The 144,179-nt window shown below is 46.3% G+C and overlaps 1 protein-coding gene across 1 annotated transcript; it reads right to left on the reverse strand.

Moving 5' to 3' along the window:
* Window positions 1–1,371: 1,371 nt before the first annotated feature.
* LOC119463878 (uncharacterized) lies at window positions 1,372–58,865 on the reverse strand. Its single transcript, XM_037724699.1, has 5 exons — window positions 58,530–58,865; window positions 49,977–50,257; window positions 42,119–42,282; window positions 32,142–32,855; window positions 1,372–1,535 (listed from the first exon to the last, which is right to left on the reverse strand). The coding sequence occupies exons 1-5, from the start codon at window positions 58,863–58,865 to the stop codon at window positions 1,372–1,374; spliced, it is 1,659 nt and encodes a 552-aa protein (XP_037580627.1).
* Window positions 58,866–144,179: the final 85,314 nt, after the last annotated feature.

Raw genomic sequence — 144,179 nt, forward strand, 5'->3', positions numbered from 1 at the left:
CACTGCAGGCTGGGGTTGTCCATTCACTCTTCATCTTGAATACAATTACCCCCGGTGCAAAAGCAGAGGCATCCTGGCGACTTACGACGTGGAAACGAGCGGGTCGTAGTATTGTTTCAGGTGGTGAAGGTGAACAAGATCGCGATCATGGCGGCGCATGTCGGATGTCGGTGTAAGCGGCTATATTACATAGTTGATCGAGAAGTGTGTTCCGCGATGCGGTACGGTCTGTCCTACTTCGAGATAAGTTTTGTCTGAAGTCCGGGCATGGTACAAGGCACGGACAAGCAAACATGTGAGCCGGGAGCGAAGTTCGGGTTGGTATTGTCGCCATCACAATTGCATTTTGGTCGTTGTTAGTCGTCAGAGGTGAAATTTCGGGCTAACTGACGGCATTTCTCAGCATATCTGGCGACGGCCAAAATGGGAGCACATTCTGACGCGTCTGGTTGACAGGGTAAAACAGTATCGATGGTAGAGGAAGGATTGCAATTGTAGATGAGAAAGTATAAGGAGAACCTCGTAGAACTTTGTGTAGCCGTATTATATGCGCACGTGACAAACGGGTGAAGTATGTCGTGGTTTGTATGTTGCGATGAAACGTACTTAGCGAGAATTTCATAAGAGTTCGAATGAAACGCTCCGTGAGCCCATTAGTTTGAGCATGGTACTCCGTGGTGGTTCGGGTAACTGCGCGGCAATGAGCAAGCAGGGCTTCAACCACCTGCGACAAATACACATGGCGTCTATTGCGCAGCAGTTTCCGAGGTGGGCCTTGGCGAAGAATGAAACGATGGACTAGAATGGATGGAACGTCCCGGGCGGTGGGTGCAGATAGAGCAGCGCTTTCAGCATACCGTGTAAGGTGATCAGCTGCGACAATTATCCACTGTTTGCCATCGTGTGTTAGCGGTAGCGGCCCGTGCATTTAAATTCCCACACGGTCGAAGGCACGAGCAGGGCACGGAATCGGCTGTAATAAACCGTGAGCTGGATGAGGCGAGCATTTACGGCGTTGCATTGCGGGTACGAGGGAATAAACTTTCGGACAAAGCTAAACACTCCTCGCGAGTAGCAACGATGTCGCAGGCGCTCATACGTCGTGAAGACGCCTGCGTGTGCACGCTGAGGGTCGGTGTGGAAAAAGGTGCACATATCGGAGCGCAAAGTCCACGGTATAACCTTGCCACAATATATATATATATATATATATATATATATATATAATATATATAGCCACTCGCGACCATCGTGTTCGTAGCGTTGATACAGAGGTTATCTCGGGCGGCAAAATGGACAGCTTAGTGACGCAGGAACGGGGAGATGAGAGATGCAGGTGAGCAGGAAAAGAGGTCTAAAAAAACAGACCACTCAGGGATACTTGCGCTGTTCTGAGGTGGGGGTGTCGATGTGGACCGACGACACTGCCTCGAAGGTGGAGACGGAGGCAGTGTCGGCTGGCAGCGGAGAACGTGACAGAGCGTCTGCATCAGTGTGCTTACGACCTGAGCGGTAGACTGCGCTTACGTCGTACTCTTGAATGCGTAGAGCATAGAGGGCAAGGCGTTGACACACGTCTTTTAAAGAGTACAAACAACAGAGGGCCTGATGGTCAGTTATCAGGCTGAAAGGCCGGCCTAAAAATAAAGCCGAAACTTTCCGAGTGCCCAAGTAATGGCCAGGCATTCTTTTTCTGTAACGCTATAGTTTCGTTACGCTTTGGTCACTGCACGACTGGTGTAAGCAACGAAGCATTCAGGGTAGCCAGGTCTGCGCTGAGCAAAGACAGCGCCAAGGCTCATACCGCTGCATTGGTACGCACTTCAGTTGGGGTGGTAGAATCGTCGTTTCGTAGTATAGGCGGAGACTTGAAGAGACGGCGTAAGGTCACGAACGCGGTTTAGGATGCAGGAGACCATGAACATAGGTCGTTGGCACCACTTAGGAGTTGTGTCAGGAGTGATTTACTCTAGGCAAAATTGCGAACAAAGCGTCTGAAGTAAGAACCGAGGCTCATCAAGGCGCGGAGTTCTATGGGTGTACCTTAGCATTTGGAAACTACCACTCCCAAAATTGACTTGGGCCACCCCCCAAATTGGCTTTTCCCAATTCGAAAATTGAGTTGACCCACGTGCAAAACCGACCTGGTCCACTCTAACAATTGAGTTGGACCACCCACAACATTTGGGTGGCCTGCCCTCCAAATTGACTTTGCGCAATTTGAGCCCATATGACCAAGTGATCCTGTTAGGTGTCATAGTCATGCGACTAAGAACCTTAAGTTCTAAGGTCACATGACCAAGTTATGACGTTATCTGACAATGTCAGGTGACATGAACGTCGAAATAGCATGGACGTTGATATAGCCGGCACGTCCAGCATGGTTTCGCATTCAGTGCATGTAAGGAGACTAAAGTGCCTCTAACTTTTTTGTATCACAAGTGTCGGTGTCGTTGAAGGTATGACAGCAAAAGAAAAAAAAAAACAGTCGCGGGCAAGTAAAGGAAAACGTAGGGAATGGATAATAGTAGAACGCTGGTGAAACACGTGTGGCGCGCCCATAACACGTGACGGGAGCACCCAATCAGGTACGGGCATGCGCCGGGGCAAGGGCGAGGGAAGGAAAGGGCCTCGCGCGCGTTGCGTCGGGTCCCCTTTTCAGTGTACGCTCGGCAAACGGATGGGAAGGCTTCGCGTTGTTCGGACGGCTGCGGAACAGGCCGCTTTCAATGAGAACCGCCATCAACGTAGCTGTGAGCAGGCTCGCGATCGCCGTGCGGCTCCTGAGTTCAAGGCAGCCCAAGCAAAGGCTTGGTTACAGCGCAGCCAGCGGATCCCACGTTAACCGCCCGTCTTACCGAAACCCAGCGTCAACGGAGGGCAGCAAACCCCGGGCCAGGGAACGCGACACCAAATTTTGAGGGTACGACAAAATTCGCGTGCACCCCTGTTCCCGGTAGGGGAAGGGCCAACGAATTTTTTTTAATGATTTAAGTGGTGGTATCGAGAAAGGAAACGCTAGCAAAGATCAAACGTAAGGTCTCCATTGGTCACCTCAAGAGGAACTTCTAACCATGAACTATGAAACATAGCATGAACTATGGAATTATTTATCCTATAACAGTCGTCACAATCTCATTCCGATTCTGTAACAGCAATTCCTCATAGAAACTTGTCTGCCAACTTGTGATTTGCGTCAAAAAGTATGACGAGTACAGTTTCATCTCTATATTCCGAATGTTGCATTTATTAAATAGCAAAACAAAACATGCAACGTCGAATATGAAGGTTAGGGAGTAGCAGAGGCCAGGCATACATAACGTGGTGCAAAAGAGATATATAAATTGGGCAGTGTCAGTAAACTACGCTTTCTCAATAACAAATAACTGACTCTTAGTGGTAGAGAAGGCTTGGTCAGTAAGATAACACGCAAGGAGGAAAGACGCTTGGTGACACCTCCTTGACGTCCATTCAATCATTTCATCGTGGCGTAATAGATGTTTACTGCATCCCATCGTGCCCATAGTTGACTGTACGTAAGTAAATGTGGACTGCATACTATTCTAAAGAAACCATAAACTGAACACGGCAAGCTTCGAGCTCATTTACTGCACCACATGAGCTCAAATACGAAAATTTTCTTGAACATTCGCGTCGTCAGGCCGACTTACTGTACTGCCGCTAGACAGTTGGCATGAAATAAAGAAAAAGCGTGGAATCTTTATTATTCAGCCTATTACTGGCACATCAATATAATTAGGCATTAAAATATCACCTTATCAATATAAATTGATCGTTTTTCTTTAGCGCCCTTTTATAGGCTGACAGGTATTCTGTACAACCAAGGGTTGGCTGCGTTCGATAACACAGAGTCTGAACCAGGGCATGCTATTGTCCTCCCTCTATATAATCACCGCCAGTGTTTCCGAAACAGCGTTCTTCGCCTAGCGAATATCGATGCGTGGCAATTGTTTCACTTTGTAGCTTTATTGAGTGGCTTCGTGCTCTTATTAGCAGCGCCGGTCGATATACCGTCCGTCCACGTGTGCGCGTGTGGTTGAGCCCGTGATCATACTTTCATGCCGTTATGCTCTATCTGCTTCAACCAAACTCGTTTCTTTTGCTGCTTCTGCGTGCTGCGTAGCACCGCCGCCCTGAGAGCCTCGCAAGATCGGCGGACACGCGCCCAACCCGAGGTGCCAAGCACTCATTCATCTTTTAACGAGGCATATACACACTCGGGTAAGTGCCGGTCGACTGCCGGCAGGCTTATAATAAGCCCATGCGCAACTTCAGAACTCTGATCCACGTGAGCTGGTGCGTCCGCTGGCAGTTCGGGCACGAACTTTCTTTGCTGCTCGAGCGAATGACCGATCATCTCCGCCGCTTCCACTATGGCAGGTTGTGTGCAATTGCTTGCCTTCAGTCTTGCTGTACAGTGATTCCGTGGCTGGCACTGCAATGGTACTGCCCGTATTCTGCGTCGCACTTTGTTTCCTAGGACCGTGCAACACGCGCACGTGCGCTTTTCTTTCCGATAGGCCAAAGACGCGGCAATTGAGCGGTTGGACAATTGTCACCTTCTGCACTGCCTTTCGAGTCGTACGCATTTCGGCTTATACCTCTCCGCCCCATTTCCTCGGTGTCGCCTTCATCCTCGTGACATCCGTGCGTAGATGTCTCACACTTGGCATCCGCCTCACGTGGTGTTTGAATTTTGCCATAGTTTATAAACATTGTCGCGCATTATTATAACAATTGAATGAGAATAGTGTTGTGACTTTCCTGTGCGTACGCATCAACATTGGATGGAACGACGAATTGTGCAGGATAAAAATGAACATACCTTCAAGGGTTGCGGTTGGTGGTGTAGCATTTAATTACTCGGTGCCCTAAAGCCTCGTTTTACATAGATTTCGTCATGTGCATTGGATCTGCATTCTTATTATCCTTATTATTGTTATTTTTATACATTCTGTGTTTAATTATTTATATGCTCCTGAAATTTTTATTATTCGAATTTTGTATTATATTATATACGGGCGTCAGCACTCAGACCTTCGCACTTTATGCGAATGTTGACGTAGCAGAGTGTTCAGATAAGAATAGACTTAGGCGGCTTCCGAACATCTTTTTTTAGTGAAGATTGTATGAGATGGGCAAATGTCTCTGTAGAAAGTAATCAACCTTTGTTTTGTGAGACGCAGCACCGATTTCCAGAACAAAAGTTGTACTTCACTTGAGGGGAGGAGCATTTTTGTGACTTGCCCATTTTACAACATTGAAGACCTGTCTCTCCAGAACTAAAGCATTGTACACCACCAAATATTTTTTTGTAATTTCAAACTATTAGAAGTACTGGCCCGAGAAATCGTAAAGATATGCCTCCCACCGTATTTTAAAAAAAAGTCGCCCAACGCTGCTTTCTGACCCTGAAATCAGTGGCATTGTGGCGCCATTTTAGCTACCTGAGGCGACGAAGCTGAACATGTTTTAGAGAAATCTTCTAACAGTTCTTTACAAATTACCTAATGCAATCTGCAGTTACATTGCGTATTTATTTGTTCATAAAATCCTGAAAATGAAAGCAATTGCAAAAGTGGCGAAAATTGGCCAACATTAAGGACGTCATCAAAAATAATACTCGTCTATTTTCAATAAAATTTCACAGAATCCCAATTGTTTATGCCGCTATCTCCATAATTTCACCCGTGCTGCGTCGCCTTACAGTCAGATTCATCATCATCAATATCAGCCTATTTCTATTTCTACTGCAGGAAGAAGGCCTCTCCCAAAGGTGTCCAATTACCCTGTCTTGTGCTAAATGATTCAAAATTGCGCATGCAAACTTCCTAATTTCATAACTCCACCTAATTTCCTGCCGTCCTAGACCGTGCTTCCCTTGCCTTGGCACCCATTCTGTCTCTCTAATGGTCCAGCGGTTATCTACCCTACTCATTACATCACCTGCCCAGCTCGATTTCTTTCACCTAATGTCAGCTAGAATATTGTGTATGCCCGTTGGCTCTCTTATCTACACCGCTCTCTTACTGTCTGTTAAGGTTAGACCTAACATTTTTCGTCCCATCGCACTTTGCGCACTCCTTAACTTGTTCTCGAGCTTCTCTGTTGACATACAAGTTTTCTACCTCATATTTCAGCACAGGTCGACTGTAATGATTGTACATTTTTCTTTTCAATGACAGTGGTGAGCTCCTAGCCAGTATATGGCAATGCTTGCCGTCCGGGACCCCTGTGAGTAATTGACCTAGATAAATGTACTTCTGCACAGACTCTAGATGCTGACTGGCGATCATAAATTCTTGATCCTGGTCAGACTATTGAACATTGACTTTGTCTTCTGCATATAATTCTTCAACCCCTCTCACACTCTCTGGGTTAAGGTCCTCAATCATCCGTTGCAATTCATCTCCAGTGTTTCTGAACAGGACAATTTCATCTGCAATACGAAGGTTGCTGAGATATTCGACGTTGATCCTCTCTCCTAAGCCTTCCCAATATTTCTTTCTTTCTTTCTTTTAGTACTCTCTGATTATGCTGATTTAGTTTACAAATGCATGATGCCTCCTCCGACCATCATGAGTTTTGCCAATGGACTGTGCGGCGCCTCAAAATGAAATTGTATAACTTTGGCGCATTCGTCAATAGTGTATGGTAATTAATTCCAGGAGAAGCTGAGTAGACACAATACTTCTTGAACTACGCCTCCCCATTGGAATGTGGCCGCCACGGCCGGGAGTTTATCCCGTGTCCTCGTTCTCGTTAGCAGAACGCTGTGCAGGTACTCATCCATCGCGACGGGCATGAACAAACAGCCTCGCACACAACCCTCATAGAGTTAACGTACACGGCAAACTGTGAACACTCACAGCGAAGCACACAGCCTTGTTTACCAGCACGTTGACTGCCTTCATCTCTCGCTCGGCCTGTACGCCAATTGAGAATGCTGCATCGATTGTTTAGCCGGCAATCATTGTCCATATTCCTCTAGGATTGTGATCAACACAGGTTTCGATAAACGAAAATGCGCACACCACGCCTGCATATCTCGCCATTCGCTTGTGTGCGATAATAATCCACTGTCCCAGCTCATACTACGCTTAAGGTGTTTTCGCTTTACTGTAGTACGAGATGCAGAGCCTGTAGCGAGCCTTTCGTCTTGTATGTGACGATTAGGCACGCGCGCACGTGATAATTGCTGGAAATAAAACCCAATGAAGACGGTTCAGTGCTCTATCGTATAAGTGAAAAGCAGCAATAAGTGGCCAAGACGTATTATTCCCATTTTCGACTTCACAGCGAAAAAAAAAAAAAGCAATGAAAGCAATTGCGTATAGCACTCACTGAGATGGCAGTCTTCGTATACATTAGTTTGAAGTGTTTAGTGGTCTGCTGTTCTCTGCCTCTGTTATATATTGGATTACGCGGCGCTACTGCAGATTTACCCCTGATGTGAAGAATACGAAGGCCACAAACCTCTGGGTTCCTACCTTCCTTAAGCTAGCGCTAGGTAAACACTGCTCAGCGCTGGTTTCATCGCTTACAATAACGAACACCGTTTGCAATAATATATATATATATATATATATATATATATATATATATATATATATATATATTGGATAGATAGATAGATAGATAGATAGATAGATAGATAGATAGATATATTATATCTATATAATATATATATATATATATATATATATTGGATAGATAGATAGATAGATAGATAGATAGATAGATAGATAGATAGATAGATAGATAGATAGATAGATAGATAGATAGAAAAACCTGCCGTGGTTGCTCAGTGGCTATGGTGTCGGGCTGCTGAGCACGAAGTCGCCGGATCGAATCACGGCCACGGCGGCCGCATTTCGATGGGGGCGAAATGCTAAAACACCCGTGTACTTAGATTTGGGTGTACGTTAATTAACCCCAGGTCGTCTCAATTTTCTGAGTCCCCCACTACGGCCTGCCTCATATTCAGATCGTGGTTTTGGCGCGTAAAACCCCATAATTTAATTAGATAGATAGAAAAGTGAATTAGTGAATTTTCATTACTTATATGAATACGTGTATCCATTTCTCGTGCAATTATTGTCCGCCTCTCGTGATATTGTGGCACAAGAAATGGAATTACGCTATCTTGCAACAGGTGACGCTTATAAACTCTGCAAAACTTCAACATGATCAGTCCATATACATGTATTGTGGGCATGTATTCTGCACTTCATCATCTCTACATTATCATCATCATGCATGTGCCCTTCATCATCGCGCGTGCGGGCGCATCATCAGCGTGGACTGTGCCGGAGGCTGTTCATGCCGGTTGTGGACGCCGCCCTTCTTCGCCGTGTCGTCTCTCTGGCTCAGTAAAGGTCCGCCCTTACTGTGACGTCACAAGTGATGGTGGTGCTTCTTGGTCCCCGTCCGCTACACCCCTGGCCTACTCCCTGGAGTTTCGTTAAGGTCGCCGCTTGTGCCCACTGCCGCCAGCATGTCGCAGGACGAGCAGCCTGGCGCTTCTACCCCTACCATCCCACCTCCACAAGCCGCACCTTCTGTGATCATCAGCGGCCACCAGCGTGATCCCCATATGTTCCCTGGTCTTCGCGGTGAAGATGCTGAGGATTGGCTGGATGATTACGAGCGCGTAAGCTCTGCTAATCGGTGGGGTGATCTCCACAAGCTCCACCAAGTCTCGTTCTACCTGACCGGTGTGGCGAAGACCTGATTTTTCAACCATGAGATTGATTTGTCCGATTGGACGAACTTCAAGCAGCAGCTTCGGCAAGTTTTTGGCACGCCAGCGGTTCACTCCGCCATTGCGAAGAAAACCCTGGATGCTCGCAAACAACACTCCGGCGAGTCCTACACATCGTGCATCGAGGATCTGCTTGCACTCTGTCACCATGTCAATGATCCCATGGCTTAGTCATACAGGATACGCCACATTCTTAAAGGTATTGGGACTGTGGCCTTCAACGCGCTCGCCATCAAGAACCCGGCTACCGTCGCTGACATCGTCTTGACGTGCCAGCGCCTCGACGAGCTCGAGTCCGTACGCTGGCAGGCAGACTTCAGCGAACACCGTTCTGCGGCAAACGCTGACTTGCGTATGATGATCCGGGCGATCATACGCAAAGAACTACAATCACTTTGCTTGTCATCTCCGTTGGTGATTCCTGGTGCAACATTGCGCGACGTCATCAGAGAGGAACTTGCGTCAATGACCTGCTCTGCGCATGTGGACCCTCCGGCCCCTCGCACCTTACCAACATACGCGCAGGTTGCTACCGCGCCTCCAACTAGTGTATGTTCAACGTTGCCTCTACCCACATAAGCGCAGGTTGGTGTCGCTCCTCGGGCCAATGTCCCCTCATTACCACTTGAGCCGTCATCGCCCCATCTGACCACACTATCTCACAGCGCACCGAGCGCCCCCTACTACCCGCCTTGGCGACCGTCTTGTCCTACCTAGACAGTTTTAGTTTTAGACAGTTTTAGTTTTAGACAGTTTTAGTTTAGCGTGGTTACCGGAATAGCGGGCGTACCGCAATAGCGGGATCGAAATGCGCATGCGCAGAACGCTAAACTACCCATACCGTTTACCGTGCGCACGCTATTTCTCAGAGTTAACGTTACCGTGTTAGCGTGGTTTACGTAGTTTACGTAAAACATGGCGGCGGTCCCGGTCGCCCGCTTCGAACTGAATTTGGCGTTGTTTTTCTAGAATTCACTTCGTTCGTAGCAAATGACTGCGTAAACAGCTTTTGCTTAGTCTCATGCCACTTCGCCGAGAGTGTGTTATGGATAATCTTGAGGAATTTTCGAGATCGCTTCTCGTTTCGAACGCGCCTAAGCCTAACGAGAGAAATTTTCTCCGAGATGCGAGCGCCATCTGTCGCTGAAGTCGGGAGATAGGCGCGACGACGGCATATGGCCTCTGAGATGGGAACATTTCGGAGGCTATGGTAGACAGCTTGTACTGCTTGCCTGTTTCGCTGCAGATCGTCGGACATGGGAAGTAAAAATACAACGCGCTCCTGGCTTCCATTGCGATGCCTCTCGCACTTTCCGGACGCACACACACATAGACTTAGGTGCCCTATGTATGCGAAATTCAAAGCGTAATGGAATAGCGTCCCGCACGTAAACTACGCTATCATGCTATACTAAAACTCTCTTTCTGCAAAGTGCGTTTGCGGAACGGTAACGCTACTTCCATTAACCCCGCTATTACGCTAACGTTAAACTAAAACTGTCTATTACTGTGGTTATCGTATCCATATATCACGTTTTTGCCGCAAGCGCCAACAAGATGAGCGTCGCGGGTACGACCTGTGTGAACGCGATGCGTATTCTGGTGGGGCCTCATACCAAAGCCGTCGTTACGCTTCCCCTCCGCGCCGTTCCCCATCTTCGCCCGCAACCACCGAGACGCCGAATGGTTACTGCACCACCAGACGCCGATCACCTTCGCCCTTCCGCCGCTCCTCGTCACCGCTTCGGCCTGCCTCATACCTCTGACCGCCAACCGGAAAACTAAGTAATGCAGTTTTCGGAGGAAAAACTGCATTCACCGACAGGACTACAATTCCTCCAGTGCACCCTTGTAATATGATGTCCGTGTTTGTTGAAGGTGTGCACGTTTAAGCTTTGGTGGACACCGGTGCGACTTTATCTGTTATGCATTCTGATTTGTGTAGGCGTCTCAGGAAAGTTACGACGCGTTACGATGGACCCGCGCTGGTCCACAGGTGAACTATCCCACGTCATCGCATTACTCGTGCGATGCTCTTACCATTGAGCTACCGCGGAGCCGTTTTCCCATCCACTTTCTGGGAAATCTATGTTTTGACAACTAGAACTAACCCTGAGAGTGTTATCCAGATCAAGTGCTCGTGACGCCTGCGGCAGAAAGTATATTCCACATCCGCCGCCATGGTTTGTGAGTGGTGGCGCTGGCTAACACTCCCAGGATTAGTTCTAGTTGTAAACACATAAATACCCCAGAAAGTGGATGGGAAGACGGCTCCGCGGTAGCTCAATGGTAAGAGCATCGCACACGTATTGTGAAGGCGTGGGATCGTTCAGCACCTGCGAACAGTTGTTTTTTTTTCATCCATTTTTATGTTCTTTTAATTAATCATTTCCTTAATTCAATTAGTAAGTACAAGTAATTTCCCCTATGTTCTATGTCGACCTTGGTGTCATTGTTTGTTGGCTTCTTATGATATGATTAATAATAATCGGGCCCCTTGCATGGTTCTCTTTTTTTCTCGTTCATTATATATGTATATATATATATATATATATATATATATATATATTGACTGATCATGTTGAAGTTTTACAGAATTTTTTAAGCGTCACCTTTTGCAGATAGCGTAACTTCATTTCTTGAGCTAGAATATCCCGCGAGGCGGACCTTGATTGCACGAGAAATGAAAAACGCGTATTCGTATAAATAATGGAAATTCACTGATTCACTTTTTAAGTAATTACTTAACGGTGCATATTGCAAACTAGGAATTGTAGCCGGTTAGATTGCAGGGCGTATCCACTTAGAACGGATATCCAGCATGACACCAGTTTCGAGATATTCATTGCCAAAGTGTGCGAAGAAATCCGTCGACGTTCCAGTCATTGTTATGCTTCAATGCATAAAGGAGCCTTTTGATAAAAATTAAGTGGATTAACAACGGGGCCTTTTCAACGGCATTTCGATGGCGCATTTCTCGAAACATGTGCAATCTACAAAATTTGTTCCCAGTGAATATGCCTTGCACGCTAACCAAGACATATAATAAATTGCAATATGTGCCTTAATGTAATTATTTGAGAAGTTAATTAGTGAGTTTTCGTCAAATAATTGAGTATGTGTTTTGATTTTTCGTGCAAGTAATGTCCGCTCTGAATATTTAGCTCAAGGAATGGAATAGTGCTACGCGCCAAAAAATTTTTTTTTTTAAATTCCGCGAAGTTTAGAAATGATCATGCCGTATAATGCCTATGTTTGACATCATAGAGAAAGTAACAGCCCGGTATGTGTCTTGTCATCATCATCATCATCATCATCATCATCATCATCATCATCATACAAGTATACTTGTATGATACATACAATACAATACATACATCATACAAGGACGAGTATACAAGCACATAACCACTGGCCTAGCCCTAAACAAAAACGCGCACGACTGGCTGTGTGTATCTTTGGTAAAGTAAATGTAAAGACCTACTCGGCAGATCGTTTTGGGGATGAAGACACAGCTTACAGAGCAAGACTCGCGCTAGACCATAACATACACCACTATAGCGTTGTTTGGGCTTGTGTTTGGGGGTTCTTATTTCATCGTGCTTCGTATATATAGCTTCAAGACAAACTGACTCACTCAAGTCAAGTTATCGCCGACAGACTTCCCTAGCTTGCCTATTAACAACACGAACTCCAGCGTAGCAAAGGTCTCTGGTCCCGACAAAAACGGCACCGCAGGGCTTTTTTTTTTTTAGGAACACCCGTCACATTCCTTCGTTTGGTTCCGATTGCTTTCCCAGCAAACGCTAATTTTCAATTCGTGCAGGAATGTTTTGTAGCCGTCTTGCACCTGGAAAGCGTTCACTTTAGATACGAACCAAGAGCAAGAACAGGACATTCAGACAGCGTTACCTTCGAAAGTTGGTGTCTTTCAGTGAAACAACATAACATTATTTTAGATCCTGCATGTCAACTCATGCAACGCACTTCCAGCCTCTGATGTAACATGAGAGATGTGTAAGCTTTCTTCGTAACGCTAATAATCCCATGCCATAATGTTTCTATCAATTAAGTCAGCCATGTTTGCAAAATATGTCTCCCTTACTAAGTGGAAGCTATGTGGAACAAATTTGGTTGAGCGTGGAGACATCCTTCGTTCAAGCTTCTTTCCTTTTTTTTTTTTACTGTATGTCACTATAAACTTAAGTATAAACATAAGTTGTATTTAGTAATCGGTACGTCTTAATCTCATTCCACAAGGGTTGTGCCAACTAAGTGATTCATATGGGAAACCTTATTCCCTTGCCCAGTATGAAACATATGTCGAAGGCAATGACAAACGTAATGGTCGACACTTTTCCGCCGAATGAATAAACGAATTGTTTTGAAATAATAGTTCACCAGTCTATACCGATCTGTCGTGGTTCTCCATAGTGCATATTTAACCCTCCCGGGTCGATATTGTTCTTTTAATATTTTAAGATGACCAAACTGTACTCAGCGCAACTTAACAGGGATATGAGGAAATAAAATAAGAACAAAATTACCCTAGCGATTTCTCATGGTGTGAGAGTTGACCGTCACACTTTCCGTATGTTTTGGAGATATTGTCGGGTGTTAGGCTTCGAAATTTGATTTAGTGTCTTGAGGGAAATTGGCACACAATAATTTAGTGGCTTTCATTGTATGTCTAAGCGACAATACGCGCCTTAGGTGCCAGGCTCCGAAGGGGCCGTTCAGGTGCCTAATCTGAACATGTGGTGTTGTGTGGGCATTTTATTTTGTGAATATCAGAGAGAACCAATGCTTTCCGCAGCTAAAGATTCTATCACCTATATTTCTCAAGCTTGTTTGGGCCTTTGCTCGTTTCCGTGTCGGCTATTTATTTTCAAGCCCTATTGTTTCAAACCGGAATCATTATCCCAGAAAGGCATAGGCACCTTCCTTTCGAGCGGTCTTGAATACCGAATGAACGCGTGCTTTGAAGTGCTGTGTCACAGACTATATGGCTCACGCGTTTTTCGGCTAGCTAAGCAAAGTATATAAGTAGAATGTAGAGAAAGCATGAAAAGCATCAAAGAGCGTAACTATGAGGTTGAAAAATATGTTACGCAGTCCGCGAACCCTATAGGTCCGCTACGATCGAGGGATCGATTGCGCTAAATATTCGATAACATCGCTCCGTTCGCCATAGCCAAATGTCATGTGCCCTTTGACTGGACAATAATAGGATCCAACAAGTAATCCCAAGGAAACTTTCGATCCTAACTGAGGTCGGTTGCTATGACGCGCACTTTGAGAACAAATGCAGCACGCAGCAGTGTCGTGCTTTCCATTTGCGAAGCCGTGGGCAATCACAGAAGGGGTCCTATTTTCCAGTCGCCGACCCTTTCTCCTGGTTTTCCACAGGAGAGTAATTAATCACGCTTCTCTAACGAATAATGACTTGTTCGAAGCAGGCAACATCTCTTGGACATTTCCTGCGTCCCTCGGTGCCAGTTTCATTGGTCCGAGCGACGCGGGAACGTCACGGTAAATTTCAGCTGCGCGGTTTGCCTCGGCTGCACCTTCACTCTGGGCTTTCTGTGTTATTGCCTCGTGAAATCGTTGGAGCGTGGCGCTCGCGGCTATGTTTATGAGTAGTCCACTAGAGAATTATTAATACCAGTGCACACTTCTTTGTCATGCAAAATAAAATAATGTATCAGTACGCTTTGGGATAGAGAGAAAGAAAGCCATACCGTGAACGAGGGAAATGAAAAGGAATTGAGTTTTACCGAGGCCGCCATGAATTTTCCTAAATTTTTACCTGGAATGAAGTCGGGTGCTACCGTCCTTGCAAGTTTCCCAAGGAGCACGGTGTCACTATGAGAACGCCGGCGTGTGGACTGCGATGTTTGTTTCAAACGTGGCTTGGTTTCAAACATTGTCATTACCGCTCAGATAATAATACGAAAACTTTGAATAAATAATGAATCACAGGTGGGGCGCTGTCACAGGTGGGGCGCTGCTAACCAGACTAGTCTTTGTAGTGTCCTTGCTCTCCGAGAAAGATGCCATTCAGAAGTCAGCATGTCCTGGAATTGACATGCATACATCAAACAGCCCGGTCGCGAAAAGTTTTCTGAGTAATTATGATACACTATACTAAGGAGGGTGGAAACAATTATAAGAAAAGAAGCCAAAGTCAGTGTGGACACCCTCGCCGAGGTATGTTAACTGAGAGTCACAAGCGGTCGCACTGTCCAGTCCCCTACAAAAAGTGCAGTAGTGCTTCTGCTGCCTTGTGGATGCTAGAACACTCCCTCAATAAGCTTAAGCTACATTCACATGAACCCAACAATGTCGAGTCACGTTGGCTTGTCGAGCCCAAAGCCAGTTGTTGGGTTCATGGAAACGCTATCGTCTATGGTCGAACGAGCGTCGAGACAAAATTTCTCTACTTGCGTGGAGGAGGCCGAAATGTCAGCGACAGCACAGCAGGATCACTGAGGGCAAGCGCGGTGACGGCGCTGGGGAAGACGAGGGAAATGTCAGCGGCGGCGCCCGTAGAACGTTCTGGAAACGGCGGCAGCACGCTCGCACGCCTGTATACGTAGCCGCTTAGGCTCAGAGCTTCATTCCACATCGCTATGGGTGACGACGCGCCAGGCCCTACACTCTAAAAAAAAAAGTTTACACCCTTTGGGTGGTTTCTTGTCTCCAAACAATAATGGTCATCTGTTTTGTCCGCATTTCCTTTCTCTAACGCTGGGAGCCCGGTACTTCCTAGTCACGCGCATGGAGGAAGGAAACAAAACAGGAGAGGCCCTGACGTTACTTTTTTGAAGCCGGAAGTGCAGCCATGTTGGTGTGCCACCTCTATTTGCACCTCCAATCTGGGGTTCTGCAGCTCGCCGGAACAGATGGGCACGAACTTTGAACTTGCATTGTTACGAGCCGCCGGAAGTGTGTGCTGCCGACTCGCGTCAAAACAAAGCCTACGAAACTTCTGTAGCAATTTTATAGTGAAGCAGACGCGCTCCTCTGTTTTTCCGTGGCACGTTGAAGAGACGACGAAGACCCGGGCCGTGATTGCTTGAGTGCATCTGTTGCTGGCTAACACTCATACTCACAGACACAATGCACAACTTTCAAGCTTACGCACCGCACTCCAAAGTCAGCTTTTCTCGCGAACAAAAGGTGTTGCGAGAAAGACACCGACGGAAAAATCTTATCTCACTTTTCAGAGACCGAGAGCAGCAGCAAAAGCTTCAGGAGCGCGGTTGCCATGGCAACGTTGACATTTGGGGTACCCGTCCCAGTGCTCCTTTGCGAGAAACAACACGTGACTTCCGCCACACCTTTTCCAATATGTTCGTGCTGGCCAGGGCCTCTCCTTGGGTTTCCTTCCTCCATGGTCACGCGCGTTATCAACGTGACATTGCATTCTCGACAGGAAAACAGCGAGCGCCGAGTTTTCAAGAAAGAAAACGCAAGCAAGGCAGACGACGATTATTGTTTGGGGACAAGATACAACCCAAAGGGTGTGAACTTTTTTTAGAGTGTAGTCGCACTCTGTGCAAGTACGCCACGGCGGAAGAGGCGTGCGAGCGTGCTGCCGCCATTTCCAGAACGTTCTACGGGCGTCGCCGCTGACATTTCCCTCGACATGCCGCTCGTCGTAACCGCCGTCGGGAAGAAGCGGCTTTGGATGAAGCTGCGGAAGTGGCCCGACGAGAGCAACTTACGGCCCTAATGCGACGCAGGCGTTCTGGGAATGCAGAATTGGCGGAGAAAGAGGGCGCTGATGCACGTGCAAGACGAGCCGCCTTGAGAGGTGAACAAGGAGTTCAACAGCCGATCAGCAGAGGGTCCAAGTAGGCTTTCGCCTTGGCATTCTTAGGAAGTTCTAAGCATACCCCGTAGTTTTTCTTGGCAGATAGGCACTGCCACGAAGTACGCGCGTGGCCTCCGAAATCAGAAGGGTGGTGCGCGGGTGGCTGCGAACGCTGAGAAATGTTCCTTCGCTTATCCAGACTCATGCACGCCATGTATCCAGACCACGACCTACTGTACTACTGACCTGACCAGCGAGCAGAACGCCAGCGTGCCTGAACGCGTGACCAAGGTAGGTAGCAAAATGGTTACATACATTCATACCTACATACATGCATAGATACATACATAGATGCATACATACATACATACATACATACATACATACATACATACATACATACATACATACATACATACATACATACATACATACATACATACATACATACATACATGCATACATACATGCATGCATGCATGCATGCATACACAGATGCATACATAGATGCATACAAACTATCGTGAGCAATATGAGCTCGAACACGGGAGCGCGTGGAAAATAGCCTCAAAACCTAGATAGCGTCATACATGGATGGCGCTGCCGAAACCGGAGGGGAAAGGAGGGGCGCTCTTGTGCTAACTGTTGGCACTCCCGCTTCGCTAGCGTACAAAAAAAAATGATAAAAGTGGCGTATCCGAACGCTCAGCCAACACCGCCTAGATTTAATACAAGCATGACCTGTGCATTATGGCAGTCTACGTCACAGCCGATATCTCAGCAGCTGCATAGCCTGATGGGTCATTTGATGTAGCTGTGCGCGTTGATGTGAATTGATATCACCGCTAGCGGCCAGTGACATGCTACAAGCTACCGTTTTGCAGCAATGATATCGAGGCGGGAGTGTGAACAGCCAGCGGAAGCGCGGCGCCCTTTCCAATTTGTTTCCAAAAGCGGCCGCTGCAAATCGGCCGATGTAGGGTTCGGGGCTATTTTCCACGAGCTCGCGTGTTCGAACTCATATTGCTCACGATAGTACATGCATGCATGCATGCATGCATGCATACATACATACATACATACATACATACATACATACATACATACATACATACATACATACATACATACATACATACATACATTGCCCCCGGAATGTCCGTGAAGTACCGTGAAAATGATAACGCGTTAAAAATGTAACCAGAAAGAGAGAAAGAAAACAATTTATTGTAATGGTGGCTCTAGGCCTACTTGGGAGAGTATAAGGGGAAGGGCGCTACGTAAGGGCTCACTATAGAAGCTTCGCACGAGAAGCTCCACAGTGAGTTGAATGTCTCTTTGACGTTGGTCGCTGGTCGGACCTAGTCTTCAAACATTACCACCTCCTAAGGCCCGTATTCAACCCGGAATGTCTTTATTCCTTCACCTTCCTCCACGAGGTGACGGACGTTGAGACCTACCGTGTTTTCATTTCACTTGCGGATGGCTGGAGTCAGCGTGCTGTCACCGCCACTATAATAAGGGGATTGTGTCTGTTTTCACGGCGTGCTCTGCTCTTACCTTGTTTATAAGGACTTGTGGTGCTCGAGATGCTCTTTGAGGAGAGAGTTCTCTGGATCCGGGGTCGCAGCCAGGACATGTTCTCTGCGGCGTCTCCGGAGGCAGGGCCGTTCCACTTCCGGGCAGCAACCTAACGCGCTCTAATAGTGCAGAAACGCGAGAGAAGCGCCTTAAATAAAATCACAAACGTCAATATCCGCACATTTTTCTAACACACGCGGACGGGGGCACAGTTACCTTGCAACACTCAGCGTTCAGCAAGTTGGCAGGGATTCATTGTTACTGAAAGGGGAAAACGTGCGAACTTGGACAGCAACAGGAATGACGAGGTTCGTTCGTCTCTGCTTCTGTTAGGATTTGAGCGGCTCACTTTCAGTAGCATTACAGTTATATTGGTGCCGTATAGATCAAAGAGTTTTCAAATCCACTGACGTCCAATTGACGTAACAGCCGACATAATCATGGGGCCATAGAGAAAGAAATTCAACAAGAGGGGACACTTGGCAAAAACTGCCAACAGGAAACACGTCACCATACGCCACGCTATAGTATTGATGCCGAACGTTAGCTGCCGCGAGCATCGACAAAAAGAAAGTGAAATTAAGTTAACAGACATTGATTTATTTTTTAAATTCTTTGCCGCGAAAACTAAAACGTTTTGCGTATAAATGAATTTAAACTTTGCGACTTATTTTTCTTACCTTACCTAGCGACAGGCCAATGACGCGCCAGATGCATGCGTCATCCGCCAGACCGAGGCGAGCGAGGGCGGCTGCGCGCGCGTTTGAGCGCTCGCCTGCGGCGATCCGTCTATTTCTCTCTCTCTCTTTTTTTAATGTAGCTTGGTTTCTTGGGCTGACGGCGTATTCTTGCGTTCCTTCTGCACTGGGACAAGACAACACTGCACTATTCGACTACGGCAAGGTGAGAAATTTTGTTTTGCAGTCTACGACGCAATTAGGCTTACGGCACGGGACCGAGAAGACGCAGTTAGCGAAAAACAGCTCGGCTGTCCTGGCGCAGTTAATTTGAGTTAATGATTCGTGCTGGGACATGTTTCCGACGCTTCCTAGGGGATTATTGTAACTTATTTCGGTTCTGCTGAGGCACACTGGTCGCACAGGGCACTGTGACGCAGTTAGCGAGAACCAACTCGGCCATGTTGAGTAGTGTAGGGCATCTTGATAGGAGAAGTTTGTGCCGCTTTCTCTGACGCCAGACATTACTGAAAAGTAATTTCGTTACTTTTTGGGGAACTTTTGAGGCACGCTGGCCGGACAGCGCGCTGTGACAGTTAGCGATAAGCAGCTCGGCCGTGCTGACAAAGTTAGTTTGGCGTGTAATGAATCTTAGAGGGACAAGTTTGTGACGTTTTTTGTGGCCCCGCAGCAACATATACCTTCTTTCGGTACTCACACCTGTCTAAAACGCGATGGGCGATTGCCAAGAGTGATAACATGGGAGTGTGTTCCTGGCGCCGGCAGAACGCGCAAAAGATAACGCCGAGGAACGTAACTCGAAAATTCCGTCTTCTAAAGGACTGAAAACAGGCTTCGGACTCACGCATTTGTCTTGAGTGCGAGTAGAAGGCATCCTGCGAACGTCTAGCATGGTTCGGCTGGGAATCTGCTTTGGTTTGCTTTCAAGGCAAATAGCATTGCCTACATTTACGCGATTTTGTTATTGTGCTAGCAAGAGGCGAGAGCGAACAGGGCCTGTATTTTGTAGCGATGCCTTTCCGATGCCAATGCCTTTTCGCGATTTGCGCGCCTGGTCAATGGTCAGAGCGACGGTCCGCTCACGTTTTCAACGGGATCAGCCGGCCGTGATCGATGGATGATAAGACTAGTACCGAATAAAGCATAACGCATCGCTACAAAATACCGCCCCAGCAGTGAGCAGGGCTTCAGTGAGGCCGAGCTATCGCAGTGAAAGTAGATAACTTGGTGAGTAGTGTGGTGCCGGCGTTTGTGATTTGCCCGCGGCGTGCAAAAAGCGCCGTGGCGTGCAACGGGGAGTTAAAAATGCCGCTACAGCGGGCATTCAGCAAGGAGTTGTCCGAGCGATGTCACTACGTGGCGAAAGGGCTTGACAACGTTACACTGCCAAGCAACAAATTGCATCATATGCAAAGAAATCCATCCTCACCGGCAGCTTTTAGTAGCTGGTGTAAAAGCGATTCGGTGGGCAGCCATCTTCATTTCAAGGCGGGGTAGTCCCTGGAAATGTATATGCGGAACGCTGACGTGAATAGTGGCGTAAGAGCCAACTGTGGACGAGGAAGATGACGGACGCGCGAGCTGTGGTGCGAGGAACGCGCGAGCGGCGACTGGGCGCCCTTGGGCGCGTCCGGCCGGGCCTGGAGCTGCATCAGTGGACCACGGGACCGAGGCGTTTTCCCCCATTGGCGCCCAACGTGGGGCCCCGGCTGCGTTCCGGGACGAACCATGGTCATGGGGAAAGCTGGAGGCACCCGTTCCACGGCTATAGTAGCGACTCCAATCCGGCCATAGCGCGTGACCATTTTCGCGGTGCGCACTGCACCTCTGGCGTTCGATGACGTGCGATTACGCCGGTTCCTCCTCCGTCGCCGTCATCGAGCCTGGCTTGGGTCCTGGTGGTGGCGCGGTCTTATACGCGCTGCTGCAGCTCCCGGCGCCGCCGTTCGAGAAGGGCATCGCCAGCGCAGGTGACATCTTGCGCGCGATCGCGCCAACACCTCAAGAGCGGCTCCGTCCCTCGGTGCGTGGTTCTCTGGTTCTCTGCTGCGATGCGGTGTGGTCTCCGGTGGCGAGGCATTGAGCGGGTGGTGGCTCCTTCCGGCGACCTGCTGTTTTCACTCGTCAGAACGAGGTCGGAGAAGTAAAATAGACAAGGTTTGCGGCAGGGGATGGTTTAGGGGTTTTGGTGTGTGCAAGACCTCAACTCCGAAGCTGCACCACCTGGTTCACTCAGTCTTCGCGAGCAGTCCGTCATGGAAGCCAGTCAGGTTTATGGCCTGCGGGTTCCTGGAAGACCTCGGTGACTCGGCCTTGACGGCTCCGCCGATCCTCGTTCGGTGCAGTATGTCTCCAAGGTTCGCCCGCCGGTAGGAGTGTCAAGCCGTCGCTGCCAGCCACCGTGGGTTAGTGCCGCCAACGCCTTCGCAGTGCAGCTGCGAGGAAAAGCGCTGGCCACGGAGGAAGGAATGGCGCTAGTGAATGCTTGCACCCATTGTGCCGACGACCAACTACACCACCCACCGCCGACTCGTCGCTCCTCGTTTTGCGCCTTGGGGTCTACTTGCTGTGTCGACGTGGCGGAGTGAGCGAGTGATTTTGCAACGCGGAGCAGCGGTGTGTGTGTGTGTGTGTGTGTGTGTGTGTGTGTGTGTGTGTGTGTGTGTGTGTGTCTTTTGTTGTTGGGTGTCTTGCGTTGTGATCATGGCCGTGCTCAGCGAGCGCGTAGCGTCGTCACCTATGGCGACTCGGCATCTCTCGTCGTCCGTGCCGCCGGGTTCGATCGACCGCCGTGTTGCCAGCCAGTACCGTCAATTCCCTCGCAGAGGGAGGGGCAGTGTGGAAACGCTGACGTGAATAGTGACATAAGAGCCAACTGTCGATGAGGAAGATGACGGACGCGCGAGCTGCGGCTGGGCGCCCTCGGGCGCGGCCGCCCGGGACTGGAGCTGTGGCAGTGGACCGCGGGACCAAGGCGTTTTCCCACAAATATATCATTCGGACGCAGTGATGACGCTTACGCAACTTTAACTGCATACGCGTCATTTTTACGTGCTGAGGTTTCGCGGTTGAGTGTCGTTGCGTGTCAGTCATGCGAACTAGGCAGATCCCGCAAAATTTTGACCGATAGCGGAGTGCTAATGGCGAAACGAAGTACAATCAGAAATAACTTTTCATTCTTTTGTTCGCCCAACTCATGCAACGTCCGTGCATGAGTCGTATCGGTCGCGGAGTTTTCGCAGTTGTGACGTCACGTGACAGAAAAGCAAAATGAAATAACATTTGGCCAATCATAGAGCGCTAATGGCAGAAATAGAATGGAAACAGAGTGGAATAGTTTCACTTTATAGCACCCCTTGGCGACGTCGAGAGAGAACAATGGAAAGTGACTATATTTGAAGCGAGTGGGGTTTTCTCCGAGTGTATTTTTAATGCTTTCGCATTAGGAGTGTCAAAGTTGAAAAAAAGCTGTTTGTGAAGGGTTGGAAGGTGGTCACGTGGTAGACGTAGATCACGTGGAATGTATATATAGCAACTCATGGTGGTGTGCTTCGGACCACCGTCAGTTTCACTTCTCTCCTTGAAGAGGCGAATGAATCGTTTCGAATGAGCACCTGAACAACGCTTTGCACTGCGGTGAACGCTGTTTAAATCAAGGATCCGGGATCGCAAAGAGGTACGACTTGATGGCTTTTTCTCACATTTGCCCCTAAATCGCCACAGAAATTATAACGCTGTGCCACTACAATTTAAGGTTGATTAACGTGTACAAGGTTTCGGCGGCTCGGACATTAGTGCATGCATTTCCCCCCTGATTATATTAGAAACGCCGTGGTGCCACGCTCCGTTTAGTACGAAGTGCGAAGCGAAAAATCGGCGCCTGAATGCTCGGTCTCGCTCGGCATTTAACGACTGTTGATGTTTACACACGCACACAAAAAAGAAAGAAAAGGAGTGTCCCAACAGGACATGAGCTTTTATTTTCATTATACATGAATGAGGCGAGGCACATACAGATGATATCACTCTCAAAACACCCTGCAATATTGACATAGTTTCCGAGTACTCGCCGAGCATGCTGGGAAACTACCTCTTCACTCTTCACAAGCCTGGGAAGCCATGCGAGATATCAAGACATATATACATGTACATTGACTTTTAACAATCGTAACGTGGGAGTATAATTTGAGCCGCGTTTACCGTAAGGTAACGTTCAAAAACGTTCTTCTGTGCAGAGTAGCAGGTCACGACACACTACAGCTCAGTTCACGGACTCTCTGCCTTCCCTATAACAAAGTATTTTCTGTCTGGAGACACGCCAGAATTTAAAAATAATTTCCGTCCTGTCTTTCTTGTTTACGTAAACATCGACATAGTCTTCATTCATTCCAACAAATAACCATTCCAACATACATTTATGAGCAGTGAAGCCAAATAAATTTCCTTTGTTCCTTTAAACAATCCACCTTGACATATATTCACATGCCGCTTGTGCTTTTGTAGTTGAAAGAAAATTTGCACCGGTGCCAATCCACCTGGACAGTCGCGCCTGTCCAGGTGGATTGCTTCAAGAAGCGAGAGTAATTTGCGCGACAAATCACAATAATCGTTTAGCTACTCTTTTGAATGGCATACTGATAACGTTTTAATTTATTTTACACCTTAGCTTAAAAGTAACTCTCGCTATATTGATGCGGCCAGTTATGAAACCACGTCTTTTTTTAGATACATTTTCATGTCAGCACCATGCATCGCGATATCCGTCCTCCGATGTTCCTACAAAATACAGTGACGATTCACTTAAATGTGCACCGCGGTGTGCGACAGTGCTGTTCAGTACACATTGAAACAAACACCTATTCCAAAACCCATTTTGGGGACGGATACCTCAACAATGGCGCTTGTCGTGGCATCGCTATTAAACAGCGATGCATTCGCGCGTCACTAGATCAACTTCCCTGTTCGCGTCACAGACTTCAACTTCCCTGTTCTTACTATCTCTGAATTGAGTAACTAAACGGCTATTAAGTTTATGTTAGCCTAGTAACCATGGACTATGTCGTGCAACAATACTCAACCTCTCTACATGCATTGTAAACCAGTTTGAACCCCTAAGGGTGCCCAACTGTCCATAACGGAAGGTCGTAAATCGGCTTACAGTGTGAAGCACCGGAGCTGAACTTTTGATCCCGGGCAATCCGTCGTACCTTGTTTTTAATATATATATACGCCTATCCGAGCACCTCGGACACGGACACCTAGGAGTGACGTCAGTTTGATCGACGAGACAAGGAGGAATTCTACAAATGGGGAGCACAGGGGATTCCATGAGTTTCACTCGAATGATGGGCGAATGCTCATTTTTCTCTCCTTATTCAAAAGAGTGCGTGTCGGGTACAGGAAACACGCAACACAAGAAAAGGCACTTTAAGACATTGCCATTTATGCACATATAACAAAACATCGCCTTTATTGACGCAATAAAATGATTAAAAATAGGTTAATGGACGTTTTAACCCTCAGTATTTAGCAAGAACATCGTTGAAGTCATTTGTACAAGCTGATATGAACGTGAGTTACTATCTACTACAGTTATAGCTACATACAGTGGAACGCCGGCAATAAATCTTCGTACTATGGGGTCACTATCAACAGATTTGAAGCACATTCTCGTGAGAGAGAAATGGGATGCGAAGTGCAGGGAGGCTAACCGGAATATGAACATCCGGTTCCATACGCAACACTAGCTACGCAATGGTACCTAACACTAGCTACCAAAGGGTGCCCGATTCAACGCTACCCAAGGGTATGGGGCGACATAAAGATGGAAAGGAATGCGACGAATATAAACACATGCATACAAAAAAAAAAAAGAAAACACACACATACGCACAAAGTACGCGCGTAATTCTTTGGAGCTTCTTTGGTGACGCTGGCATTTCCGACGAATATAGAGTCTACTGCATCGTGTGTGCCTCATTCTTGCTTGGAAAAATTGCGTACCATAGACATTCGCGGACTTTTGTTACAACGAAAACTCTTGGATTGACTTTTACTTTTAGTGCTGCAGCACATTCTTGTGTCTTATTTAGGTGTCGCCTAACGCAAGAATAACAATGTGAATAGAATCTAAGGAAACAGGGGTGGCCGTCGCCAGCTATTGGTGCCAACAACTGCTCTGTTTATTTCTAAATCGATAAAATGTTGAACTTTTTGAACGTAAGTCACCCAACGAAATTCCCTCAGTATGGCCTTTGTCGCCTTCTTGTGTGATGACCATATAATCCGCCGTTGACAGATCGTCTACTACAAGAGCGCTCGCTCACGACGATGTTCCGCGAGCATTTTTCCAGAATCATTCGTAACAAAAAAAAAAGCACATAGCAAACGAAGCTCACCTACCTCTTCGATCAGTTTGTACAAAGCGCTCGCTTCTCGAAATGCCGTATACATTAGTACTGTCGATAATGTTATTTGGCTAGAAAATATATATGCATATGTACAGAGAGAAAAGACAGAAATGTGCAAAGATATGCACATTTTGCACCCTAAGTATGCAAATGTACAGAGAACTGCAGGCTGGGAAATGGTACGGAAAGGGCCACAGAGCCCGCATATTTTTCAGGAAGTACCGGATAGAAACATCGATGATAAGAAGATAGAAATGAACGGTAGTGGATTCCAGACATTATTAAGACACGCACTGTGACAAAGAACGTCCTGATATAAGCCGCGTAGTATATTAAAATGCAAACGTCTCATTTCTGTATAAAAGGTTTGCCATTGCTCGCATTACTTCTAATTGTGCACTGACTCGAGGCGTCCTGGATCGCTCTGAAATGCCGCGTGGGAGTGGCGGCGGCGTTACGCTAGGCTTTCATAGAACACACTTATCTACCCATAAAGCGTACGGGGGACATGCTTGGAACATTTCGGCTTTTATATTTACTTATCGCGAGCACACACACATTTTTTTTTCACTGTACGAACCCAGCTTCCTTTGTAATCACATTTAGATGCAGTTTAGAATTGGCTCAACACTTCCAGAATCACGCGGCTTGTGTGCCTCGATAAAAAAGAGTGAACCTACCACACAGATCTAACTGTAACTGCACTATTTTTCAAGCCAGCACGGCAGTGCTCGGATTGCTTTTGCAATTCAGTAACGGAATGAAAACCCCGCCCTCTTGAATCAATCGACAATGCAGTCGCCACGATAGTGGCAGTACCATGTCAGAATATTATACATGTGTCTTGTAGTAAACTCGTGGCGACCTTATGGCCACATTATGATGTACATGATGAACACTTGGTGAACACTGTGACGACATTACACGTGTGAATCGATGTCACCTATACATAACCCTGATGGGAGAAGACGGGTACAGCGTCTTCCAACAATTTGGCGGCACCAACGACGACTGCGAAAAGCACCATTCCCTCTTGAAGAAAGATTCAATATTATCTATCACTGCGAAATAATAGCAGTCCAACAAGAGCCGCTCGTCTCCGATGGTACAATGACATCTAGTTCGAAGACACAAATGTGAAGCACATGTGAAGCAACATGCTGACACTCGATTTCGCACATTTTCATAGAATATGAAGTAAACACAATCATGCTGCTGGCACGGTACTTGTGGTCACGTGGCTGCAGCCGCAAATCTTCATTCACAGTAATACGCATTCGTCCTGACGTGGGCCACTGTTAAATACGCAGCCTCGAGGCGCACACCGAGATACAAATCCGATGCGTTTGTAAGAGTGGACGTAATCAAGAAAAATGCCATAACAACGTCGAACAATAAAGCGAACGTTTGCGACCGGAGTTTGCAACAATTCATCAGTATATTAGGCAGATCAGTCCGCGTATGTAGGTGACGATTGTAGGTGACGTATACAGGGTGTTTCCGCGAACACTTTCAAAATTTATTTAAGGTTACCTGTGGCAGATAGCCCGATTCTAGTTAATGAGCTGGTATACTCGAAGAGGCGCACATTACTTGCACGAAAAATTGAAATTCATAATCAACTAATTAACAAAAACTTAATTAGTGAATTTCTGTTAATTATTTGATTATGCATTTCAATTTCTTGTGCAAGTAATGTCCGCCTCTTCGAGTAGACCAGCTCATGAACTAGAATTGTGCTATCTGCCACAGGCAACCTTTAGGAATTTTTGAAAGTGTTCGCTGAAACACCCTGTAGAATGGCTATATTTTGTTGCCTTTAACGATCGTAACCCGCGATAGCCGTGTTTTTCTGGGGTCTGCTTTTCATATAACTTTCTGGTTTTCTGAAGGCCTTCCTGAAAAGAAAGGAGAGTTCACTGAACCATTCTTCGGGTTTCCTGCATTACATATCAGATGCACATCTTTGCCATCACTACTTTGAACGATAAGAAATTACATTCCTAGCCTTCAAGTGACAAATCCACAATCGATAGCATGGCCTAGCTACGAGGCATGTCATGGTGGGGTACTCCGGAGTCATTTTGCCTATCTGCGGTTCTTTAACGTGCTCCTATATCTGAGGAAATGACCGTTTATTTTTTTAATTTTGCCCCCCATCAAAATGCGGCCGCAGCGGCCGAGAGCGAACACGTGACCTCGAGCCCGGCAGCGCAACGCCTTATATTCACTAAGCTGCCACGGCGGGTAACAATACAAAGGACGTCATGCCGGCTCTTCCCACTACAACAATATATATGTTGTATTTCTGCGTGGTACAAAACGTCCTCCGGAAAAGTTCACCTTTCAAACATTTGCCGAACGTTACGAGGACATGTCGGGGAATTCGTATAGACAAGGTACGGTGGCAAGGAGGAAGAGTTCCCACACGAGCACTAAGCAGCGTAATAATATGAACATCAACAACATGGAACAACAATTACAAAGGAATATTAGAAATATGTTCAACATGGTAAAGCAGGTACCGAGGCTGGTATGATTATTCATTCATACATTACAATAAACGGTATACCATAAAAGAATTTGTGCATTTCTCTATATGGGTGCCTCTGCCACCCCTTATCTTTCTTCTAGGCGAAGCACAACACCCTAAGCTCACCCAGAGTGTATCTTCTATTCTTTTAGCACCGATTCCTAAGCATTCTCTTGCAGTAATTATTTTCTGCAGGCAGCTTTGTGGCGGAACGTATGATAATTACGTGGTATACATGCTGTCACAAGACGACCAGGCTCTTTTATTTGTAGTCGCATTGGAATATTCGCACGTGTACCTATTGTTATTACAACGTATCACATAATAATATCATGTTTCAGGTCTAGCACAGAAATTTTGTCAAGCATTTCTAGATAGTAGACCGCCTTCTCAAGCATTTGAACAGTCGAGCGTGTGCGTCTATGCAGAGATGATGGGTAAGTAAGGCTAGTGAAACGACGAATTTGTGAGCGTATGTTACAAAAGCTTGCGACAACAAAAACCTAAAGCTATATCCAGGTACATTACGATATGCCTTGCTTATTTACCAACACTCACCGACTTTACGTTGTTGTGACCATTACGGCTGCTTTCAGACCATGGGTACTGGCTTTACAGGCTTTTAAAGCCTGTAAGTTTTGCAAGTTTTGCTTAAACACAGAGCACCACCTACGTACCGTCTTACATTAACATTTTTTTCCAAGTTGTTATAATAATACACGAGGAAAAATTCAAATTTCATGTTGCTATGCCGAGATACTATCCTTTTGTCTAGACAAGCGTCAACAAGCGACTTTTCTTCCCCGCCTACCCCCATACCGGAGCCGAGGGCACACGATACGGTTACGTTGTTAGCACCACCTCCTTTTTTTTCGGGCTATCAATTTCTTTTATTTTTCATTTATATATTATGTACCTATTCACCTGCGTGGCTCATTCTCTGCTGCGGTGTTGCACCTTCTGTACTAAATGGTTCACCGAAGACGCGTGCCATAACGGTTACGTCGCAGGAAATGCGTCGTACGCAGAGACATGCATGCGTAAGACTGACTCTGTTGGGATCGTGCTTGCCCGAGAGGGAGGGCGTGCAGGCTCCTGCATGAAATTTCAACTGTTTTCTGTGCCGTTTAGCCACTTGATGCTTTGCAAGCACGATCACCACGCGATGTAGGCGTCACGCTTGTCTGTTTGCAATGACCAATCTTTTTGCGGGGCTCTTTAACATGAACGCGCTTCTGACGCCGTCCACACAGTCAGCAAGCGATCACTCGTATCAATATACATTTGTGCAATATAGGACACTGAACGCGTTACGTAAATATGGAGAAAGGACGCCGGTGACAGCACACGAGAAACAGCACTAGACATAGCAGAATCTGCAATTGCTCCATTGTAAACGTTGAGACACTTTCCCTTCGCTGAATCCTGAAACTATCATGAGCAAAGCATGTAACAATCAGGTGAAAGGCAATCAGTTCCAGTAAATGAAACAGTATATACATGACCCTGATTATGAAGGTTGTCACCACGCGAACACATTAAACACGTACAGTGAGCATTGCTTTTTATGACAATTTCTGTTCACTGAAAGTTCGCTAAAACACGCACTGCGTACGACACGCTGTACACAACACAGATAGGTTTGAGACTCACGCATGACGGAGTGATTTCACCTTAATATTTCCTTCGTTTAGCCAACGTGGCAACAGTTTGTGGCGCGCTGCAACACACTGTCCTTAGCATCTTGTGAAGAATGAACCAGCACATCATAGAGTTCTTTGGCCTCGCTTTGCTGTATGTGTTCTGATTCGGAAATTTTAGGGGTCCATGACCTCCAGGTGTATTTTCTTCTAGTCGAACATTGTAGTGCGATCCCATTTGCTTGAAATGCTAAGAACACTTGAAGAAGTGTCTAAGGAAAAGCTCCATGGTCCCACCTGAAAGCCAAACAAACAAATAATTTCAGCAAAGAGCGGCGCGCGTTTGGAATTTTTATTCTATACGAGACAAGTATTACTGCTCCGTAAAAAATTATTTGATGAAGTTTGTTTGATTGCGACATTGAACCGTGGTGATATTTAGCCCCATTACATCAGTTCTAATCATGCAGTCGTCTTTCTCATGGCTTGCATTCAAAGCCCCTGCTGAAGAGCGGAACAATGCTGCTGGCAGTGCTGAATGATACCCGCTGTCACTTTCTAGATTAATAATGGTATGTTCTAAGAACAGCATTCGCGCTTACATTTCTCGAATTGAGGCACAATAGTGAAGCTTTCTTTTTGAATTCTTGTACCAATTATTAAACACGCAACCTTGAAAGCATAAAATAATGCGCTGTTGTACCCGAATGGACTTCGACTAAGATCAAAAACAATGGCTTAGATTCAGTACGAAATGTGAACATACGTGTATGCTGCCAGCGGTTGTGTGTCATGATAATAAACTTTTCTTTCTCTGTGGGCTCATTTAGAAAACTAATTACCCCCATTTTATTCTACGACTGAATGAGATTGCTTTGAAGACTGATGGAACGACAGGCTTTCGAAGAGCTGAGTTAATCACACGTTTTTATTTGGTTTGCCAGGGGAAACATTGCGCCGCACACGGAGAAGTTTCCACATAGTAATTTTTGAAAAATAAAGTGGTTGCCATGTTAACCTAAATAACGGAGCACGGGAATTGGTTCTCTAAATCAACTGATTTGGCTGTTTGTAACGCTCTTGTAGTTTTAGTTGATACTGAGGGCAGCAAGTTTTTAAATTGGATAATGACTGCAGCTGTTGAATTTCATCTAAGTTAACATCCAGCGTATTGGGCTCCACTCGCTGGACATAATATCTGAAAATAAGCTTAAAACAATAACTGTAGCGTTAAGAGATAGGGCACAAGGAAGGTGCGAGGGAAAAACGGTAAACTTAAGAATACTTTATTTCGGAAGGAAGGATTCAGTACAAGTACACGTACAAATTATCATGCGGCAACATAATGGCAGTCAATCAATTTCTTGTGACATAATACAATTTCTCATTTACTACGTGTTATCGTAATAGACTGCCTATAGGTCGGAGAATGATCCTTTGTACGTGCACTTATTAAGCTGTCTTTTTTCCCTGAATAAAGGAGTCATAACTGTAACGTCCGTCTTGTTACGTTTCTTGTGTTCTTTATCATAACTCCACGGTTATGAGTTTTAGTATAAACCGACAAGCCAAGAAGAAGTCCTGCTGCAAATAAACCTTTACTATTGCTCGTTCTTCGAACTCTAGCCTCACGGCGAAGTCAAGCGTCCGACCGCTTCCCGCCTTGTTGGAGATCATAGTGGTTAGAAGACACAGCGCCGGCAGAGTTAAAATGTCTTCAAAAACGTCTCATCTCCGCGGGAGCCATGCTAGTTAACAAAAATGCTGATAAAGGCTCCTGCGGGGCAGCAAAAACTTCCCTTAACAAACTTCGCCATGGTACACGCTGTGTATTGTCTGCGCCTGCCTATGTATGTCGGCTGTATGACAAGACTCATCTTTGAATGCTGTCCGTTTGCCTTCATTTCGCGCAAACTTCGTCCAAGGTCTATGGTTCACTTCATCTGGGCTTTTCTCTGTCTGCTTATGTCTGCTTGACCTTTCCTCTCGTACAGGGTAGCGAGCCGGAACTATCTCTCTTTGACCTCGCGGCCTTCACTCAACGATGGTATCCAACATCCCACTGGGAATATACTGCGCAAATAGCCGTCTCAAGTATGCGGCTTGTACCCCCAGCGCAATCCATACTTATTGGAAATGCCCAGGAGTACTCCTTTGTTTAAACAATTTTAAACTCGTCCAAACATCCCACCCTCATTTACCTGCACTTAGGAGATAAATTGATCATTCCACCGCATCGAGAAATCCGCGCTGACTATATGGCCATTTCTGCTGGCCCATAGGACTCGTAACTTAGATGGGCACAGCGAAATGCATTCAGCACAATTACTGGGCACCCAGCTGAACTCCGACAGCGACAACTCAAATTAAGCTAGAGTTAGAAAAATTGAATGTTGGGCTTGTTTACCAGTCATCTTCAAAAAATGTTTCACTGTGTTGTGTACAGGGACCACAGAGAAACGCACACGAACGCGCGGTTATATTGTGCTGAGAACGTTTTGGAGATGAAGTTTGAGTAGTTATGAAAGGAAGGCTCTCTCTCCATCTTTCTATAAACATTTCTCTTTGTTGTTCAAGTTATACACCATCGAGTTTTACAACCCACGTCATCCATAGCTATTCATAGCAAAGATAAAACTGATAAAGGAAACCAACTGGTTGTCTGGCTTTCCTACCTTGTCGCCGTGTCGGCACTCCCTCGGTCCAAAGCCGAAGCTGCCGTCGGAGCTCGACTTGGCCACCGGAAACCGGTAGCAGCAGCGGTGCGCCTCGAGCAGGTGTGTCTTCGAGGATCGCTGTGTATCGGGACGGGTTTCGCGGTCGCCGGCCTCGGCCGCAGGCCAGCAGCCACCTCGTCCCAGGTCCCCGCATCAAGTCTTCGGCGTCCGCCTTGTGCCGGCCCACCGCGTTGTGCTGGTTGTGGGGCTTTAACGAGCCCACGCCGACGTCGCCGACGCCGCCGCTGGTCTCAAAGCCGTCCGAGGAGCGGCAAAGCGAGCTCAGGGTGCGCCACTTTCTCGCCACGTACTGCTTCATCATGCGCCGGAAGATGCGGCTGCCCAGGTTGTAGAGGATGAAGTTGACGGCGAAGTTTGTGTAGTAGAGCAGCATAAAGTAACGCTGCAGCAGCAACACGTAGTCCGGCACGGGCTGGTTGCTTATGGACAACACGAAGACGTGTATGCGAACGACGTAGCTGGGCAAATTGAGGATGATGAAGACGGTGCACACAAGGAACAGCATGCGGGACACGCTGATCTGGCTGGGGTTCATGAGCAGCCGCTCGGGGTACTGGTGGTGGACCTGCGTGCAGCCGTTGGCGGACACCGTGGTGGGAATGGCCTTGTTGCTCGCCGTTGGCGAGCAGCCTGTCGAAGTGTTGCGGTTGTCTGCGAGGAAGGATACGGGTATACGGCCATGTGAGATGAAAACAAAGCATCTTGTCCACAATTATTCGAATGTAACAGTGTTATACCATAGTTCTCGACAATAAACACATCCGGGTATTTCTTGGCATTTTTGTAATACACAAAACAGAGGATCAGATACATGTGCAGCGGTAAAATTTAATTTTCTTTATGCTCCTGTTACTATATGCATTATTTTTTATATGTTCATAGAGCTAAGTATGCCTACAAAACTTTGTTCCAAACTCTGAGTGATGTAATGCACTCGTATTATGTGAACTGCTCTTTCTCCAAAGCCAAGCCAAATGGCATGAAACCCGTCAATCTGCTGTGGTGCTCCTTTTTGTTTATTGGTTTGCATTTTAAAGCGAAGCTTTATTTGCCTCTTCTCCCGACTTTCCGGGTACTGTTGCTGTGGTGATGGTCTTGACGCGACTTCGGCTGAGTTTCTTGCAACAACACCAGATGGCGCTCGCCTCCGCGCATCCCGGCCGGCGCAGCCGCGGAAGCGTTTCACAGTTTGTGCGTATGGCACGTGCTGTGCTTGATTTCCTATGCGACAAAAATGCAGATGCTGGGCTCTGATAGTGTAAGCATTACAATCGTCCATAGCCTGAAGAGAGCTCTTGGAGCTGGCGTCTCAACAGCGTGCTAGCCACGTACGCAGAAGGAGCACGTAAACACGCGCCAGCAAATGGCTCCAAAGCATGCACTCAGCGTCGAAGACACCTAGGCTCGAAAGGAGCGTGGCGCGGAGCAGGAGCGTCTTCGCCAGGCAGCGGAACGTGGCCCCGACCGCGAATATATGCATACAATGTATACATACAATTTTAATAATTGAATTGCGTGCAGCCCCATAATCCAATTGAAGTTTACCGCTTCTGCCCCGATGCGAATTGCCATGTGAGGCAATGACAATGCTCAACTCTCTCATAGATTATGAACAATGACGCAGAAACAACGCCTCAAGCAAACACGTCTCCCTGTGTGTTCCGTGAACTACGCAGACAAACAGCAGTGGTGCACGCAAGGTAACATTTAACATCAGCTCACTACTCTCGTATTGGTCTAAACGCTGAATTAATTACAGATTCGCCGCCAGCTAGCATCACCATTAAATATCGTCAACCAAAACAAACAGCATACAAAGCTTTGCTTAACATCGATTCCCACAGTGCGGTGGATCCGGATTTTTTTTCTACCAGAATAACGCTAAATAAAGTGATTGTGTGTGTTTCTTGTGAGCGAAACATGCCTTTCTTATTCGCTTGTTACTCGAGTCAAGTGCAACACACTAGACTTCTTGCACTTTCTGAGCATCCTCTTTTAGTCGCACACCTTTGTCTGGTTTCCGCGCTGTGAAGGCTCTATGGATCGCTGACTAGCCCGGTCCCGTACGCTGGCCTAGTTACCTTATGAATGGCTAATACTTTAGCAGCAGGGTGCATGGCTATACAGAAGTTAACAGTGCGACGATTAAAGAGAAACAGCATGACGTATTTAAACAACTTCACCCCCAGTAGTTGTGCCCGTTCTAAAGAAAAACGCTCTTCTGCCTCGTGTCGGCCTGATTTGAAATGTGTGTCTATGCGTGTAAATGTGTGTGTGCGTGCGTGTGTGTGCGCACGCGCGCGTTTGTGCGCTGTCTATTCTCTAGTCTCTATGTGCCATCTTCCTATTTGTATACGGTATCAATCAATGAAGTGATGGCCTTATGTCTGTTTAGAGAGAAAGAAGTGGTTCTTCATAAAGAAGAGAAAGGTTGGCGTTATCTTCTGCAGCCCTTTAGGGAGCACAGCTCAGCGGAGGGTAAGGAGTGGGGTCTTGCATATAGGTGTTGCTTCCTATTTAAGCTTCGCACGCGAAACTGCGAATCCAATATCTTTTTCACGTTAGCTCATGGTCAGGATCCAGTCCTCGATGGACGTTAGCGCCTTGCGACACTGTTTTTCCTATAATATATTTACACTTACGTATTCTCACATGAGGTGATGAAAGTATTATGCCACGACATCCTCCTGCTGTTCTTTTTTTTCTTTCTAGCACTGTTACTTCTTTGTATCACCCGATAAGGTTAGCCAGGCACTAAAAGCCAGCCAAATCATCCGCATGCACAAAAATTATGCACCACCTATGTTGCAATACAGCGAATTCTGTTTTAGGGGAGAAGCACCTAAGGGCCGAGCCTTGTCCCTCCCTTGTCGCCCGTTGTCCGTAGCTCTGGTTTGCATGGAGTCCGCTAGGGGCGCTGCGGCGCACAAAGGCTATATAAGCGCTGTATATACTGTACACGTGTACAGTATATATATATATATATACGGGGGTTTCACGGTTACCCAAATGATCCCCCAGTGCTTCGCCCTCTCATCATCATTCACTTCATGGATATGCGGTGTTTTTCACCCAGAAGCACCAAACGTGCCAACATACACGCATATCTGTATGTATTAACTGTTTATACTTATATTAGTAACCATTAATGCCTTGGACCACCTTTACCGAATTGTGTAGCATCGCGTAATACATTGTGTTCAATAGTTTTCATCAAGCCGTATTTCAAAATATCATTTTCGTGCTATATATATATATATATATATATATATATATATATATATATATATATATGTATATATATATACATAAATTAAAAGAAGTGCAGGAGCATGTAGAAAAACATAAAAAAGACATTTTAATGTAGACGGCTCAGCCGGGGTCCGGCCTTCATCAAGAGTCGGACCCCAGCCGCAACGTCTAAATTAAAATGTGTCTTTCTACGTGCGCCTGCACTTCTTTCAATTTATTCAACACCGGATCCGAAGAAATACTTCTTGTCATGAATATATATATATATATATATATATATATATATATATATATATATATATATATATATTGCCACTTGTAGGTAGTGGGTCGAGGGCAAGAGTGGGTCGAGCCCAAGAGAGAAGAAAGAAGACCGCGCGCTCCTTTTCTGCTCGAGCCAGCCCCGACGGTCGCGTCTTCCAAGAGCCAGCTGCTCTACGTTTATTAAACCTTCAGGACTACTTCTCGAGGCTCGTGACAATATATATATATATATATATATATATATATATTGTACTGGAGATTATAGGCACCGACCCGGTGAATTGTAGGAGGAGGAAGACGACGGACTATAGTAGTGCGCGCTCTATCGGTGTCGGAGACGGCCCCGTTTGACTGGTCTGTCAGGTGCCCTGCGGACATTACTTCGTCGGCTTTCTGGGGTTTTACGGGCCAAAACCAGTTCTGATTATGAGGCACGCCGTAGTGGAGGGCAAGAACAGACTGGTCATCCAGGGACCCTATAACGTAAAACTATTCCAATATGTTGTTATTCCAATCTCTTGACGTCACATTTGCTGTCTGAAACCCGCCATGATAACTCAGTGGCTATGGTGTAGCGCCGCTGAGCTCGACGTCGATGGTTCGATCCCGGCTGCGGCGGCTGCATTCCGATAGGCAAGGGGTCAGAATGCAGCTGTTTAAACAATGTTAAAGAAACCCAGGTAGTAAGAATCAATGCGGAATCCTTTCCCACGGTGTGCCTCATACTCGAACCGTGGTTCTGGCACGTGAAAACCGTGGAATATATTTTTAGTAGAGCTACCTGGAGCAAATTGCATGATCTGAAACCACGAAGATTGAGGGCAACTACACCGAAGCCTCAAAATGACGGCGACGTGCTCTTGTTGAATTTACTGAAGCGCGTAAGGGCGCCCTCAGCAAATGCGCTCAGTCAACGCTAAAATTGCACGTGTTACATCACTTTATGCATGAAGTTCTTGTGGGCCATGTCATGTCTGTTGTTTTCTAAGAAAGGGAGACCATGCATATGCACACAAAATCAGCAATACGCCACAAAGAAAAGAGATAAAGGAAGCAGAAAAGAAGAGTTGCCGAAGCAAAATCGATTGCCCTGCTCCGAAGACTGCAGTGGCCACCGTAATGGGATTTAGCGTCGTGCATGCGTGCAATTTCGAACCAGACCGTGTAGGGCTGGATTTGATCCTCGAGCCGGAAGTTTTCTTCCGCATCGCAGCTTTCATTCCGAAGAATCTCTATTATGTGCCGACGTGGCTTGGCGACCTTTCGATTCTTTTTTTTTTTGTTTTAGTTATTTGACAAACTTTTTTTTTCTTGAAACTTTCTCCTAGTTGTGGGTTTCCGTGAAACTTATATCTTGAACAGTGCCTCAAAGCTTCCACGAAATTTGATACTGCCGAATTACGCGTACTGAAGTGTAACGACTCCAAGTCAAATCCGAAGCATACGTTGTCCCGGGCCCTTCACGAAGCCACCGGGTCTCACACGGTCGACGTACTGGTCTCCAAACTGATCCAGAAGCGCTGCCGGTCGGGCGCGACGGAGATCCGGCGACCCAACTCCCGGACTACCGAGGCCCTCCTCGCCCCGAGCTGGACAAAGACTTCTCCGTTGCCGAGGTCAGACAGGCCATCTTCGCGCTCAACCGCAAGTCGGCGCCTCGTCCGGACGGAGTCCCCAACAGACTGTTGAGAAACCTCAACGACACGTCGATCGTCTTTCTGACCGACAAGATCATCGAGTCCTGGAAGAGCGGCGTGGTTCCTGCAGAATGGAAGACGACCTGCACGGTGCTCATTCCCAAGCCCGGCAAGGCCCCGAACATCGAGCACCTCAGGCCATTTTCTCTAACCTCCTGCGTCGGCAAGGTCATGGCGCGCGTCCTTCTCGACATGCTCAACGGGTACCCCGAAGACAACGAGGTTTACACGTACAACACGATCGGCTTCCGCGATGGACTCTCGACGCAGGATGCCACGAAACTAATCAAGCATCAGATCATGGACGTCCGTTCCAGAGACGCCAAGGCTGTGCTCGGTCTGGACCTCGAGAAAGATTTCGACAACGTGCTCCACGCCTTCATTGTCAAGACCATTTCGGACCTGGGTCTTGGTTCCAGATTGCACAGCTACGGTAGCTCTTTTCTAATGGACAGGAACGCAAACCTTGGTATTGGAGATTTCCGCTCCGAAGATGTGCCCCTAGGAGGACGGGGCACTCCTCAGGGCGCCGTAATCTCCCCCACACCATTTAACGTCTGTATGATTGGTCTTTCCGAGAGGTTGACACGCGTCGAAGACATCAAGCACACTATCTACGCCGACGACATTACCATTTGGTGCGCCGTGGGCTGCGAAGGCAGAGTCGAAGAAGCCATGCAAGAGGCGATCGACGGGATCGAGGAGTATCTCCGCCCCACCGGACTTCAGTGCTCCCCCGCCAACTCGGAGCTTCTGCTTTACAGAAAAGAGAAGGGAGGCAGACCCAAAGATTGGAAGCCAGTCTCCGAAAGCAGCATCAGTCTTCACAATTGTGACGGACGGGTGATACCCAGGGTCGACGTCATTCGGGTCCTGGGCATGCTTCTCGAATTCAACGGCGGGAACAGAACGGCTCTCCGCAAGATCATCGCAAAGACGGACAACGCTTTCCGCCTCGTTCGCAGAATCGCAAACAGACACCGAGGCATGAAGGAAGCTAGTCTCCTCAGCCTGATCAACGCCTTCGTATTATGCCACTTCACGTACGCGATTTTTATGCACAACGGCCCGGAGCGGAGCGAGACAAGCTAAGCGCTCTCATCCGCAAAGTAGTCAAAAGGGCTCTCGGGTACCCATTAGGACCCATACTGAAGATCTCCTCAAGCTGAGGGTACACAACACCGCCGAGGAGATTGCCGAAGCTCAAGAACGCGCGCAACTCGCTTGCCTGACCACCACAGCGGCAGGTAAACGTATCCTCGAAGAGCTGGGTTACCCTCCTGCGGTATCATCAAGGGTCAGTACCCCGATCCCTAGGTGCCTTCGAGACAAGTTCGAAGTGGCCCCCATACCCCGAAACGTCCATCCCGTCCACAAAGAGGGCAGACGCAAGGCAAGAGCAGTAGCAATTTTCAAACAGATCAAGCAACAAGGCATCAGTGCAAGCTTCGTCGACGCCGCGGAGTACAGCCATGGGAAGACCTTTGCCGTCGTCGTGGTCGACTCCAGTGGCAAGATTTCCAATAGCGCTTCAATTCGCACTTCAGACCCCGAAGTCGCCGAGCAAGCAACCATCACCTCGCCCTGCTAGACGATCGTGGGTCAGAGATCTATAGTGATTCCAAACGGCAGTTAGGGCTGTTCTGAAGGGTCGCATCGCCGAGCAAGCTGCTCGTCTTCTTAGCGTCTCCAGTCCGGATGCTCTGACGCATCATTCGGTTCTCGGGTTTCCCGCTTACGTAGGGTCGGTTGAGGGTGCTCCCCCGAACCTCAATGAGTCTGCTCACGAGGCTGCGTGCGACCTAACCCACCGCGCTTCCTCTGTAAAGAGAGCCGACAGTACTCCCCCCTACGGCCACAGCGATGCTCCCGCTACTCCCAACGAGGTTACAAAATTCTTCTACATATCTAGAAGGGTGTTTCCACCCCCTCACCCCAAATTGAATAGGGCGCAAGCTGTTTCTCTTAGACATTTACAGACCGGCACATATCTGTTTCAGGCTGTTCTACACGAACTTTACCCTGCCGTATATCCCGACGACGCCTGCCCGTCCTGCGGGCAGACCTCCACTCTAGCACACATGCTCTGGGAGTGCGGGTCGAGATACCCCAAGTTCAGCAAGGAGGAGTGGGACTCGGTTCTGCATAGCCCTGCTCTAGACAAGCAAATCCTGGCTGTCCGGTGTGCCCGCGACCGGGCCGCAACACTACATTTGCTAGTAGGTACAGCGTTTCACCGCTGGCGCCACGCTGCGCCGCTCGCACGTACCGCGTTTCTAGGTGGTTCCGTTCACTGAGGGCGCTCGAACGCAATGATATGGTTTGCACGAATGCAACCCTTGGAAGCGTGCCTGTATGGCTGAGTGGTTACGGCACTCGCTTCGAGATTTTGCGTGCGCGGGTTCGAAACCCGCTCTGGCTACATTTTATTGCGATAGCAATTATATGGACACTCAAAAGCAGATTTCTGCCGTCGGCGTCGGCGTCGCCGTGAGGTTCCGTATGACGTCAATGGAGATGAAATCGTCGCCGCGCGCCGCCGAACGCTGTATGTGCGAGTGAAAGGGGGCGAGGGACGCGCGAGGGAGCGGCGGTCGTTGGGGTGTTGCTACGCTGCGCTCCGCAACACCCCAAATAAAAAAGTACTGCTCCAGTCAGGTAGACTGCTCCCTCTCTGATAGTGAGATTATATTTGGATCATCAAAACAGTGATGCGTTTATAATACCACCGATCCCAACAGCAGGCTAAGTCACCACCAGCCCAGCGTTTTCTCCGTCAACGCCTCCTCCGTTCCAACGGCGGTGGCTCGAAACATGGTACGCGTGAGCGGCGCAGCGTGGCGCCAGCGGTCAATCGCTGTACCTACTAGCGAATGGAAATACGCGACCGGGCCGGTGGGCTAGCCCTGCTGGTCCCGACGTGGGACTACCCGGGTGCGCGACGAGCTCGCGTCCGCGCCGGACCTCCAATAAAAGTTATTTCCCTCACTCACTCAAGTGTAACGTGACATTTGAACTTCTTCAATCTCCTGATAACTGGTCAATACCACGGACACGAGCATTCACCAGCTATATTTTCTTATTCGGGTAGCTCATAGGGTGCGTTTGTACCCGGTTGGGCGCTGCAGAATGGCCGCGAAAAGATAATGAAAATGGAAAACCGACAGAAAGGTCAAGACTATACGTGAAAGGCTGGGCATATTTCTTTCATTTTTGTGTGGTGTGGGAAATAATGCAATCCTAGAATATATTCTCCAGGCGACCTTTTTACGCAGTATAATTTTTCGTTTGTTTGTGTGGGTGTGTCTGGAGAGGGGATCAAGGGCATTCCTCTGAAACCTTCAAAATTCAATGCGCAGCGACTCTTATGAACAAATGATATAGTAGATAAGACAGTCACGCCATCGAGTAGATCGGGAACATAGTATTGCTGTGATAATACCGTCATCACATGATATGACAAGATACATCATCATCATTATCATTATCATCATCGTCAGCCCATAATTGTGTCCACTGCAGGACGAAGGCCTCTCCCTACGATCTCTAATTAACCCTGTCTTGCTCAAGCTGATTCCAGCATGCACTATCAAATTTTCTAGTTTTATCACCCCAGCTATAGTTTTGACAAGATGTATGCATTCTGTAAAAGGCAGCTGGAGACACTGCTGTTTGGTAACGTTCACATCGACGAAGCTGCCCGTTTTGGCCACGACCTCGGGAGATGCACTTCGATTCCACTCACGAGAACGGACACAGCGGATCAACTGCAACTGTTGGCAGGTCATTTTACATAGAACTTCTTGTGCTGAACTACTTTCACGAACACTCACCGATATTCACTGCTTCCTCATTAAAAGGTATGTGTTCTGCTTGCACTACTTAAGTCTGATCCTGTATATTGTCCCTTGCTCGCGGTCCAGTTGGGCATTGTGTTATTTCTAGAATAGCCGAGAGCCTTACCTTTGGCACCTGTGGCTAAGACGAAAGAATAGCCAACCTGAATTGTATCTGCTGACTGCAGAGCACTCAGAGGCAATAGGTGTGTACTGTGTAAGTAGTGCTTGCAGGCCCTGGTAAGGTTTCATCCAACCGGACCGCGAGCAAGGGACAATATACAGGATCAGACTTAAGTAGTGCAAGCAGAACACATACCTTTTAATGAGGAAGCAGTGAATATCGGTGACTGTTCGTGAAAGCAGTTCAGCACAAGAAGTTCGATGTAAAATGATTTGCCAACAGTTGCGGTTGATCCGCTGTGACAGTTGATGTGCTAGTTCCATACATCCGATGTAGACATATTTTCGTCAAGTTGTGATGAGAGTGATGCCTGCTGCCTCAGATATTTGTTTAGTGACTTAAGTTTCTCTATGCACGTCTTTTTTTATTTTCCTTTAGATTCTTTTCTCTCTCCCGCATGCATGCTAGCTAACTCAATTCTCTTTTGGTTACCTCATGGCCTGCCTGCCTGCCTGCTGCCTGCCTGCCTGCCTGCCTATCTATCTATCTATCTATCTATCTATCTATCTATCTATCTATCTATCTATCTATCTATCTATCTATCTATCTATCTATCTATCTATCTATCTATCTATCTATCTATCTATCTATCTATCTATCTATCTATCTATCTATCTATCTATCTATCTATCTATCTATCTATCTATCTATCTATCTAATCTGGAAAGGATGAAATCTTACCAGCGTCTGCAGTGTCCATTTGTACGCTGTTGACTCGCTGAAGCCTTCGACGTGCGTTGAATAGGTACAGAGCACGGCCGATCATGAAGTTCATGATAACGATCAAGATGAAAGGCACTATGAGTGTGACCACCGTGTCCATGATGTTGGTGTAGTGCAGGATCCTGTAAAAGCGCCCAAAAAAGAGCAATATACATATTGCACCGTGTCAGGGTGAGTTTCGTTATTACGCCAGCAGAGAAAACAATACGCCGAGTGAAGACTACGCAAATACGGTGCTGATATGCAAGGGAGTGTACATGCTCTAATTTTGCGCACTCTGTGATGTAAGCAGCCTCGTGGTCTTGTTTCCTTCTAATATTACTTAGTACTTTTCGTCAGTTGCCTTCTTTTGGAATATTTTAGTAAATGCAGGAAAGGCATCCGACTGCAAAATTTCCTCGTTCAAATTTCGGGTAATTTTTACGTTCAACTCATCAGCTGGCATCCTTCTTAAATCGAATAGTTTTATTTGTTTCTTTCGCCTGTTTTAGTGGTTAGTTGGCGGTCGATGGTTGGTACTCGGATACTGCAAGGAAAACGTTCGTTCATTCTTTGTGGAGTCGTTCGTTCGTTCGTTTGTTTGTTTGTTTGTTCTTTCATTCAATTATTTCATGCTATTTGCTTACATTAAAATTGTCAAGGATTACTTCAAATGCGTTTTGTGTTGTTGACTTCGTTTTCCATGCAGTGATTTTCGCGTGCAATTTTCCCGCATTGTGTGCGTTTACATCCTGCGGCACTGAAAGAGAACGTGATGTAGGGTGGCACAGATAATATGATGTTGTAAGCATCGTAATCAAACCGCTCGTTACAGAAAAAGTTGGTCCCAAAGAATAGGTTCCTCGTTTAAATTGTTGCATATTTTTTGTGTAAATTAGATAGAAAAAATATTTGATTTCCTATTTTTTTTTGTCAATAACGCTATAGGCACCGGGCGCGGGATGAGTTTGAACAGGTGGCGCCTGCATGCGGTGGCGCCTCGAATGTAATGGCATGTGACGGCCGGACCGGGCGCAGCAGGCGCTGCCGCCAGCTACGTCGATTTAGTATGTGCCGCCATTTTTCTTTCTGTTTTGCGTTACCAAAATACTACGCGAATCCAAATCTGATGAAACATGCTGCGTTTTTGAGTGCACGAACAGTTACTGAAACATGACTGAAGACGGTTAGGACACTCAATTAAATCGTTTTTCATCGCGGGATCGAGTTTATTTTCAGGCGGGAAGAATGTACGATATACGGGTGGTTTGTAGGCAACAGCACGTACAGTGCTCAGCAAATGAAACGTGAAACGCGAAGCGCATGGTCGCCGGCGCTTTTTGCACCGACTGTAAGCGCTGGGGACACCGCGAGAGTTCGATGTTTAAATACGCGACAATGTTAACCCGCAAAGCAAAAGAACACCCGGAATATAACTACTGGAGTTCCACGTCGTGCCTTGCCGCGGTGAGCGCTGTTCGCGCGGTGAATTTGCATCGCAATTTGCGCTCGTTTTCTGCTTTATATACTATAGCTGGTGCTACGAATGTGATCTGCCTCGTACAAGTAACGACCATTCTCAAAAGTAAGCACACGAAAATGCGTTTTCCGGTACGCCAGCCCTTGAAACGCGCAGTGCGAAATCACCGGAAGCCCCGCGAACGCCTTCGTCCCATTGTCTGCATCACATGCCAGTGCTCCGACAGCTGCCGTTCGAGGCGCTGTTCTCCAGCACATGGCCGGCGCGTTACGACGGCCGCCCGTTGCCTATAGGCACAATCAAATGATTGGTTCTCAAATTCACACGGCACAAACCTGTAGCCCTTTTCGGAAAGCATTGAGGAGCGCCATTGAGCGCGTTTTAGTGTGTAGAAGTAAACTTAATTCAGGACATAAATACAAAAAAAAACATCTTGATCTCAAGCCGTAATAACAAAACAAACGTTAATTCCCGAGTTCAGGATTTCAAGTGTTTTATTTACCCATGCGTGATTTCGACAGGCATGAAGAAATAGATTTTGGCTCCATCAATGCAGGATTTCATTCTCAGAACTTCTATAGAACCATTTTTCTAGCGGCGCGATTGTCGCCTCCAGAGCCGGTGAAGAAGAAGACTGCTCACGCGCATGTAGCACGAGAAAAAGAACACGCTAGCACTCTCGACGTGAGCGGCTTCCAAGATCCCGCAGCACTATGGCTGGCCGCTCTAAATAAACGGTGGCCACGGCCGCTACCTCTTCGCGCCACCTCCCACAAATTGGTGATCGGAACGACCGAGCCCAACCATGCCAACCGCAGCGACTCTACCAAGACGAGCGTGACGTGGCCTCATGCGGTCCGGCAGCATGAGGCCACACGCCTCACGCGGTCCGTCGCGTGGTCTGCGGTTGTAGGGTGCCCGGGAATTCTACACTGACATGCCGGACATCTGGCTCACCCAGCTGGACGGCCACTTCTGTATCAACTACATTTCACGCTCCGGCTGCCACCCCCCGGCCCCGACTTCTACAACGACTTGCGGGCAGCCGTCCTTGCTCACTACGCCACCTCGAGCGCTCAGTCACAGCAGCTCTCGCCATTAGAACCGTCACGTCACTCTTATTATTGTCGTCCCACATCGCCTGCGTCCAGCCGTGACGATAGTGAGCATGTGCACGCGCCGATCCGAGCATCAAATTTCTACTCGTGAGTCTCCCCTCACGCACCGGCAGCTGCGCGAACGACTCTTTCCAAGGAATTGACTGGGCCAAACGCAAGCGCTTTCGGCTACTCTACGGCCCGCCACTCGCTCTCCTTCCTTGGACGTTCCCGCAAGCTGTCCGCTTTCCGCTCGAGGGCACCTCACTCATCACTGATTCAGAGGCCCACCCACCGGCTGCAATGGGCGCAAACTTCACTTTCGCAAGCACGGCGACGCCACAAGCGGGACCTTCGCGATGCCTTCACCGACCACCGCAACGCTGATGCTATCAGCATTCGAGATTTCCCCGCAAGCAGCAGCAGGCGAGCCTTCTGATGTTATGTGTTCGCATCTGCCGCCGACGAATTGCCTACCGAAGTTTTGCAGGAGCCGCTCTGCCATCGGGTTTCTTCCGCTCGAGAATCACTTCTACGTCAGCAACGTGAGGGACCAACACTTGTGCTATCTCCACGGAAGTCGCGAGCTGTGAGACGGTTCACTTTCGGAGGTCCGACTTGTACAGGCACGGGCATCTACGATAAGCTGCGGCAAGCCATGGTTTCGCACTACGGCATCACTGTGGATACGCCTCGTTCACAGCCTACGATGCCGATTCTGCTTGGTACATCTCTCCCGGATTGCAGAACCAGACACTACCAACGCCACTGCCACCGTTGCACGCCAATCGATAACACGGTCCTCAGCGTTGTTCCCCTTAACAGCCTGAAGGCTCCGCACGAGCCACAAACTGGCCAAGGCCAGTACGCCTCAACTCTGCTTGCCGAGTTGCAACGCACAAGACAACGCGCGCCTTTTGCACATATTTCAATCTTGCTTCGCACTAGGAGGGGGGACCTGCAGCAGCGTGACTTTCGCCTACAGAATCGGTGAAGAAGGATACGGCTCACGAGCATGTAGCGCGAGAAAAGAACATGCTAGCGCGCTCGACCCGAGCGGCCGCGGTCTCTGCCACTCCCGAGATCCCCCGCCACCATGGCTAGCCGGTCTAAATAAACCGTGGTCACGGCGGTTACCTCTTCGCGTCGCCTCCCACACTTTCATAATAGCGTTTTCTTCTGAGCCCCTGTTCGGGTGGCTATCACTAGTCGCAGCGGTTGGCTTGACTAGGATGCCATCGCTGCAGCGATTGCATCCTTACGTAGGTTAAACTTAAGATAAACGTACATTTAGGATAAACACGTCCTTACGCAAGATAAGCATTACCAACGAATGCGATGCTTTCGATGCTCTTTATAGCAGTGGCATGCCGAGTTTGAAACACAGTCTAGTAACAACCAGGATATTTGCTGTTTATCGATACCTCAAATATACGTAAAATGTCGCTCGTAACAGTTTGGTGAGACAGCAGAAAATATCTATTGGACTCAATGCTTCAAACAAAACGCCGCGGGTATACCGGTCTTGGCCTTGGCCTCTTTCATAAATTGCATGTCGAGTTCGATCATCTACGTGGGAAAATCCTCATTCCATCTACTCGCATTTCAGACTGCCTTCTAATGCGAATAGCATTCTTTGCCTACTTCAACCGTTTCGAGCCAGTCTTTGCATCTATCTATCTATCTATCTATCTATCTATCTATCTATCTATCTATCTATCTATCTATCTAGCTTGGGGATCTTGTGTTGGGAATCCAGCACAAGATCCCCAAGCGGAATATGGGTCGCTAGATAGATAGATAGATAGATAGATAGATAGATAGATAGATAGATAGATAGATAGATAGATAGATAGATAGATAGATAGATAGATAGATAGATTGCCACTTAATCCGACCCAGAATCCTAAGCTACCTGCTTGGGCCACTGGGTATGTGCTCCTGGTCGTGATGCCTTGTTGTCGTTTCATTGTCGCCATGTTAGCTTCGTGATATCTTACTGTGGTCCGCAGTGGTCGTCACGCCTTCTATCCCGAACGAGTGACCCAAATTGTCTAATAGCTTGGCCCACTAGGTATGGGCTCGTGGTCGTGACCGTAGCATCGCCGTCATTCTAGCTTTGTCTTCCGACACTCGCCATGCATTCGTCGTCACACCTCCATGGTGATGCCCTCGTGGTCAATCAATCGTCGTCATTCTAGCTTCGTGATCTCACTCTCATTGTGCTGCCGTGGTCACTCTTTCTACTGACCCAGAGGTCCAAGTTGTCTAAATAGCTTGAGCCAGTATAGGTATGTGCTCGTGGTCGTGATGCTGTCGTCGTAGTTGCATCGTCTTCATTGCAGCTTTGTCATCTGACCCTCGTTATGCAGTCATCATCACACTGTCGTTTTGTAACTGTCATCACTTCAGCAACTTAATCTCATTGTCCTCATGCAGTCATTCTATCGACGTCAATCTTCCTTCGTTATTGTATTTGATCATGCTGTAGTCGTTAAATCATGATTATACCACCGTTGCCATGCTGTCATGGACCGTCACCATAACGCCTGCATTGTCAGACCCTCGTCCTAATGTCGTCGTGGTCGTGCCATCACTGTCACTCCAGCTTCGTCATCCGACTCTCATCATGCCACCGTCATCACACAGGTTTCGTGATAAAGTCATCGTCACACCATTGTCATTAAACACTCACCGTCATTCGATTGTCCTGCTGTCGTTGTCATGCTGTCGTTGTAACTGCATCGTCCTCATACTGTCGTCATCTCATCGTCAACCTGTCTCCGTCATCGCGAAGACACGAAAAACGTTTTTTTATTTTTTTTTTTACAAACGTTTGTTAGATTTGTAATTCAGCACGCAAGGGTATTAATGCTGAGAAGCTCTGAAGTACTCTCTAGAATTCGTCAACTCTTTTCTGAACACCACTTGCTGTGTCTTTTTTTGTTTTGAAACTTTCTTCTTCTTTTGGGGGTTTTACGTGCCGAAACCAGTTCTGTTTATGAGGCACGCCGTAGCGGAGGGCTCCGGATTAATTCTGACCACCTGGGGTTCGGTAACGTGCACTACAACGCAAGCACACGGGCGTTTTTGCATTTCGCCTCCATCGTAATGCGGCCGCCGCGACCGAGATTCGATCCTGCGATCTCGTGCTCAGCAGCGCAACGCCTTAGCTGACTGAGCCACCACGGCGGGTCAGTGTGGAACTTTAATCAAATATGCAAGCCTCAATGCAACGGTAGAATCAAAGCGTACTTCTTTCGCTTATGTGGCCCAAATAAATAATTCTCGTTAGGACTACTGCGTTATGCTTGAAAAAAAAAAAAGAAAGCGTCGAGCGAGGCATTAAGTTTTATTCTGTAGCCACTTTCCATAGAAAAACTCCAAATTCGCTCAAAACCATGAGTGAATGCTTGTACTTACGCAAGATATACTGCAGATATGGTTGTGCATCTTTCATTGCAAGCGGTTGTAGCAGTAAACGTAAAAAAAGAGACAGCGAGATTATTAGATGTTCTAATGAGTTTAGGAAGCACAAGGTAACATAATTTATAGCACCGAGCTCGTTGAAGTAGCACGCGGAGTTCCCTACGACACATCATTAATGCTCCTTCACTGGTGTTGGATATTCTACGACTGCTATTGCATAAATTTTTAAAACTACTGAAAGCGTAGAATGTCCTAAGTGAGTTATCAAAAATTCTGTATTCCACGGGAAGTTCAGTAAGTAAAAAAAATGTGATCTTTGTAAGACGGCCACCAAGTTTCTGGCGCCGTTGAAGCAAAAAGCGTGTTACAACCGCTGTTGCAAGTTGCGCAAAAGCTTAACAAATTGGTTCCAAGATTCTGAGTTTCACGTTGGTGCTGTAAGAATGTATACTTATATGGAAGTTTTATTTTTAACTCCCCATCCTGCAAGCGTGCCATGCTTTTGGGTATGTCGCTAACATTACCTCGGGCGCTTCTATCTAAATGCGCGGGAACCGAGCAGTCGTTTAACTCGGTAACCACTGCATCGATTACGGTGAAGTCAGTACGATTAGTAAAACCTTCCCAACTATAGCTGAGGTCAGCTGCTCTATCAATATTAAAGACTTCTCATTCGTGACAGCTATACCATCTAAAACAGGACAGCAACCTTCCTGGATATGGTACAAAAACTGAGGTCGTTACATCCGCCACGGTAGAGCAGTGGCTATGGCGTTTCGCTTGAAAGCTCGAGGCAGCGAGTTCAATCTCGGCCTCGGCGGTCGCATTCCGATGGCGGCAGAAAGCAAAAACAATCATGCACCGTGTAATAAATGCAGGCTCAAGAACCACACGTGGTCAAAGTTAATCCGGAGTCCTCCACTACGTTGTTCCTAATCTCCGGATTGGGATTTTGACCCATAAAAACCCGGAATATGATTTTTTTAAATCATCACGAGACGCAAGCCTTGCCGCCTCCACTTGTCTTCGTCCTCAGGCGAAAGAGTATCCGGGTTTCGCGCTTATAAAACACTTTCTAATCATATGCGGTTTGCACGGACTGGCTTTCCGGTAATCGTCACTGCGAACGACATTGGAGCTATAGAGTCGCGTGTACTTGATTGCGATAGCAGCACATCTTATTTCCTGGCGTATCCGCTCAATGCGGCGTGCCGCAGTTTTTACATGTAGCGCATCAGCCCTCATGCGACGCGCGAAATGTGTTATCGCCTGTTTTAAGCAAGCGTGTCCTTGTTTTTGCTGTTTTATTGCATCCTTTATGCCGATCCGCTACATGTTAAGTTCATTCCACTGAAGCTCTGGCTATAACTGGACCATTTGTGCAAATATTTTTCCCCTACTGAAACGGAACGGCGTACCCCATAAGATCACGAGATATATTGGATGGCGTATCAAATATTTGAACTTTTTACGTTTAAATTCATGCGACAACAAATGTGTGTAACTAAGCCCCAGTGAAATAGCCCCTGTTATCCAGAACCGTATTCCACACACCTGCACCTACTATCTGGAACATTCTTCCGCGCACCCGTAACTGGAACCAAGTTTCATTATGTGAAACAATGATTGACTAACGCGTGAACGCATTAGTGTATCGTCCATGTTCCCATACACACCATGCACTAGAAAGGCGATGCGATGCACTACTGTGGCACTCACGTAAACGCGCCTTAAGGTGCTGACACTCGACAAACAACTCTTGCGAGTGACATTATTTTTCGAGTACCGGTCTCGTCTTTCACATCTAGGCGAGTCGCTCGTCGCCACTCACTGTTCGAACTCGGGTCTGTGATGGCAGGCTGAGGCGCCATCTTCTTCGACGATTACATCAGTGAGCAGGAGCAGGTAGGCGTTGAGCAACAGAGAGGCGGCCGCCGTTGCACCAACGGTGATCCGCGCACGGCATCTTGTACCCAGCTGAAGCCTCCAAAGGGGGCACTGGACGGCGAAGCAGCGCTCCGCAGTGAAGGTCACAGTGAGCCACACGGACCAGAAGCTGAACGCCGATGACAGGTAGAGGATTCCCTGGCACATACCGCGCTTGTTCAGTATCTGCGCACAACGGATAAACATGGGATCACGGTAAATGCGAAGACGTAATTACTATTTCCATTAAAAAAAGTCCCAAGGAGTTAGGCTACGTTCACACCGAAAGCGCAGCGCCCAAGCGGACAAGCGGATTTTCTAAACGGCCAGGCGACAAGTGCGCGCGGCTGTTCAGACAGGCCGGGTTGTCTGGCTGCCCGCGCCGCGGGGGAGGCGGAGCATCTCGCAATTACATGGACGTGCCGCCACCTCGCACTAACCAGTCACGCCCAAATCCTGCGCAATCTTCTTCTATAGTTCTTTCTTATAGTCGGCTTCCTGGTACCTTGGGTTACATTTGTCGTACAGGACCGGGTACTGCTTGATGGTGTCCATCAACAGTTCACACAGAGAACACAGCCGGTTCACACATGGGGGAACGCCACTTGCATTCTTTCGGCCGGATGTTTACATTCGTTCACCAGAGTTTCCGCCGTCTCGCGTTCTGATTGGCTGCGGCCAAAGCGGCCAACTTTTCCGCGCGGCAAAAATCGGTCCGTGCGCGATGCAGCCAAGCGGCCGCGGATTTCCCGCAAAGAGGAAAATCCGCGGCCCCTTGACCCTTTTCGCTGCGATCCGGTGGGCGCTGCCATGTTTGATCACGTGGTGACGCGTCCATTGCTTGCCTCAACTGCCTCCGTTGCCTCCTTGTTTACAATGGAAGTGTATGACGCCGGCGCGGCTTAGAAAATTAAACCTCTGTTTTCGGAGGTATCGTTAACCTTCAAACAAAGGGCTTCATCCCCAGAACGTCGGCAAGAGTGAGTACCACTCGTTAAACAATGACAAAGGGAGTAGCGCTGCTTCCTGTCATAGTAAGTTTCGGGCCTAGTCGACGGCGACTAGGTCGACGACACAAAGCTTTGATCACAGCTTCAGAGAACATGCAAAAGCGCTTTCGGAGCTGATAAAGCAAAGTCCAAACGGCGCAAGCAGCGTATATGGTGCTTGTTCTAAAAGCGGGGCTAAATATGTATTCCAAGCTATCCAAACATTCCGCTCATGAATTCAGTGAGGATTAGTGTGTTTTGCTCTTTGTTCTTTATTCGGCAAATATTTTGAAGCAGTGGCTTGTCAGTTTCTGACTCAGTGAAGTTCCTCGGTGCTGCCAATATCTGATTATTTTCTGCCTAATCGCTCGCGGGTGTGCTCAGTTCCGATAGATTTGTTCTTGCTGCGCACAAGGCTTGAAACGTAACTGTTTCGTACATTGTAATGCCTTGTAGCAAATATATATCACAGCTAGTAACTCGCTTACTCTTGTGGACCGTCACGAAACATTCAGCTTCGACCATTCGTGCGCCATCGCTGTAGTCCGTCATTTATAGTGCGTATACAGTGCGCATGTATTCAAGTGTGCGCCCATTCACTTATTCTTGATACGTTGGCGATAGAGTGGGCGTAAGTTTTACTGCCATTTGAGACAGATGTGTATAGATAAGGTGCGCGAAACTTACTATGACAGGAAGCGGCGCTACTCCCTTTGTCATTGTTTAACGAGTGGTACTCACTCTTGCCGAAGTTCTGGGGATGAAGCCCTTTGTTTGAAGGTTAACGATACAAGGCTGGCGGATGAGCAAATTTCTGTATCCTCGAGGAAAGCCGTACATCCCGAAGTGCCGGTAACACGTTCGGACAGTTGCAGCAGTGGTCCGCGAACTTGGTCACACAGATTCATTCTATTCCTTAACATGCCAGCCAACTACTGCACACGTCTTCAATCCACATGATTCAATCTAGCATGATTGGAGCAAAGTGTGTTTCTGAAAACTCACTTGCAATTCCGACAGCTGACCGCACAGAAGCCAGGTAGAAGCGGTAATGGTTTCGTATTCGTGCCTGGTCGCTGAGGAGGACGTATGGCACCCGCCGTGTGCGCCATCTCGTTTCTCTAAAACAAACTGCTCCGTGAAAAGGGTCCACACTGCTCGTTAAAACACCCCCCCCCCCTCCCCTTCCCGCTATCTCTCCCCAGAAAGCGTCGCGCCGCCGCTACACCGCCGTCTCTCTCCTTGGCTCGGCCCACCTGTCGCTCGGTGCGCACTCTCCCTCCCTCATCCTCGCCACTCTCCGACCGCCTGTGGCTGGCGCACGCATCGCAAAACTGATCAACGCTCGGCACGGTTCGACCTCGGCCCTAAACAGCTCCGCTGCTAAAATTACCAGCCCTTCCCCTGTCGAGAAAATGGGGGTAAACGAAGCTTGCGGGAAGACGACGCTGTCGCAGGCTGGTCCGCTTCGTTTGCCCTAAATTCACGGTGGGCGGCTCTTCGCTGATGTTTGGCCTCAACATCGCGCTTCCACAACTCGGGGTCCGCGGCTCTTCGCTGACGTTTCGCCTTGGCGTCGGAAGCCCTCACGCTAGAATCGGCACGTTTTCAACGAGCCCTTTCCTGAGCGAGTTCGCGGCGCCGTTGCTGAAACACACCACTCATGCATGCACCCCGTACAGATGGTAGAACCGCGGAGCTGAAAAGTGCGGCCCCGGTAAGAGCCACACGTTATTCCTTTCTTCCTTTCTCTCCACACAATCTGTGGCGCATACCCGCATGCGGGTATGCGCCACAAGTGATTTTATTATCGTTAATCGTGACGCAACTGACGAGCATGTGATGTTATTGATGTCATGACCTAACAATCATGTTAGTCATTCATTCGTACGCTACGACGCCAATTTTGACGTATACCAAGTGAACGAGGCGCCAGTTTTCGACAGGCTTTCGATAGGGTTTTAGCGTGACACCACCACCACCGACACTTGGGAGGCAATACTTGTTTCGCTAGAAAAACTACCATAGGCGCTAAGCGTGTCGAATTGGCGCAGTATTGTTCTGAGCCCTATGGAGCATATGATTGTATTTTTTTCTATCCGCCAAGCTGGGTAATTAACAAAGATTGCTAAATAACTTTTTAAGTAACCCAAGCGAAAAATCTTCAATACAAAAAGTTGTAGCGCTTGTTCAGAAACAAAGGATTTAGTCTATGCTAACTGCCTTGTTAAATTATTTCCAGCCTTTCTTTAAAATGCGTCAAATTTTAAAAATACCACGTGACTGCAGGCAAACGCGCCACGCCATTAGTGCCCTCAAATGTAAGTTCAACGAATTAGCAAAGGCTGCTCCGCGCACAGAGGTCGATTGAACAGCCAGTCGGTGACTGCGATTGACGTTAAGTGAAAAAGACGCGTACCGTATTAAGAAAACATTTCTTCGACGAAAGATCGCCCGCCACGTGGAAATGCGATACTGGAGATGAGGCCGCATTTGACGCAGGCACTATTTCTTTTCTTTTCGGACCAATGAAGAAACACGACCGAAGGATGAGGGTGACAGTGTGATGTTGAACGGAGATAAAAACCATGATCGCAGTCCCCGACAACATACAGCAGCCACGCCATATCCACGAGGGCAGGGAAATAAATTTTTGCTTGAATAAAAATGTCACAGTTTTGCCCTAAGGGCGAAGCAATGAATGCGATAGCAACACAGCAATGTCATACGAAGTAAGGTGAGCGGCTTTGGTAGCAATATGAATTGTAGTAAACATGAGCTGACTAAGTAAGCAGGTGTGCTGCGGCGTAAGTAGACCGACATGAAGAGAGACTCGATGACCACGAGAAGGCGCGTGTGAAACGGTGGTGTTGATGAAAAGCGCTTCCCGTGGGCAGCGCGTGCGAAGGGACACACCTGTAGCGCTGCACTGCCGATCCGGGCAGCATTGCATGTGTAGCGTGCGTTGGAAAATGTGGCCCGACTATTACGAACTGAATGAACAAGCGTGGTGTGAGCGTGCACAAACAAACGTGAAAAGATCACACTGAAGGACTGCAGACAACGACTGTCAAAACGCTGGCAGCAAGCGCATATATACGCCGCAGCGGCGAAGGTACGTGCGGTCTTTCGCTTCAACGGAAACTGAGCGGCGAATGCACGGCGCAGAAAGGTCAGAGCCGTGGGGAGATAAGAGACCGTGCGGGCGAGACGAGCGCGGTTGTTGGCAGAGGAGAAGTGCGCCCCCCCCCCCCCCCCGCTCCCTCCGGCGCTGGCTTCCGGCTTCCTTGCTTGCGCGTGGGAGATTGAGTGCGTTCGCTCTGCGTGATAGCGCGCGTCCCCGCACGCTTCCGCTCGGGCATACGGCGCGCGGCGAAGATTTTATCTATAGGGAACCTCACGGCGACGGCGACGACGACGGCGACGCCGACGGCAGAAATCCGGTTGAAGTGTCCATATAATTGCTATCGCAATAACAAGTGGTGATGGACATTTAGTGCGAGCCGACACGCGATATATGGGAAGCGCGTGCATAAGATACGCCGCGCGCTCCCGCCCGGACGGCTGTATCTTCAAAGCCACCTGCGGCGGGGGCAGAGTCCTTCCTCCCTGCGCTGTGTTCTCGCGGCTTAGTTCGCGTTGATGCGAGCGGCGGAACGAAGGTGAATTCGCTCGCTGCCACCGCCGCGCTTACTCTCTACAGCGTTTTGACAGCGAGCAGTTTGGGGAGTTGGTATGCCATGACTTTTAAGCTTGCAGCGCAGCTCAGAACGAGGAAAAAGGAAGGTAGAAGGGGTAATGAAGGGGTAGCGCTCACCCTGTTCTCCGGTCCTTTTCATTACCCCTTCTACCTTCCTTTTTGCTCGTTCTGAGCTGTGCTGCAAGCTTCAAAGTTTTCACAGCGAGTTTCCGCGGTCATCGAGCGAGATGCGTTCATGTTGGCTTGTGCGCGCGTGACACCATGCTTGTTGATTTAGTTAGTACGCCTATGTTTACAGTTAATACGGCCGATAAAACCACTTTCCTTACTTCGTGTAGCTGTCCACTAATTTGCTATCGCAACCAATGCTTCGCCTATTGGGCAGAAACTGCAACTTTCTTTGTGATGAAGAAAACGTGCAGCTAGCACTATTTTCTTCACAGAGCACCACATTCACAAGGGCAATGTTCAAACCTACATGAGCTTTGCTCGCTTGCGAGCATACTTTACTTGCGCAGTCAAGGCACGTTCTCGCTGCTGGAACCACGTATTAAAAAGCACTCGCGTCACCAAATAAAATATTGATGAGACGGCCCGTATATGCCTCAGAATGCAAACGGCATCCAACACGCACAAGAGTGTCGCAAAAAGCACCAAGACTGCCGCAAAACACTCATGTATACACACCGCCAAAACACGTGAACAGCCGCGGACCGTGCTTCGCCGCCCTGTCCACGCCGTGCTGACCGAACAAAGAGCGACAGAACCGCCGCGAAATGCGAGAATCGGTGACGGCTTCAAGCAGTCACAGAAGTTCGAAAACTGAACCTAGTCTAGTAACTTTGATCGAACCAATAAGCAGGCACGTTACCACTGTCTATTCGATACAATGTAAGAGTGGTGTTTGTATATGGAGGACTGCCCATATCCTGTTCTTTTTTCCGCTTTGTTTAACTGAGTGCTTTTGTAATTCGGCTAGTTAACGGAATGCCTTAAGCGGAAGCTTTAGCTCGGGGGTTCCTATCTAAATGCATGGGAAAGGAGAAATCGTTTTTCTCGTCAACCACTGCACCAAATTTGATGAGGTTTGTTGCAGTTAGAAGAAAATGTTGTAATCTAGTGACTGTTGCGAATTTTTGATTTAGGTCGTCAGTGTATTTATAAAGATCGCTAAAAATTGCAAACGTTCGGAAAACGAAACTAGCATGCTTACAACTCTGTAACTCAGCCATGATACATGATATCACAGTTCTGTAAATTGCACTTTATTGTAAATCGAAAGCAGACAAAACGGATATATATTCTCGTGGCTCTAAAAAAAAGCGACTAATATGTGTGTAGAGCTTTTGCAAAACCCTTTTAAACAATGTAACAAATCCACGTAAGATATAAGGTGACATATCAAATTTTCTGCTTTGGATGATCTAATATATGAAATTTACAGAACTGTGATATCCGTTCTGGGTGCAGAGGCACGAATTTTGTAAACATCGTGCTTCTATTAAAAAAAAATTTAAAACATTCAGACCCTCAATCGAAATGCCACTTCCAACGGTCACTAGAACTTAACTTTCTCTCTCAAATGTAACACATTTCATTAAAATCGTTCCATTCATTATCTCAGCAAGCGTTTCTGGGTTTTTCATGTATTTGAATAGGCGGGCATCGGAGTTGTGCCCAAGCTAAAGCTTCCTCTTAAGCCGTACCAATATAACGCTTACGGAGGTAAACGGAGAGCTCTGGAAACTTCATTAGTGCGGGTTCGCTGAGCCCCAGGCAAGCTACACGTGCGGCTCGAAGCTACATTTGCTGCTGGACCGTGTTATACCCAACTGCTCCTGTTTGGGAAACCCCGGAAGTTGTTAATGAGTGTATTATAATCAATTCGGATGGCTTCTTCCGGCATCTTCTGAGTATGCGCGACTAAATTAGGCTTAAGCGTACTCATCCTTAGCCGTACACATGCTCGCCTGGTTAATTGTACCGAACGTCGCAATGATGCGGTCGCTGTTATTTTCCATTAAGACACAGTAATTACTTCGTGATCCTCGCGCAACCACTTCGGCACACGCACTCTGATTTAGATAATCTTGTGCCGTGTCAGGAATGTTTTCCGTTTATGTTAGCTTCGAAACATACAAATACGCCATCAACGAGGTTCCATCAACGAGGCTAAGCGTGTTGCACTACAACTCAGGCAAACGACCGCGTGGAGATCTAACAATTTTTATCGCACCGGGCTTGTAGCTAAAATTGGATTCTGTCATATTCAGTGTAACCGTTAAGAAAATTTTATCTTCTAGTACTCTGAAAATAGTCGACGTGGGCGCGGTATCCGCAGAAAGCATCGGTGGCAGCCTGATAAAAACAGCGCTGGTGGTTGGTTGCGCATTGGAGATAAAGAGAGCTGACGTCACGGTGCGAGGTGCGGAGTTCGATGGAGAAGGGCAGTTTCCTACTAGCACTCTTGAAAACGATATTCATTGCAGTGAGCAGTGACGTGGTCCTTTGGGCGCAGATGCGGCCGTAATGACGTTGACGCCTGTAAACGTCACTGATGTCTGTCAAAGAGGCCCAAGAGCCTCGATGTGAGAACTCCGAAAGAGCAAAACGAGAACTGCAGCACCGCTATAAATGCGAGATCATTATTTGGCTGCCCCTAAGCCTACTCGGTTTCTAGCCGCTAAGCGATGCTACGGCCTCATAGACAATGCGTCGCAATGCTGTGTGAACTGTAAGCATTCCGCTGGTGTCGTAGCATGTGTCTGTGCTCCACTGTGATTTCCGTGAAGATAATAACAATATTAATGACTAGGATGTTGATATGAGATCCTTGAGCCTATGTTGAGGATTTATTGCCACCGGTAAAGATGATGACGATGCTCATGATGGTGACGATAACGACGATAATACCCGTAATGATGACAATGATATTGATGAGGATAATAATGACGGTCATTTTAATGATTATGAGCATTCAAACTCTCGTAAATGATAATGGGTACTGCATAAAATTTTAGTGGATATTGGTTGCCTCGGGAGGTGATAAAACCTATCGCATTGCAGACCGGTATGCAAAAGTGCATTTTAGTCATTTATGGCCGCTGTAATATGCTATTTATCGTGGCACATATAAGTCGTAGTGAATTGAGACAGAAGTCTGCCGGAAGTTTTGCCGTATAGTTAGCAGAGTTTCGTGGTTTCTATGGAATAGTTTATTTTTTTATTGACTGTCGCGCTTTATCAGCTGAACCATAAGACGGTACATATTAAACAGTAACGGCTCCGTTTTAACCACTGGATTCCGAACTACTGCCCGAATCTTACTACACCTGAGAATTTGCGTTTCGCCGTTTCGAAATGCGGCTACGGTGGCCAGTAATTGAATCCAGGACCTCGTTCGCCACCATAAGATTCATTTAACTTTTGATTGAATTCACTTTTAAAGGACTGTTTGCCTCTTTTTCTGAGACAATGCACACAACGGGTGGATAAACTTATAGGCTTAGTACGACTAGGCTCGAAAGTGTTTAACTCATCAGAAACGCAGCCACTCGCGACTATATAAAATCGCATGTCTTCATGCCGTACCTGAGGGACAGCAAAGTGAGATTGTTGACAGGTTCAGCCCAACGACGCCATTGATTACGTCTTCTCACGGATCGGCTACCTTTGTGTCGACACGAGTAGCGAAGATGGATGAGTTTACGAGTGTACTGCATAACGCTATCGCGTTGAAAACAGGCAGCAAGTTCGTGCGTCCACGTACTTTCACTCCTTGCTTGTCGAGCCAGACGAAGGCCATGAGGAAAAGGTAGCCGAAGTCTGAGAGCGCCAGGGTCCCCAGGTAAAAGCTTGACGCCCGGACTTTGAGTCGCGTGAACAGGAACGTGACGAAGGACAGCCCGTTTCCAATCAAGCCCAGCCCAATGAGCATCGGGATGAAAAATGTGTACAGGTATCCGAGCACAGTGACCGCTCTCTGGAAGTTCTCGGAGAATTCCTCCTCCAACTCTTCCGGCCACCCTTCGTCGTGACGTAAGGTGACGTCACCATCGCTGGCGTTGAACTCCGTGACATACGACGGCGTAGCAATCAGAACCATTCCGTAAGGCTCGTTTGTCATGCGGTAATTCTTGACTCGGCCACTTGTGACGTCGAGGCGCGTGGCGTGCTTGCCACTTTGCACTCCTCAGGGACCGGAACTGCATGCAAAGAAAACGTACAGAAAGCGCTGAGTCACCATTGCTGGTCTCACTGCGTGTGTTAAAGGCACCCATCAGATAAATGTTGAATCAATTTATACTGCTAAAGCAGAAACAGTTTTTGAGGACAATGGTATAGTCCAGTGCTATTAGCGCATCTACACACACCACGGGGTCTTTATCTAAAAAATATTGTTCTTAATTTCATTCTTAATGAGCGACCTCATGGCGATAGCGACGACGGCAGAAATGCGCCTGTAGTGTCCACATATGTAATTGCTATCGCAATAATATTATATAGAAAAGTGGATGTTGTACGCATGCAGCATAGACATGTGTTATATAGACACAGTGCATCATATGTGTATGTGAGATATGTACAGTATGTTTTATGCGTACGAGACCTGTCTGAAAAGTATCGGACCAAGCTCCCAGAAGAACAGAAGCGTTGCCTGGTGTTTTCTTCGTTCAAATAGTTCGCTCCCACTTCCACAGATCGAGATCCACGCTCCTCCCACTTCTAGAAACAGTCCTGGAGCCCCTCCTCCAGGAAGCGATGCTAAGGCTGCTGTCGCGTTGCACATGATGCCATTTCAGGTTCAAATGCACGTTCCTTCCAGATGCCTTTCGATTTCTGCAGACAATGAAAAGTCGCGCGAGCAACGCGCAGTGACGGCCGTAAGTCCGAGACGCGCGAAAAGAAACTATCATCATCATGAGTAGTAAGATGAAGAGTTCGCGCGCACTTCCAGAAAATGGTGTGCTACGATCGGCCAGCTTCGCTGTTTCAAGCGTTGCGCGGCCGAGTGCAAGGTTAAGCGTTTTTTTGTTTTCTTTTTATCACGATCACATCCTTACAGAAGGACTCCCATAGCACGGTTCACTCTCCTCAGAAGTGTGGCCTTCCCTGGAGCGTTCGTGCCCTATTTTAATCTGCTTCATGACCATACCATCATCTGCAAAGGCTGTGCGGATCTTTAGAAGTGCTTCTGCTCGCCTATCACCAAATTTTGAGCACAAACTTATGCAGTTTCGTTGCTAAATTCGCTCCGTCGCTTTTGCTCAATGAAACTCGCGGTGATATGAGACAACCGTACTGAATCCAACGGCTCCTGCCCATCAACACACGCCAACTGCAGGCTAAAAACAACTTGGACCCTCATCCCGTATCGCAAAGTCTGGCGAACCGGCCCCCCGCACTGCAGTGCTGTCAAAACTAAATAAGACAGACCGCGTATGTTACATGTACAAGAATACGATAATGTATAGCACCATATTTTTGAGACACTTGGATTTTTTTAACAGCGGAGCAGTTTATGCCGAGCGTAATGTGTCTGTCGTAGGCAGGAAACTGTGGGCCGATCCTGGAGCTAGTGCTGAAAGGATTCAAGCGCAATGGCACATACCTATGTGAACTAGCGAAGCTGAGCCTGGTTAAGTCTAGCTAAGCATGGTTGGGGCTACTTAAGCTTATTCAGTCATCTATAGGAAATCAATAGCTAATCAATATCCAATCCATAATCGATCAATAATCAATAAATTCTGGAAAATGCTGGGGATGACTTGGTAGTGCTCAGCCTAGCCCAAATACGTGGCCAGTACCTTGCGATAGTCAATCGACAGCCAATCAATAGCTAATCAATAATCGATCAATTATCAATATATTTCGGAAAATGCTGGGGATGACTTGGTAGTGCTTAGCCTAGCACAAAAGCCAAGACTAGCTAGGTGCCCATAAGGTCTGCTGTCTCTTTAGCATTCTGCCTCCAGTGCAAGCTACGCAATTTTTTTTATACAAAGAATAACCGGTGAAGCATAGGTGCACCAACATTTTCTTTGTGAGCGTGTGAGCGAGAGATGTGTTCATGGATTTGGAGCACTCTTGAAATGCTTCATTTGTACCTCTGCAGGAACATTTGTATTTTGCGAACTGCCCAGCTACGGAAACATCTGTATCTTGGGTAACTGCCCAGGTACGTCAGGATTTATATATGTGTTTTTTATGTGCGTATGAGCCGTCTAAACTTCAGAACTGATGGGACTACATTTTTTTTTCAGAGTGCAGCTTTCGTTGCCTCCCTTACACCTGAAGATGTTTCTTGCCTGATATAGGCTCTCGAGCCACATTCCAGTACCGACAGTGCAGTGACAGCGGTCGTAGCTTCTGCTCTGCGTAACAGAACAATAAATTACGACACAAAACCTCTACCTGTCATGCGGTCTCTTATATAGGCTGAAAGTATGAATAAGTATGAAAACCACTGAATGCAATCGCGCATGATATTTAACGACCCCTATAATTCTCTAAATTTTTTGTCTGTAGGGGCTACTCTCTTCTAGCGCCATTAGATATGCCCTACTGGGTGTTTGCCATAGCGTGTGTGCCCATTTTAGGACAACCCTTCGGAATACGCATGTGCCTCTCTGGCCCAACTTGCAGATAATCCTTAAATGTTGCAATCTATGTTTCGACACGCGTACCCCTGTTGTCAGCATTCTTCCCTGGAAAACGTTCATGCATCCCCTTGGCCTACGTGACAGCGCTTGCTAGACATCTCTCATGGTGCGTCAGCCTGACCTTGTGTTTGCAGTTCGGTATAGCATGCGAGCGGTGCATCGCATGTCATTGCAGGCTCCTCAGGATGACCATAAAAACAACCCTGCGTATCGCGTTTAGTTGCATTGTATTTGTCTGCCTCTTACTAATTAAAGCTTCCCATTACATAGATGACAATCTGTGCGTTAAATCTTCAGAAATTGCATCCCGCGGAAACATTTGCATCCTTTTCTGCATATTTCTTAAATCAGAGGAGTAGCCGGTGCCACATTGAGGTGCCAGCATCTTAAGCACAGTTGAAAAAAATGACTTTCCTTTATTACAAGGTACAGAACCCATGATGTTTCTTTTATTAGTGTACAACACCCGTCATCTCCTTTTCTTTTTTTCTGAACTGGTCTGTGTCCATATCTCCAAAGTAACCTTTTGTTTTTGATCTTCACTTTGTACTCATTTATTTTTTTCTTCGTATGGAGCCATTGAAAGACCCAGCAAAACTTTCTTCTGGTAGCCTGGCCTATAGGCTAGCTTTCACTACTTCAAAGCCAGCATACTTGTCATGTCCCGAAATCCAAAGAGCGCGTGAGCGCGAATGAATTCTTTTCATAGAGACTGCCGCACCGTCAAAAGTCGTACTTTCATCCCCACAAGAAACGTCTGTTGCATTTGCCAAGAAGAACAGCAGCAACAAAAAAAAAAAAAAAAAAAAACATTCCACCTTTCTTGAAACTTCATTCCAAGTTTGGGAAGCTTCTTCATTCTTCTGTGAATTTGTGATGAGTAAGTGAAATTTTTGTTCTGCTTTTCAGAGACTGTCACGCAGGGGACGCGCCTGTCAGGTGCTTCCGCAACAACCACAGTTCCATCTATTCTATAAACTTAAAACTGAATTCTTGGCCATTTGGAGTATGTATTTCTGTATTGGACTCAGAAGCCCAAAAAGCATCAAACGAAAGGTCTTTTTTTTCCTCAGACCTCTCTTTACGCCTAAATAGAAAGTTTTAATGAAACAAGAAATGGTGCATATGTCGGATTACACCACATTTTCGTCCACGGAAACCTGTTTTAATTTACGGCTTCCACTATTAAAGTAAAACGCAGACAAACACACAAGAACGAACACCCACTTCTTTTTTTATGGACGCCAGGAGCTCTGTATGTGCGGAGAGGTAGACAGTTTTTGTATACACTTCTGTAGGAATCAGTACTTTTCCAAAGCAAGGCCTGGCGCGTATTACCAATGCTCTTTTCTTTAATGTATGCCTTCTGGGATTTCAATTGGAGATGTGAACATCTCTCTACTGGATCACCGGATGTTTTCAGCATTTTGTGGAGTAAACAACTCTACTTATACTATTTATAATTTTTTCTCTTTTCTTAATGATTACTTGCAAGTCATCAATACTGAGAGCAGACTAATGAATGCTAGTATGTAAGCTCTGCCTTTATAGCAGAGGACGTAGGGTGAGGAAAAACATTATTAATGGTTGTCCTAGTGAAGCAGGACATGGGAACATTGAAAGCACAGCGCTTGTAGAAGGTGGCTTTACCGGAATTGTGTTGATTTATATATTATCATTTATTACCCCTCTCATGAACATTTTGAAACGACTCCGTTCCGAAACGTGGACCATGAAATATCATGTGTTTTTTGCAAGAAGTCAGGAACACGAGTTCAAAGAACCTCAACACGTATCAAGAACCTCTGGAACACCCGTTCACCTGCGTTTAGTCATCACTTTGGTCTATCAGCTTCATTTCATTCCCGAAACGAAACCGACCAAATTTGAAGGCTTGATTGCATTTCAGTTCCGTAATAGACAACACCAGACGAAATCTCTGGGACATCTGCAACGCTTGCTCATGCGATTTCAGCGATCAGTTTACTAAATGAATGTGATTTCATTTCTGGAGCGGAACTAATTCTTCTCTTCGTGCGTGTTCAACTTGAGCTGCTTTTCACCATAATCAAATCCTACCTCTGCTAACCTACCGCCATGTTTACCCAACGCAAGCACGCGCGCACTCTGTCCCCGTTCTTCGCACACGACCCTCGGCTTCAGCAGTACTGCGAGAGTCTTGTGTAGGATGCGTCGGATGTGAAAACTTGCGCCGAATGGTGTAACGCCATCCAGATTTAAGATGGCCAGTGCTTCGACGAAGCACTTGGACAAGCACAAGTATATGGCTAAGTGCTTCGAGCAGGCGTTGGTCGTCAAAAAGCTGAAGTGAGCAGGGAATCTTGCGGTTGTAACTTTAGATAGCCTGCGATTACGGAATTTCTCAAGTCTCCTACCGTCCTGGGCAACTTTCTAGTTGGCCTCTGAGGGTCAATATGTGATGCAAATGGTCTCGGATCTCGTGATGTTCTTGTTCGCCGCAGTGAACGCGAACTACGCGCCGCACGTCGAGCCGTGATCTTTGCAGCGTCGAGCTGCATGTAAATTGTAAAAAAAACGTAAATTATTAAGACGAAAAACAGATATCGAGGTGCATTTCAGCAGAAGACAACAGACGTGACGTCGACATCATTTAGTACAAACACTTCGCCGCAGCATCGTCACTCCAGTGGGCAAGACAGCACCAGAACTGGTGAGATGTTCAAACGCTGTCTCTGCTTCGTGCTGCCTTAAAAACGCTTATTGTTTTCTCCCAGACAACCGCTTCTTGCTAATGATGACTTGCCCACCGGGTTGCTTTTTCTACATTTATTTCCACGTATGCCGAACATATGTTTACTGCGTCAGCCTCCAACTGAGCGGCGATATTGACGTGAACCAGGGCCCTCCTTCAACATCATGACGCTCCATCATGACGCTCCATCGCTCGAACGGATGCTGCTACCACGCAAACTGCTGGATCTGACTCTGTGAGTCCTAGCAACCTACAGCAGTATCTGAAATGTTCGATCAGCTTCTTGCTAGACAGAGTAAGATATAACGCAGTACATTGCCAACCTGAGCAAGTCTGTCGGCTCTCGTTTCGAGGCCCTCGAGAAGCGCCTAGCTACTGTTTAGCAGATGGCACCAACATCTGACACAACACACTACGATACCCTGCGGAGCAGAAGTCGGAATACGTCTGCCTCCATTAACCCGCTGTCTTTCCGAAATGACGATTTAGGAAAATCGCCCACGTAGGATCAACATCGTTCTATATCACAGAATCTATGCAGGAGGCCAGCGAGTCATTGCAATCAAAAGTAACACGACGATGGTTCTTAATGTGAGTAAATAGACCGACCGAAGCAGCGCACGAAAAGACAAAGTTCTACCTCCGCTCCCCCCCCCCCCCCCCCCCCCCCCCGCCGGCTACTTGCCGCCTGTCCCAGTACGCGGTTGCCTAAGAGCACTGACCCTTTCTCTCGGCACCTTCCCTCGCCTTCCCGAAATCACTTCTTGGCAGCCGTGGAGCACGAACGCATTCTCTTCCTGCTCTCCTTGGTGTCATCCTTGCTGTCATCCCTAATGTCATCCACATTCCTTGATGTCATCCTTCAACACACTCCGCTGCCTGGCTCTAGTGCACTTCGCCTTCCTTTATTTGACAGACATGTCACGCAACTCAGGCTATTGACAGCATTCCTCCTCTAGGCGTTCGCTCTGCTATAGCTTGGGTGCAGAGCTCGTGTCGCGAGATCAATGAACAAAATAAATTATTCATTAAGGTACTCGCTGTCGAGAGGGCTCAGTCGCGATTTAATGAGGGCGAAAATTCACACCCACTTCATTAGACGAGATATTGATTTGGCTTTTCGCGAGCGAGGTTCCTGTTGAGACGTGTCTGCCAGTCACGCTTAAATTGAGCTGCCAAAACGATTCCGTGTTTTTTTTTTCCTTGTTTTTTTACCGCAAAGGATCGATGAAGTCTGGTGTAACTAAGAGAATGAGTTTGCTGGAAGTGGAGGCATCGAGCGATACATCGAAGCATTGGGACAGTTTTGTTTTATTTGGAGGACATGGCTCCTCATGATTTGGTAACAGCTCGTTTTTTTTACTAAATTCGGGGGATGTACCGCAAGGCATATGTGCTAATAAAATGAACAAAATGGGCACCAAATATTTAGGCACATGCAGCCCCGTGCATAGGGCGGCACAACGAGTAATCACGCACTTATATTCACTCACGAATATTTTTTTTGCGTGCTACATACCCGCGTTACCATGTACTCAAATTCCCCGACACGCACTCACACTCTTTCTCACACCCACAATTACTCGGCAACACTAACTTGCGTTCTTACTTTTATTCGCGATCAACGGCACACAGCAATGATCACATGGGTCACACTTTTCAATATTTACTCACCTCCGTAATCACATCCACTCATAGTCGCCGACAGTATCGCACGTTCACAGTCACACCAACCGAAAATCACTGCAAGTGATTTTCTTTGATAACACGGTATTCGTCACTCATTCCTCTTCGCACTGACGTCTACTCAGACTCATCCACAATCACTTCCGTTCACACCAACGTCCAATCTCACCTTTTGTCACTCGCTCGCATTCTATCCCACATGCGTGAAATCAGTGCGGCGGAAGCATGCATCGGTGTGCTCACGAGTGAGTAGGCCGATCTATGGCCCAGTGTGATGCTGGTACTGCAGCAACGACTTAACGTTTTCGACGTCCATTGTTTGACGAATGTAGTGCTCTGGAAAAGGCTTTAGTTTCGCTTATCAGCATCTTATCCCTAATACTGTTCTAAAATCAACGCACTTCTGGATACATGGACGAACACAAAATCCGACGAACGCGATCACTCATATTGGTCGGCCTTTTCTGTTCGTCCACGTGGCAATAAGTGCGCCAGTTTTAGAGCAGTCATTGACAGCCAACTAGCCCGTCAATATTTCATCAGCATATGTACCTAGTGTCCTAAATATACAAGGACAAATCTGAGAAGATTACGGGTGTCCGCCGAACATGCGGAAACCAGACACTAAGGACAGCAGTTCTAGGATAACACGGGCACTGCTTAGACGCCACGGAGAAAGAAGGTCGCAGTGGTAGAAAATATGCGAACTAAAAGTAGCGAATTAGTTGACGAAGGAAGGTGTCGAAAATTCAGAAGAATCGTAGGGAGTATTATCTCGAAAACACAGTTCTTAGGGAGAAATGATCCAACGTTTGAAAAGGAAATACAGTTGTATGCCTAATGTTGAAGCGATACTATAAAATACTGTATAACCAAGACGCCACCATTCAAGGGCGAAAGAAACGCAAAGAAAACTGTGGTCAACATCCAAAATTATTATTACACTACGTGTTGCGGTTGCAGTTGTGGTTTGAACCTTCGAAATTGAACTTAACACAATGTGTAAGAGATTTGTTTAGCAAAGATACACTTTTAATTATTTCTACTTAGGTCCCAGTTAAAAATGGAAATTTCTTTTCCAAATAATTTCCGTATAGTTACACCAATTATTTGGAACATTCTGCCACACACGAGTAACTGGAACCCTGTTTAAGCATGGGGGCATTGTTCAAATACTTAATCGTGGTACCAGTTAAAGCTGTGTAAAATATGTGTTTCCACAGGTATATTCTAAGCAAAATAAGGAATTGCTGAAACTTAAAGCAAGCGTAAAATACTATATTATAGCAAAATGTTAGCAAATACGTTACGGGGAACTAAATAGAAGTTCTTCAATAATTAGCCACCCATCTCTTTGAAGATGTTCAAGATAAATGTCAGTGGCGATATCGCTTAGCTGGTTACGCATGCTAGGGGATTGCCTTACAAGAAATTTGCCACAAATACCACGAAAAAAAAGCGTAAACTTCGCAACCCGCTAGATTCAATAACGCCTTACGTAGACTCAATCCATATAAGCTTGAACAGATACCCCCAAACATGCAGCACAAATGTCGTTGCACATAAGTTACACTACATAAAAGAAGCATTTTTTTATCCTATGTGTTCCACTTGGTAGGTCGAGCGTTTCTAGAACGGGATCATGATTTCCCACTTACATATCAAACTTGTAACGAACGGTAGTCGACAGAATATACAGTAAATTCCCGGTAACACTGGCAGGGCTTTTTCCCGGTTGCGCGCCGTAGATTTGGTGGTCTCATATATTGTTGGCAACCAGGATATCTATGTCACGCAACTGAAAAAAAAATAAGCAAGAAAGAAAAGGCCCTGGTGGCGCTTATTTGTCCGGGACTGTCTTTAGCAACCAAAAAAAAAAAAAATCAATACAAACGCACCACTCGTCGCAAGCCAATCAGAACACGAGATTTTAGACTAGCTGGCTAATGAAAACTTGGCTTCCTGGTTCCCACAGTTCCTGGGATCTGCAGAATTTCGTTGGGTACGCACATACCAAATACACTTGCACTAGCCATGAATTCGGAACAAACCATCCGAGAAGTGACGTTCCAATTTTCCATACATGCACAGTGCACCTCGCGAGAGTTAGCGGGAGACAATGAACATTTCGTCACGGCGCGACGACAGCCCTAATGTGCACTCCGCCCTAACAGTGGCAGAAAGCTAGAGCGATAGTAAGAGCCGGTGCTCAAAGTCATTTCGTTTCTTTGCGTAGGTTCCATTTAGTAAGCGGAACGTTATTCTAAATGTGTTCCACTTTTTAAGCACGACCTTTTCGGAAAGAGATTAAGAGCGTATGATTGCAGAGGAGCGAAACACAATTCATTGCGATGCAGTTAACCACAGGAACAAAAGGTGCCTCTTTAACTATCCTGGCAACGCAACTAGTCAACACAAGCTGTAGGTGGTCGTTAAGCGAACGAGTTTTGCCGAAGACCGCGTAAGGCGGAGCAAGTTAGCCAACGTTCAGACTGCGTACGTAATGCCCGGATATTTTGCTGAACACACAAATGCATTGAGTCCAACTATTTAGTTCGAGCTGCATCCGCTTTCGTTGTAAGGAGCGCAACAACCGGCCACAGACGTCATCGAATTTGTTGCAAGGGCTGCTACATTTCCTCCCGACTCAAGTCTTTATGCTAGAATGTGGCGAATGGGCGCCACAGTTGAGGTTTTCCTCCTTCCAGTCGCGAGACTTCCCGAATTGCCATTTACAGTGGCTGACAGAAGCGGCGTGGTTGTTTGAGAGAAGAGGATTTGCGTGCAGTGGCAGTGCTTTTGGTTGTGTCCTCCCTTACCGGCACACGCTGCGTCGGCGCTTGTATTTCTGTTTGTGTGTGTGTGAGCCTCCCGGAATTTGCAGATAGGAGAGAGTTTTAGCTTAGCCATAAACGTATTGGCGTTTGCGGGACACCGGGTTATCGCAGAGGTGTACGGCCGCAACAACACTGGTAGAGACATTTTGCGACGCACAACGATAATACTTGAGAGACATATCATATTTATTTAACTGCTTTTGTGAAGCGTTCACAAGACATAATTTAAACTAGCATGCTGCAGTACCTTTATGATTTTCCGCTATTAGACGTTACGCATTTTTTAATGCAGTGTAGTCGGACAGTGTCACAAGATGTTGCTACACACTTTCCTACAGTCACCCCGGCTCTGGTAGCCAACTAATCAGCTTAACACTGTGAAGTTTATTGGCGAAATATAATTCTCTAGTGACTATATAGCCACCACGTAATTTGATGACCCAGCATAACGTATGCAAGGTACACCAGGTACGCAATTGGCAACGTCGGAGACCAACAGAGGTTTATGCTCGCGTAGTGAATGAATGAAGAGACGAACGCTCAATAAATGCACGAGCACTGTGGCAACAGTTTCGATTAAAGGAGAAGAGCGTAGTAATACACTGGCTCCCACTTTTTTTCCATGTACGTGTGCTATAGCTTTCGTTTTACTGGCTAGGTTTGAACACCGTAGTAAGACTATACGAACACAAAATCCAGAAATACGGTAAGCACTGTACTTTCGCCGTAGTTACAAAGCGCGGTATATTTTGTCCGTAAGACAAAATATACCGTTCATAAATACAAGTTCATAAATACAAAAGCACAGTACACTTTACTATAGGAGACAGCTGTACGACCACTCTTTTATGTTTTGATTTCCATGTCATTTTTTTTTCTGTATTGCATTTTTTTTTCCATTTTTGTGCAATTTTGAATTTGAAATGACTAATCTCGTGCAATTTGTGATGAATGCCATATTGTTGCTTAATGAAGTTATCATGTAACATAGTTAATTCCTGAATAACAAATGTTTCTCTTTAAAATCAACCAGGGAGAGAAATTTGCTCTTGCATTACTGTTAAAATGTTGCGGACAAATATGGGACCAATTTTGATGAGATGTGGTGATGTCTGTCTCCATGTATGTGCTTTTCTTAACAGCGAAGCTGTTTAAGCTAGCCGGAATTTGTGGTGCGTATCAAGAAACTGCCAAGAAAGAAAATAAACTTTGTTGCCGAGGCGGGATTAGAACCCGCGTACCCCCCGGTCTCAAGGCGAGCGTCGTAACCACTAGGCTATACAGCCACGCATGCAAAACATGCATTTATGCGAGCCATATAATTGCGTCGTCGTCTTCGTCTATAGCTGGCGCGTTCGTAGGCTCGTTTTTTGCAAGGTTAGGATGTTTTCCCGCGCTATGAGAGCGAGAGAGACGTATTCATGGAGCGGGTCTCTTGGAAAGCGCTGTCGGTGTTGCAAGCTGCGCCATGCAACACGCAGTGACAGCCGTAAGTCCGAGACCCGCAAAAAGAAATTATCATCACCATGAGTAATAACATAAAAAGTTCGCGCGCACTCCCGGAAAATGCTGGGCTACGATCGCCCAGCTTTGTTGTTTCAAGCGTTGCGCGGCCGAATGCAAGGTTGAGTGTTTTAAATGCGAGGAATTTCTTGGCATACATTTGCTACATTTACAGTATCTATCTATCTATCTATCTATCTATCTATCTATCTATCTATCTATCTATCTATCTATCTATCTATCTATCTATCTATCTAGCCGCCTACGTCTTTGTGCTCTCATGGTCGTTTCGTTAACTTGGTATGTACCAAAATTAGCATACTATGACAAGAGCATATGACGAACATAAATGAGAGGTCATGTCACAGAAGTCATGATATGCATGTCATGTAGGTCATGAAAATGACCCAGCGAAAAAGATTAACACCCAAAAAACCACTGAAATGAGTTGGAATGCGGGTACTTAGTGAAGGAAACGCTAAATGATGCTGGTAGAAGTCATAGTCATGAGCATGATTCAGAAAAATGACAATGGCTCAGCGAAAAAAAGATTAACACTAAATAACCACTGGAATGGGTTCGGACGTGGTTACTAAGGGAAGGTAACATTAAAGGATGGTGGTAAAAGTCATAGTCTTGAGCATGACTCAGCAATACCGTCAATAACTGAGCGAAAAAAAGATTAACACTTAAAGCCACTGAAGTGGGTTCTGACATGGGTACTAAGTGAAGAAATCACTAAAGGATGATGGTAGAAGTCATAGTCATGACCATGACTGTGCAAAAATGACAATGACTCAGCAAAAAATATTGACACTCAAAAACCACTGAAATGGTTTCGGATGTGGGTACTAATTGAAGGAAACACTAAAGGATGCTGGTAGAAGTCATAGTCAGGAGCATGACTCAGCAACAATGACAATGACTCTGCCAAAGAAGACAGCACTCTAAAACCACTACAATGGGTTCGGACGTGGCCACTAAGTGAAGGAAACACTATAGGATTGTGGTAGAAGTCATAGTCATGACCATGACTCAACAGAAATGAGAATGAGATTGTGGTAGAAGTCATAGTCACGACCACGATTCAGCAAAAAACATTTACACTCAAAAATCTATGGAATGACTTCGAATGTGGTACTAAGTGAAGGAAAAGGCTAAAGTTTGGTGGTCGAAGTCATAGTCATGAGCATGACTGAGGCTTTCGCCTTAAGGTCTCCGAATGTAGCTAAAGGGACTCCTGAGGACCCATCACATAAATGTTATGACATGCGTATCATGTGAGCCATGAAAGAGCCGCCTACGTCTTGGTGCTCTCAGGGTCATTTCGTTAACTTGGTAGGCTCCCCGCACACTGCTTCGCATAACATCGATTCCCACAGGCACGGTATCTGCCGGTAATTTTGAAAGCTTTACCTGCTGTAATAGGTGCGGTGAACCATACAAGATTGCGGACCACGGGATCTCAGAAAACTTAGACATTCGAAGCTGCCTGTAACAGTACCCAAAGTAACCGTAAGGGTGCGTTGGGAGGCTGCGGCGATATTCAGCCTGTTTTTCCTCGGATAAGGTTCTTGGAGTTCAGTTCACCTATAAGTTGCCATGTAATGGACCCCAGACCCTCCTCAAGCTGCTATAGGAGCTTGATTTTGCCCAAGAGTCCCTGCAATGTCATTTTCTCGTAAACGTACAGAATAAACTAGGAACAAGATGGCCGTGATAACGTAATAGCGAGAGTGCGCCGATGCTAATGTAGCAGTCGCAGTCTCATCGGTCACGTTTCCGTTTCCGGTTGAAGCTACTCGCCCGATGCTCTGAAGTGCCTTGATACCAGTCCAATCACCGGATGTATCGGGTAGCAGCCGGAAAAGGCATACATTCGCGTGCATCCTAACGAAAGCAGAGCGGTGTCGAGCTTATTGACGTGACTGCAGCACGCCGGAGCGGAAAGACAAGAAAAGAGAATACCGAGTCGTTTCTTTTACGTAACTGCATGGAAAGCCTAGGATAGTAAGGGGAGAAAGCAACCCCAGTCGACCACGATCGGATGACATGCATGTTGTAATCTCGTCGCCAAGGATAGCATTTCACCTTGCGGGTTGGTATACCATGCCCAGTCATCCCTTCGGCAATTCTCAGGCGATGCTTGCCAGCCACTGTTGGGCCGCGATATCTTTTCTCTCGAAGTGCACTCTTATATTATTACTAAGGCTATTTTAGTCATCGTTGTCAATCACATATGTAATTACTTGTTGGAGCATTGAATATTCGCGGCTGATAACTATCGTCGAAGATACGATTACACTTTGAGGGATTTTACCACGCCAAGAAAGCCCTTCAGACATTGTGTGGCCATGCTCGAAACCGAATGTTCGACGTGATATATTTTCTTTCGCAGTGCACTCTCTTACTCTTAGTAAGGCTTTTCCGTTCATGTATTTGCTCATTGGTGCATTCATCTTGTACTTAAATTGCTTCGACATCTGTGGACGCCGGTACGCTTACTTTCACGTTACACAACAGCCAGCATGACGCCTCACTGGGCTAGAGCAACGCTCGTCCTGTCAATTAATACGAAATCTATGCGTTAGAAGAGGTGCCATTGAGTTTGACACGCCTGTTTTCGCTATCATTTAATGAATCCGCCGTGAAAAACGTCCGCGAGAGTGATCGGTCCGACGATACCGACCCAGTTACAGTCTGTGCTCAACCTTATTTCACTCAAATGCCCATGTGCTCCGGTATCTTTTCTTCAATTAAATTTTACGTTGAAAAGTATTATGAGCTTAGGAGTTTCCTCGTTATGTAAATTTGTTATTTACTGATTGGTTTACTGAGAACAGCACTAGTAGTGCTTCATTAAATTTGTTTGTTTGTTTTTCTTTGACATTTCATAATTTCAATTAGGAGTGCGAATACATGTTCTCGTCTCAATAAGGTCCAGCGTGTAGTGCACTTAGTCTCCCAGCTTTTCTTGTTCACTGCTGTGCAATAAAGGCATATTTATGACCTTTCACACTAATGTATGGTCTCAAAACATTTTATCTATCTATCTATCTATCTATCTATCTATCTATCTATCTATCTATCTATCTATCTATCTATCTATCTATCTATCTATCTATCTACCATCTAGCTTGTTACATCGTCAGGCTATTGTGGTCCTTTCTTCAACTGGGTATATATCAAAATAGGCATGGGGAGGGGCATGATATGCATGTAAGACATAGCATGCATGGCATATCATGATAACAATGCCATAGAATATTTATCATGGCATAAATGCTTTGAATGGAATGTCGCCATTATGGTCATTTCAGCTCGATATTTCAGGATATGAATGATATGACCTGACATCCAGGGAAAACACGGGGAATGCGGGAGATGGAAATTCAAGACGATGGGAAACACGAGAACAAGGTCAGAGCAAGAGCCAACGTTTCGACAAGTGGACTTGTCTTTTTGAAGGCGACATATGTTGACATATGACCCGACATGGCTGACATGAAATAAATGGCATGGCATGAATGACATGCGTGTCGCGACATGAATGACATAGATTGCATGATATATCGTGTTATCATATCGTGATGTATCAAGACGTGCATGCGCATGTCATGTCTTGACATCAATGACATCACATGCTTGTCATTGCATGCAAAAGGCGTGCATGTCATCACATAAATGGTATGAATGATATTGTCCCGTTGGGGTGACCGTAGACCAGAAGTCACGAAAGCAGAGAAAGTCACCTATACGAAACCATTTATTACGCTGACTTGCTCCTACTAAGAACTGCACAAGTCGGTGGCGGCGATAGCGACAAGCGTGCTCGTCTATCGTCGATGAACAGAATGCCCGCCGTTCTCGGCCGCGCTCAATTTAAAGGCGGCAAGGAATCTTTGAGATAAGTCGACAAGGGCGAGTATACAACGATCTAGAGCAATGTGGAAACACATGCGCGTGACCGCGATCACTGGAGATTAATCTAGGCGCACCTCATATCACACACAACAAAACTGAAAATTTTCTGAATAGACGCAGACTGCCCCGTTCCGAAAGTAATAGAAGATGGCTGCCCGCCGATCGCTCAGGCCCTCGCTACTCGCACCTGCCGGTGAGCATGTATTTATTTGCGCATGGTAAACCGTTTTTGCGTGACAGTAAGACGTTATTGAGCCCTTTCGGCATGCATACGACATCGCTCTGCCAACTTGTCTTTGCTGAGGATCCGTTATAGCAGCATTCTTATCCTTCCGTTGCACGCCGCAGCTATTTTCGACCAGCCATCGCAAGCTAAGTAAGGCGAAGCGGACAAATCGGAGAAGCCGGCACCACCCTCTTCATGCAGTTATTTTCACTGCGCTGGCTCGGCCCCATCGAAACCCTCTCCACTAGAGCGTGCTCCTCGCCTCTTGTCAGCCAATTAGATGAGAAAAAGCGCTGAGTGTAGGAAATGTTATTGGTTTTGAAAGCGAACAAAAGGTGACCTCCTATAAACCAGGAGAGTGTTTGATTGGGTTGTTCAGTCAACGCTGCGGGTCACCGCCCGATTCTTGCGTCAGTGGTTACGGAAATTTGACGTCAGGAGTTTGGAATCAAAGCAGTTTGGAATCATTCTACGTTATAGCGCCGAAGGCCTCTCCCTGCGGTCTCCAATTACCCCTATCTTGCGCTAGCGGATTCCAATTTGCGCCTGCAAATTTCCTAATTTCGTCACCCCACCTAGTTTTCTTCCATCCTTGACTGCGCTTCCCTTCTATTGGCACCCATTCGGCAACTCTAATGGTCCACCAGTGTATCTAACCTACGCATTACACGACCTGCCCAGCTCGATTTGTTTCGCCTAATGTCAACTAGAATATCCCGTATACCCGTTTGCTCTTCGATCCACACCACTCTCTTGCTGTCTGTTAACGTTACACCTAACATTTTTGCCTCCATCGCACTTTGCGCACTCCTTAACTTCTTCTCGATATTCTTTGTTAACCTCTAAGTTTCTGCCCCATATTTTAGCACCGGTAGAATGCAATGATTGTACACTTTTCTTTTCAGCGACGGTGGTAAGCTCCCAGCGAGTATTTGGTAATGCCTGCGGTATGCACTTCAACCAATTTAATTCTTCTGTAAATTTTTCTCGTGATCAGGGTCCCCCGCGAGTAATTAACCTTGAGAAGCGTACTCCTGTAGAGACTCTAGAAGTGAGCTGGTGATCCTGAATTCTTAATTAAGTTATGGGGTTTTACGTGCCAAAACCGCGATCTGATTATGAGGCACGCCGTAGTGGGGGACTCCGGAAAGTTTGGACCACCTGGGGTTCTTTAACGTGCACCTAAATCTAAGTACACGGGTGTTTTCGCATTTCGCCCCCACCGATATGCGGCCGCCATGGCCGGGATTCAATCCCGCGTCCTCGTGCTTAGCAGCCCTACACCATAGCCACTAAGCAACCACGGCGGGTAATCCTGAACTCTTCTTCCCTTGCCAGGTTATTGAACATTATCTTCGTCTTGTGCATACCAATCTTCAACCCCACTCTTACATTTTCTCGGTCAAGGTCCTCAATCATTTGCAGTAATTCATCTCCATTGTTGCTGAATAGGACAATGTCATCTGCAAACCCAAGGTTGCTGAGATATTCGCCGTTGATCCTCACTCCTAAGCCTTCCCAGTCTAAGAGCTTGAATACTTCTTCTAAGCTTGCCGTGAATAGCATTGGAGAGATTGTGTCTCCTTGCCGGACCCCTTCCTTGATAGATAACTTTCTACTTTTCTTGTGAAGAACCAAGGTAGCTCTGGAATCTGTGTCGATATTTCCGAAGATATTCACGTATTCCTCCTGTATTCCTTGTCTACGGAATGCCTCTATGACTGCTGGTATCTCTACGGAATCAAATGCCTTTTGATTACCTATGAAAGCCATATAGACAGGTTTACTGTAGTCCCCAGATTTCTCAATTACCCGATTGATGACATGGATGTGTGATACACTGTGGAATATCGCTTTCTGAATCCAGCCTGTTGCCTTGGTTGATTGAAGTCAAGCGTTGCCCTGGTTATATTGTAAATTACCTTGGTGAACATTTTATACAATATTGAAAGCAAACTACCTATAATTCAAATATTTAACGTCTCCCTTGTTTTTTGGGAAGTTATGGATAACGTCAATTAAATAACCGAAATATCATAACAAGAATGACATGTGTGTCATGACATGAATGCCATGAATTGCATGACACGCCATGTACGTCCCGACGTTGCATTATTGACATGACATGAATGAGCACTTCATGCTATGTCATTATTGTCATGCTGTGCCCGCATTTCTCGTCACAGGTATGCTGATAAATATTCAGGTAAAGAAAGAACCACGATGCCATCAACTCGTCATTGATGTTGTTCTTGACAGTCGCGTCGTTACATGCGTGTCATGCCACTTCGTTCATGTCATGGATATCCCCGTGCATAACATGTTAATAAATAACCGGACAGACATGACATCACATGCATGTCATGACATTATTGTCATAAATGAGATGGCATGAACTAATAAATTGAAGTACATGGCATGCATTTATCTAACTGGGTATATTCTGCATATGCGTGTTATGACATGTATCTGTAACATGAATAGAATATCATGGCATACATGCTCGTACCGGACTTTCACGGCCCTTCTCGTCCTACTAAGCCGCTTATTCAAAAATCGAGGCCTGCTCTTTCCTTGTGCACACAGTGTCCGAGTAGGACAACGCTGCATCGAATTTCACTTTGGGAGCGTCGTCACTGCTCGGCCAAGGCAAGCAGTGTACAACTCCACTCGTCCAAATTGCTATGAAAGGACACGTGCTTCAGGTTGATCTGCAGTTTCACCTTCAAGTCATCCTGTAGTGTCATGCAAGTTATACTACGTGCTGCCGTGCGTGACCATTTAGTTTCCGCGTTTCTTGCCCATCCTCACACCTCCATGCGACTCATTGACGTGCGAATCATGCCATCATCGTCACCGGCGTCGTCATCTTGCTACTGTCGTCACAGTTCTACTTCGCTGTACTCGGTGTCACACACACACACAAATGGTATTTACGCAAACACACATCGGTCAACCTGGTGACGCTTTGCGAAACGCCAAACAATGTTGCACAGCCAGCTACCTGCGAAATGATTTCCATAACGTCGGTTCCCACAGTGCGTGGGATCTGCGCACTGTTTTACCAGCCCAAGGAAGCTTGCGAAGTTGCCGACTAGCGTGACCCCTTGCTGCAAAACTTTCAACGGCGTGAACGATGAAGCTTCACAGAGCAACTTGACCATAAAATAGCTTGCGTGTCGGGTCGATTAATCATGTTTTCTGGCAGTCAACATCAGATTCAAATTGCCGCGATACCACTGCCCAACAGCATCTCTAAGCGAACGGCGGATAATTTACGATGGTAGATTGAACGCGCACTGCGGTGGAGCCCTTGGGAGCAGGGTTATTGATGACAGGGGTATCAGTGTCGTGTTCAGCTAGTGTAGGCCCCCTCACTGCACGGCTCTTTCGAAGCACCGCAGTGGATTGCACATATTGCCAAAGGGGGCGCCTAACCTTGAAGTTCCGCGAAAACTTAAAAGCCTGAAACTTCCGCTAAGTCGTAAATTATTTATGCCCAGAGTTAGTGCGCACAGTTCCCTGAGGAGCTCCTGAGAGAGAGAGAGAGAGTGAAATGGGATGAGAACTGCAGGGAAGATAACCAGAACAAAATTTGGAGTATGCTTAAAGGGGACTGGCAACCGATATTTATGGGACCAATTTTTTATGCCGCAACGAAAAACTCGCCCTCGGTAGTGTTTACACCTGCAGCGGTTACTTCCAAAGGCACGTGGATGTTTTATAAGCAGAATTTTTTTTATCTGAGCAGCCTCTATAAAAAAAAATGTCACAGTTTCGCCCGAAGGGCGAAGCAATGAATGCGATAGCAACGCAGCAATGTCATACGAAGTAAGGTGAGCGGCCTTGGTAGCAATATGAATTGTAGTAAACATGAGCTGATTAAGTAAGCAGGTGTGCTGCGGCGTAAGTAGACAGACATGAAGAGAGACTCGATGACCACGAAAAGGCGCGTGTGAAACGGTGGTGTTGATGAGAAGCGCTGCCCGTGGGCAGCGCGTGCGAAGGGACACACCTGTAGCGCTGCACTGCCGATCCGGGCAGCATTGCATGTGTAGCGTGCGTTGGAAAATGTGGCCCGACTATTACTAACTGTGGTGTGAGCGCGCACAAACAAACACGAATAGATCACACTGAATGACTGCAGACAACGACTGTCAAAACGCTGGCAGCAAGCGCATATACGCCGCAGCGGGCGAAGGTACGTGCAGTCTGTCACTTCAACGGAAACTGAGCGGCGAATGCACAGCGCATAAAGGTCAGAGCCGTGTGGAGATAAGAGACGGTGCGAGCGAGCGACGAGCGCGGTTGTTGGCAAAGTAGAAATCCCCCCCCCCCCCCCCCCCCCCGCTCCCTCCGGCGCTCGCTTCCCGCTTCCTTGCTTGCGCGTGGGTGATTGAGTGCGTTCGCTCTCCGTGATAGCGCGCGTCCCCGCACGCTTCCGCTCGGGCATACGGCGCGCGAAGATTTTATCTATAGGGAACCTCACGGCGACGGCGACGGCGACGGTGACGCCAACGGCAGAAATCCGGTGGAAGTGTCCATATAATTGCTATCGCAATAATAAGAGTCCCTCCTCCAGCGACGCTGAGAAGTGTTAGCGATGCCGAGTGCCCACCTCGCAAATTCTGAAAGCCGCCCATCGTCCGGCTTTCACTGGAGGGAATGCAAGTGTGGTTAACCACCTTTATGGCTTTATATGGCTTTCGTAAAGCATACTCGTGTGAAACTTAGCTCTTGTCTTTCACTCATAAATTGTACCATATTCTTGATGAATCATCCTGTGCTGACTGCATATTCTTACACTTCTCCAAAGCACTAAACGAAGTGTGTCACTACTTCACAAACTAAGTTTTCTTAACCTTAATCCCAACCTTTTTAAGTGGATTGAATCCTTCCTTCTTAATCGATTACAATTTGTTAGTGCTAATCGTCCCAACTCATCCTTTACTGACGTATATTCTGGCATTTCTCAGGGGTCCGTCCTTGGACCCCTTCTATTCCTAATTTACATGAATCATCTGCCTTCCGTTGTTTCCTCTGACATCTTTCTTTTCGCTGACGATTGTGTAATCTTTCGTGAAACTAATACTGATAGGGATGTTAACACTCTACAAACTGACATAGTGGCTCCATCCAATTGGTGTAAAATATGGTTAATGGAACTAAATGTAAAAAAAAGTGTCAGTCCTTCCACTGAGGTGGAGATGGGATGGAAGACCAGCGAAGCTGTACTATTGTGGGGACTATGTATTTCCAATTATGACTATTAAGATGTGATGGTGTTATTGGTTATTTGAATGAGAAATATATATGATCCGGTGGTTTTCATTTATTTAGTGACCACAGGGACCATGGCGTTATGGTCGCTGCGGTACACCGCCATAGGGTGTACGGCAAAAGTTGGCACGTTCCTCATAAACACGTCACCAATGCCGAGCGCGTTCGGTGCGAACGCGGGCAAAACGCCGCTGCTGTCGACAATAGTTGTGCGCGTTGTTTCTGCGACCGTACACAACCGCTGTCAAAACGCTGGCTACGTGACGAACGGCTAAACGCCGTTGTCTACACTGTTAGGGGAGAATCAGGCGAGAGCCCAGAGAGAGTCTGCGGCACAGGCGGCAGAGGCCGGCAGGATTGCGCGCACGCGCCGCCATGGGAGCGCAGGCACGCGCACGCTCAGTCTAGCTAGGGTGCCTCGATGCCCTCCTTGCCCACCGCTCCCCTTCCACTGGGAAGTCGCGTTTGCTCTCCGCTGTGCGTTCGCTCCCCGTGAAAGCGCGCGTCCCTCGTCCTCGCCCGCTTTCACTCGCCCATACAGCATACGGCAAATGAGAGTTTTTATTGCGATAGCAATTATATGGACACTCCAAGCAGATTTCTGCCGTCGGCGTCGCCGTCGCCGTGAGGTTCCGTATGACGTCAATGGAGATGAAATCGTCGCCGCGCACCGCCGAACGCTGTATGTGCGAGTGAAAGGGCGCGAGGGACGCGCGCTTTCACGGGGAGTGAACGCACGGCGGAGAACAAACGCGCGTTCTGTGCCGTGCTCCCTTAAGGGCTGCAGAAGTAGGCGTCTCTTTCCTCCTTTACAATCACCATATATGTAGAGCAAACGCGCCTTCTTCTGATATTATGATATTGGCTTTATTTCACCATTTGGCACACCAATACAGAAAAAAATGTACATAAATGGTGAGGATAGCGGGAAAAAAGCTGCTCTTTAGCAGCTTGACTAGCCCCGCCACCCCCTGTTTCTGATGCACGAAAGACCGTGGGGGGGGGGGGGCAGGGAAGGGAGGCGACATTTAGCTGCGGCACCAAGTGCCTATGTATATCAGAGGCTCCGGCAACAGTCACCAACGCCGCATGCATTTTGTGCGAACGCGGGCAAAACGCCGACGGCGTCGACAACAGTGCTGTGTGTTGCCGGTGCTGCTGCATGTCCAAGTTTGTACAGCGGATAAAACTACTATCCTTACTCCGTATAGCTCTCTACTAAGTTGCTATGGCAATTGATGCTTCGCCTTTCGGGTGAAACTGCGACAACTTTTTTTTTATTGCGATAGCACTTATATGGACACTCCAAAGCAGATTTCTGCCGTCGCCGTGAGGTTCCGTATGACGTCAATGGAGATGAAATCGTCGCCGCGCACCGCCGAACGCTGTATGTGCAAGTGAAAGGGCGCGAGGGACGCGCGCTTTCACGGGGAGTGAACCTACGGCGGAGAACAAACGCGCGTTCTGCGCCGTGCTCCCTTAAGGGCTGCAGAAGTAGGCGTATCTTTCTTCCTTTACAATCGCCATGTATGTAGAGCAAACTAGCCTTCTTCCGACGCGCGAAAGGCCGTCGGGGGAGGGAAGGGAGGTGACGTTTAGCTGCGGCACCAAGTGCCTATTTACATCAGAGGTTCTCCCTCAAGGGCTGCAGAAGATAGCGTCAACCTTTCCCTTTCCCTCAAGAACCACTTATCACATCAGAGGCTCCGGCAACAGTCACCAACGCCGCACGCATTTTGTGCAAACGCGGGCAAAACGCCGACGGCGTTGACAACAGTTCTGCGTGTTGCCGGTGCTGCTGCATGTCCAAGTTTATACAGCTGATAAAGTTACTATCATTACTCCGTATAGCTCTCTACAAATTTGCTATCGCAATTGATGCTTCGCCTTTCAGGTGAAACTGTGACAACTTTTTCTATTGCCGGACGCGACGATCGAAAGGTGAGCCCTTAACAGCTTCGCTGTAAAAATGCAAGATTATGCGCGTCGCCCGAAACAATAACGCTCCTCCTATTTATCTTTTGAACAGTGTTCCATTAGAATTCGTAACATCTGACAAATACCTAGGTGTTCATATATCATGTAACTTAAATTCGACAGTGCACACAGAATACATTATTAAGAACGCTATCCGTATGCTAAGATACTTACGTCGCAACTTTTCCACCGTTCCTTCTTCAGTTAAACTAATACTTTACAAAACCTTAATACGACCAAAGCTTGAATACGCTGCATCTGTATGGGATCGTATGCATGTAAAATTAATCACTTCCCTGGGACTTGTTCAGAATAACTCACCTCGTTCCATTCTCTCCAACTACAATCGCACTGCTAGCATAACAGGCATGAAAGCCAGCCTCTCCCTTCCGTCTCTAGCAGCACGTCGAAAAATTAGCTGCTTGAACTTATTTCATAACATATACTACCATAACTTTCTTGACGACATATTTATTCTATCACCGCATATATGTCCCACCGCATTGATCATCACTATAAGATAGGTATTGCATTTTGTAAAACGAAAACATTTTCTGAGTCTTTCCTTCCGCGCACAGCAATCGAGTGGAACCACCTTCCTGCTGACATTGTATCAATAATTGATAACCAACGTTCTCCCGAAGCACTAACCACCATTATTTAAGTACATGCCTGTTTGAAATTGTTACTATTACTCACTGTATCTTGCTGCTGCACTTGTTTGCATTTTTTCCCACTCTACTCTGTAATGCCATTGACGTTGATGGTAAATAAATAAAGATAAATATATTGTCACCTTTCCAACCACTTTCAAAGGTACATAGATTGCCACAATAAGTTTGCCTTGTTGTAAAGACAGTTCTTATAGTTCTACCGTGGTTTTTCTCAAGTACACGCCTACGTCATGGCTAGCTGGTCCCCGGCGTCGTTATTCTGTCGATAAACAAGCCAAGCCAACTCATGGAAAACGAAGGCGAAGGTAGCGCCACTTTTAAGCTCAATACAAACGAAGGCTTATATGCACATTGTAAGTTAGAAAAAAACTTATAATAGAAAGAATGTTACTGCATTTAAATATTAATCAAAAGACAAGAACCGCGTACACTATAGTAGAAGGTCACGTGGCAGGCCTCATAAGTATGATCATGTTTTTGCTGCGTGGGGCGCCAAAGGTGATTTTCCGCGACTTTTGGTGAACAATTGAAAATATAAATCCACCTTTAATGAGAAAAACAGGACCCGTTCTAGCCAATACAATAGATGACCTTTCCATCAGTGGGGTTATCTCAATTCATGTTCTGGTCGGTTGTCTGTCCCTTTAAGCTTCGCCTTTAAGAGTGGAACGCGATAGCATTCAAAGATCCCTGGCTATTGGTCAGGCTTCCCGGCAACTGCAGCTTTATTTTTTCTCCAGCGGCACACCTTCGCCTGGGCGCGCCGCTGCCGACGAGGCGTGTGCCATCTGGATGGTGTTTTATTGCGATAGCAATTATATGGACACTTCAACCGGATTTCTGCCGTCGGCGTCGCCGTCGTCGTCGCCGTCGCCGTGAGGTTCCCTATAGATAAAAGCTTCGCCGCGCGCCGTATGCCCGAGCGGAAGCGTGCGGGGACGCGCGCTATCACGGAGAGCGAACGCACTCAATCTCCCACGCGCAAGCAAGGAAGCGGGAAGCCAGCGCCGGAGGGAGCGGGGGGGGGGGGGGGGGCGCACTTCTACTCTGCCAACAACCGCGCTCGTCGCTCGTCCGCACCGTCTCTTATCTCCACACGGCTCTGACCTTTATGCGCCGTGCATTCGCCGCTCAGTTTCCGTTGAAGCGATAGACCGCACGTACCTTCGCCCGCAGCGGCGTATGGGCTTGCTGCCAGCGTTTTGACAGTCGTTGTCTGCAGTCATTCAATGTGATCTATTCATGTTTGTTTGTGGGCGCTCACACCACGCTTGTTCATTCAGTTAGTAATAGTCGGGCCACATTTTCCAACGCACGCTACACATGCAATGCTGCCCGGATCGGCAGTGCAGCGCTACAGGTGTGTCCCTTCGCACGCGCTGCCCACGCGAAGCGCTTCTCATCAACACCACCGTTTCACACGCGCCTTCTCGTGGTCATCGAGTCTCTCTTCATGTCGGTCTACTTACGGCGCAGCACACCTGCTTACTTAATCAGCTCATGTTTACTACAATTCACATTGCTACCAAAGCCGCTTACCTTACTTCGTATGACATTGCTGTGTTGCTATCGCATTCATTGCTTCGGCCTTAGGGCGAAACTGTGACATTTTTTGTAAGGAACACCGACCGCGGCGCACCGCTGTATATGAATGGTAGAAATTCTAGAAAAGGGGTTTGTGTTCGAGTTCCCGGGTAACAGAATGATGTTTTCCCGTATATTCGAATTACAGACCAACGCAACCATACCTGTAGGTTATTGTTAAGTCGTATTTTACGATTTTTCTGACGTATTTCACTTTGAGAAATTCAATTAGTTCACCATCGCCTCTGCGCCACGCGGAGGGACTGCGTGGTCGGGGTGGTTCGGGATGATTTTCTTGGCCGCGGACGCCAACACCGAGACCGACGCCGGATTGGCTGCGCCACGAGGCCCTTAATGCTATTGCGTTAAAAGCATCAGTTTTGATATCGTAAAGTAGGGGAACGATAAAGGTATTCTCTTACCCGTCTCACGGCATAGGTTAGCATACCAGTAGGGAAGCTCCTTTTCAGGTTAAACTTGGAAAGATAAGCGGAGGGAGAAAGCAACAGCGCGAAAAACAAATAAAGAGGATGGAGAACGCCTGGGAGTATCAAAGTCTCTCTAATTGGCGGCTCGAACATAGGAACTTCAATAACGTCTTTACTGACTTCTCGTGTGGCGGCATTCAAGAATCATCAGCGGCGAAAGTGACCGGTTAGCGAGACGGGGCCGACGTGTGGCGAAGAGCGACTCTGCCTGCGTGCGTGCGGCGGTAGAGCGATGACAACGGCGAATGTTAAATAGTTTACTCACTGCCGCAGGCCTCACAACCAACACTGTCGATCCCTTTTGATGCGTAAAGCAAATGCTTTTGTCAAAAAGACACCAAGTCACAGTGGGCCAAGTGTTGTTTTGGCTCGGTTCACACTTGTTCAGACGGAGTGCGGACGGATATTGAACGAAGCGTCAAATATAAGTATCTGCGTACCTATGCTTCCTTTTACGGCTGCAATTGTACTTCTAGGTTGGAAAGGCGCGCGTGCTTTTTGTTTGTTTGCTCACATTAGATAGTTCGCGAAGGATGTCATTTTTAAGCTAATGAGGTGACTTGCTTTCAAGAGAAACAATCATTGGATGTCTGATTTTGATAAGTGCGATATATTGCACGTTGTTTATTTGATTTCAGTACATCACTGGCACAGATGGTCGTAACGCAGACGGGTGGGAAAGCCGAAAAGAAAATGAAATGGCGTCGTGCTACACCTGGACGACTTTAATATGGCACTATTATCAGAATCGGCAGCCGCTTTTTACTAGGCAACTTCCGGAATTGACGTGCTTTATTTTGCGCCTACTCCAACAAGGAACGTTAGTGAGGGACCACTACAGTGCTACACCATTAAAATAAACAATATGACATTTCTCCGGAGATATTGCACTGTAAGCTAGCATTTATGAATGATTATGCTGAAAGCAAGTGCCACACCAAGCTAACATTTTTTCTCGATGTTTGACTGTCTTGATAATAGTTCAAGTATAGATCGTAACTTCGCAATCCATGCTAATAAAAATCAATTCATCACACTATTAATTTCTTGCCACGGGATCGTGGCCGACGTCTAGGTTGGGTCTTCCCTCTCCCGAAAAGGGGAGGGGGGACCCTTCTGCGAATTCAATAAAGTTTGTTTATCATTGCCTACACTTCCGTCTTGATTTTAAAGTCATCTCCTGTGCTTAAGGCCTCCGGTGCTGAAATATTCGTTCACAAAATTCCACATTCTTTACGTATTCGCGAAAGTCATTCAGATGCTCCTTGTTACTTTGCCACTTCGAATAATTCGTCCAGACGTGTACATGATTACTAAGGCCATAACTTACGTATTTCTTTTTTTTTCTGGAAGCTATTCCTGGGCTTAATTCACTCCTTTTGCGATAAAATGGCGTGGATATGCTGTTTGCGGTGGTGGTGCCAAATATAATCGCGTCGCACACAACGTTGTTGCTCTATTTACAGAATGATTTCAATTCTTGGGTTTAACGTGCCCAAACCACGATTTGATTATGAGGCACGCCGTAGTGTGGCGGACTCTGGATCAATTTTGACTATCTGGGGATCTTAACGTGCCCCCAATGCACGGAACACGGGTGCTCTTGCATTCGTCCTAATCAAATGCAACCGCCGCGGCCAGGATTCCATCCCGCGACCTCGTGCTCAGCAGCGCAACAGCACAGCCGCTCAGCCACGGCGCTGGGTTATTTACGGAAACAGTGTTTCAGTAAGAGCATATTCAGGGACTCGATCACCTTTTCGGAAGCCAGTTGAACACTATATTGTATTATGTACTGTAAATTTGTCAACCCTTGTAGCTCCACCTAATTATGGTATTTTGACCCAACAATTCAGACCCGCACCCACTCTCGTCCCATATCGTGAGCTCATTTCGATATGTATAGTAGCCGACCTGTTTAAGTATACTGCGGGTCTCGGTCTGGCTATGTCACGAGAAATGTAGACTATAAAAAATATTTACGGACACAATATCTGTAGGAAATTATGCATAAAAATAAAGTTAGCAGTGATTTTCTTCACCCTTACAGTTCCTTCTGGTGCATCATTTGCTGAAAAGTAATAAGCCCTCTACTAGTACATCAGTTGACTTTGTTCTCTCAAAAAATAGTCATTAAGATTTTCGATGGGACGCATTTGATCCATCAGCCGAACGGATTTCAATGATCATCACGCTTCCACCATATTTCTCAAAGGCGCAAAACTTGTGAGCTCAAAGTTCCAGTTTGAGCTCAAAAAACTAGTGTTTCACTCGAAACAGAGTATATATGACTATTTTTCTTGTGAAGGTGCGTTTTCCGAAGACCAAGCATTATGGTAAGCACGCAGAAATTCAAGTCTCCGGCCCAACCAGGAAAGAAAAAGAAAACTGAACATAAGCATCGTGCTCAGACCTGGTGATGCCTATAAAAATTATGTACGCGAATGTCGTTCTGCGCGAATTCAAACACGTCACCACGTCTCCTCAACAAAAAAAAAAATACAAACAACGCAATATAGCTTAGGGCTATTGCGATGTCACAAGCCCTTGCGTTGTCAGCTTGTTTATGAGTTGGTGCTGGGGGCTGTGACCTCCACATAAATATAGCCAGAAGAGACACGCACCTACTCTTAAATTCGGTGAGAGAACAATACGAAAATGCTCGCAACGATAAAATTTAAAGCCTAAACGTTCGCTTCAGCATGCTTGTATCTCGACCATAACTTCTTGACAAATGTTCAGAAATGGCATCCAAGCTCCGCTTATGTCAAAGCCACGAGTGAGTTCCGTTCGCTCGAAACATGTGTATCTGTGTACATTACGTAATGCAATACATTACATTAAGTATAAATACAATACAGCAACATGTGAAAAACTAAACTCGCCCATTTTCCCCCATCAACTGAAGGCGTTTAACGTAAAATCACAAGATACCAGGAAAGACACTACATCTAATCAAAATTTTAGTAGTCTTCAAATTTTTACTACCAAATTTTCATAGCAACAAATATGTGAAACTATGTTCTAGGGAGATAGCCATTGTTATCCGGAAATGTGATCTACATACTGGTACTTATTACCCAGAGCGTTTTTTTTTTTTGCACACCTGTAACTGGAACCACGCGTCAGTATATATGTGGGACGATGCCCCAACATGTGCACATGGTTCTGGTTACTTTATTATCAGCGTATCGTATATTGTAGGTATATTATGGGAGACCACTGCATACCAACTCAGCAGCCGCTGTTGCCATTCAAGCAGCACGGATCACAATTAAATTCAGAATGTCTCGCATAACAAAATCGGGGGCCACGGAACTTGCGGCTCTTCTTGTCCCTGAGAACCATGTCATTGAGAAACCAGCAAAAAAACTGGTTGTGTTTTCTTACTCGAAAGCTGCACAACAGAGCGCCCAACCTGCTTTACGTCACAGTACGTATGAGCCGATGATATCTGAAATAAGACAAGGTAACCATCATGCTTTAGAAATTTGGCATGAGGCCACCTTTATATGGCACCTTTCTATTCGCCGCCGCGTGGCAAACATGAAATCACAAAAAGCACCAAAAAGTGCTGGAAACAGTAAAATGACCACGAACACATCGAAAGTCTTGCGCACGAGTCTAGGAATCCTTAGAATATAGCCGAAGAACTTGCACAATCTTTCACAAGGATTCGGAAACCTTCGAAGTTTCACAAATAGCAGGGAGAACTCTAAATTGTCACAGAAAACACACAGACAGCAACTGAACCAGCGGAAGACGCTTGCCTACAGTTTGTCTCAGACCCAAAGCTGGAGACGCAAGTACATTCGATACGGTCGCCACCACAATTACAGGCTACGTTCCACAAACCCCAAACCCTATTCCAACATATAGGCCCCAAGGCCAGGCAATTCCTTCCACCAAAATTTGCGGAAGTATCGCGCAAATACATTTCCTATCTCCAACACGCACACGCGCGAAAACGAGCCCACACATCGCGCACAACGAACATGCTGGTAAATGAGCCCAATAAAACATAAGCAGTCAACAAGCAGTTCCGGACGTGCCTGCAAGCTCCATTTGCAGTCGTGACAGGACGTGGCTTGCGCTGTTCTCACTGGCAGCCATATTGCGCCGCAGCCTGTGGAAACGAAAGCTCATGCAGACGTGCATGCACTTGTTTGTCCGAGGCAAGAGCGCAAGTGCAGATGCTTGTTACTCCGTCACAGCAAACGACAAAACAGGAGTATGGAAGGACGTGTATGCTGCAGCGCGGCTGTCCCTGATCGTGGCGGTGTTCCATTATATGTAAACGATTCTTCTCGTGGGCGCGTAACAGCGGTTCTCCTTCGGGCTAGCGATGCACTGAACATTTATGCTTAGTGCATCCGTTTCTGTTGTGTGCTTTCGATACCGCCTACGGAGTACAAGTAAAGCGGGGCCTTCATTTGCTTGCGGTGCTCGGAATATCATGCTTCGACATCGCATCCATCGTTATTTCAGTGCTTTGCGCACCTGTGGCCTTCCACATGCGTGCTTATACGTTACGGAGAAACCCAGTTCGGTTTCACCCCTTCAGGCATTGCCACAACTTCTGCTTACCGGTTGTTTCACCGAATCGTCGAAGTCTCAAAGGTACGCAGAGATAAGGAGTTGGTCATGTCCGAATGATCGATTAAGTTTTCTGTTGATTCACTTAAATCTTTATTGGTGATTACTTTTTTTGGATAATCAGTAGGGCTCACGAGCAAAATTGGGCAAGCATCCAGTACCGTCTTCAATTTCGTTGGCTCAAGAGTGAGGTGTAGACGCCTGTGAATCTCTGGTTATACTGCAGTAGCATGAAAACTTGATGGTTATGAAGGGCATGAGCCCTTGATGAAGACGTAAATACGAAGACGTGGATGAAGACATTAAGGTACACTCACACGCAGCACTCGTGTGTTAACGCACCTTAATTATTCATCCTCTTTTTTTAGCCCTTTTTCGTTGTCAGATCTGGGGATTCCGGAACAGAAGCCACACATGCGCACAGTACTTCGGTCTGAGTGAGTGCAAATCCATTCTAGAGCTTCTTCACTACCACTGACATGTCTCCTATTATTATTTAAACCAACTTTCCATTACTATAAAATGTTAATTGAAAACTTTGCCTGAGGCGCTCCTATGTAAATACATGGAAGTGGAGAAATCGTTTTGCTCGGCAACCGTGGTACCGACAGTGATTACGCTTGCCAGGTCAAAGAAGTTATAATCTAGAAACAGTAGGAAAGAGGTTCTTTTTTATTTTGGCTATCTACTAAAATTATTGAAAGCTTGAGAACTGAGAAAACAGAAGCACAAATTCTGAAAGTCAGCAATAAAACACCATATCACAGTTCTGTAAATTGCTCCTGTTCAGATATATAACGCGGAAAATAATTGACGTGTTGCACACCGCTGTGAAATACACCAAAATCTTGTAAGTATATACTTTTTGCGAAACAATCGTAGACTTTGTAACAATTTGACGTACGCATAAACGTAAGCATAATTCTCGGACCCTGATCCCAGCAGATGCCAGCCCGACTTGCTCTAGAATGACTTACTCTAAAAGGACTTTTTTAAAGTGTGAAGCACTTTAGGAGCCCGGGCTGTCGGCGTCCAATGTGATAGGTCATCGTGGTCATGCACAAAAACAAGATCTGCTGAAAACTCGCATCTCGTTCACTTGGTATATACCAAAATTGACATGGAAGGGTACGAATGTTTGACTAACATGACTGATAGTTCATGGCATCAATAACTACACATAATCGTCAGTTACGTCACGGTTACCACTAATAAAATCACGTGTGGTGCATACCCCTATTGGATATGCGGGTATGCGCCCGGGATATGCGGGAATTAGCAAAAACTCGGAAAAATCGCTTCTGAAATGCCAGTCTGGTACCAGCGCAGCGCCAGAGAGGGCGCCACCACCCCACAAGCGCTCGATTCCCCCTAACTTGTGCAAGAATAGCACAAGAATAACATAAGGGAAACACCGGCGCATCACTGCTTCGCACTTCCCCAGGTTCCACGTTAGTGGAGCTGCATTAGCTCTGGATTTGAACTGCACAAGCGCAGAATTTGAGCAGGATTGGAGCTACATTAAGCACAGGATTTGAGCAGGGTTTGGACTACACAAGCGCAGGATTTTTTTGAAAGCATTGGAACTAGATGACAGACTGTAATCGTTGTTAGTTGCCGTCCTAGTGCTAGTGCGGACCGATTCTTTTCGTAAGTTCTGTTCTTTTTTCTTCATCTTATCTGCACTTACCCCATCCCCCAGTCCAGAGTTGCCAACCGGATGGTTACTCTGCTGCCAAACCTCCCTGCCTTTCATCTCTTATTTATATATCTATATATCTATCTGATTTTTATCTTTATTTATTTATTATTGAGATAGCAATTATATGGACACTCCAAGCGCATTTAGCCGTCACCGTCGTCGTCGCCGTGATGTTCCGTATAAAATCCAACGATGATGAAATCGTTGCCGCGCGCCGTGCGTTGTGTGTGCGAGTGAAGACGTGCGAGCGTGAGCCGGCAACCGCAGCTTAATCTCGCGCACGCGACAGAGCAAGGCAGCCCGAAGCGCACGCTCTTCGTTCACGCGCGAGGAACGGGGACGGGAGAGGGGGAGGAGGTTGCGTTCTGCTTACGCGGCTGCTGCTGCTCACGGAGCTATCTTGAAAGCGATCTGCGAAGCGGCTGAAGTGTGCGCCCGCGGCGGCCTCGTCTTCAAAGCGATCTGCGATGGGCCAAAGGGCACTCTTCGAGTGCCGGTAGCTTCGTATGCGCTGCGCTTTCGACGTTTAGTTCGCGTTGAAGCGAGAGCCAGCGCGAAGATGAGTTTTGCTCGCTGCCACTGGCGCGATTTCTCATTCCAGCGTTTTGACGAGCCCCCGCGCTCATCGAGCGAGATGTGTTCATGTTTACCTGTGGGCGCGTGACACTGTGCTTGTTTATTTAGTTAGTAACCGAATGTGTCCAAGTTTATGCAGCCGATAAAACTAGTATCCTTACTTCGTATAGCTGCCTACTAATTTTCTGTCGCAATCGATGCTTCGCCTTTCAGACGAAACTGCGACTTTTTATTTATTTATTTATTTATTATTTATTTATTTATTTATTTATTTATTTAAAAATGCATACTTGTCATGACGCTTGGGGCAAAAGGTGACATTAGATAGTCACTTGACCAACCTTCTAGCACCATATTACATTCAGCACAAAAAAAAGTTCCATAAAGTACTGAAATTAACATACAATACGTGTGCATGCACGACTGCAGAAAATACCAAGCGGATTTTTCCTGTTACAGTGGGCAATGAAAAGTAACAGTAACAGAATATACAATCAGTAATCCAACTGCAGCAAAATAGTATAGAACCAGTATACAATTACAGCCAATATACAATTACAAGATACAAGTAATCCAACTACAATAATCCAAGTACGACACTTCGATTGTTTTCTAAATCATGCTAATGAAGGAGAACGCGTAATAAAATACACTATTGCGCGTGGTTGTTTAAGATATTCAAAGTCGGCGAAATAAATGAATACAATTCATAATTAGTTTTTGTTTTTTGGCATGGTGAATATCAAATGTCGAATATCACATTTTGGGGTGGTGCTGGTGTATCCGGATAAGAATAATTGACAGTCAGTTGGGTATTGAGAGTGAGACGATGACTGTACATTGCATGAACACTAATAATATGGTCCACGGTGAAATTCGAAGGAACATGCTTGTGATAGGGTAAGTTATGAATAAAAGGAACAGCTCGTTCTTGCGTGAGTATGAGTTATTTAAACTGTTTTGAGGCGTGACTGCCAACACTAGGTTACAGTGATGAAGGCGGAAATGAATTAAAGAAAAAAACAGTCGCAGTTTCCCCCGAAAGGTGAAGCATCGATTGCGATAGCAAATAATGGACAGGTATACAATGTAAGGATAGCAGCTTTATCGGCCACATAAACTTGTAAACATAGGCACACTATCTAAATGAACAAGCATAGTGTCACGCGCGCACAAGCAAACAGGAACGCATCTCATTCGAGGACCGCCGAAACTCGCTGTCAAAACGCTGGAGTGAGTCAGCGCGGCCGCAGCAGCGAGCGAATTGAGCTTCGTGCCGGCGCTCGCATCATCGCGATCTTAGCCGCGAAAACACAGGAAGGGTGGACAGTGCCCCCGCCGCAGACAGCTTTCAAGATACAGCTGCGCTGGCGGGCGCTCGCGGCGCAGAACGCGGCCTGCCCCTCCCACCTTCCCCGTACACCCTTCCAGCCCGGCGGGAGCGCGCAGCCGCAGCAAAGCGTGGCCCCTCGACCTCCCTACCCTCCCACCGGAGCTTTGGGGCGACTGCGAGACTTCGCGCTTCCTTCCCGCTTCCCGCGCATGCGTGCGCGAGCCGCGATTGCCGGCTCACCGTCGTATATGCTTTCCGTCGCACATGCAGCGTACGGCGCGCGGTAACGAGTTTATCGCCCGTGGACTTTATACGGAACCTCACGGCGACGACGACGGCAGAAATGCACCTGGAGTGTCCATATAATTGCTATCGCAATATAATGGAGCTGGCATGTCACTTGCCTGGGTAGTAAGGTGCGGTGTCTAACACACCTATTCTCGCATTTGTCCGCTTAACGGGCTCTAACAGACGCAGTTTGCAGAGCTGCTATATCTGGTTCGGTGCAAGGTTAGGAATTGAAATTTCTTCTTTCAAATTTTTAAGATACCAAGAGGAATGATTTGAAGAGAATTGAGCGGAATGTCGGCCTGCAGTAGGCGTAAGTAGTCGACTTGCTTGCTTCTACTCAGAAACGATTTATGCTGTATCGTATCTCAGTCTCTGCTTCAAAAGCAGTGCCTCGCGAGAACGTTGGCTCGGGGGCCACTCGTGGGTCATGCCGAAAAATTATCTCGCCGAGCTCGATCCTGCTGTAGACAGGGCATGACAAAAAGAAACGGCTGCGCTTCACCGCAAAGTGTTCGGTAAAGATTGATATACCATACGTCCTTTTTCTCTCTCACCGCTTTTCCTTGCAGCTGCTTTTTCTTCTTTTTTATGCGTAAATGAACACCTAAACAGCCCCCTGACGTAGCATTCATGGTAAGCTGCCGTCAATGCTACCTGACACTTCAAGTTTCCCTGTTGGCATATCAGGACAAGGCGTTTTTATAAAAATCTTTCTTTTTCTGTTTCTAGCTGCGCCACAGTTATAAAAATCGCCTGTGGCAGATAGCACAATTCTAAATCTTGAACTCGATGAGCCGATGAGCCGGAAATTACTTTCGCGAGAAATCAAGTGCGTAATTGAATAAGTACCAAATCCCTAATAAGTATTTTATTAATTCATTTGTATAGCACGTATTGCAGCTTATACAAATTGTAGCTAGTGAGCTTGCGAGGCTTAGCTACTTGGAACGAATTCTGAGGATGGCACCGATTTCCAGGTACGCGATGACAAACTTGAGGTAAAAATTCAGTTTTGTTCCGCTTAATTTTGTATGAAAACGCTGTTTTATGCAATGAAGCAAAAAGGTAACGGCAATGCATATGTATTCAGTCGGACACTTTGCAGATTATTATTTCAAAACTGGTGCCATCCGGAGAATTCATTCCAACTGTATACGCCTTGAGATGTCGGAATTCGTAATATGTGCCGTAAAGTGAATAAATACATTCTTTATAATTGCAATTACGTTAATTATTCAAATACGCATTTTGATTTCTCGTGAAAGTGATGTCCACCTTCCCGAATACTTTATTTCACCGGTGAGAATTGTGCTATTTGCCACAGACGATTTTTAAAAATTCGGTATAAAGAGCAGGTAGAACCTGGTATAAAGAGCAGCAAGCCACGAAGTTGCATCACCGTAACATTGGCTCGAGTCATAACTTCCTTTTTGCGAAAAATGTGCTTGTGAGCGTGTTTCATACCTTCGTTCCGCCAAAATGCATTTCCCAGTGGAGTATGTTGTCCTTATAGAGATACAAAATAATATGTGCTGAAGTAACGAATTTCAGGAGCGATTGCTTACACACGAACGAAATTGGGTCATCAACAAGACTGCCTAATGCTTTTAGTTTCCAGGCTTTTTAGGAGCGTCTGCATATCAGAAAACGTATTTGACAGCAGATCATTTCGTGATGGCGCCTTGCACACTCTCGCAATCGCATTGCGTTTTTTGCAAACACTTCAGAGCAAGAAGAGGTCACTACATTTGTCTAGAACGTGCACCTGGTGACCAAAGCCGCTGCCACACCGAGAAAGTAAGCCGGGTGAGGCGAGACAAGGCATCTCGTAAAAGTATCCCCGCATGCTCACATCTAGCCGGTTTCACAAAACGTGCCGTCGCTAATCGTCAGCCCAGTCCGGAGCACCCGTCGTATTCTAGACAAGTGTCTTAACATTCGCACTCGCCAGTAATCTTTTACTTTCTTTTGCTTCTTCCTTCTCTACGCATGCTGCTCGATGATTTGGTAAAAAGCCGGCACCATAAAGGTATATGACTACCATAATGACTATTCAGGAGAAGGGCTGGTTCTGGTATGCGATTAAGGCCTCGTTCCAAAGCACAGGCATGTGAAACAATAAGAGAATTTGCTCATTACAAAGGGCACAATAAGCGATGATTCCTTCCATCACTCTACAAGAAAGATCATTTACTGAGCAATGTGTAGTTTCGGTTTCAATGATGTGCATACAATAAAAATTTCTCGTGCCAAAGAACGACCCCATGTGCGATCATGTGTAACAGTTTTGTATTACCCATTCTCATTATCCCACAGTGAGTTTAAATACTAACAAGCCTCCTAAAATTTGGCCAGTGGATGCCAAGCTTAATAATTCGGTCGCCACCATGTATATAATTAAAAGCTCCGCAGGCAGAGCTTCCTTTTAAGGAAATGCGTTGCTTTCAGACATTGCTGGCAGTATATACTGCGGCACCGACTTTGCGAACCACATAATTATCAGGCAATGCAGGTAATCGTTCTACTGGTATTTATCGAAAGTATTGACTCGCGCAAATGTCTATATCACTTGCCAACATTCAATTTATTCGCCTGTGTTACTCAAGTGATATACTGCCGTATTTCTTCTCGTCTTTTATTCGGCTTTTCTTCTCCTAAGTGCAGCGCACACATTCCAATTTCTCTTTTGGTTGGACGTGATCGTGAAGTTTATCTCTGAAACCCTCTATGTGATTTTCCCCCAATTTAGGAAGAAGCTTTATGTTGAGAAGTTGCAACATAGAATCACATTATTTTCACTCGTCTTGGGTGACTCCATCTTCCTGCCATCTTGCGAGTGAGTCGTTTTCACGTATATGCCCTCGATATTGGCCCTCGATATTGCCTGCGCCAGTTTGTATTGCATTCTTATCTTTATTACTCAGCATGAGTGCTTGGGAAAGCACTCTTTTCGATCGCTTGAAGTAGTTTGGTGCTGGAATTTCCTCACAAGAGACGTGTGAGTCTTTCGCAGGCCTTCTCAGGAGCGAACAAAGAAAAAAAAACATAATGCAGATAAGTTGGTACACAAGTGCTCGCACTCTTCGCGATCAGAATTCACAAGGCGATTGTCCTGGCTTTCGATCAATCAAAAATGGATCTCCCATCCTTTACGCGCTCTCCATCCAGCTTAACACGAGCTGTGTGTTCGTCGTTATTATTTTTTTCGCTATTGCGGTTTGTCGGCTCTCTCTCCACTTCCAGCTCATAGATAATTAAACTCAAGGCTGAGCGGCGGCACTGGCGTTTTGAAATACCCTTTCAAAGTTCTCCCATTGATCTTCGAGCTTCCGCTGTCTACTCAAGTAGATTATTTGCGCCATACATGGTGAAATAGTATGCAGCGAAGCAGCGCCCTCTTATGCGAGTAATGAAAACGTTTATTAACCGCCGTATTGATGATTCCGCTAGGTCCCAAGCAAGATTATGGAAGCACGATAACAGGTGTTCAAACGAGGATTTCAAGTTACCTAATGTGCTTTCGTTTTTTTTTTTTTGTTACTTTTATTCCGTGGCGTTCAGCTGTTGATAACAAGGTCTCGGGTTCGTTTCCCGACTTCAGAGGCTGCATTCAAGCGGGAATGCACGTTCGAAATGTCACAGTCACAAATGTATGGAGTTTTGTAGTAGCGTTCACGAGTAAACGTAAGATCCTTATGTAGGCAAAGTAGAAGCGGCTTCTTCACTGCATCCTTATGTAGGCAAAGTAGAAGCGGCTTCTTCACTGCGCATGCTATGTACGTTTTAGTGTTTCTATGGCTTACTTTCTGGCAAGCCTAACATACGTAAAATTCGCGCAAGCTAAGAAATTGCGTTGTCAAATACGGTGGCACCCACGGCTCTCGCGTTCATGTGAACTAGCCGTGATAGCCGCATTGTATTCTTTATGCAGCATATCCTGTACTAAGGTTAAAGACTTTTTTGTTAACTCACCGAGAGCCGTGGAAAATTTGGCTCATCAACTTAAACTTGTTGCGGCCTTGATCGACCACTTCCTACATAAAATAGGGCCCGCTGAGTCATCATTATGTCCTTGAGGTGAAACCAGATCAGGGCATCTCACATGTGCTGTTAAATCGCTTACCCCCTTTATGATCATCAGAACGAGAACTGTGTGTCAAGGTCAGAACAGTGTAGAACCCTTTGCTCTTTCTATGAATTATTCATGGACACTTGCCTTCTCCATACATTGGAAGGACATTATGCGATTGCGGAAGCCTTTTTTTTTTTTTGAACCTAGCTTAAAAGTACTTACTACGTGTATCCAGGAAAAACACGGGCAATGCGGAAGATGGAAATTCAAGACGATGCGCAACACGAGAACAAGCTGACAGCAGGAGCCATGTATGTGTTTCAACATTTTTCTTCTTTTGCATTTCATTTTTACATTGTAGGGCGTGTGCGTGTGTTTGAACTTCATTTCTATTTATTTTTACAACCTCATGATTTAGTGTCACACTACGCTATCCCTTTTCCATTTTTTTCATTTTTTTTTCTCTGTCGAGAAATATGTTTTTCTTTCTTTCGAGTAGCTTTCCTCAATAGCCGCGCTTTAGCCCCCATAGGAACGAAATGGGCGAGCACGAAGAACGCACTTCCGCATTCCCCTCCTGATCCCCTAACAAAATCTGTCTGTCTTGTCGTAATGACTGCTCTCTCTCGCTCTTTTTTTTTTAAAGCTTGCGATTCGTCCCAGTTCTCCTGAAAAGCAAGTTACGAGTGCCAATAGCGTGCGCAATTTCTGAGAACTTTCAGCGATTCTGGCGTCCATGGGCTGTGTAATTGATCGACCTTCACTCTCTTTTCTTTTTCTTTCCTTTCTTTGCATACTCCATCCTTTCTCCAAGGAGCTGAGTCGTGCTCCCTAAAGGGCTGCAGAAAATAGCGCCTCTTCCTCTTCACAACCACAATCTCTCTCTTAACAAGGACGCATCGGCATACAAAGGGCACGTTTGGGGACTTTGATCGTCTCCTCTTGGACAGCGTTGATAGCAGGTTGCAGTTGACGTAACGGCCCACTTATGTTCTCTTTACGTCTGCGCTGCCGTACATTAACCTCAGTAGAAAGTTCTAGCTTTTGCGTTAACACAGTAGCAACGCTGGTATCGACTACTTGTGGCGCTTTGTCCGACTACAACGCGTTTGAAACGTTTGTGTGTGTGTAGGTGCTCTTGTCGAATGATGTTTTTTTTTCTTTTTTTATGGACTGAATGTTATGCAATATGCCGCTACCTACGCTTTGCAACATCAGTTAAGCAGATTATGGTAGGTCTGCGCAAGGACAGCTGTGAATACTCTCCATTTACTGACCACGTCGTAAGAAGGCGCCACCAACGCGACTGCTCAAACAAACATCTGCTGGTGTTAAACGTGCGCTAATAACGTTAGCTCTGTTCGCAAAGGCGTCTTGATAGCCTTGGCTTTTATTTCTGTCGAAACGCGCACGCACGCACGCACGCACGCATGCACGCACGCACGCACACACGCACACACACACCACACACACACACACACACACACACACACACACACACACACACACACACACACACACACACACACACACACACCACACACACACACACACACACACACACACACACAACACACACACACACACACGCGCGCGCGCACACACACGCACACACACACACACTGTTCAGATAACTTGCGCATGAGAATTGCTTAACATATTAGGTTGCTTAATTTATCTATTACGTCAAACATATCTCCTAGAGCACCCTGTATGCACGAAGGGATGACACACACGACAACAACGGGAATCTGTAAGCGCACATGCTAACAGCGGAAGAATTGAGCGCACGACGATGTCTTATAAAATCACGACATTTCAGTGTCGTTTCAAATCATTCACATGTGTCAGTATTGTCCATATGGCTATTTAAAACGCCTAGCAGGCACTTTACCATTTCCTACCATAGCATTGCTTGTTTTCTTCTGTTTTTCTTGTTTTTTTCTTTGGTTTGCTTCGGTTTTTGTTTTCTTTTTCTTTTTCATTCCAAGACGATAGTTTCTATTCAAGAATGCGTGCACCGATGAAGGTTTACATAGCGCGGCTCTTCGCATAGGATTAAGAGGCGCTTCGCGAATTTAAATACGCAAAGTTGCACAAACGAAGTTTTAATTACCTAATACCCATGTGTTTCATTCTCGAGGAACGAAAAAAAAAGATATGCAACATGATTCATTGTCATGCTCTTTTAATGGAACGAATTGATCTCTTGCAACGCTATCCGTCCGTCCGTTCGTCTGTCCGTCTGTCTTGTTTGTTCAACCGCCCTGCCAAAACTGATTCAGCCATTTCCGCAAGGACTGAAATCCAATTAAAGTTGAGGTCGTGCTTCGGGTTACAATGTAAGCCGGCATGCGAGCGCACGCATTGCTTTGGAAGCAATCTGTGCACGAGGGATCAGTCAGGAGGACCTTCGCTCGACGCCCGGCATTGGCGATGCAGGCGAGCACGTCAGCGCGTGCGAGATACAAGTAATCTTCTAAGGCGAAGGGTTACGGCTTCGTTAGAACGTTCCCGACATGCTTCAAAGTAATTGTTTTCGGGGTACAAATAGTAAATTGTTTTATCGAGAATGTACGTCGTATAGCACTGCGTACAAGAACACAGATTGAGATACACCACCTTTATTTTGTATCACATTTTTTTATCGCACAGTTGACAGATAACACGGTTCGGTCTTTTCAGGTGGATTTGTGCAACCAGCATCACAATAATGAGGGAATCCGAGAGGCTTGAGTTTTTGTTAGTTACAACCATACGAAGTAAAATAGACAAGGAAGCGAGATAAAGCATCAATTGTAGGGGGGATCAAACGCTACGTTTGACTTGAATGCAGAAATAATTATGAAAAGGGCACCGAAAGTTAACGAAAAAGACAAATTACCGCACGTTGGGAATCTAGCCTGCGTCTTCCGCATTACCGTGTGTGGTGCTTTCCCCTTAAGCTACCCATGGATTCTGCTTGATGATCATTTCCCGCTATAACTTGCCACTTCCTCGTTTTCGCCACGTCCGTGTCAACGCCTAGCTTACGTATAAGCCCCTAATCGTATCCCTTTTCACGCTGGGAGCTTTTCACGCTGTCCATCGAGCGAGTGATGAAGTGGTTCGGCGGGCAGGAACGTACGACTCGAGTCTCAGGACGCGTAAAGAGTTTGTCCACCGACTGTTTGCTGTGTAGACGGCGACTCGGGAAAAGTTGACGCAATTTCTTGAGTACGGGGAACAAGACAAGGCGCGAGACAGCAGCACAGCTTTAGTGAGGGGCCAACGCAAAAACGCGTTGGCTGAATGACCGACTTGAATTGGCAGCGCGGTGGGGATGGACATGCTAGGGGTGATTTTCTGAAGCGCTAGCGCCAGAGATCCGAGAATCCAGGCAATCTGGTATGACGTGATGACCCATCACTAGCATTTTCGCTGGGCGACACCAGGATAGTGTCCGGTAACGTGCGTAACACAAGGGGACATAAAACAAAGGAAAAACATCCACTGCTACGATGACCAGAGCCTAAAATCCCGAATGTGAGGGGCGGCCACGTGATATCTGAACGCTGTCGCATTTACTTACGTGACCATACTTTCGAAGCGCTTGTTTCGAAAGGGCGCTAGCAAGATACGTTAACAACGCTTCTCACGTATAAGGACGTCAATTGCAGGTATTTTGTGAAGTTGATTTGCTTGACAGTGCAGTGAAGTGTTTGCTAGCAGTGAAATTGTGAACGGCTTTCCCTTCGAAGGATGGTTGCGTTTTTCCTTTGCTCTGCACGTTCCTGTAGGTAAGGGCGGGCGAAAAATAACAGAAAATAACTTTACGAATGCGAGCACATCATCAATCTCCGGTCCGGCATAATGCTGCGATCAAGAATAGGAAGTTTCAGTGATTGCTTCTAACCTTCTTCCACTGCAAACTACTCTACACCAAAGTCATCGCGTGTGCGGGAGCGAAATAAATAGGCGACGAGATTGTGTCTTGCGTTTTCTGCCGATAACTACAGCGATTTAGAAAGGGTGAGTGAGTGAGTGAGTGAAACAACGAAAAAAAAAAAAGACACCACTTGCACAAGGTTTTGTGCTCCGTGAACTCGGCGTAAGGGTTTCAAGGCACTTGTACTTAAATTATTTCTGTCCAGAAAGCCCCTTTTGTGCTCGAATGAACGATAGAAAAGAAACTATACGACTTGCCGCTTACATAACTCACGTCTACATGTGCCCATAACTGACGTCTCCTCTGAAGGCGAGCATTTCCAGAGATGACGTCTTGGGAAAACGGATTGATTGCGTATACAGCAAGCGCACAGAAAAAGAAGGAAATTCCTTCAGTAAAGTTTAAACGAGTATATGACTGTACAGAGATAAACTCGGGGTGTCGAATAGAAGGATGGGATAGATTGCTGTCATACTTCACTGCAAACGTAAACTTCGTGCTGGGTAAAGTGTTCTATGAAAATGACATGGCACTCGAAGCTGTAACAGAAAAAAAAAACCATGAGCGTAGCACATGGTGAAGAAGTATATTACAACTTGAACGAGCGCGGTGCCTGTTGGTTGGAGTCAAAGATGACGAAACGAGATCCGCACAGTTTTATAAATGACAATAACGAGTGCGATTCGAGGTTTGCACCTTATGTGAAGACATGATCGAGCAATATTAGGGCAGTCACCAACGCAGCTACACTCTCATGACAGCTACCATCGAATAGTAAGAATACTGCTGACCATCCCCGGTAGGTCAGTGGCTATAGCATCCTGCTGCTAAGCAAGAGGTCGTGGGTTCGTAGCCCGGGCTTCGGTGGCCGCATTTTAATGGGCGAGACATGCAATAAAGCTCGTGTACTTAGATTTCGTCTCCCCTCCCTCCCCCTCCATTAAAAAGCCCCAGATTGTCAAGAATAATATGGAGCCCTCCTCAACGCGGCGTGCCTCATAATCATATGGTAGTTTGGCACGTAAAATGACAGAATTAATTTTCTTTTAAACAACGACACCATGTAGCCTCTAGCATCTCCTTCATGACACTGGAGGAAAGTGAGGTGCAATGGACCCGTGGTATAGATACACCGAAAGCTCCACCTTGGCTAAGTGGTTACAGAATTGCTGTAAATTTCCTTTCCAGCTTCCTCAACTATATGTAGTGGTAGCGTTGTTGCGACTTATCGGCAGCCAAAGTACACGTTTTGTGGCTACGTGTTTTGTGGCTAAGTGCTCCAAATTTCATCACGTGTGTCGCGGGATTTCTTATGCTGCTTGCGTCACAAATGTTCAAGATAATTTGATCGGCAGTACAACACCAAACGCACCATGGATATTGGCGGTAAGACATTGCTTTCATTATTAATGCATATTTTTTCGTTCGAGAGCTCGAGAGGTTACCTGTACTTTACGACTGGCATGATATTTCGCAAAACTAAAGTGTAGTGGAATGAAGTTTGGCGTTTTTCAATATGTGCCGGGGTGGCGACAGGTGTTGCCCTTGTCATAAAGAGAATCTGGTGTGACCTACATTTAATCTATAGTCCTTGTGAAACCTTCCTGTCGTGCAATCAATTCCCCAGCATCCTTTTCCCGATCTCCGCAATTTCTGCATATTGATGAACCAACGGCTTCTTTATAAGCCCGCCCTATGGAACGCAAACTAGGCAAAAAGGCCCCGGGCGTCATTTGTATGTTTTTATTTAATTTATTATTTATTGATCTCCATTTACATTCAATAAATGGAGGAGGTAGAGGGAAAGAGCCACACAGACGTGGCTTGAGGGAATCTCAACCCCCTTGGTCACATAAAGCTGCAGAATCACGTACGTTTTGCAAAGTATGTGGAACACAGAATACAGAAAAATAGTTAAATGTAATGGAAATATTCACATCTGAAAGACGAGAAATGACACATTTGTACTATATAAAGAAAAATGCGCTACCGATAAAAGGGGTAAAAAGCGAGAGCATTAAGAACTAAATTCTGATAATGTAAGGTTGTGCAAATTACAGCCTGCTATGTTGTGGAAATTCAACAGTCTAGGCAGGCTGTTGCTAAGCATTTCACAGCCATAGTTTGTTCAACCTTTCAAACTTCTGCTGTGCGTGTATGATAATGAGATAGATTTCTTGATAGACGAGTGAATTAACAATATAGGGTTTTTTTCGTTTAACACTAAAATAATATTCACGCAAGAGCCTGCGTTTATATACGACATGGCCTTTAGGTATGCTATATTTCCCAAATAGCTTTTCGGTATGTGTAAAGCAGGATCATTGGCGATTGCGCGTATTACTTTCTTCTGCATTTGCAATAATTTATGCAAGTTTCCTTGAGTGGGAATGATGGTTGGTAGGTGGATTTGTCTAGATTTCGTCTATTTGGCTTCGGACCGCTTTCTAGGCTACTTGTCCTGGATACTGTCAAATCCCGTCGGCGTTCTGAGCCATTCAGAGAAGTCGGAGCACATCTGAAAGCAAAGTAGAGCTGAGAAGATGGAGAATTCGAGAATGTCCCGGAATTCGACAGTGTCTGCAACAACATACCACGCTTCTTCGCAGCAACCTAATATTGTCCCCTCAGATTCGCTGTATGACAGTAATTAGTGTCATTTACCTCCTAATTTCTACCCACATATCTTTTTAATGTACTAGGGGGACATTGCGGTCTCCTAAAGGCCTCAACGGCGCCTCTGCTTTGACGTTCAATAGAAAGAGAAACATCCTCGGAAGACCAAAGCCACAGCAATAGATAAAAAGTCAGCAGACCCTATCTAGACGGTGACTGTCGTCTGTAATGCGCTCAGTATTGAAGCAACACAATGCCCCAACGAATTCGCACCATCGGAAAGCCTTATGTATGAGTTGTGTACTGCAACAGGATTCCTCTCCCTGGCATCCCTATGAACACTCTCTGCCACCTCTAGCGGCACCACCGGGAAGCCAGTGCGTGGCCTCCGAAATGTATGGCGCACCGTGCATGGCCCGAAGAAATGCCGAGATTCTCTCTCGCACTTTATTTCTGGACACATTGCAGCCATCTAGCAGCACTGCCCAGAAGTACATGCATTACGTCCGTGGAGGGCCCGCGCCTGCGAGCGCAGATAATTGTTCCCTCTCTGGCCGCACACCCAGTTGCATGTCCTCAAAGATCCAGGTTGGCGAGAGGCTCATTGAAGAACGGCACATACTCAATGAATTCTTGGCGCAGTTTGCTAAAGTGTCGGGCGGCTGTCCTTAAAGAACGCACGGGAAGGGGGTTCGATTCGCCCCAGAACACTCTATGGCTTTATACTGGCACGTTCGGCTGGTTGAAACCGCCCGTCGCGAAAAATTCTGGCCGAAATGCGGCCAGGCTCCTCACCCCTCAGCACTGCTTCTTACTGCGCGCTGCTCCCGATTGCACATGATGCGCTCTCTCTTGGAGCCGCTGTGAATTCCGCGCTCAGCGTGGGTTTGATTCCGCTGAGCATCGGCGAAATCAAAGAACCTTTGTCTTTGTCATTTCAGAGCGGTACATTCCCAGTGGCAATTACCAAGTTACCAAAGTTGGCGTCAAAGAGAGTCACTGAAGAGCGACACACCTCTACTGGCGCATATTAAGTGACCCAAGCTGTTATCAACGAGGCTCATCGAAGAGCAACTCATAGCGAGTGGTACACGCGGAGTGCTCGAAGCCAGCGGAAAGAAGGAAAGAAGGAAGCAAGAAAGGAGGAATAGACGGAAAGACAGGGCGGTTAGCCAGTTCTCAGACCGGCTGGCTACCCTGTGCTGGGGAAAGGGAGCATGGGGAATAAAAGATAATAGAATAGAGATGTAAAAACCTAACAAAGAAAAAAAACAAAAAAGGAGAATACGGCACTGCCTAACGTCTGTCTCTGATACCAGCTCTCCGCAAGAAGCGCAACAACGCTTTCAAAGCCTTCTGTGCTGAGGACGGTCTCGGCCAGTGTCCCAGGACTCTTTCCTCAGACAAAGAGCGTTTATCAAGTCCATCTAACGCTCTTGAAGTGTCGCAAACGTCGAAGCACGTGCCTCAATGATTGTTAATAAATGTCCATCATCGTCCAAATTATTCTCAGATCTTTAACAATCTTCGCAGGTTTCCGTTTCTTCAAGAAAGTCTGCAAATGCGCGTGCTGCTCGTATTTTTGATGTCTCTGTTGGCTACGCACATAGAGTTTTACCAGCGACAGCGGTCTTCTATCGAGAAACTTCAGTTTTCTTGGCAGTTTATGGCGGTATGTTGAGAATTTGATACAGTGTAAGATAAGGTGCTCCATATAGCGCACTATTGCTTTTAAATAATAGAAATAAGTATTTCACATATCAAAACTTGTCATCCAACGTGTGCGTCGGAGCACACCTCGGATATCATGAAGCCAGCCAATGTCCAGACTCGGCGAAACGCATAAGAAAGAGATATAGAAAGAGAGAAAGAGCGAAAGAAATAAAATGAGAGAGAAAAGAAGAGAGAGAAAGAAAGAAAATCACCACAAAGGTCAGATACACACACGAGCTTCGCTTACCCCTATTTTCTCGACAGGGGCAGGGCTGGTGGTTTTTTCATAAGCCTTATCGCATTGCATGCACTCCATATGCCGCGAAGAATGGTATTTTCTCTGCCGAATTTTCGCAGTTTTCGTCCTCCAAGACGAATCCCTGTTTTGTATTAGTGTCACGTATCAGCCGCTCCTCAATTTCTCCTTCCTGCTCTTGAATGACGAAATTATTATTCTTTTATTCCTCTCGACTACGTTTTCATCTCTCGAAATTGTTCCCGTCTTTGTGCTGTATCATGCATGAGCTATTGTGATTCTCTTTCTGCCTAGAGGATATCACGTGGTTCCAGAAAATATGGCACGCTTTTGGTTTCTTGACGTATACTACGAAAACTCAGCCAATACTTATGCGTTTCTTTTTTTTTTTCAAGTTTCAAGTTTATTATACATACTTAAGAGGTTACATAGTTGTGTATATACAGAAGGAGGTCCCAAGGTTTTAATCACCGTTGGCAGGGACCTCCTGTGCAAGTATAACGAGCAAAACTACAAAGTAAAAAAAGCAAGCAAAAGAGAGAACATAAATATTACAAAGGCAAAATAATCAATAACATTCACTGGTAAATGGGATTATTTATAGTTTAAAAATAGAAATTGTTTTAGGTTTTTCTTAAATATTTGCAAACAAGTAACAGATTTCATATGCGTAGGTAAACTATTCCAAAATGTTACTGAAGAAAAAAGCAAAGTGGATCTACCATAATTAGTACGGATATTAGGCAAGAGCAAGTTACGATGAGTAGCGAAGCGAGTAGAATTGGGATTAGAGAGCACATGTTGTGGAAAAATGTCTAAAGTAAGGTCATGGTTATAAATTTTAAAGAATATAATGCCTATATTATAAAAATAAAGGCTAGACAAAGGCAAAATATTAAGCTGAACAAAAATGGGAAAGGAAGGTGAACACCGTGAAGCGAAATTAATAATGCGAAGTGCTTGTTTCTGGAGTTTAATCAATGGGGAGAGGTGAACGGAGTATGTGTGACCCCATGATGAGATACAGTAGCTTATATGACTGTGTATAAAGGCGTAGTATAGTGTTGTGAGAACATGGAGGCTGAAGAAGAATCTGGTTTTAAGGAGGGCACGTATGCCAAAAGATATTCTATTGCAGACTGAAGAAATATGTTTATGAAACCGAAGATGAGTGTCAACAATGACTCCGAGAAAAGTAACATGATCGGATGAAGTTAGAGCCTGGTTGTTGATGAAAAGGCACGGAGACATATTTTTTCTGTTTGGTGAGTGAAAAAGCATAAAAGAAGATTTAGAAGGGTTAATTGAGAGCTGGTTTGCTGCACACCACTGCACAAGGGAATTTAAATCTGCTTGTAATTTAGAAATTTCCTCATTACCTCCATGAATTTTTTCTGCACACCCCTCCCATTCCGACGATATTACGCCCATTTTATGTCTTCCGGTGACATCTCTGCCTTTATTAGCTTTTTCTTTCTAGCCGCTCTTCTCTGCTTTTCCCAACTGCACAGATGAAGTTCTTATGCCACCATATACGTTTTTCTTTTTTTTTTGTCATTCCTCCGGACATTTTTGTTCCTCTCATTTAATTTTCAGTACCATAAAACGCTCAAGTTCTGAATAACGCCTGTCTCTGCATCTGTTCTCTATTTCCACATCAATTCTAGCTGACATGTCAGCCGCTCAATCATCGTGGAAATTTAACTGCGTCCTTTCTCCCCCGAAAACTGAAACCTGAAATAAAGTGATGGCGCCACCCTACGGCCTGCGTTAACAACGATAGATGGCAGTGAAAAGCCATATCCAACATCAACCATAGTTTTCTCCTGCCTTGTGTTCCCGCTTAAGATGTTGTGGTCCAGAATGGAGTTATTTTGTGTTGTTTTATTTTGTACTAGAGAGAAAGAAAGAGAACAATACATTGGAATTAGCACCAACAGAAACAGAGCGATACAATATCAAAAATACAAACTAACAAGAAGGACAAGCACACATCGCAACGATAAGCGTCAATGCGAGAGAAAAAGTAAAAAACAGTCAGTCGTCGCTTGCTCTCAGCGGTTGAGAACAAGAGCGCAGCGGTTATCAGCTTCACCCGGGTTGCAAAATATGTGCTGCACACACTAATCTGCGTGGAAACGTGGTCTTGACGTTCTGTCGAGATGCATGCCATTGAATACGAAATTAGCTGTCTGAGCACTCGAGGAGAATAAAACAGTGACGATGCCTTCAAATAGGATTGTCTTATCATTCCAAGTATAAACATATTTACCATAAAGGTAATAGCACAAAAGTAACTAAGAATTATTTGTTAAATATGCTTTTGATTACTCTAACTTGTTGCGAAAATTGTGACCACCGAAGCGCATAAGCCGCCGGTACAAGATTGTCAGCTGCTTGCCTAGTGTTTTTAATAAACATTACCGTTAGTTAAAACTTTAAACACCCTGTGGGATTATTGTAAGTTACGATGAATGTGGTCTGCGGTTACGCACGAAACATCATTCATACCTCGAGTGATAAGGAAAGAAAAAAAATCTCCCATCAAGTACAGCCCTGAAAAGGTACACCACTACAATTAAAAAATACATTTTTTCGAGGCCCAGCGGATTTTGCTCTTGTGACAATCATTCCTTTCTATTTATTATTACTTCATTTCTTTCTAATTATACTCTTTTGAAATTCTAAAAATTCTCATGCAGTAATTTCACAGCACTTTTTTTCCTCTCGTTTGTATTCATCTACGCTGTGCATCCATACCGCGCTGTTGCGATGCTGTGATGAAGTGGTGTTACCCGTTGCGGTGGCTTAGTGGCAATGGCAATGCGCTGAAAGGACAAGGTCGTGAGTTCGACTCCCTGCTATATATGGCGGCCGCATTTTTATGCGGGCCAAACGCAAAAACAATTCTGTACCATGCATTGGGTCTACGTTTACTTCCAGGTGGTCAAAATTAATCCAGGGTCCCCCACTACGGCGTGCCTCATAATCAGATCGTGGTTTTGGTATGTAATGTGCCAGAATATATTCTAAATCTAAAGTGTTGTTATGAAGGGGGTAAAAAGCTGTCATCAGCCTCAGAGCTGCAATAATCTACAAACGAAACCACTATAGGCGTTTCTGTGATCTCCGGACCAAGAGGAATTTCTCTTCAGCTGCGAATCTCTGTGAAATCTGCATGGTCTCGCGTTGACGCTTCACGCTAATCACGAGTGAATGATCATTACTTATCTTCCGTGTGCCTTCCTACACCTCGCGGGTTTGCGTAGAACTGATGTGTGAAAGTGGTGCCATATGACCAGCTTCGTTTATTAGCCATCCTACTGGAATGTTTTGTCAGTGATTCCGCATAGGTAATGAATTGGAAAATGTCCACCTTTGAAGTGCAGGTGAAATAAAGGAACTGCCTTAACTGACCTTTGTGACTAGCTCACGCTTTGCAGTTGCTGCGTGTTTGCAGCCGCCGCTGGCTCTGCGTCGATGCAGAGGAAATCCGGAGAGCAGATGCAGGTTTAGCAGGCAATCTCGTCCGTTTCGACATGTCAGGCAGGGCACTTTTTTTTTTCCTGATGAAAAGTGTCCGTGCAGCCTTCTGCGAAATAAAAAGAAATCATGGAAAACGTAAGCCTGATGTGTCCTCTTGCCTTCAAAACATTTCTTGATCTTGAACACTTGTAATATATTGCGGGAATTCAGAGCCCGAAGGAAACTATTATCAATGTAGATAAGGTTCCTATGTGAAAATACGGTGAATGATATATTGTGAACTCGTTAGTACACTGTTGACTTTATGTACGGCTTGTTATTTTGTGCCGATCAATAATATTCACGATTGTATAGTTTAAGTAACTGCTGTATGGGGCCTATGTACGGGTTTTTACGCAGCTATTCAACTGCCTCGAACAGTTTTAGACCTAAAAACCGTCCAGATTTGGTGGAAAAAGCGAGTTTGAGCTTCAACTATTCCCAACCGTAGTTCATTTTGAGAATTTAAGGGAAGATTCAAAATGAAATCTGCAACTCCGAACAGCCATCGTGCCGGTGAGTGATGCTGCGCGACGACAAGTACCGTACAATGGCCACTATGCACACGTCCGTCCGAACGACAAGGAAATCGAAGACGACTATCACTAACCATGCACGACAAAAATAACAAGAACATTGAAAAACAAGTTTATTTTCACGGTTTCAGCCGTGGACTGGCTGGCTTCCATAAAGAATGGATTTACAAACGAAAAGCCAGGTGTTTTATGCACTTCGCAGAGAGTCTTCGTTTAACACTGCGCCACTAGTTTTCAAGGATAAAGTTTTTATGAATTTTATGGTGTGGCCACTCTTACACTCGGCGGTTGCCCAATCGTATTCCGGATACAATACCCAGGCATGCATCGCAGAACGACTGCGTGGCGCTCAACATCTCCCAGTTTAATTAGCGACAATCTGGGAACTCTAGATTCGACATTATGGGTTCTTGTTGTTATCACGAACCTCAACATACCTACGGGCATTCCAGAGAACATTTACCGTAGCAGGCAGCAAGCAAGAAAACAAACAAAAACAAACAAGCAAGCAAAATCTATCACGCCACTTATAGCTGAAAGCGAGAACTCCAGGGTAGTAAGTAGCGCTGTGTCCACGTCGTGTCACAGCGCTTAAGTGACACGCGTCGTGTCACAGCGCTGTGTGCGCGGACACAGCGCTTAAGTAGCGTTGTGTCCGCGTCGTCTATCCGTGCCTCGTCCCTTTTCATGCGCTATTAAGTATGAGAACTCTCCCTTGGGAAATAGTGCTGTAGATTACACGAACGCTGCCAGGCCTGGGGGGGGGGGGGGAAGTGTTCACAGTTCCATCAGATTAGGAATCCATCGTAAAAGTACAGCTTTGTAACTTGGGATATGCCATGTCGCCGCCTACTGGTAGCGTGAACTGAGGTGTCATTTACGGCGAAGCTGTGAATGCCACTAAAACGCACGAAAACGTTAAATGCCACTTTTCAGGGTTTACTAAAGAAATATTAGGATCACTCGCGATGTTTACATGTTGAGAAATTGTGGGGATTGTTAGGGAAATAGGCAGGCAATTTTTGGGTTGGGTGGGTCCTTAATGGGCAAAGGAAAGTTTGTTAACCCTCGTTTTCGATGACGGGTAATGGAGTTATATGAAACGCTTCAAAAGCTCCTCTGCTTCTCTGGGAGGTTCAAGAACGGTAGAGATTTCGTGTTTTGTGGTGCGTATTTTGTGGTGCCACGTTCCGATTAATGTGGCGGCATTAATGATGTACTGTGAAAATAATTACTGAATAACTCGACTTATCCCAATTTTATGCGACCTACAAAGCACGTTGTTGTTTTTTTCCCCGTCTGCTCGAAGGAATATGTGAGACATGGTGCATATATTTCGCTGAAGTTGGAAACATGCTGCCAGTTACCAGGGATAAACGCTTAATCTGCCTAAGTTATTTACAGCCTTTGTAGGTATTTACTTATTCGAGCGTTCTATGTTATGCGGCACTTATTCGCAATGTTTCCATGGCTCCTATAGCAACTGCCTAATAGGATGGATAGGTTGGCTACTAGGTATTGCATAATAGTAACGAAACTTTTGGAACAGCAAAAGAATAAATACGAAGAAAGGGACACCTTTCCAAATTGGACAAGTGCTGTGTGTCCCTTATTTCTTCGACTTTCGTCTATTGCTGAGCTCTGAGTTGTGTTAGTACAACTCCACAAACCTAACTTCAAGTTTGGTGAACACAGAGAAAATCATAAGTGCAACGTGAGGCGAAATTTTCACTTTCTTAGATCACGTATCATTCCACAGCTGTACTACGCAGGGCACCAAAGACAAGTTGCTATACCGAGGTAGCCAAAGAGAAGTTTATTCAACAGGCACTTATGTACTATTGTGTTGCTAACTAGCGTTAGTATTACCAGGGTCATCCAATACTTTTCTTGTTACTGATACAAACGCTAGACGCAACGGCGACCGTAGGAGATACTTAAACCATCGTCACCCCCCCCTCCCCCTAGTTTCATGTGTAATACAAAGTTCCGTTTATTCTGCCATCTGTGACGCTCATAATAGACAGACAGACAGACAGACAGACAGACAGACAGACAGACAGACAGACAGACAGACAGACAGACAGACAATGAACTTTTATTGAGGTCCTGAGGGACTAGCCGGCGGAGACCCGTTGGGGCCCCCGGCTTGCTGCTGGCTGCTCCCATGTCGGAATCGGGAGGCCAAGCCTCTCCGCTCGTTCACGGGCCCTCTGGACGGCCATGGACTGGAGCTTGAGTTCCGTACTAGAGATGGCCTCGTCCCAGTCCTGTTCGCTGGTGAGTGACGTATCCCGTAACGCAGGACACTGCCAGAGCATATGGGCTAGAGTGCTAAACTCCTCCCCACAATCCGGGCACTGTGGGTCAATTTCTGTATTAATCCTGCTTAGGAAACCTCGCGAGGGATATGACCTCGTCTGAAGCAGCCTAAGCGTGATCGATTGATCTCTACATAGATTTGGGTGTGGAGGCGGGAAGCGCCTGCGTTCCTCTTTATAGTGGGAGATGATCTCATGGAATGTTAATAAGGGGTCGCTGTGGCCGAGCTCCTCCGGTTCCAATGAAGCCTCACCACCGTCGCGGCGCGTGAATTCTCGCGCACGGCGGTGAGCAATCTCATTGGGGTTCGGGCGGCCCGGCAGCACGTTGTCGCCCATGTGAGCAGGGAACCACGTAATATAATGGACGGAGTCAGAATTAGTTCTGGACTTGCTCTTCAGAAGCGCCTCCTCCTGTCTCGCAACCATTCCCGAAGCAAAAGCCCTGACGGCCGCGCGCGAGTCAGTGTAGATATACGGCCTTTTGGAATCCTGCATCGCCAGCGCAACCGCCACCTGCTCTGCCACGTCGGCCGTGACAGCGTCTACCGAGGCCGCGAATAGGAGCTCACCCTTCTCGCTGACCGCCGCGACCGCGAATTTACCGGAGCGCCCATATTGAGCTGCGTCCTACAAAGGTTTCCATGCCGACCGTTGTCTTTAAAATCGTCCTGGCACGAGCTGCTCGCCTGCCCGCATTATGCTGTGGGGGAACGTTTCTAGAGAAGGGACCGACGACGTAGGTCCCTCTGGAGTTCTCGTCCAGCTGAACCGCCTCACTGTGAGTGTAACGAGGGTGGTGTTATGAACGCCGAGCTGCATAATAGTTCGCGTTTTTCTCAGCCTTGTCCCTCCCTCCCTCTAACTCGGCCCCGCTGAAAATCGACCCTCTATTCGTTGCTAGTTACACAATGGCGAGACTCCTATAGGTTCTTCGAGCGCTCACAAACACACGTTTGTGAGGGCCCGCGAGCCTTCTGCCTTACTATTGGTTATGTTCTTGGACGGCGGCGGTTTCACAAACCAGAAGCGTAGTTCCGCCTTGTCTGCTCTTACGTCAGCGCCTCCTACGTCACTGCCATCCTCTTGGACACATTTGAGCTCGGAAGTTGGCCCCGAGCTCTTACCCCGCAAACTTAATCCTAACAAAGTTGCATTACTTCTTTTTTTTGACAACACAGTGATATATATTTGAATACATACATACTCAAATTATGCTGATTTGCCTTACTACAATACCCTTGTTTAGCAGATCAAGCAGCTGGTGGAGTTAGCGCACATATTTCAAGTTTCTATGCAGAAAATAAAACAAAAGAAATACTTCAAGTACTGTACGTGGCGCAATCAAACAGCAATACATACACAGCATACAGAAAGAGTTATTTCCAACGGGAAAATGACCACAAATTTTCTCAACTTTTGACAATTTTCTCACAAAAACTACACTTAACGCACACCAGTTTCTAATACTTTGCAACATTTTCTCTTTTTCACCATTAAAACAAGAAAGGTCATCATCAAGCTCGGTAAATACAGCTGGTACTTGGAACCTTCACGTATAGTGCGTAAAAACGCATGGTTTGACATAGCGCTCTGTCTGTGTTATTGTGACGTCCTTGTTCCCTGGGGCCTTCTAGTTACTGTTGTAGTAATAGCGTGTAATTACCGTGAAGCGAAAAAAGCTCACGGATGGGCAACACTCTCAGTACGCTTAGTTTATCTTCTATTGAGGATGATTGCAAGTGATGGCCATAATTTGTTGCGTTAACTTAAAGCATTCAAGCTCGAACCTTATAATTCGAGCAATTACCATATAGCGCGATTCCATACATCAGGAGAGGTTGTAGTAATGATTTATCAATTAAACATCTAGGATAAAGTGGGGATTTTCCTCTAAGATGGTACGTCATGGCCGCCATAGCTCTTCTCTTTTTAGCAAGCTAACTAACGTGGTTATTCCACGGGAAGGGCTGATCCCAGAAAATACCAAGGTAGTTAATAACTGGTTCCTCTGGCAGACAAACCCATTTACAAGGGTAACAATTCAATGAGTGCAAGAATAATTAAGGGCTTAGAGAACAAGCTCGCTTAATAGGGATTCTTAAAACATGTGCGCTTTGTTTTCTTGAGGTTTATAAAACTTGAATTCGGTGAGAACCACTCAACGACTAGGTTGATGTCAGCATGGAAGCCTTCTATTCCAATTTCATCCTTAGTAGCCTCAGTAGCAATTTTACTTATATGGCGTTTTAGGTGCCAGAACCACGATTTGAATATGAGGCATGCCGTATAGTGGGGGACTCCGGAATAATTTATACCACCTCGGGTTCTTTATCGTGCACCTAAATCTAAGTACACGGATGTTTTCGCATTTCGCCCCCATTAAAATGCGGCCGCCGTGGCTGGCACTTCAAGTAGCGACGCTGTATCATCCGTGTATTAAACTCTCCATGTGTCAAACTTTGTAAAGCTAAATCATAAACATACACGTTAAAAAGTAAAAGGCCAAGTCTACTGCCGTGTGTTATACCGAATTTAACCAACCTAATATTACCGTACATGACATCAATTTTAAAACACTGAAACCTATTGGTAAAATGGTTAACAAAACCTTAATAAATTGATTTCGAAATCCTAGAACTCCTAATTGTTCCAACAACAAAGCAGGATTGATCATATCAAATGCCTTGGATAAGTCCAAGAAGGGTGCTAGAACAAAGTAATTTTTGTTTGCCGCAGCGTTAACAAAAGCCAAAATTTCTTCAAGCAGTGTATTTGCATTCTTAGTTTTTGTAAAGACAAACTCGGCCGAAAATTGAAAGAGTAGTTTTCACAGAATGACTGCATGAGAGATGATAGATGTTTTTTTCATTATGTGCAAAAAAGTAGACAAAATTGAGATTGACCTATAATTTCCGCACGTTTTTTCCAGTTTTGTACACTGGTCGGACATCAGAGGTGCCAAGCCCCTCTGGTATGTCACCAGTTTGAAATATTCAGTTATAAAATGTTTAAAAAATTTTTCAGCACTTCGAAGTTACAATGCAGGTCTCTAAGTCGAACGCCGTCATACCAAGGTGGTTTGTAAAGTCTCAAGACTTGCAATATTGTCCACAATTCAACTTTTGGTAATATTGGTAGGTAAGCCGTATGTGCGCAGGCCAGCTGGGACTTGTACGTACCATTTTTATCAGCTATTGAGCTTCGTATCTTTCCTGTTGCATCTACGAAAGTTTTATTGAATTTATTACACATTTCCTTCGTGCCTGAACCAGCACAGTTTCTCTTTATTGTGACGTTGATAACTGCTTTATTCCTTCTACTAACTAAATAATTAGCCAATGCCCAGGTATTCTTGCAATAATGCTTATTAACAGAAAATTCCTTCATTAAATAGGATCTTTTCGACTATCGCATTTTCGCAGTTACTCAATTTCTTAACTTTCTGTATTCCTCTCTGAGGTTGATGTTTTTCGTATATTTTGTAAATTTTTGCCAGGCATTGTCCTTAACGTAGGGCAGTTCCATTATATCATGAGTGATCCAGGTATTCTTTGTATTTCTGCTGTTGGATTTTATCAGTTCTGGCGGATTTCTGATACACTTCTTAAGTATATTGCACAAATTCCTTGTATAGGATGATGTGGTTTAATTCAAATATCGATGTCCATTCAACCTCTTGTTTATAGTTAGCAACTTTCTTACTATCTCAAATATATTTAGTAATAGTGGGATCGTCCGTTTTGTAGTTTCTATCGGACATCATTACAAGAGATGTAAAGTGATTCGCAAGCTTCTGCTTTATGACACCTGAAATAGTTTGTTGGCTTCCTACACGAACAATAACATGATGAATGCATGGATTTGTAATATTGGTACCTAAGTGACACTCTGTAGTGTAGTAATAAATAACATCTTGAAGTCCAAACTCTGTCAAAAGATCAAGATAGTCTCTGACGGGCTTTTTCATCTCTTGCCTAATGTCAATATTATCGTCGCCATCAATGATCAGCTTCGTTTCATTGATGTATGTGTGATGAAAATGATACAAATATTCTAAAAACAAACGCATGTATTATTGAAGGGCCTTTATATTACACAAATGGTATAATTTGTGTTTACTTTGCCCGAACATACAGCGACGAATTCAACTTGACCAAATGTCGCATTTATCATGCTAGACAGCCATATATTCTTCACAAACACCATCACATCACCTCCTTTTCGATTTTCCCGACAGAGTGCGTTTTGTGTATAACCAGACAGATAATAAGCATTTTGCCTTGATGTTTCTACGTTAACTTCTGTTAGTAATATAACATCATTAGAAACTAGTGAACTATTTATTAACATGCAATACATCCCAGCGCTTGTTCAGACTTCGTATATTCACATGAAGTAAACGGAGATCTTGGTTTAGCTTCGCTTCAGCTGATACATTCTTAACATGGACGCCCTATTTTGGAAACGAGTGCAAAGACGTAATCATTTCATTTTTCGAAGACCTCTTTCAGCACCTATGTTAATTATGGGTGTGCCTTCCGCTTTCCTGACTAGTATTCTGCCATTTTTACTCCAGACAAACTTGTACCATAGGTGCCGGAAAAGCTGGCGGCACTGCTAGAATTATCCTCTTTGTACACTTGTCAGATTTTCATTCATCAATGTACCCTCAGTGCGCAACCCTTTACCTCTAATTACTTGATCAACAAATCGAGCAATAATCAGTGCGATCTTATCTGGCCGCACTTTTAAACTACGCACTGCTTCGAAATCGTGTTGCTCGGGTGCAGGAAGTTGCAGCCTTAATTGTGCTTAATTCTTTCAAAATCTGATAGAGCTCTTGGTTAGGTTACTCTGGTATGCCGTATATTTCTATATTATTGCGCCTTGTGCTCTCTGCAGTTCTTTTAACAGAATCTTTGAGTTCAGCAATCAGAGCGACCCTTTTATTCAACTATTGAGTGAGTTCCTGCGACGTTTTCCTCAGCTCTAATTTCAGCTTCATGATTATTGATCGTTGACAGAAGTTGTCATCTCTCCCTGCTAGCATTTACATCAATTTTTCTATTGTTTCTGGCATTGCAGATTGCTTATCGACCTTGTTTTCAACGGCATCCAATTTTTCGACGACTTTGACGAGCTTTTGGCTCAGACTACCAATCAAAGCACTTAGGGAGGCAGTAGCTTCACCATTTCTTTCTTCGTCAGCGTCACTGTCTACGTCAGACTCACTACTGTCTTGAATCTCTCTCTGTATTTGACATACCTTACATTCCCAAACTAGCAGTTCACAGCTCTGTAGTCTATCGAATGTCCTTTTTGATAAACCCGAGCATTTCCAAGCACGGTGCAACTTATTACACGCACTACACTTGAACAACACAGATTCTTTTGCAATAGCAGTGCTGCGACGGAATGTATAAACACTTCTTCAGCAGTCTCATGGAATGTAGTGCATAAAAATTGGTCTACAAAGCACGCTGTGAAGGTGGTTGGACAGCGAAGCTATAAACAACTAGAACGATTACCCATTGCCACGTAGCATGGAATTATGCACATTGCGACATTTACATGCACTTTGCCTAATTATTAGCCTAAGATGGTTCAACGGCCTGCGACTTGGCTTGCGCCGCTACTTTCTGCACCTACAAAGAGTTGAGCAGAGAGAAGAGGTATGCACTTAACTACACTTTCGACACGCCTCGTATGGACACGGCTCTTCAGGAGTCCGCACTGTATGTGGCCCTCCAATACCACTGTAACAAAGCAAATAATTTGCTAGGCGGGTTCTTCGTTCACATACGAAAGTGCAGTTACGTCACTCCCTGCTTCGTATGCTACAGTTGCCGATTCAGTAATGCTGCAGTTACCGGGAAACACTATCGACGAACGCTATGCTCGAAGGCGAGCTTTCTCGCTCTTTTTTTTCTTTTCCCGGCGCGGCATGCGCCGCCGCTGCGCGGACATGACCGCCATCTGGTGGTGCGGCAAGGAACCCAGCGGCGCACGCTGTGCATGGCTTCCGTTGATAGGTTGAGTTTTTGCCTACGGACACGAAAAATGCATTGGGAGGTGGGTGGAGGGTGTAGAGGTATACAGTATCGCTAAGTAAAAATAGATTTTGCCATAATAAAAATGCTCTTGCTAAGAGCAACAAGAAAATAGACAGTTCTGCAATCGGTGTCAAACCAGACTGCAAGGTGGCATTCCTTAGCGCTTGCTTTTGTACAGTCCCGTGGTTCGTGACGTCAGCCTCGTTTCAGAATGCGGTGGCGGAGTTATCTTTCGCTGGCTTGGTCTTTATTTTGCTTCTTCGGCATGCGTGGCAGGTGCAGAAGGCCAGGAATAACGCACAGTCGTCTAAGAGCAACAAGAACGCAGTCAGTTCTGCAATCGGTGTCCCACCTGACAGCAAGGTGGCATTCCTTAGCGCTCGCTTTTGTACAGACCTGAGTCCCATGGTTCGTGACGTCAGCCTCGTTTCAGAATGCGCTGGCTTTCGCTGGCTTGGGAATTACATTGCTTCTTCGGCATGCGTGACAGGAGCAGAAGGTCACGGATAACGCACCGTCGCCTAAGAACACCAAGAAAGCAGTCAGTTCGGCAATCGGCGCCCCACCTGACTGCCTCTGTTTCTACTACAATGTCCAGGTGTACCGAAGAAAAATACGAAGCCGCAGCTAAAGAAAAAAAAAAGAAACTGACAGAATGAAAGAAAGAAAGAAAATCAAGGATCGCGCTTCGCCAACTGGGCCAAGGTGAGTAAAATCTTATCCCAAATGACCTGAAGCCTCTATAGGTGCTAGGCATTTTTTTCTTCCGCGGAAGCTTTGTAACATCAAGCCTATTTTTGTCCTGTAGTCCGTAGTTCGTTAAGACTTCCAATCCATGCTTTAGTTCTATGTCACCTACGTTCAGGTGACTGTTGTGCTGTGGTAGGCTGAGTAAACCTAGGGGGTATTCTGTGTCAACCTATTGGACTGTCCATCTAGCCTACTGCTGAAGTGCTCATTGCCTGAGCTGGGGTGCGAGCGAAAACATGGCCGACGCCCCCAGCCTGCGTCGTCCTCGATCGTACTGCTCCAGCTAATCAGCAGCGGCTGAAATGGATAGCCCATTACGTGTACACTTACAAAATAACCCCCCTCCCTCCCGCTTCCTGGTATGTTTGCCAGGCAGTTGCTCCACCTGATCATCTCTTACCTTGTTAGCACGGGCGTGTCACCTAACATTCATCGAGTTGGTGTCTCTAAGAAAGGCAATAAATAAAAATGCGTAGGACTTCTGGTCACTCCGTGCCCTTTAGTGCATGAATATGACGTTTTTTATTGCGATAGCAATTATATGGACACTCCAAAGCAGATTTTTTTTAAACTCGCGTGTCATATACCCTTCTTCTGTAGGCAGTGATGCAGCTTATTATTGCGATAGCAATTATATGGACACTTCAACCGGATTTCTGCCGTCGGCGTCGCCGACGTCGTCGCCGTCGCCGTCAGGTTCCCTATGGATAAAATCTTCACGGCGCGCCGTATGCCCGAGCGGAAGCGTGCGGGGACGCGCGCTATCACGGAGAGCGAACGCACTCATCTCCCACGCGCAAGCAAGGAAGCAGGAAGCCAGCGCCGGAGGGAGCGGGGGGGGGGGGGGGGGGGGGACTCTGCCAACAACTGCGCTCGTCGCTCGTCCGCACCGTCTCTTATCTCCACACGGCTCCGACCTTTATGCGCCGTGCATTCGCCGCTCAGTTTCCGTTGCAGCGATATTCCGCACGTACCTTCGCCCGCGGCGGCGTATGCTTGCTGCCAGCGTTTTGACAGTCGTTGTCTGCAGTCATTCAGTGTGATCTATACGTGTTTGTTTGTGCACGCTCACACCACGCTTGTTCATTCAGTTAGTAATAGTCGGGCCACATTTTCCAACGCACGCTACACATGCAATGCTGCCCGGATCGGCAGTGCAGCGCTACAGGTGTGTCCCTTCGCACGCGCTGCCCACGGGAAGCGCTTCTCATCAACACCACCGTTTCACAAGCGCCTTCTCGTGGTCATCGAGTCTCTCTTCATGTCGGTCTACTTACGGCGCAGCACACCTGCGTACTTAATCAGCTCATGTTTACTACAATTCACATTGCTACCAAAGCCGCTCACCTTACTTCGTATGGCATTGCTGTGTTGCTATCGCATTCATTGCTTCGCCCTTAGGGCGAAACTGTGACATTTTTTTTACACGTCCAGCCGCGGGCGCAACCAGGCGTAGTGTTTTACATTAGCGATCTCGCCACACAAGGCACAAAGAGGCGAAGCACGTTCTCCATTATTTCAATTAAAAGCAAGGCAGTGGGTAGTTGTAACCTGGAAAGCTACAGTACTAACGCGATACAGTAGGACAACTACTTAGTTAGTGAGGTCTTTGACCACATCGCGTTGAAGTGTAGCTTTGTGCAGCGTCCGAAAGGAGTTGTGGAACAGGACTTCCTTTTTTCTTCTTTTTTTTTCGTTCGAGGTTTTTGGGCTGGCCAGTTTTGCGCACATGAGAACGTTGTTTGCACGCCAATTTAGGGCAACTGAATTGAATGCAACCTAGACGACTTTCATGGAAGGATCGTCGTAAACGTAGGTGCAGACGAAAGTAATTGGAACATGGGAGCTTTGGCGAACTGCACCCCAATTCCCTATAGAAGCCTCCAGGGGTAGCAAGAAATTATATCACGCGTGCATTCCGGCCTGCGCGCATAGCCACTTCACACCGCTCGAACTGTTTGTTTACATGTTGATCGGAGTGTCGTTCACAGCTCCTGCGACTAAACGCTCGCTATGACATAGCTGATAACATAGCTGTTTCTGCAGTTTGCACACGCTAGACGTGCATCGTTGACCAAGGCAAGTATACCTATGATACCCGCGGAATCACGCTAGCGAGTGGCCCTTACATCTTCGAGCGGTGCCCTTGGTAGCCGCAACAGTGGCTACTGGTTTCCCGTCTTTGTGTTCAGGGGGCGTTACGGGTCTACGGTGCTATTATTTCGCGTGAGTTAAGGGCACAATTTGTCGAAGAAAAGGAGAAGAGCTTAAATTTGGGGCACTAGTGCGACTGGCTCCCCAACACAACACGTCGTGTCGTCGAATTGTGGGCATTTAGGTGCCAAAACCACGCTTTGATTATGAGGGACGCTGTAGCGGGATACTTCGGATTAATTTGGACTATACCAGGGGCTCCTTAACGTGCCCCTAATACATGCGATACGGGCGTTCTTGCATTTCGCCCCCATATAAATGCTGCCGTCGCGGCCGGGATTTGATCCCGCGACCTCGTGCTTAGATAAGATAAGATAAGAAAGAAAATAAAAGCTTTTTTGCATCGGAAATGAAACAAAAAAGTGACATATCCATATTTCTACGATGCTCATTTTTCAACATTCAGTCCCATATTAGAGCTAAGCACTGTGAATGTTTGGTTGAGTTGATATCGATGCATCAAAGCTTTCTGCCACCTCGATTAAAAAAAAGAAAGAAAAGAAACATTAAGTGCTTACGTTTGCAGTTTTTTCCACAATTCCCAGAAAACGTTCTGGAGGCAGCAACCTTTCCTGATTTTGAAAATTCCAGAGAATATTCGAAGCCTGAAGGACGTGCGCAAACTAGGCGAACAAAATTTCTATATAAAAATCACTGGCCAGCGTCGGTAAAGCTAATTATCTTCGAAAAAAAAATAATCACGATATCTCTGTTTAATAATAGGGCGTCTGAAATCTACAATTTCGAAAAGGTCATCCCGCCGGTTCCCGATGCTGCTCGACCACAAGTACCGCACATTTCCCATTTTGTACACTACCGCCGGAACAAGATAACTGAAGTGAATTGCCAACATCCACGTAAAACACGTGGCCCATCCGTATCCATGTTGTTTAATACGGCTAGTCTAGCTGCTTGCAATGCTTCATTATCATCATCATCATCAGCAGCAGCAGCCTATATTTATGTCTACTGCGGGACGAAAGCCTCTCTCTGCGTTCTCCAGTTACCCCTGTCTTGCGCTAGCTGATTCCAACTTGAGCCTGGAAGTTTCCGAACTTCCAACCGCAATGTTGGCAATTTACTTCAGTTATCTTGTTCCGTCGGTAGTGTACAAAATGGGAAATGTGTGGTACTTGTGGTCGAGCAGCATCGGGAACCGGCGGGATGACCTTTTCGAAATTGTAGATTTCAGACGCCCTATTATTAAACAGAGATATCGTGATTATTTTTTTTTCGAAGATAATTATCATCATCACCCCACCTAGTTTTCTGTCATCCTCGACTGCGCTTCCTTTCTCTTGGTACTCATTCCGTAACTGCAATGGTCCACCGGTTATCCATCCTACGCATTACATGGCCTGCCAAGCTCCATTTTTTCTCTTAATGTTAATTTTAATATCCGCTTTGCTCGTTTGCTCTCTGATTCACACCGCTCTCTTCCTGTCTCTTAACGTTAGGCCTGATAGCTTTCGTTCCATAGCTGTTTGTGCGGTCCTTAACTTGTTCTCGAGCTTCTTTGTTAGCCTCCAAGTTTCTGCCCAATATGTTAGTACCGGAAGAATGCAATGATTACAGACGTTTTTTTTTTTCTTGGAATGCGTAGGGCCCCATAAATGCTGCCGTAATGCTGTCTGATGTGCACTCATTACGCATGACACAATAACCACATCACATCATAAGGCTCCACTACGACGCCGATAATAATGATAATGCTGTTGCTGATGACGATGTTGCTATGATGCCCATCAAAATGATGATGAGTCTCTGGCCGAGTCGTCATACAAGTGCTCTCGCATGACCTTGACAGTCATAGAGAGGTTTTGTCGAAGTATATATATTGCCACATGGTGTGGCACAGCAAGGGGACTGAAGAAGAGGAGAACGAGGTTCGTCTCGGCATCGCGCATCAACGCTTACGTTTCGTAAAGTGCAAACGCCTGGATACTCACTCAGCGGGTACTACAGCAGGGTATACGTGACACTTTAGTGGAGCTTGATGAATACACTCAACTTATGCAGGAGACCCCGCTGCGCAACAAGAACACCGCCCCACAATTGGAGCTGACCCCAGTTCACAGCACAAGATGGCGAATCCGAGGCCTCGCCCTAGAATTCGGAAACCTCGAGGAAAACGTGATAACTGCGACCACTGTGAACACTACGAAAAGGGTGACACCGACTTACCTGACGTTGCTGAACCCCCGAGTGCCGACGGCTTTTCATGGCGACACATTTGAAGACGTGAAAGAGTGGCTGGTGGAGTTCGAGCGCATGGCTGCGTTTAACGAGTGGGACAACAACACCAAACTCAGGAACGTCTACTTCAGCCTCCAGGATGGTGCTCGCACGTGGTTTATGAACCGGGAAAGTGCCCTGTCATCATGGCCTGAGTTCCAGCGCAAGCTACTGGAGACTTGCTCCAGCCCCGATCGCCGGGGAAAGGCGGAGCGAGCCCTTCAGTAACGGCTTCACAAGCCCAACGAGAGCGTCACGATGTACGTGGAGGACATGACGCGTCTCGTTCAGCGTGCCGATCCGAGCATGTCGGAAGAGAAGAAGGTGCGTCATCTGATGAGAGGCGTAAAAGACCAACTCTTTGGCGGTCTTGTTCGGAATCCGCCCAAAACTATTGTGGAGCTCCTCACCGAAGCCACCGCGATGGAGAAGACACTTTAGCAACGGTCCAACATGTACAACCGACAAGTGAATGCCGCCTGCACTCCGGATACACCGGTAGGCTTCGGGTGTGACGTCGCCTTGCTTTGCGAGCTGATTTGCTCAGTGGTTCGCGACGAGCTGCAGAAGCACCACGGTACGTCGCCGCCTCCAGTCAGCTCCATCGCCAGCGTCGTACGCAACGAAGTACAACAGGAACTGAAAGCATCTATTTCCAGCACTGAAGCGCTGCCTCTGCCAAGCGAGTCTCGGCACAATACTCACGCGGAATCATTGTAGAGCCCCGCCCAATCTTTCGCGCCTACTTATATTACGTCGCCGGTCACGCTGCAATCGGCGCAAGCCTCTCCGACAATTCCGCTGCCGTACTTCGACGACCGCCGAACATCCGTGAGGAATTCAGAGGTTTGACAAGCATCCGATCAACGACCGCTGCGCTGCCACTACGGCAAAGCTGGTCTTGTGTATCGGGAGTGCACCTACCGACGACTCAGACTGCGGCGTTTTTCTATCGATTCGCCTCGACCCAGGTTCGGCCAGAGGCCTCCCGACATCACAGAATTCCTCGATCAGCAGCGCAGGCCGCGCACATCGCAGCGGCAGTCACGCTCACCCTCACCGCGGCGATATTTCGCTGCTCGTGATAGCTCGTCGAGGATGACGCAAGGGCGATCACCAAGTCCACGCCGGAAAACTGACGTCAGCGACCTTCCGAGGCGAGGCCGCTGATACTCGACACGCTGAAGACCTCGTATCGTCCCGACCGCAGAACAAAGAAAACCCGTTGACGCCAGAACGAGTTCCCGCAAACAAGATTTCACTCGACATTCCTGTGTTGAACGACGGCAGTAAAATGATTGCACTTGTACATACCGGCGCCGATTGCTCTATTCATAGTGGCAATCTGGCGAGCGTTCTGAAAAAAATTTACGTTGCCCAGGAATGGGGCACCTGTTCGTACGGCAGGTGGCCACGTCGTCACGCCGCTTGGCTTATGCACGGCCAGAGTGCAAATTCGCGGCGCTGCTTTCCCCCCACTTGTCTGGATCTACGCGAGTGTTCCCACGATTTAATTCTTGCGATGAACTTTCTTCGGGAATATGGCGCCACTATTAACCTGCGCGAGCGCTGCATCACTTTCTCGACAAAGAGGGCAACAGCACAGACCGACGCCATTGGGTGCAGATCCGCACTTGGCGTTTCGGACGACAGCATCACGATACCGCCGCGTGTGAGTGTGTTGGTTCCGGTCAATTCCGACGAGCTACAAGAAGGTGTAGCCATTGTAGAAGGCAACAATTCTATGTTGCTGACCCAAGGTATTTGTGTAGCGCGAAGCCTTGTGGAACTTCGTAATAGCCAGACAGATGTCCTCGTTTACAACTTTACCTTTGAGCATCGGCACATTTTTTGTGGCACTGCCGTCGCCTACACCGAAACATCAACGGACATCGTCGAGTGCTTTGCTTCTGAAGTGGACACAGACGACGGTTCGCACCGAGACATCGATGTAAACTCTGAGCTTATGGACGACCAAAAGAGCACACTGCAGGAACTCTTGAACGAGTTCCGCGCGTGCTTCGCTCGGTCTACTAAGGTGGGCCAAACGCCAATCACGAAGCATTGAATAACGACATCCCACGACGCACGCCCCATCAAACAACAGCTCTATCGCGTCGCGACGAAAGAACGTGAGTAAATTCAAGCCCAAGTCAAGGAGATGCTAGATGATGGTGTCACTCAGCCTTCGCACAGTGCGTGGTCCTCCCTGGTCATTCTTGTCAAGAAAAATAACGGAACGCTTCCTTTCTGTGTTGATTATGGACGCCTGAACGATTTTGCTAAGAAGGACGTGTACCCGCTACCACGTATCGATGACTCTTTAGACAGGTTGCGGCAAGCTAAGTATTTTTCGTCTCTCGACCTAAAGGAGTGGCTACTGGCAAATTGAGGTAGATGAACGAGACCGCGAAAAAACTGCTTTCGTCAGTCGAGATGGCCTTTACAAATTCAGAGTACTTCCTTTCGGCCTCTGTTCGGCACCAGCAACTTTCTAGTGAATGATGGACACCGTTCTCGCTGGTCTGAAGTGGCAAAGCTGCCTCGTCTACCTCGACGACGAGGGTTTTCTCGGCGCTCATGTTACCCGCTTGTTTTGTGAGGACTGCGTTGACTGACAGCTCTGCGGACCCAGGAGCAATTGCTTCAGCGACAAGCAATCGTGGCTCGTCCCAATTATATAGGCCGCGCCGCTTGTCCCACGTTGAGCAACACCATCTATATTTCGCGCCAACGCACCCGTTTACCGAAATGCCCCGTCACCCGCAACGGCTTGTGTTTCCAACGGCATTCCAACAGAATGTGATGATCTGAAGACACCGCGGCCATCACGCTATTCCTCTACTTGTAGGCGCAGCTGCGTGCTCGAGAAGGTGGGGGAAATATTGCCCGATTTTGTTCGGCTTGCACGGCTCGTTTCCCGCCATAATTGAACTGCCATACACAGTGGCGTGTAGCCTGGAGGCGTACGATATAATGTTCTACCGAACATACCAACCCACCGTGTGGCAACCGCTCGATACGTTAAAAGAATAGAGGAGATGAACAAAACGCTTTCTTATGTTGTGTTGCTAGGTTGACAAGCCTAGCACTTACACTCGTAGTTTCTCCTCACGCGTACCATATACTTCCCGTTTATTGGTAATGTACTTGAGGGTGTACATTATAGAAGTTTTACGATAAAAGAAGGAAATCTACCAAGTTACTCAAAGGAGAGTTCAAAGTCCTGAGTGATATAAAAGACGGATCATGCGGTATGTTGGAGCAGTTGATGCATGTCTTGGTGCATAGAAGTCGCGTCACTCGAAGAGATACCCCATCGCCAATTTTAGCTACGGCGGTAAGCTGACCGTATTTCAATACACAAGAAAACGAGTAGTAGTGTGCTCAGCGTTTATCTCCAAGTGTCAGGCAAAAAATGTTACAAAGTGCGGAAACTGCGTTGTTTTTTTTATTGCGATAACAATTATATGGACACTTCAACCGGATTTCTGCCGTCGGCGTCGCCGTCGTCGTCACCGTCGCCGTGAGGTTCCGTATAGATAAAATCTTCGCCGCGCGCCGTATGCCCCAGCGGAAGCGTGCGGGGACGCGCGCTATCACGGAGAGCGAACGCACTCAATCTTCCACGCGCAAGCAAGGAAGCGGTAAGCCAGCGCCTGAGGGAGCGGGGGGGGGGGGGGGGGCGCACTTCTACGCTGCCAACAACCGCGATCGTCGCTCGCTCGCACCGCCTCTTATCTCCACACGGCTCTGACTTTATGCGCCGTGCATTCGCCGCTCAGTTTCCGTTGAAGCCATAGACCGCCCGTACCTTCGCCGCTGCGGCGTATCCGCTTGCTGCCAGAGTTTTGACGGTCGTTGTCTGCAGTCATTCAGTGTGATCTATTCATGTTTGTTTGTGCGCGCTCACACCACGCTTGTTCATTCAGTTAGTAATAGTCGGGCCACATTTTCCAACGCACGCTACACATGCAATGCTGCCCGGATCGGCAGTGCAGCGCTACAGATGTGTCCCTTCGCACGCGCTGCCCACGGGAAGCGCTTCTCATTAACACCACCGTTTCACACACGCCTTCTCGTGGTCATCGAGTCTCTCGTCATGTCGGTCTACTTACGCCGCAGCACACCTCCTTACTTAATCAGCTCATGTTTACTACAATTCATATTGCTACCAAAGCCGCTCACCTTACTTCGTATGACATTGCCGTGTTGCTATCGCATTCATTGCTTCGCCCTTAGGGCGAAACTGTGACATTTTTTGACAGAATTGGTGAGAAAAGAAATAGCATAAAGATCAAGTCCACACTTCCTCCAGGAGAAATTGTAGACCACAGAGTTGTTATTATTATTATTATTATTATTATTATTATTATTATTATTATTATTATTATTATTATTATTATTATTATTATTATTATTATTATTAATGAAAACACACATACACACAGAGAGAAAAATAGGGAAGGAGGAGGCTGTCAACAACTGCCGAGAGGGGCTTACAAAGCCTGCCTATTCTTTTGACAGAAGGGGATAGAAAGGCAAGTCGAAGATGAGAAGAAGGGAAGTAAATAAGAAAGAAACAGCAAGATGACCAGCCACAACGATGAAAGTAGAGCAAGAACATACACGCAGCCGCAGAAAAAGAAATACCACGCACGTTGCACTAATTACACTAAAATGTAAAAATACAAAAAACAATGTTCACAAGAAATATTCCGTCCTGCTATACCGATAAAGCATATGTCTTCATAATGAAGAAGCATTCTTCTTCTTGCGCCTGTTAGGCGTAAGATACTCGTTGTTCTAACTATAGCGGTCGTGGGGCTCTAAACCAGGCCTCGCATTCGCTGGAATGCACGTCGCGTCAAACTCAGATGAAATTTTTTTAAAAATTGGAGATTCATCGCCCATGTTAGAATCTTTGTGAAGGCGTTAATTACACGCCTCCTAGCTAATTGCGACACGTACAATTTTGTTTACTTCATGCCCGTGCAGCAAGTAATCTCATGGATTTTTTTTTGTCTACCATAAAGCTGACGGTTTTATAGTCATGCTATTTGTGTATGCTTACGCACTGCATTTAACGTTCACAAGCTATTTGGAACGCAAACTCTAATTCGGGCAGACGCACAGTGTGACACTTACACGCAGCTTTGTCACAATGATGAAGGCGTATAAAGCTTGTCGAGGGAAGAATAGTGATGACGGTTGGATGCCCAGAACCGTACGAGACGTATCAAGCAACATTTACGGATTATCCGCCACTAGTGTATACAAGTGGGACATACCTATTCCGGACGAATGGTCAAGAGCAGGCACGTACCAAATAGCGCTGAATAACACTATTACTAATAATAATAGAAATAAAATATTCTGTGAAACACAATTTATGATTGTAATAACAAATCAGTGTGGTTTAGAGATATCTTGGAGCAGACATAAAACGTTCAGGTTTTTATGCAGGAATCGTAGTTGGACAGGTCCATTCTCAATGATTGCCCAAGCACAGGCATTAGCACATACTAGCGGCTTAATCGAAGAGAATAAAGTAAATTCAAGAATCTGGTAAAGATAGTTCGCCATTCCAATAATAAATTGGTAGGCTCCCGAGATGTATTTAGGCCGAAATTATATGTGCAGATTTTAAGTATAAAGTTACTTGAATTGTGAGGAAGGACAACTTATTAGAAACTCCCATCGCCATCGCGGGTCTCGCGACCATTTCGCCCATCCAGCTTAGCTATCGCTGATGCCGCTGCGTTTCTCGCTGTCGCTAGACGACCCCAATAAACCTCGTCACACTTATCGGAGGTGCTGGGTATCGATCCCCGTACCTTCACAGGGGAAGAGCAGGTGCACTGCGTTTTTGGGGGTTGGAGCTTGCTTGTAATTCTTAGATTTACACTGACTTCAGACGAGCGAGTAAAAACTTTATTGAAAATAAATAAAAGAAGGCACGATAGTTGGGGCCCCTATTCCAGGGCCACACTGGCACGAGCGGCTCGCTGGGCTTGGCCCAGAAGAGCCAATTGGCTCTTCGGGCCCTCGTCCGCAAGCCATGCACTGAACTGCGTATTCCTCATTATGGGGCTGTCTATGTGCGGAAGCCTTCTGAGGAACTCCCATGTGATGTGTTTTAGTGTGGGTGTGCCTGTGCACCCAATAGTCAAGCGACACCCATTATACCGACGATTAGTAACTTCACCTGATGGTTTATTGCGACAGAACACGTCTGGCACGAAAAACAGCGGAAAGTGTGTGCGGTGGGTGGGGGAGGGGGAGTTATGTCGGAAAGGAAACCGAGTCATATATTTTTCGGTACACACCGTTAATCTTAATTACTTAGAATGCCTTCGGAACACGGTTGCAAACGCGTGCGTAATTTCCTGCGGCTCAGCGTCGGTTTATCGAAAGAAACATGGCAGCGTTCCGATTAGGGCAAGTCTGAGAAGGATAATATCGAGCCTGAACATTATTGGATATTGTCACTTTATCCTCTCGAACTTCAGTATAGGCCAATTTTAAGAAATTGTTTCAGTAACGAAAAACGGATATTGAACGTATGCCTTACATAATAGGTAAATCACAGCGCATTGCATAAGATATGGCTACAGAAAGATGGATACAAAATGCAGAACTAAAGGCATCTTCATCACCACGTCGTCTTCTTTTCTACAACATATCTAAAGAAAAAGTATGTCGTCAGTTACAGTAGGTAGCCGGAAACTCCTTGTTGGGAAGTAGCACTGCAAATTACGCAAGTACTGCCTTGTTAGGGATAAAGTGTTGCTTCATCGATGAGATTTCGAATCCTTCGGAGAAGCACGACGTTGTGAAATTGGATTTGCCCTTTGACGGGGCCTCTCTTTTTGGGCGAAATAAAAAATTCACCACCACCACCCTGTCGCCAACTACTGGCAGTGCAAAGTGACCTTTCTTTTCTTTTATTTTTGTTTCTCAGCTCACAAAACCCTAAGAAATGTTCATTCGAGTATCGAGAAAAAACGGTTGATTCGAATTACAACCTTCCCTCTCCACCACAGCGCGTCTCTCCTGAAAAGTGACCCCTCTTTCTATTGTCAGGGAGCCAATGGTGAAACTCTATAGGTTTTCGATGTTTGCGTGGGCTCGTTTCCTTTCTACCTTATCTTTGAACATGTTATTGTACGGTGACTGTTTCACAATCCCGGAAACGTAATTCCGCCTTATCTGCTGTTCCTTCGGCACCCCCTGCGTCAGTATACCATCCCCTTTTGCCGTATTTGAGCTTGGGAGTTGGCGACATGCTCTTACCCCGGAAACTTGATCCTAAGCTCCCTTACTCTACTCTCCGTCCATTTACTGCATTGTGCTGACGTGCCAAAAAAAAAAAACTAAGAAGCCACCCCCCCCCCCCCCTAAAGAAAGAAAGAAAGAAAGACAGAAAGAAAGAAAGACAGAAAGACAGAAAGAAAGAAAGAAAAAAGGGCAGGTTTGCGCTCCGTTTAGTAGGCCAACTTGAGTGTAATCTTGGCCTCCCTGACCAGTAAGCGCTATTACTACTAGGCCTTTTTCTCCTAATGAAACCAAGTAACCCATATTTGTCATGTACTCCCTAATACTCTGAAACATTCAAGCTGTGTAAACTAGGATTACGAATCTCGTTCGAGGTAAGGTGCTCCACTTACATGAAATTTCTCGGGGAAGAGATTAACAGTGTAGTTCTGCCTGGTTGTCCTGTACGGGGAGGTGTAAGGAGGTAGAAAGACCGGAAGAATTCAAACGAACCACTACGCGTACAGAATCCACCGGTATACAGCGGGTAGCGTTTTCAAACTCTAATATGTATAGGCTTGCAGTCTTTAGGAACTAGAGCAACGGAGGTATTGCCTCCCACGCGGAGTTCATCTGGTAGAATGGGCCCATTTCCTTCTTTTCTAATACTGGGTGGTTGTTCAGTCTTGAGAGCACAGCGTACGTGATTTGCCTTGTCGGCGCAACGGCGTGGGCACACAGCAAGCGATTAGATTCAATTCATTTCCACCTGAAGTGCTCATGAAGAGTTATAAGCCTTGGTAAAGCTGGCCTTGTGAATTGGCAAATAAGAGAACAGAGAAAACGAAGAGCGAAACGTGAACAAACAGCTGCACAGGATAGCGTAAATGAAGGGAGGTGGGAGAATTCGATTAAAAACAAAAAAAAAGCAGAAATCAGTGAATGGGCACACATGGGGTAAAAATGTCAAGATGATCATGCAAGGCATTTTATTTTGTTGACGCACGTCTTATGGCATGACAGGCCGAAGTTGATTGAGCATAGACAACTATGAGGTTACGTACGTTTGGGTGTGACACAGAAAATTCGAAGTTTGATTAGATGTGTGTGAATGTCTCGTCACAGCTGTAGGTGTCCCACGTGACGCTGTAGGCCACTGCAGTGAGGAAGTATAGGGAGTAGGTACATGGCCATGCCGATTCGCAAACGGAACTTCATGGTCGGTTTGCATCGTTTTTTTTAAAATGCGAATCATTTCTTGGCGAACATTTGCCACTTTGACAGTATCTGTCTGTCTGTGTGTCTGTCTGTCTGTCTGTCTGTCTACGTCTTTGTGCTCTCATGGTCGTTTCGTTAACTTGGTATGTAACAAAATTGGTATACTATGACAAGAGTATATGATGAACACAAATGATATGTCATGACATGAATACCATGACATGTATGTCCTATTGGTCATGAAACAGCTGCCTACGTCTTGGTGCTCTCAAGGTTGTTTCGTTAACTTGGTAGGTATCAAAATTAACATAGTATGACAACAGTGTATGACGAACATAAATGATAGGACATGACGAGAATTTCACAACGTGCGTGTCATGTAGGTCATGAAACAGCAGCCTAAAATGAGAATGACCCATCGAAAAAATCATTAACGCTCAAAAACCACGGAAATGGGTTCGGACGTGGGTACTAAGTGAAGGAAATGCTAAAGGATTATGGTAGAAGTCATGAGCATGGCTCAGCAAAAGCGTCAATGACTCAGCAAAAAAATAACACTCAAAAAACCACTGAAATGGGTTCGCACGTGGGTACTAAGTGAGGGAAAAACTAAAGGATGGTGATTGAAGTCATAGTCATGACCCTGACTCAGCAAAAATGACTGACTCAGCGAAAGAAGATTAACACTCAAAAACTAATGTAATGGTTTCGGATGGGGTGCTAAGAGAAGGAAAATGCTAAAGATTGATGGTCGAAGTCATAGTCATGAGCATGACTAAGGCTTAGGTAAAGGTACTCGTCAGGACTGATGACATTAATGTCATGAGATGCGTGCCATGTAGGTCATGAAACAGCCGCCTAAGTCTTGGTGCTCTCATGGTCGTTTTGTAACTTGGAAGGGTTCCCGAACACTTCTTCGCATAAAATCGATTCCCACAGAGCGTGAGATCTACCGGCTTTTTTTTTTCTTCAAAATAGGGACCTCTCTTGAGTTGCAGCCATATGTCTGAAATCGCTAACAAGGCCGCTGACAAGGAATCGTTACACACGGCCATTATCCTTTACAGCGCCAGAACCGAACAATTGAAGAGGCCTTTTTTTTCGTTTTCTTTTTTCAGTACTGTAGCCAACTGGAACCAGTTTCTACCAATGTACTTTCCAAGTACCACTGAGAGATTCAATACTGTACAGTCATCATTTACTTGGCGTGCAACTACACTTCTGGTCATGTCAATGTGTCGAATGTGCTTTTTTAAATGATTTCGCGATGCATTGCCTCTCCTGCCTGGGCCTTCAAAAGGCGAGCAGTCAATTGTAAATACATAAATAAGTAAAGATATTATACAGCTAGCTCTTCGTTGTAAATTAATGGTGTTTTACGTGCTAAAACTACCATTTGATTATGAGGCACGCCGTAGTGGGAGACACCGGAATAATTTGTACCACCTAGGGTTCTTTAACGTGCACCTAAATATAAGTACAGGGGCGTTTTCGCATTTCGGTCCCGTCTAAATACGGCCGCCGTGGCTGGGATTTGATCCCACGATCTCGTGCTTCGCAGCCCGACACCATAGCGACTAAGCAACCACGGCGAGTAATTTCTTCCACATTTAGGCCAAGAGAATTTTGTGTTATTTTGAACATAAACTGACGTTCTCGCCACAAAATAGGTTCCGGAGCGAAATTCAATATGCAGCCCGCCTGTTGTGCCTCCGACTTCTTTCATTAAAAAGAAAAAAAGGACAAAAAACGTAAGGTTACTCTAGTGAAAAAAAACGTCGCAGGCCTGCGCTGCACAGCACAGTCACAACGTAAGCTGGTTGAGCGGCTCAAGAGTAGCTCCAATTTCGGCACCATGTACAACATTGTCTTCGCGGCAAAGTGTCTTTGCCTCGATTTTGACGAGAACGATCTGAACTGTCCGCCCGGCGTCGACGGTGAGCTGCGGTTTGTAGTGCTCTCTGCACAGCAGTCTGCTGACCCCAATGATGTCTGGCTGTAGCCGCGCGCGTAGCTCTACAATTCGCTTCTTCAGCAGCGGTTCGTACCTTGCGAGGAGACGCCATAACGTGTACCGAAGAGGTACCCAGAATACGTGGCGCTAACATCGGGATAGCGTTGATTGCGCGCCTCCTCTGAATCGCATCTCGTCGTCTGCGTCTGGGCACGCGGCTGTTGCAGGCAGCTTAACTAGATGGCGCCACCATACTGGCGAAGGCTGGGGTCGTCCGCGCTTGCGCGCCTGCCTATATATAGACGATTTGCAGCAGCCGGTTTGTGCAACTGAAATCAGATGGCGCCACCGGAGCGCCGCGCGTGTTGGACATCTCTGGCCTTGGGCGCGCAAACGAAACTACCATTGCTCAGTCGCGAAAGCGTCGCCAGCGGCGTTTAACAAGCGCAGTTTATCAAACGTCGAAAAATATTCTGCTCCATGTGGAGATTAAGAGGGAAAACGTGTGCTGTGGTCGGATGTAAAAACTGTGATGGCGACATTAAGCTGTGGAACACGTCGGTGTGTGAAATACACGCGCCTCAGCTGCATCAAGACTGCCCGTGCCCGAGGCCTTCCATGCACCGATTTCCTCAAGGAGAGAAAAACAAGCTCACCCGACAATGCTGGTTAGCGAAACTACAGAGAAAGAACTTCAATTAAGGCACATCGGCAAGAGTAAGCGAACGCGCTCGGCTTGCGGAATAGTGTATAAACTTCCCATCTTGCGCTTGCTGTACATTAAGGTCACCATGCGGTGTTTCAGCGGCCGAACACAAGCATTAGCGATATCGTATTGGAACAGTCACCTGCTATCAGTGATGTTTATCCTTAAGCGAAATTACACGCCACGTGCGTATATGCGCCGGGATCGGTGCCAATTAAGGCGTACTAGTTGTCGCGGTGAAAACTCCTGCAGAAAAGATTGGAAAAGTGCTATCAGAATCGCATTTTTAAATCGTTAAGCTTGACGAATTCCTGCCTGCGCGTCTGATTTTACATATGTTGGTTTCGCTGCTGTATCGGATGCACGGTGTGATCAGAACGTAGACCTGGCGTTGTTTGTGGCCAGCAACAGGTGCGCGAAAGCTAGCTGTGTTGACACTGTAGCACAAAATTATTGTTTCAAACAACGCTAGAAGCGTTGGTTGCGTGTTTATCGTAAAGTGATATACAATAATGTCCCAATTTCGTGATGTCAAGAGAAACCATGAAAATAAAAGTAAATAATTTCAAACTCACAAGTTTGACATTAATTGATTAGCTGCGTTTTAAAGTAGTGGTAACTACAAATCGGCTGTTTCCTCCTGCCTTGTGTCTTTCAGGGTTCCCCCAAAGCGCATGCTGAATATATATATATATATATATATATATATATATATATATATTATTTACTTTAATTTTCATAGCCTCTTTTGACATCGCGAAATTGTGGCATTATTTGTGATTATAGAAAAGACATTGGCAGCACATTGCTATTGCCTTTTTTTGTCACATTTGTGGCAGTTTGCAATAAGAACTGCATGCGTTACCCATGGGCGTGCTTTTTATTTATGTGGACTCCTTTATTCTTACGTTCGAATAAAAGCAAACCATTGTAAATATTACATGAATCACCCTTTTCTTTCAGGTATGTTCTATTCACTTTGTTGATGGGCGTCCAACCAAGGACTATCCCTACCCAACACTGCAGCTTGGAACACAGCTTTATGCTGCAGATGCCATCCTTGGATTGACACAAAGCTTTCCCAACATTGCCACTGTCAAAAAGGTTGATGCCCTCTGTAAACCCCCTGTAGTCCTGTGCAGGCTTCCCATCTTGGTCGATTGCCTTGACCATGTAGTCGTAGACAACTGAAATAGGGGAGAAACATTTGTATGTACTGCGGGAATGAAAAAAAATGGCAATGAAGGAAAGCTGATTTTTTATTTACTCCTCAAGACACCTGCAGATGTTTGAAAGAACTAAAATAACACGATAGATACAGTCTGATAATAAACTGATCGTTTGGATTTATAAATTATAGTTCTGGAGTGTCAATAATTAATACATATTTCATTACTAAGCTGGTGTTGCTCTCCTATGAAGAGTTTGAAAAGTTGAAACGGGAGCTCTCATTTATAAAACGCTTGAGTTACAGCTAGCCAAAGTTATGCCCCTGTCACATGGCCACTTTCGATCGCGATCGAGCCTCGATCCGGCTCGGACTTTCGATCGCAATCGAAAATCATCGCTACTACACAGTCCAAGGATCAGGATCATGTTGTTTGGGCTCTAACGCTTTAAGTGTAACTAAGTCCGAAGCAAATAATAAACGTGCCTAATAGGTAGTAAAGGTATGTACAAATCAATTTTCAGAAAAATTACTTTTTCATTCGGTATTTTAGGTAAACGACGCGCCACGTCCGCCGATTCTGATCGTCTGCAAATCTCAGATCTACGTGCATGGCGTCGACGCAGCACACAGATTTTCAAAATTATACGTGCATAAAAAATAAAACGGCCTTTTTAGAGGGTTATTTCTTCGGATCTCTTTCTTTCTCGTTGTACCTCGTTTTCTGTCACACTGAGCTAGAAGCTGCTTACGTCGGTCTCCGATCGAAATCGGACACTTCGATTACGATTTGCGGATCACGACCGACTGGATTCAGATCGAGGCTCAATTGCGATCGAACGTGCTCGTGTGACAGGGGTTTTACTATGAAACAACACCCGTTCGGGGGCATTCAGTTAGTACATCCAACAAACACAATCTGCCGCTCCGAAGTCAACTACGCGAAACTATTGCGTGCCCGCCGCACAGGTGAATTCTGCAGAGATCAGTGCACCAGTATCGAGGCAAACGCTTACCTCAACGTATGTGGGAAATACCAGCGAGCGAGACGTCAACACACAAGCGGACACGGCTTTTTCACTCGGCGCTCAATCATACACATTCGAGGCCATCAAGCAAAGCGCGAGAGGCTGGGCAACCACTTCAAACAGCTCAGATCGTAGCTTAAGTACACCGCACTAACCACAAAAAGAAAAAAGAAATAGCGAACTGACGTGAACGCCGCACAAGAAGCCTCCATGAGCTCGAATCGCTCGGCGCGAACGAGCGACGCGCATGCACGATGATCGAGCGCCAGAGTGCTCCGTCGTGAGCCCATACAACGTTATTATGACAAACAATGGTTCACCTACATGATCGTTGAACCATGGGCCAGAGCTTTGTGTCGTCGATCCAGCCGCTGTCCATCGGTGGACCCGAAACAACGCCGCTTGCCGCACCGTCGCCCACGACTACAGCAGTACGGCTCCTTCGCTGGCCTTCAACCCAAGGCCAGTCATGCCGGCGCAAGCACGTGATCAAACATGGCCGCGCCGCTGCTGAAAACCGTCTAAGGGCGCGTTTAAAGGGAATTTTTCTGCTGCCTCATAGCAAGCGCTTGCGTCGCTGAGTGGTAAAGTATCCGACTCCCAGGCAGCGGGCCTGGGTTCTATCCCGGCGGAGAGCGGGTACTTTTTTTCGCATTTCCGGCGATAGCGGTTACGCGTTGGCGGCGGACACCACCATCGTGAACCGAAACGGCTATCGGAATGAGCCCATAAGAGATTACGCTGTACATCAGCTTACGCATTCCAATAACCGAAACGGCTATTGGAATGATCCCATCAGCGGAGAGGGCTGATGCACAGCTTACGCTATACATCAACCCTATGCGCTCGTTATGTTTTGTTGGAAGGCACGTCCTTCAAGTGCTCAGTTTCACAACTCATTAAAACTCAATTTCTTTTGACTGAGTTTCGTAACATACTTTTGCGTAAGTTGGTATTGGGTGTCATGTAATGTCCTTCTACGGCCATCGAGAATTTCGTTTAGTGGCAGTTTTTGTCCAGTAGCCTGGCACTAGAACGACATGCGAGCTCCACTTTCGGCGACAAGGAAGGGAAAACGTCGTTTACGATTTTTTTATTCTCCGAAGCACAAGCTGAGTTCCTTGGCGGAACAGCCTTTTTATACACAGTCGCTTTGCTGTCAACAACGGAGGTCGTGTGGTAGGGACATGAAATTGCGCTTCGCGCTGAAAGGCAAGATGTCTGTATGAGATGCTTTAAAAGCAAGTTGTGTGTTTACACTTTCTTTTTTTGTTTACATCGATGTTAAAGGAAAAATTGGCACCTGTAGAAGGCACCGGAAACTTCGATAGAATGATATACGCGAACCATACGGTACAGCAGTTTTAAAGAAAGAAAAAAAAGAAAAATAATGCTGATGGCAGTTCTGACCATCTAAATCTATTTCGCCATTGCTGCCCGAACCTGGCACGTGGATTATACCGTGAAGCATGGTAGTACCTTCTATAACGTAGTCGTCTGCATTATCATGCTAACACCATTCAGGCTGTTAAAATGGTGTTTTCGCATTTACACCTATTACCACACCGTTTTAGCACCAATTTGACTCAAAACACAGTATAATAAGGGTTTATACAAATATAGGGAGTGAGCTTGCTGTGCATAAGGATCTGGTACATAAGGACCAGATGAACAACACATGGTGACTTACCATTTCATTCATTATCATTAAATTTTTATGTTGACAATATAATTACAGTGAAATTAGACACTTCTAAGACAAATATGCACTAAAACCATGAAAACGTGCAACCAACTTTCACAACTTTGTATAAATCTTGCCGTGCCCCTAGCAACCCAACAAAAAGTCACCAGCCTCCAGAGAAGTTCTCTGGATGCAACAGAACCAACAGCGAAGTGCTGTTGGTTATCGATGTTATTGATATACATAAATATACTTTTTTCTTTGCGGCCGGATCCAAAGCGAATCGAATAGTACCGACAGAGAATCCAATGAAATTGAATGATGACTACTTTTCTGATAGTCCGCGAAAATTAAACAGCTGTTCGCATCCGGGGTTCGCATCCTCTACCATTAACAACATTAGGAAGTTCGTGTCATTACATCGCACGTTATGAAGCCTTGAGGATTAAAAAAAGAAGCACGAATGGAGCATTAGGAACAAACATGCAGTTTGCTCGCTTGCTGCAGGGTACTTCGCAGTGCGCGAATGAACGTGGTTTGGGGGGTCAAGTCTGGGCGACGTAGCCTGCCCCGCCACGTAACTTCTCAAGCTTCGTGCCTACGATTGCCATGGGGACGAAATTTATTATACATGTGCTGCAATTTTATGCTACGTAAAGCAGAGTTGACGACTCTGAAATGTTCGTAAACTTTACGAAGAATATTTGTGTTTTGAATAGTGACTATTCCATTCGAAGACCGAATTGAATATTACCATAATCGATTCCTCGTCCTGAAGTTTCAAATATTCGTACACTGCTATAATGCGTAGCATCGCTGTGTATACTGAAGTTAAATGCGGGCACACCGAATATGCAAAGGGGTTCAATTTACTCGCAGTCTGGGGCTTCCTCCTGCGCAATGACTGGGCAGAACAGGCACAAACAGGTCGCGTACAGAAATGTGTATGCCGTAAACGAAGGGAGTAGGCATAGCGTTTTTTAGAAAAATTACAAGAGGTGGCGCTAGCGTCTTCGGGAGCAACAAGCACGGCGGTAAAGCCTACACGGGAATGATTATTAGCGCGTGTATTTGCTCAAGCGGCCTTCTGACTTTGCAAATAGTTTTCAACAAAATATTGCGCTGTAAATGCAACGCTTCACTTAAGCATGTGGGCCGAAACTTATTGCCTGTATGCGTCTAGAAATATATGATTTCTTGGAAATTTCGAAAAGGTAAAGCGTTGTAAACGACGCCACGAGAACATTCAAAGCCAGAAGCACAAATATTACACAAATGCACGCACTGAACCTATCATACATATCGTGGATGGACAATCGCCGCGCGCAGGAATTTATTGCCTTCATACGTCTTCAAATTATTGATTACTTGCAAATATCGAAAAGATAAAACGTTGCGAATACCGCCAAAAGAACGTTCGAAGCCGGAAGCGCAAATATTGGACGTGTACATACATGTACTAAACCCATCATTCCCTTGGTTGCTGGACGATCGATCCATCGGAGTTCCCTCTATGTAGTTATCACATTATACTGCGATAACCTGGAGCTTCCCATAGGAAGCTCCAAATGTAAATAGTGAAGACAAATCTCTGCGGGGTAAACAACGTGCGTCGGCCGGATGGAGCTGCGACGCTTTCATTTGTCACACCAGTGTGAGAGCCAGAAAAAAAAAATGAGACGGGACGACACGACACCACCGTCGACAAGATCCTTCGAATCATTGCTTACACGCCGAAATGGCAAGCTCGGTCCTGACATCGAGATAAGCCGGCTAGTGGTGGGAAGAGCATGGGCTCTTAAGCATCAAATTTTTTTCCCATATCATTGGGTGCCCTCGACTCGTGATGAGCAATCGGACGTGATGTGCATCGCGTTCCTAACATTTTGCTTCCACCGCTCGATGGGCTGTGTGTGCCGGCGGTGCTGTCGACAGTGGACCGCTTCATCGCAAAGTGCGTTTTAGTACTGCAACGGAACACCACTGCGTGTGCCGGCATGCCAGGCCGATCACAGGGGTACTAAATTATTAGCGCCCGTGTTAGCCGCGTGTGATTTGTGGCGTTGTTTACCCGTACGTGTAAATTGCTGAAAGGTGCGAAGTCGTTTTATCCTGCAGAAACATGGCGGCTCAGCTCGACACCATTCAAAACTGCGGCAGGGCCCCATACTTTCATACGACGACTCGGTCGTCGTAATCCATATTGATAAATGTCATGACAGATAGGGAATTCTACAAACGTTATCGGTGCGATCGAGTGTGCGAAGTAAGAGAAATCCCATAAGATAATCTAACTCAGCGAAAATATATTTAAAGATGGAAAGGACGACTGAGTCATTTGTTTCCGTCTTCATTATATTTTCGTTGAGTTACATTACCTTTCGGGATTTCTCTTTCTTCACACACTCGTAACGACAGCGTTTGAAGAATCCCCTATAAGGATCATCAGAGATAACATGATGCAACTCGACACGGCGCCTGACTGGTTATGGCGCCCTGGTTTTTCAGAATAAGGGTGTAGTTTCGATTCCCCGGTCGCGACGCGGGTAGAATTCGCAGAAAACGTCAGTGCAACAGAACTATCTGGAGAGCCCTCCGATATACACAGCGTGTGACATAGCCCTTGCGTCACCTTGGGTCGTTGAACCCCGTGAACAGATAATTATCGATAAGTTGTTCTTACAAAATACGAAAGGATTCTCATGGAGGAATCATTCGAAGGGATCGTTATGATTGTTAAAAGACTTGGACTAGGTGAAGACTCGTCGATTTCATGTTCATGATGACGTGTTGATAATTTAGAACACTGTATTCTAATATCGTAACGCGCTCCTGTTAGGAGAGCAGTTCTGCCAGCGACACATGTAAAAAAAAAAAAAAAAAACAAGAAGTGAATAGGTAAATTTGAGATACGCACACACACGCTGACACTGCGTGAAATTTTATTTCCTCCGCGTCATCCTTGACATGTTGCGCCGTCTAAAGAAGGTTCTCAATTTATTCCATTATTTTGTGTCCCGTCGCATTTTTACCGCGTTTTCTTGCCTCTGCCGCATTGACAGCTTTCACGGGCCCAGCTACTCACCTCGCCGGTGCACCACCATAGCGGCTACGATGACGTCAACGCAAGCCATCTATTTCATAGCTTTCACGTGACGTGACGGGCCCCGCTTATCACCGTGCCAGTGCACCAGTAATGCGGCTACGATGGCGTAAGTGAAAGCCATCTAGCGGGAGCCGTGTATGCATACTTCAGCGTCGATAGCGTATGTGCATGGCCTTGCATTGATTGTCGATCTACAGAGTGCTGTGTAAATCGTGTCATAGGGCGTTTGACGGCTGCTACTATATGTAAGCAGCGATGACCAATTAAGCCTGGCGTAGGTCTGGAATATTTTCTGTCTTCTTCTGTAATACGTCTTCTTGCACTGAATTAAAAGTTGGCGGTTCTTCGCACAGTCCTACTCATTCACCGTGAGTCCTGGGGTGCCACGCGGGATGCCCCGAGTTTCTCGCTCACCTGAGTTTGCTGAATGACAGTCAGTGAACTAAGGTAGCGCGGAACGCGCTAAAGCAGCAGCGAATAAAATTTCGAGATGAAGACACGTGCTCCAGCATGGCGCACACCCTGCGCTCCTCATTTCATCGTTTCAAGCACAGAAGACTGGGAACTGTCACACTCCAGCACCGCTTATTGTATTTAACAAAATATCATAATACCGTGACTGTCCCGCAATCTACCTGCACACTCGACGCAAGCTGTTTGTCGACATTTATTGCGATAGCAATTATATGGACACTCCAAAGGGGATTTCTGCCGTCGGCGTCGTCGTCGCCGTCGCCGTGAGGTTCCGTATGATGCCAACCGGCGATGAAATCGTCGACGCGCTCCAGACGCTGTATGTGCGAGTGAAAGGGCGCGAGGGACGCGCGCTTTCACGGGGAGCGAACGCACGTCGGAGAGCAAACGCGCGTTCTGCGCCGTGGTCCCTGAAGGGCTGCAGAATTAAGCGTCTCTTTCGTCCTTTACAATCACCATGTATAGAGCAAACGCGACTTCTTCCGTCGCGGGAAATGCCGAAGGGGGACGGGAGGGAGGGCGGAGAGGCGACGTTTAGCTGCGGCGCCAAATGCGTATTTATATAAAAACGTTGCGAGACGAGAAGGTGGGTAAGATTTCCGACGCTGCTCGACGAGTTTCCTATTCTGATCTCGTGAAAAACCTCCGAGCCACCCCCAGAGCCACCGGCAACAACCACCAATGCCGCGTGCGTTCGGTGCGAACGCGGGCAATACGCCGACGGCGTCCATAACAGTTCTGTGCGTTGCTGGTGCTGCTGCATGTCCAAGTTTATACAGCTGATAAAAGTACTATCCATACTCCGTATAGCTCTCTACTAATTTGCGATCGCAATTGATGCTTCGCCTTTCAGGTGAAACTGCGCCATTTTTTTAGTATTCATCTTTTTTCGCTGAGTCATTATCATTTTTCCTGAGTCATGGCCATGAATATGACTTATACCATTATCATTTAGTGTTTACTTCACTTATTACCCACGTACGATCCGATTTCAGTTGTTTTTGCGCGTTAATCTTTTTTTTAGTCGTGGTCGTGACTATGACTTCTACCATCATCTTATAATGTTTCCTTCACTTATTGCCCACGTCCGAACTCATTCCAGTGGTTTTCAGGTGTTAAATCTTTTTTTCGTTGAGTCATTGTCATTTTTGATGAGTCATGGTCATGGCTATGACTTCTACCACCATCCTTTAGTGTTTCCTTCACTTTGTACCCACGTCAGAACCCATTTCAGTAGTTTTGAATGTTAATCACTTTTCGCTGAGTCATTGTCATTTTTGTTGAGTCATGTTCATCACTGACTTCTACCGTCATCCTTTAATGTTTGCTTACTAAGTGCGCACGTAACAACCCATTTCAGTGGTTTTTGAGTGATAATCTTTTCTCGCTGGGCTATTGTCATTTTAGGCGGTTGTTTCATCACTTACATGACACGCATGTCATGACATTCATATTATGGCCTATCATTTATGTTCGTCATGCACTCTTGTCATACTATGCCAATTTTGGTACCTTCCAAGCGTAAGAAACGACTATGAGGGCATCAAGACGTAGGTGGCTGTTTCATGACCTACATGACACATATGTCATGATATTCATGTCATGGCCTATCGTTTACGTTCGTGATACACTCTTGTCGTACTATGCCAATTTTGGTACCTACCATGTTAACGAAATGACCATGAGACCACCAAGACGTAGGCGGCTTGATAGATACTGTCAAAGTGGCAATTGTTCGCCAAGAAATGCTTTGCATTTAAAACATCATTTAAGGTTTCTCCTATTGTTTCGCACTTTTACTATTGCAGTATGAGAAGATTTCACATAACAGGCATCTGCTGTCGGCGTTTTGTTTCTTGAGATGTTTTTGTGGGCTGTCATTCTTAAAATTCAGAGGAATAACTTTGTCAAGAATGTAAAACAAGGTATGAGCAGCTTTAACGATAGAATAGCGTGGCAACCCGCACATACTGCTTGTAGCAAAGCGGGGCATATACATATAAATGAACATGGGCGTTTAATGCCTTCGAAATGTAAATATATACCACGTGACAACGTGCCCGCGCGTCGCGACGACATTGCTCTTTAACGACCAGTGGGAAAGTAAAGATCTTGAGGCACATCGTTCACACATGATGGAAAACTCGCACGAACGCACTGGCCACAGAAGAGCCATATCAAGCGCGCAGAAGCCGGCTAAAGTTAGCTAGAGAGATTTATTAGATGCGAAGCAGCTTATGGTCGGGGCTATGTCCCTCCCTCCATCCGCCGTGTGGCGTCCACACCCGCACTGTGCATGCGCATCCTCCTCCCCTCCTCTCCTTGTAATGTATATATACAGTATATGTACGCCACGCTGCGGCTTCCGGAAGCCGTAACCGGAAGCCGGCTTCTGCTTCCGGTTCTGCTTCCGCTTCCGGTTCCGGAAGCCAGCTTCCAGCTTCCGGAGAATGCTTCCGGCGTTTTGCCCGAATGATCCCCCGGTGCTTCGCCCGCTCATCATCATTCACTTCCTCCTCTCATTCTCCT

Source organism: Dermacentor silvarum, chromosome 9 (genome assembly GCF_013339745.2).
Source record: "Dermacentor silvarum isolate Dsil-2018 chromosome 9, BIME_Dsil_1.4, whole genome shotgun sequence".
NCBI lineage: Eukaryota > Metazoa > Arthropoda > Arachnida > Ixodida > Ixodidae > Dermacentor > Dermacentor silvarum.

Bases quoted from the DNA above. Each gene is read 5' to 3' on its own strand.
- LOC119463878 (XM_037724699.1), bottom strand. From the start codon at position 58,865: ATGGTTCTGATTGCTACGCCGTCGTATGTCACGGAGTTCAACGCCAGC. The intron at 50,258-58,529 runs GTACGTGGACGC...CGTTGTGCGCAG, and splicing joins TCGACAAGCAAGGAGTGAAA to ATACTGAACAAGCGCGGTAT. The intron at 1,536-32,141 runs GTAGGAAAGCCA...TACGCATTCAAG, and splicing joins AGTGCCGACACGGCGACAAG to AGTACGACGTAAGCGCAGTC.